Genomic DNA, 123,345 nt, shown 5'->3' on the forward strand with positions numbered 1-123,345 from the left:
CCATTTAAACAAAAACAATTAATAAATAGAAATAATAACACAAATGATAGGTTAGATGAAAGTAAAATTTAAAGCAACATATGGTAGGTTTCATTTTTGTTTGATTTTAGCTGCGCCGGTGGACAAAAGTGGTTGTGTTTTGCTTAAAGGAGGACTGCGTTTCTCATGAGGCCCACCGCTGCCTTTTCCATGAGGACCAGCGCACACCAGCAGTGTCGTAAAATCATCAATCAATAAAAAATTAATCTCCTGGTCGCCTGCAGATGGATTAAACAATATTTCTGTTTCCAGCGGCTGTGTGAAGGATGAAAAGTAATAAGTTAATTAATCCAGTTGTGGCTAAACAATAGCATATGAGGGTTATCACCCGTGTGGCTTAGTGTGGCTCACCCCTACCACCCCACCCAAACTTGACAGTGCTAACGAGTTCGGAGGGGTTTGAGGGGAAGGGAGGGGGCTTTCAGCCAGCGAGTGAAAGCCGGGCCATTGGTAATTCTGTATATCCTAGTAGCCTTCCTTTTTTTCTTCCTCAGACAAAACTTTATGTCTCTTTTGTTGCTCTGCCATCTTTACGGAATTTGCGCATTGACTTCCATCTTTATAATGAATGGGGAAATGGAGAAGTGACGTATAGCGTAAAGCAGTCAGCACATTTGTAGTTTTTTTTTTTTGTGTGTGGCAAGGTTCCTGCCTTAATTAGTGTCGGTGAAAGCGATACAGACCCCCTCAAGGTATAAAAGAGGTGTCATCGAACTAGTTGTCAGTCGACATATTATCACAGGTGTTATGAAAATATTTTATAAAGGTTGAACAGTTACCCATTGTTGCTTAAAATCAGTAACACATTGTTAAAAACGAAAACAATTCAAATGGAAAACAGCAAGAGGTCATAAGTTGCAGATTTGAATATTAAATGCAATTAGGGATATGTGTTTTTAGCCCGGCTTTGAAGGAACTAAGCATTTAATCACACCTCAAATCTTCAGGTAATTTGTTCCACAGTTTAGGAGCATAATAACTGAATGCCACCTACCCTACTTGGTCAACAAACCAGTTACTATCACCCAAGGAGTCTATATGCGTCGCAGCGGTCAAGCAAATCAAGCATGTATTTTGGGCCAAGGCCATTAAAGTGTTTTGTTGACCAGCAGTAAGATTTTATAGTACAGTAGTAGTCGCAGTATTCTGGATTAGTTGATGCATCCTGATGTTTTATTTTTTTACAGGACCTGTAAATTGTAATAATCCAATCTGCTAAAAATGAATGCATTGATAAATGTGTCCATGTTCTGTTTAGATTGAAACCCTTCAATTCTGGCTAAGTTTTTTTTTTTTTTAGATGGACAGGGCAGATTAATACCTTGCTTAGACTAGACGACTTCAGACCGATTCTAGCCCGACAGACACATGGTGGAGAATTGTTGACTGTCGTGGCCGACATTTTGAAGGGGAGAGTCATGATGCCTCGTGGAGTCTGACGTACTGTATATACTGACTGCTGATCTGGCATCTCAAGCGCCTCAAGGCTACGTTGCAGGATGTTTGACGTGTCAGAATTTCTTCTGTCCTACTTGTTCCCACTACAGTATTTGTTGATGAATATTGACCAATAGTGAAACTTTGTGACCGCCATGTGGTTTCTCTTGTGCTTGCTTTCCTACTTAGAGCATTGGTATCAACTTTATCATGCAATCTCATTTTTTAGACACCAGGAAGGAAATGTCTCTCTCTCTCTCTCTCTCTCTCTCTTTCTCAAGCAGGGGTCACATTTGTTCCGCCCCCCTGAACAAAAAAAAAACAAAACAAAACAAAAATTTCCCTTCCCAATAGTGTTATTTATTTCCTGACTTTTTTCTGTGAAGAACCCAGATAGTCTTATTTTTTTATTATCTACGTATTTAATTAATAGTGTTATTATTATATTATATTATATTATATCATTAGTATTTTTATTTCATTTACTTTTGTTCCGTGAAGAATCCAGAAAGGGTTATTTGATTGTGGCTTTCTGAAAAACAATACATTTTTACATTTAGGCACTCCTGCAATCATCACACCTTTTTGTTACAAACTGACCCCGGCCCCTCATCAGAGAAGGGAAAAGTTATGTGGCCCTCACAGGAAAAAGTTTGGGGACCCCTGCTCTAAAGGCTTTTATCTTACGAAAATAATTATTTTTCTTTTTACAATAGGTAATGTAGGGGCTTGGATTTTAGGCATGTGATTTGTATTTTTTTCTTTTTTTAATTCTTTGAGAATCATGATTAAGGTAATAGTGATGCCACATTGAATTTGAATTGAATTCAGAGACCTCACAATTAAACCAAAAATGAATAACTTTTCTTTGCTGCGCTGCCAGAGATGAACCCATTTGATTCTGAGCCGATTAAAAATTGATTTGTGTTAATGCTGGGTTTGTTTGAGGTACAGTGTATGCCTCCTAAGTGCACGTCTTTCAGTGTGATTACACAAAAGCTGCAAGCTAGAGTGGTGGAACATGGCCACGGGAAGAGCTCATTAAATTTGGAAGGAGATATGTTTAACATTTTAAAATATCACAGTAATGTTGGTGGCGCTCCTGCTCTCTACGCCATATTTAAACGCCTTTAATAAAACTGTAGATAGGGTTGCTGACATTTTCAAAGACCTAAATATCATATATATACAGTATGTGTGTAGGTGTGTGCGTGTGTGTTTTCCCATTCAATTCATTCATTGCAGTATTTGTGTTTTCTGATGTAAAATGGTAAAAAAAAAAAAAAAAAAAAAAAAATTAATGTGGCGAGAACGTACCAATTATTTAGGTACATAACTAACTTTGGAAATATTATAGGGTGCTCCAAAAAGTAGGGGTTATTTTGTACTTAACACAATGGCAGCTATTGTATCTGTATTTTATATTCATTTGTCAAATGAGGATAATTGCATTTTCAACCTTCACATGTAACTATTATAAATACTGTATTATGATACAGTGTATTATATGTACTGTATGTTAGTTATATCTGAGTGCTACTCAGATAACTAGAATGTCCTGTCAAATCCGCAGTGTTCCCCATGTCTGAACTCTTCTGAGACAGAAGATAGAAGAGAGATAAGAATTCATGTGCCAAAAATTAAAGCTTTTTACACTATTCTTAATTTTAAATGAATTTGTGGATTTGTAGTTTCAGTAAGATGAAAATTCTAATCAGAAAACATTTTATTTTAAGCAAGCTATAATTATGCACTTACAGCTCTAAAGCATGTTTTTTCTATTTATTTTATTTTATTGGATATATATTTTAATTATTATTATTTAATTATTCATTTAATAATAATGAATTGAAGTTCACAGCATTTATGAAATATATTAACTTGCTAGCAACAACTAACCTGATGTTATGTGCATGCACATTCTCTTCTCAGTACGAGCGCTATGCAAGTTATTAGAAGAGGGAAACTATTGAGTGTGCGCTAAAAAAAAACTGGTACTTTAAAGTTTAAATAATTAACAGTATTAACAGTAACAGTAATTCATTTTTAACAACAACTCAAGATAACCTAAAACATTTTTCTTCACCGAGATTGGTTAAGAAAGGCTTTTACAGTTGTTCTCAGTTGCGTTGGTAGATTTCTCAGATCAGAATTGAAATTCTCAAAACTACTCGTTCAATCTTCATAACATTGTGCTTTGTGCAAAAGTATTTTCTGAGTTCTTTGAACACGTTTCGAATGCATTGGTACACCCATGCAAAGATTCTGTACAATTCTCTGATCTTTCATACATTATCTTCTGTTGTTTGTGTCACACTCCTACTAATTGTTTTGAGAAATGCACAAATTGCTATGTAAAAGTGGTCAACTGCAAAAACAGTTGTTTTGACAGTCATACTAAAATTCATCCTGCTTTATTTATTTTTTAAAGGATTTATTTAGAACAATTTTAATATATGCTTTTGAAGTGTATCAGTAACAGGATTGGGCTAAATTGCTAACACATTTCATCATAAGTGTAGATTTTACAGTCTATGGGCGAGCTGGACTAATCCAAAGACATAATTTTGTCATGTTTTCTTGAAAACACTGAAAAAAAAGGTTATGGTCATAGAAAGAAAAAAAAAAAAAAAAGACAATGTTTTTGTCCAAATTTGACCGATCTTTGTTTTTCTTGCTCTACAAACACGCTCACTAACACAAACATACGATTGAATGATTTCATTGGATTGTCACCAGATGCACTTCAGAGGTACACCACGAATGAATATTGTACTATAAAGTTGATGTCGGCTATCTCTCTCCTCTCCCCCTCCCATCATCCTATCCCACAATCTCAAGCTTTCTCTCTCCTGCTTGCTCTCTTTTTCTCTCTCACCCCCGCGCGTGCACCTCTCTCGGGTCCTCCATAGGCTCTCAGGCGGGGAAGAAGAAGATTCTCCACAATGGACTTAACAGCGGCAGTCACCAGCATGTTGAGATGGTGAGATTGATGTCTTTCTTGTCGGATGCTTAGCGTCGCCTCTCCTCCATTGTCCACATCATGGCAACCATCGGGGAATTCGATCCACTCAACACGAGAGTCCCCGCAACTAAAATAGAAGTTACCGTCTCGTGCCGGTAAGATAAAACTCTTCTGCAAATTGGTGCTTTCATGTTGTTAGCCTTAACAAAAGACATAATTGCAACATTTTCTACTATCTACTGAAGTTTACATCTATCTATCTATCTATCTATCTATCTATCTATCTATCTATCTATCTATCTATGACAAGTTCCTATCAGACCCCTGAATGCGTATATTTTTTTTTATTCCAGCACCCCCACAATCAGTGACCTTTTGATTTCCCTGCTCACAGGGAAATTGTTGATTTGAGCAGCAGATGACTGCATAGGAGCTATTGAAGATGATCTATAATATATGTTGCTCCTGCATGATGTCCAGCATTAATATTCATTCATTACAGACTCACTGATAAATTCTCCCAGTTTTTTTTTTTTTTTTTTTTTAAAGGAGTAATCCAGCACAGAAAAGGTAGCACAATGCCCGAAAATATCTTGTTCATGAGCAACTAAAATACATATATATCCCTAATGAATTTTCTCCAAGATTGGTGTTTGGGTCATCTTGGCTCATCTGAATGTACACCTTACTGGCGGACCGAGAGAGCTGTAAAACCCGGTCAGCCTCGTTGCGCCTGTCAGCTTGCCATGTGCTAAATGTCTCTACACTTCACTCCTGAAAAATGAATAATGAATGGCTGGTGCGCTTGTGTACTACCTCCTCTGATCAGCCCCCCTTGAGATAGTCACACATCTCAGTGGACAAACGCTTTGAACTTTTGTTCATACCTTGGATATACCCTGGACAAAATTTGGATCTACAGTGTAACGTGTAATGATGACCAATTTCCATTCCGCCAAATTCAGTGATCTGAATTTTTTCTAATTGAACAAAAACATTGAAATAGATCAAAACCACAAATATTTCCAGAACCCGCATATTAATCTGCCTGCACAGTGATCATAACCATGAAAATCATTGGGCCGAATATAAGACGGTGTTTTTTGCATTGAAATAACACTGAAAAAGAGGGGGTCGTCTTATATTCGCGGTCTAGACATGATACCCATTCACGACGCTAGATGGCGCCATATATCATTGAAGTGATGTTCTGTCATATCATGTCTCAGCTACTCTCCCCATTCACGACACTAGATGGCGCCAGATATCATTGAAGCGATGTTCTGTCATGACAGATCTCAGCTACTCTTTATAGTTTAACCAGTTTGCATTATTTTATTGCAATGCTTTTCCTTATTCAGATTTGTTTCAAGACTACAGTTATAGTTAGACAACACTTTGATAGTTAATGCAGTTATTGCAATTTTGTTGTTTTATCACAACAGATTGGTTTATTCACATTTTAAAAACCAGAAGCCATTCATTTACGACTGTGATTGCACTTTAGTTTACATATTTAAATGTTCAGGTATTAAGATTTGAATGTATTGAAGTATTTTTTCAAACTTGAGTCTTGAAAAAGAGGGGTTCGTCTTATAATCAGGGCCGTCTTATATTCGGGCCAATATGCTAGAAATGATGGTGGAATTATCTGAATAATCAGAAAACATGCTCCATTCATGCTTATTGGAGAAAACATAAAAGATGCAATCAGAAAACTGAAAACTAGTAGGATGAATATTCAATTCAGTATTACAGTATGCTATGATCAAAAGTGAGGAAATATGGTAATGCTTTATTTGTTAGCTCAGTGCCAATTCTGGCTTAAGGTGAAGGACACTTTAAACTTTTTTAGACAGTTTCACATATAAACAAGCAAAGAATAATATTTATTATTTAATAAAAATATTAATACATCTTTTTCCTCCCATAATCCATTAAGAAGGAAATATCCATGTCTGAGTACAGAAGGATAGCATGGTTACAGTAGGCTGCTTCTGCAATGCTGTTGAATGCAACAAACTTCATTGGAAGGGGGAAAAAAAAAAAAAAAAAAAACTGTAAAACAATCAGTGTTGTCAAATTAACAAGTATCATTTACAGGCAATGCTATAGAACTGTTTTTTTGTTTTGTTTTGTTTTTTTCTTTTTAAACATCAAATTGTTGTATGAATTAATTTATAAAGTACATACAGTATGTGTAACCAGTCTGTCTTTAGCTTTTTCAACCCATACAGTCACTGTGGTAGTCAGGTGTGCTGACTATTGAGCATCTAGCATCACGTGCCACTACACTCTTTTAAGGTCTCAGTAAGTCACATTTTACTAACCTTCTAGAGGCACAGCACATCTTTCATTGGTCTCCAGTAGCTAAGTAGTGATCACATTTGACTGCCAAGATGATAGCGTGGGTTTAACTCCTGACTGGAGAGGGGGACAATGAGTAAAGGTAAATTACAGGGTAAAAAAGTAACGTTTAATTTTACTGCCATGATTTTCAATCTACAAAAATTATTCCGTAAAATGAATGGTTACCGAAGCGCTATAACATTTTTATGTATATTTTACACCCCCTCCCCCATTTTTTTAAACGGTAAAATTAACAGCTTTTTAAAAATATATGTATATATTTTACAGTGTTGTTGTGTTGTGTGCAAAAGTAAGATGTTTAGGATACGTGTCTTAATGAACCAAACATAGATTATTTTCATGCAATAAATGGATTACAAGCAAGTCAAAAGTAATATTTTGTTTGCTGTTTTACAGGAGTCTTCTGGATGTGGATACATTCTCTAAATCTGATCCTGGTATGTATGGTCTTTCTCATACCTGACAAAAATAAGACCGGAACGTCCTTAACGTCCAAGCAGCAAAAGGAAGTGAAAATATGACAAATGTAATTGTTGTTTTTTTATTACACAATAAGAACCTGAGCACAAATGGTGCTTACAGAGGATTGTGAAACCTTATGGGAGAATAACAGCGTAATTGTAGGGATGAAGGTTATGATACTGGCATGTGTGGAGCCAAACGAAAGTGACAGGTTCAAAAAATAGAAAAAGGACAAATGAATGTCATACTTGAATACTATTGTTCAGGGTAAAACACCTTGGTGTGAAAGTGCATGTTCCCTGGTTACGTTAGAAAAAAAAATAATGATAATAACCTGTGGCCCTCCTTCCACTAATTAGGACACCGGAGACCATAAGCAACTTTCGCTATTTTGACCATATTATGGATGGTAGCAGTATGTTCCTCATATATATATGTTTTAATGCACCTTTAGGTAATTTTAGTTCAGAAATGTTCACACACCCATCGATCCATCGCGTGACAGTTAAATTACAGATCCTGCACTTTGACTAGCATGCAAAAAGTATCATGGTTAAATGATTTTGTCAAAGGACAGATTGCAATGCTGTAGTGCTCCTAAGCTTTCATTTGTGAGTGGACATGTAAACATAAAGAGCATGTGAAGGCCAAGAATTGTAAGATACCTATTAATGTGGCTACACCACCGTGCATCACTCAATCAGGCTTTCAGAATAGATGTGAATAGGCATTCCAATCTCGTGTCTTCCCTGAAAAGGTTTTAATATCAAATTCACTGAATTAAACTTAAGTAATTGCAGACATCCATTAGATGCATGTGTAAAAGCATAAATATTCAGTGTACCAAAGGTCATCTTGGCAAGCCTGGTTAAAAGCCTTTTGGCCAGTTATTTTGCATGACCTCGTTAGCCCAGGAAACAATTTTCAAAAGCAAAAGAGCAACGCCGAGCAGATATGCTTAAAACATAATTCAATATTTCTCAAGGTATGATGTTCATTAAGTTGGTACACGTATTGCATATTTCTCAATATGTCAGTATTAACGTTAGCAGTACAACAACATTAGAGAATCTCCTGACTGATACAAATATTATAGATCACTAAAGTAGGTTACCCATGGTTGCCATGGCAATGATGCAATTTACTATTCTCCTTATTACAAGAATGTATGCCATCCAAAGTTACATACAGTACATTTATAGTTATAACACGAGGACATTGTTGCATAGCCTATTTGTCTTAAAAGATCCATCCACTCATTTTAGCCTGATATTGAACTGGGACTCTACAGTAACATTGGAAAAGAAAAGAAAAAAAAAAGAAATGGGACAACACAATGGATTTGGGTTTACACATCGGTGTTACAGTTAAGAGATCATACGTTAAAAACTCCACCTCTATAGCAAACCTCACTGAGCTTGCATGTTCCCCCTTTGTTTGAATTATATTTTCTCTGTGTCACTTGATTCCGAAATCTTTTGGGGTCAGTCCTTCAGTATTATACATGCAGGCTATTTGCCCACTCTTTTTTCTTTTGCAAAATTGCTCCATGTGTCAGATTTTGAGGGAATCATTTGTGGCAATTCTTTTGTTAACTTTGGGTGTTGGTAGGACTTGCAGTTACGCTGAAAAGTGAAACACAGATCTTTAATGTATTTTGCCTTTTAGTGGACTGAAGATCTCAATGATTTGGGCTATAATGGTCTCTTCTAGGGCAACTATATCTCAGATTTCTGAAAGTTTACTGAGATTACTTGGATATCATCGGTTTGGAGATTTGGCGTTATCATAAACGATTATGGGATTGACGTTATCATAAACCATTATGGGATTAATAAATGTTACGGAAATGACAGTGTATCCAGTGATACAGTATCTCATGTGCTCTGGGGTTTGTTTATCTTTCATCTAGCCATTGCAAATATTTCATGAGTGCCAAGGGATTTGTAATTGTAAAATTGCAGCATGTTCACACCAGCCAAAACAAGAGCAGTTTCTCATGGTCAGCGATGTACAGTGATCCTGAAGTTATGAAGAACTGAAGCTATTGTTGCTTTCATTGATCACTTTCACCCACTCATGCCCATTTCATCAGGTTTGACTTAGTTTCATCAAAACAAAAAACTATAAGGTTATGTTTCAGAGTGTGTTATTTGAGAACAGTGTTATTTTAAGAAGGCTTGGAGAGCAAAGTTATCAAAACTTTTTGTTAATTTTTTTGTTGTTGTTGTTAATGCCTCCACTGGACATATTTTAAAGTAAAAAAAAAAAAAATCAGTGCAACAATCTGTTATTTCAAATGAGATGAGAGATAATTTGAAGGAACAAAGTGACTACGGTATCAAAGCGCAATTTTGTTTTATCAGCTCAGTCTCCAATGTAAGTAAGTAAAAATGATCTCCAAACATCATCAAAGTAAGTGATGGCATTAAGGCAGCCCAGAATAGTGTTTTAATCAGAAAGCAAAATGGACACATTTGTTCTCGCTTACAAAAAAAAAATGCGGCAAAGAGCTTTTCAAAGAAAATTACAGGGAATGCAAAGATGCTATGTAAGGTAGTTTTAATGATAGTGTTACTGAATTTAGGATATCAATACTTTTGTAATTGTATCAAACAGCAATGTTACTGTAAATGGTAAATGGTGTTATACTTATATAGCGCTTTTCCACCTTTCAAGGCGCTCAAAGCGCTTTACACTATCTCAACATCTACCTACTGGTGACGCAGCACCAGGAGCAACGTGGGGTTCAGTATCTTGCTCAAGGACACTTAGACGAGTTCATCAGGGTGGAGAATCGAACCTACAACCTCTGGTTTGGGGGACAACTACTCTACCACTGAGCCACGCCACTGTATAGCACCTGTCTAGACAAACATTCTGTTCTACACTGCTGGCCAAAAGTATTGGCACCCCTGCAATTCTGTCAGATAATGCTCAGTATCTCCCATGAAATGATTGCAATTACAAATGCTTTGGTAGTAATATCTTCATTTATTTTGCATGCAATGAAAAAACACAAAAGAGAATGGAAAAAAAAAATCATAATCTTTTTACACAAAAATCAAAAAAATGGGCCCGACAAAAGTATTGGCACCCTCAGCCTAATACTGTACTTGGTAGCACAGCCTTTAGACAAAATAACTGCGAACAACTGCTTTGGTATCCATCAGTGAGATTCTTACAACGCTCTGCTGGAATTTTAGACTATTCTTCTTTGGTCAACGGCTCCAGGTCTCTGAGATTTGAAGGGTGCTTTCTCCAAACTGCCATTTTCAGATTGTTCCACAGGTATTCTATGGGATTCACGTCTGGACTCATTGCTGGCCACTCCAGAAGTCTCCAGTGCTTTTCCTCAAACCATTTTCTAGTGCTTTTTGAAGGTTGTTTAGGTCATAGTCCTGCTTGAAGACCCATGACCTCTGAAGGTGACCATGCTTTCTCACGCAGAGCCCTACATTATGCTGCATAATTTGTTGGTAGTCTTCAGACTTCATAATGCCATGCACACAGTCAAGCAGTCCAGTGCCAGAGGCAGCAAAGCAACCCCAAAACATCAGGGAACCACCGCCATGTTTGACTGTGGGGACCGTGTTCTTTTCTTTGAAGGCCTCATTTTTTCCCTGTAAACTATATGTTGATGCCTTTTCCCAAAAAGCTCTACTTTTGTCTCATCTGACCAGAGAACATTCTTCCAAACAGTTTTTAGCTTTCTCAGGTAAGTTTTGGCACACTCCAGCCTGGCTTTTTTATGTCTCTGTCTTGTTTTTATGTCTGTGGGACAGAAGTGGGGTCTGCCTGGGTATCCTACCATAGACTCTAGATTTTCATTCAGATGCAGACGGATAGTACGGGTTGACACTGTTGTACTCTTGGACAGCAGGACAGCTTAAACTTGTTTGGATGTTAGTGGAGGTTCTTTCGTTAAAATCTCTCGTCAATAGTTCTTTTGCATCCACATCTAGAGAGGTTTGCCACAGTACCATGGGCTTTACACTTATTGATGACACTGCACACGATAGACACAGGAACATTCAGGTCTTTGGAGATGGACTTGTAGCCTTGAGATTGCCCATGCTTCCTCACAATTTTGCTTCTCAAGTTGTCAGACAGGTCTTTGGTCTTCTTTCTTTTCTCCATGCTCAATGTGGTACACACAAGGACACAGGACAGAGGTTGAGTCAAATTTAATCCATTTTAACTGGCTGCAAGTGTGATTTAGTTATTGCCACCACCTGTTACGTGCCACAGGTAAGTAACAGGTGCTATTAAATACACAAATTAGAAAAGCATCACATGATTTGTCAAAGGGTGCCAATACTTTTGTCCGGCCCATTTTTGGAGTTTTGTGTAAAATGATTATGATTTTTTTTTTCCCATTCTCTTTTGTGTTTTTCATTGCAAGGAAAATAAATGAAGATATTACTATGAACGCATTTGTAATTGCAGTCATTTTCTGGGAGAAATTGAGCATTATCTGACAGAATTGCAGGGGTGCCAATACTTTTGGCCGTTTCCACTGATATTTATTATTTATTTATTCCACGGACGGCACGGAGCTCTTCCCAGCTGCAGCAGTTATCTGAGTCTGACGAGTCGCGTCGATGTGCACAGCTGGACTCAGTTGTCCATTCAATTGGCTAATATACTGACATGTGACCAGCATAGATAGTTATCTCTGATTGGTTCAAATGCACGATTTCTAGAAGTATAATAAGCCTGTTGAATTAATATGAGAAAAAAGGGAAACAACAGAAAATTCAGATCTTTAAGCGAAAGAAAAGCGTTGAAGAGGCTTATTTATTTTATTTTTTTATTTTAATTTTCTGTAATGGGGTGGCTCAGAACATCTTCCATGTCAATGTGCACTTTGGACTTATTTTACATCATTCACGTTATGCTCCTTATTAATTTTATATTTTATATTCATTAAAACAAATACATATCTTCAGTTTTAATGTACAGTAATGTACAGTTAGAATTGAGGTTTTCTCATATAGATGTGAGAAAATGATGGGGGAAAAAAAATAGGAGATGGAGGCTGGGGTCCCTACTGTTTTTGCTAACTGTTATTTAGCAAATCATTGAAAAAATACAAATTTTGAATGAAAATCAGATTGTCGTGTATGGCTTGTGACAGTATGTGTAATGCAGTAGTATATGTAAAACCATTTTGTGTGTGTGTGTGTGTGTGTGTATGTGTTATAGGTATAACTGCACTAAAAATATTTTTGTCTGCATTAATGTGGTTGTAGGAGATTTGTAAATAACTAAAATAAATAAAGACAAATAAATAAAACTAAAAAATTTGTCTCCTTGGCGAACTTTATGTCAGGGTGTTCCTGCAATAAATTCTAGCCACTTTCATCCCAGGTAGTACTGTACATAAACAATAGATTAACCAAGATGCATAGAACTTTAATTTTTACTTCATTTTGGTAAATTACCAAGTCTTTCTGCTCCATTGAAGAAGCCGGACTACAAGAAGAAAGCCAATGCAATTACATGTTTAAAAGAGCAAGTGATAATCAGACTTTGGAAGAATTTGAAACGCTAATACAAAACATTATGTATTAAATCCCACTAGAGCTGCTTGTGAAATCAGTTTAATATGTTTCCTGAGTGGCACAGGAAGCCGGCAAGGAATTCTGTTTCCCATACCGAATTTTACATAAAGCCACAGGCAATAATACTCAGTTACAACTATTGTAAAAATCCTCATATTTCAAGAGAAAAAAGAAGTCAGCATGAACCCTATTTCATTTTCCTCATTTAGCCTACAGCATAATTGCACCTTGATTAAAAAAAAAAAAAAAAAAAAAAAAAAAAAAACATTTCCAGCAAGTGAGCCACTGCAATCAAAGCTGGCTTGTATATTTTTAAAAAATCCTTCTGAATCACAAGATGCTCACCAACTTCAAGGGAATGCAGTAACAGTGGGCTCCAACAGCCTTGGCAGCATTGAATAATTATTGTTGGAGTGTGTCTTAGTAACACCAACAATGATTGAATTATCAGATTAAAAAAAAAGAAAATATGCTCTGGCAACACTTGCATCTGTCGAACACTCATAAACAGAAGCACCAAATTTATTTTGGTATATCATAACAGTAACATCAACTCCTAACTAACCCATAGTATCCCATGCTTTCTCTTTATTCTTGTGTCAATACGAGAAAAGTAGGTTGTATCAACGTCATCTGGATAAATTTACTCGACTGATTACTTGCTCTAATGACAGAATGCAATAACCTGATTGTGAGATGTTCCATCAACAGATCATAATTGGATGACAGGTTCCACACAATTTTATTCCTCCTCTATTTTCGTACTCAACCACTACATTTACATTCATACCCACACTGCATTGGCCTCATCTGGTGTTTATTTGGCAAGAATTATGAATAAGAGTAAATGCCTTGGCACGAACATGACTGCAATTTAGGTGACAGGATAGACATAATTAACAGAGTGGGCGCCGTACAGGAGAGAGAAGATTGACGTGATATAATGGTTTAATTAAATCACACACTCATAATCAGGAATACAAGTAATCCCTGTGGACCACTGATTGTGTATAATGCTAAATATAGAGTTAGATTTTTCTGCTCATTCATATCATTCAGAACTAATCAGCGTCAATTAGTAAATGGGTCAGTGAGATACGAAGTTTGAAACTAGCACTTCATCATTTGACTCCTAAACTTTGAAAATATGGAGATCTGTAGTGACCTACATTTTGAACACTACCAGCTTGCACAACATGCACAATATTTACAGTATATATTACTAACAGTAAATTGACATACTTTTACCATGCGGAGTTCAGTGGAATTGTACTGTACAGGTGTTGTTTATAAGGAATTGTTTAAGAAAAAGTCTAGATAATAACAACAACACCCATGACTGACATGAAATGCTAATGTGAAAAGGACATTTTAATCATTTTAGTTAAGTAAAATATTTGAAGGGGTGGGGGCATACTACGATACAAACATTATTTTTTAAAACCACTATCCATTTTTATGTTTTAACAACAAGCAGTGCTTTTGTGAACGATTATCAGATATTTATCATTTCTCCATACAACCCAGAGTTATTATTCAGAAAGGTCTGTTGACTGCATGCCCTCCACAGCTGTTTATTCCACAATTTTGTACTAATTGAAAAATATAAAGTTATAATAGTTAGAAATATTAAATACTGTCAAGGATCCTACACAAATGGAAAACTTTCATAATTCCTGTTGCCGCTCACATTTTCAAATTGTAACTTTCAGCTGGCTAAATGAATTTTTTTCACCCTAATCAACATTCAATGTGTTCACTTATTGCATCAATTAACAAATATCACCTCCCGTACTATACTTTCTTGCTTTTAATCACCAGAACTTCTGTACCTTCCTTGCATGCCATTTAAACATATCAACTGGAAATGTGAATTATTATGTTCATTTATGTTGTGATTCTCAAGGCACATTCATATTCTGCCAAACATCTCAAGTCATTTGGCAAGGTCTATTCCAATCCCACAAACTCAATGACCCAAACCTCAACTCAATTACCAGACCTTCTGCTTGTATAATTGGTCATAAGCCTCCATAACAGTGTAATATGCAGAATGCTACACCAAAGATCTGAGATGTATTTTTTACAGTGAATAATGTGACACAGGCTAAAAGGGGAAGAGATGATAACACACTCAACTGTACTTCAATATACCTCAGTCAGTACAGTAGCATAAAAGGGGTGGGGGTGAAACACACACGTGCACACGCGCACACACACCAAAGGGAACATCAGAGCCGGCATTCAAAGGTTTCTGCACTTTGATGGCACTCTATATGAGATGATACTTCATAGTACCTAGTAATCCAGCTACAGAAAGTCAGTCTCATTTTGATGCAGGATTGAATCACTATTTTGTCTCTCCCAGGGCATTCAGATGCTAGCATTGTGAGGCAGATGGACTCGCGAGAATACATGCTGCAATTTCACAAAGTCATCTTGCCAAGCCGGATACTATTGTGGTAGGCACAGTCAGAATAGTGTGGGCCAGATGGTTTAGATGTCATGAAAGTGACAGTGAGTGAAGAGCAGCAGTTTTATCAGAATTGGAAAACATGACTCATGGCTTGCACCATAACTCTTAACCCAGATGTTTTCAACACAAGACACTTGATGCTTGCTTGTCAAGTTTGCAACATGATAGACTCCTCTTCAGTACTTCATTACCAAACCGATTGACTGTGCATGTTGTACATTTAATTGAATGTTGATAGATGTTCTCACCAGGGGTATTGCAGAAAACCAGTATAAGGAATTGAGTCCATAAATATTGGTCATAATCGGTTGCCTGGCACCGCCAGACTATTCTCCCTGTATTTTTCAAACACTGTGAGAATAGTCTGGGACCCAGCCCATTAAAGGCCTCTCGAGCAAGCACAAAATCAACCGTCCAATCAGATTCGTTTATTTGCGTGACGTGTTCTTAACAAGTACCGTCACTCTTGCGCGCCGAAAGTCGTCTCTACAACAACACAGATGGCGAACGGTAGAGCCGAGAATATGTTCCAATCCGCGGTAAAATCAGTTTTGAATTACCAAAAACACATCGACACAAGTCATTGACAACAGTCAACATGGCTCGCGCTAGCCATGTTGAATAAACTTCTCCATTCTCCACTCACGCTAGTTACTTGTCGCTTTAACAACGTCACGGCTGCCCGTCGCTGATTGGTCCACTCCGCTGTCTGTTTGCTGTGGCTTGCTCCGCCCTGGGAATTTGATCCGCCGGACGGTCACCAGACTCACTCGCTGGAACAGCGGTGAGTCTGGCATACCAGGCAACATAATCGGTTGATAAAATGCAGGCCAAGTTGATCCTGGACAAGTAACAATGGTGACTTAGCCTTTGCAAAACATCTAGTGAGCGGTAGTTCTGTGAGCAAAAATGCCTTGTTGATGGCAGAGGTCAGAGGAGGATGACAAGACTGGTTTTAGCTGGTTGAAAGGCAAGAAGTAACTCACATAACCACTTACAACTAAGGTATACAGGAGAACATCTCTGAAGACACAACACATCGAACCTTGAGAACCAGAATGGCTAAAGCAGCAGACCACACCAGGTGCCACTTCTGTCAACTATGGACAGTAAACCTAGGCTACAGTTTACATAGGCTGACCAAAATTGAACAATAGAAGATCATAAAAACGTTGCCTGGTCTGATGAGTTTCAATTTCTGCCACAAAATTTGGATAGTAGGGTAAGAAATTAACTTGAACGTCATTAACGCATGGCTCCACCCTGCCCTGAATCAACGGTTCAGGCTGGTAGGAGTATGTGAGGGATATTTTCATAACACACTATGGGCCCCTTGGTACTAATTGAGCAACATGTCAAAGCCACATCCTTTCAGTGTATTTTTGCTGGCGAGTCAGTCGCTGACGAGTTCAGGTGGTGGTGGTGGTGGGGGGGGGGGGGGGGGTGGTCATGGGGGCGTGGTAATGGAATACGGTACAAAACCAAACGTTTATTTTCAACATTGTCATATGATATTGTTGAGCCACAACTGGATTCCTTACCTCATCACCTTTCATTCCTCACACAGCCCCTGAAAACAGAAATGTCGTTCAATCCAATTGCAGGCGACTGGGAGATCAGAATTTTACGATACTGTGCGCTGGTCCTTATGGGAAATGCAGTCTTCCTTAAGGCAAAACACTACCGCGTTTGTCCATCTGCACCGCTAAAATCATTATTATTATCGTATATTTTCTATTTGTTAAACACTAAGTGAATGATTCAGTCTGAGTGTATTGGTAAATGGAAAGCTGTTATCCTCTTTTGAAGTCATTTTAAGCAGTGCCGTTTTGCAAAACAGAATGCCAAGATGCCAAAAGAAAGACTATGAAGTGCTTATCTTTTCATCTAATCTACAGATGACTAAAGTGTTTGTCCTTGGAGATGTTGTGCAGTCTTACATGGTCATCGTGTAAATTAAATTACAGTTTGTGTTTGTCCGCCACCAAATTACTTGATGCCTGCATGTGTTTGCCAACACATGGAGGAGTAACTATGTGATCAATTTTCGTTCTTCCATCTGCAGTCAAGATCAAGGAAACTTGCCACAGTTGCCAGTAAAGAGTGATTTTTTTCCCCCTTCTACGGTTCTGACACTAAGCCATGCATCAATAAATGGAAGCAGAGGAAGCTAGAAGAAGCAACAACCTATTTAATTTCAGAGCTGCTCTGTTATATACAGTTATATACATTTACCCTTTAGGTTGTCTAACATACACAAGACATTTTCCCTTGTTGAGTCCATCTGCAGCCTCATCGAAATGACCATTACAGCTAGTTGGCTTTTAAATGTTAATGCCAGTTCATGTTTTACATCACAAGTGGATAAAACTGCTTGTCACGTGTGATGAACACAGGTCATGGCTGTAATTGAATCATATTCAACTTTTGTGTGCTTGTAACAGTACCACATATACTTGAAATATAATTTTGGTTTATTCACTAGAATTTCCTCTGAGCAATTTTTTTGTTGAACAACTATTATGGTATGAACATATTTTATTTACATATAGTACTTACAGTTAATTATATGATATCAACGATAGGGATGTCCCGATCCCATCACGTGATCAGAAATCGGGCTGATCGCGCCATTTTTCAGTGGATCAGAATCGGGTGCAAAAGGATCCGACTTTTAATTAAGAAATATATTTATGTTTTTCTGCCTCATGCTTGTACTGCACCACAGCCTCTCACCCTCCCTCCTGCTAAGAAGTGCGGCCAAACTGTCCAGCTTTTGTTTGGTACTTAAAGTTAATGATGATTGACATGTTTGAAGCTTTGAGCCTGCCAGAGAAGCTTGGTAGCGCACGATCAAAGGCACAAATGTGTCAATCATCGTTAAACTAGCATAAGTGTGTTGTGGCAACTCGTTGTGTAAGTGAGAAGCTGTTCTCAGCAGCATGAGCATCAAAGCATGAATGAAAATGAGTGGACTCACTCAATGATGCATTTCATAAAGACATCATTTTTCTACGTTATCCTTGTTTAAAACTAATTCAAATTATGAAAGTGGCATGGTGGGACAGGACCACGTTTGGAACTTTTGTTAAAAAAAACACAAAAAAAAAACAAACAAAAAAAAAACAAGAACATTCAGATTTACATTCACACTTCAGGACAACTAATAAATATTTAATATTTAATCGTTATTTAATAATTTAATTCCCTACCACGCGTGTTTCGGGCATGTGAGAGGAAACCTGAATACCACAGAGAAAACCCATGCAAACAAGGGGAGAACAGAAAACTCCAAATAGAAGGCCGGAGCCTGGACGCAAACACCCAACCTTTAAACGTGAGGTAGTAATTAATCAGACGCCATGCTATGATGCTACTCGTACTTGCATTGATAAAAATTCAATGAAAATAAAATCCAAATTTCATTATATCACTTCTACTAAAATGATCGATTTTTTGTGCTTTAGTATGAAAGGGTTCTTTACCACATGGTATACCCTGAGTGATAATATCAAGGACTATTCACATTATGCATTATTAATATTCTTACTATACGTACTGTATATTCAGATCAATTATGCAGGCATACATGTAAGGTTAATGCCACTTGGTCTGACTCAAGGCAACATCGTTCTGAAGTATCTTTACTGAAAAATGACCTGTATCAGTTTGTCATGCAAATTAAGTAATGGTATTTGGTTTAGTCTAATATCTAAATGCATAATATATAAATGGCTTGAAATTATTTTGTTTGTGTTCAACTAGAGTTTCACTCTCACGTTCCCTTTTATGTTTAAATTAGTCTTATTGTATTAACATGACCGCCTTCAGGTTTTTTTTTTTTTTTTTAACAGTAGAAGCGTTTGGCTTGCAGTGTTAATTGTAATGAAGCAGAAAGAGATATGCTAATTGCATGTGAAATGTAGAAAAAAACGTGGTTGGTTCCTGTTTTTTTCTGGTTTCATAAAAATGATAGCTATCTTATGCAAAGAAGAAAATGTCATCTGGCTGCTCATTTATTTATCCTCATTTGAATGCCTCAAGAGACAGCTGACTCTTTGTAGTACGTTATTATGTTTTGGTCTCAGTTGTATATGTATAATAAATAATAAAACGGGGGGGGGGGGGGGGTGTCGTGAATAGGAAGAGCTGTAGTAAGTAGCATTGGTCTTCAAATAAACCACTAATATATTTTGGGCATTTGAAGCAATTTTGTATTCATGAAAGCTTGTTGCAATTTATGCTGCCAGCCCGTGTTAGAGATTTTTTTTTAAGATTAAGATTTTTAATGAGAATCTTTGCTGGTAAAAAATCACTAGTCTTGACCTGTAACACGGTCATATTCAGTCCCATCTCGTTGAAGGTTTTAACATATTCCAGGCATGCGTGACCTCAACTACTTTGTCGCTGCCCTTGAGGAGTCACACAAGGCTTTACTCCGTTTCCCCAAGCTTGTGAAATCTTCTTTGTTTGAACCATAGTAGCTCGATGAGGAGATTATAGTTAAAAGTGAAGGTCTGTTTTTTCAGAGACAATACAATGTAAGATACTTTTGAAACCTGATGAGATTTTGTCATCTCAGTTAAATAGATAGTGCTCAACATAGATGAAAGAACATCTATTGAAAGCAAGGCTTTTATCTCTAAATCAAGAAATCCTAAAACACATGTAATTTTTTATGATGATCAGACTCACCTGTTTTCATCAAAATTTTACTTTGCAAAGTTTTTATTGGTAGTTACTATTTTTTTTTCCCAACTTAATGACATGGCTACCTCATGTCAATGGAGGTTTTGTGTCACTGTACAACACGAATAAGTATTAGTTTCTGCTCGTAAATTCCTGGAGCCATATTTTCATACAGATGTTCTGCATAAAATTGGATATAAGTGGATTTTCGCAGCAGTGCAACGCACGCCACATGCTGTGTAATTTGGCAGCACTTTATGTGTCAGGCATCTAGGGTGTGTTCTCTCTGACATGCTTGGTGCAATTTTGTGGATTTTGTGTTTACCACTGAAGTGGTGGTTGAAGTTTCAGCGCAGGATAGACTGCTGGTCTAAGGAGATTTTGTTGAATCTGCAATCGAGGTGCAGGCTGACAAAAATGTAACTATGTGGACGTCAGGTGGAAGTGCGTGGTGATAACTTCTTGCTGGAACTCCCTGACAAAATAATGAAAATAAAAGCATCTGTTTTTGTATGTAAATTATGAATGAGCTACAACGTGCCTGTCAGGCAGAACAACCCCGCGGGCCGGATAAAACCCCCTGACGGCCGCTTCCGGCCTGTGGGCCGTAGATTTGATGCCCCTGGTTTGTATAAGGTTTCCAACTTTAATTATTATACATTGTAATTCCTAAATGTTAAAATCCATGTTCTCGCTTTACATATTACTGTATCGTTCATTATTAATTTTCATTCCACGCTGACTTGACGATTTGCAAAGATAATATATTAAATTTTATTTTAATAAAATAAAATTTTAATAAAGCCATCCAACCATCCATCCATCCATCATATTCCACTTGCTCCGGGGTCAGGTCGCGGGAGCAGCAGCTTTAACAGCCCAGACGTCCCTCTCCCCAGCCACTTCAATGAGCTCCTCCGGGGGGGTCCCAAGGCGTTCCCAGGCCAGCCGGGAGACATAGTCTTTCCAGCGTGTCCTGGGTCGTCCCGGGGCCTGCCGCCGGTGGGACATGCCCGAAACACCTCTCCAGGGAGGCGTCCAGGAGGCATCCGAACCAGATGCCAGAGCCACCTCAGCTGGCTCCTCTCACCACGGAGGAGTAACGGCTCGAAGCCGAGTCCCTCCCTGATGACTGAGCTTCTCACCCTATTGCTAAGGAAAGGGCCATGACACCCTGTGGAGGAAACTCATTTCGGCTGCCTGCATCCGGGAGCTTATTGTTTTGGTCACGACCCTCATCTCGTGGCCGTAGGTGAGGGTAGAAATATAGATCGATTGGTAAATGGAGAGCTTTGCCTTTTGGCTCAGTTCTTTCTACACCACAACGGACCGGTACAGAGTCCGCATCACAGCAGACGTTGCACCTATCCGCCTGTTGATCTCCCGCTCCCTCCTACCCTCACTCATGAACAAGACCCCAAGATACTTGAACTCCTCCACTTAATCTTCCATAAATAAACTCATTCATTCATAAACTCTTTTTCTATTAGTTCCAGATATTTTTCCTTGTCCTCACCACTGACACAAATGCTGATATCATCAGCAAACAATACAAAGTGTAGATATTTTAAGATCATTTGATATACTCTAAATAACTCTGAATTGACAGGCAACTAAAAGTAGCTATTTATCAATGTAATTAATCAGTCCTGAGACACACAAAAAAAAGATTGATGCATATACATCCCTAGAACATACCTACCAAATTTCATTGTGATCTTTCCATGAATAACGGCTTAACGATTTTAATCCTGCATTTAATTAATCTAATTTGTATGCCCTCAGATAGAAAAAATTGTGCTCAATGATTTGATCCCTAATCAAATTTCACATGATCACTCCATGAATAACGGAGGTGTAGCGATTTTGATTCTCCAATTAATTATTTTAATTAATCAGCCCTGAGACAAAAAAAAATAATCTGAACTCCAGGACAGAAGATCGATGCATATACATGCCCAGAATATACCTGGCAAATTTCATTCTGATCCATCCATGGATAACGGAGGGGTAGCATCTTTAGTTAAATTTACCTTTAGCCCTCCCAAAGAAGAAAAACATCATCAGTAAGCAAGAACATGAGACCATGTGGTCTAATAGAACAACAGAAGACATATAGCGTGTGGGCTCCCCACAGGTCACCATCAAGTTGAAAATCAGATATATTTTCAGTATATGACCATACTGAAAACTATACCCCAAAAAACAGTAAATCCATGAAAAGGCATCTCCCCTAATGAAATATCTGTACAGCTATTGAAAATAGTAATGCACGATTCACTGTATCAAAAGCTTTGGTCGGGTCCAAGAACACCCGATGGCATTTTGTTTAGGTATTGCCTTCGATATGTGTTTTTTGTTCGACTTCCGCTAATTTGGTGGTCCTGTTGTTTATAAACTCATATTGCTGTTCACACAGGACGTTGTATTTATCAAAATAGTTATATAATTGCTTATGAATTAATTCTTCAAAATCATTGCATGTAAAATGCAAATAGGTCTGTAGCAGTGTTGTTTTTGGCAGCCCTTTTAATTTTCGTCTTACTCTTAGTCTTTTGGACCATTATACTTATTGGTTTTAATCATATCTTAGTCATCTCAAAATGTGTTTGTCTTCTAGTTTTTCTTGACGAAAACTCAAGACTCATTTTGTCTAGTTTTAGTCGACGTTTATTCAAAATGTTTTCGTTTGTAAAATTAAAATCATTTACTCCATAAATAAATAAAGGTTTCCAACTACCGTATTGCCCCTAATATAAGACGGTGTTTTTTGCGTTGAAATAAGTCTGAAAAAGATGGGGTCATCTTATATTCGCGGTCTAGACATTATACCCATTCACGACGCTAGTTGGCGCCAGATATCTATTGAAGCGATGTTCTGTCATGACAGATCTCAGCTACTCTCCCCATTCACGACACTAGATGGTGCCAGATATCATTGAAGCGATGTTCTGTCATGACAGATCTCAGCTACTCTCCGGTTTAACCAGTTTGCATTATTTATTGCTATGTTTTTCCTTATTCAGATTTGTTTCAAGACTACAGTTACAGTTAGACTTCACTTTGCTGGTTAATGCAGTTATTGCAATTTTGTTGTTTTATCACAATAGATTGATTTATTTACATTTCAAAAACCAGAAGCCATTCATTTACGAATGTGATTGCACTTTAGTTTACATATTTAAATGTTCAGATATTAAGATTTGAATGAGGCAAAATAACATGCTTTTTCTCTCAAATATATTGTTATAATCATTTGTTTCGGATGTACTGTAATTATTTTCTGTATAAAAATTAATTTGGTGTTCAAAAAGCATTTTTTTCAAACTTGAGTCTTGAAAAAGAGTGGGTTGTCTTATAATCAGGGCCGTCTTATATTCGGGCCAATACGGTATTTTGAATGAATTGGCAGAGGTGCACATAATATAGTGTCTACAAGGACAACACCAACTTTGTGAATATACAATCTACACACCCAGCAGGAATACAGTACATTATTTTATTTTCAATTTAATTATAGCCACCTGGATGCCACGAACTCTACGTAAAAAAAGGGTCCGAGACTTAAGAACACGCTCGCCGTTTGCTTTAGCCTAATGCTAACGTGAATCCAAGCTAGCACTTCCAGTTACATTTAGTGTGTGATGATCACTCAGCACAGACCTTTAAAGCCTAAAGCAACATTGCATATTCTCACAGGCCAAGATTAGAAAACAAATCCTACCATGTAAGCCTTGAGACTGGAGTGGAGGACACTGCACTAGTGAGTGAAGGCGGAGGGGGGGTGCAGCGCGTCACAAGAGTGACACAAGCAGACATTGCTATGCAGACTAACTACACATAAAAATGAAACATTTTGTGAACATGTGACGGTAACCATTGCACATTTTCGTCTCGTTCTCATCTCATCAGACGAAAGCTGGCATTAGGCTCATTATGCTTTAGTCTGCCAACAGACCCGTTTTTAGCCAGACAACCCTTTTTTAGCTCGTTATCGTCCCTTCATTTTCATGAAAAAAGTGTTCGTTGACGAATATTTTCGTTATAGTCATCATTGACGAAAACAACACTGGTCTTCTGAATAGGGATGACATTTTCTATTTTCATCCTGTCAAGGAATACTCTTATTTGTTGTGACAGGATCTAAATAATTCGAGTTAATTTTAATTCCATTTTTTTTTTTTTTTTTTTTTTTTTTAACGAATGACATATCTAACCCAGTCCAGCCTGTAGACGTTTTACACGCTGTTTACAACTTCATTTTCATTCGTCCCTTGTATAAATATTGTGTTAACATTAGAAGTACCAGGGGTTTTGGTGCTCCATAATATTACCCCCAAGCTTAACTTAGCCTTTGTTTTGTAAATGGGGCCATTACTGATGCACCGCCGGCCGCATCCATTTCTATTTTTCTACACCTACTCCTTGGCCCTTCAAACGGAGCAATAAGGGGTAGGATTTGAAACGTCAGCCCTACGAATTGGGACACACCTTCACACTCACGTACGTCATAAGTCCGTTCGGCCAGTTGTTACGTAACCAAAAGCGGTGATAAAAAGTGCGCTGAGTGCACTTGTGCGTTTAGCAAAACTGAAAAGCAAAACAAACATTACACATGAAGAAACACAGTGTCTGAAAGTAGCCTGACTCTGGAAGGTTTCGCCCAACCCCCTCCTCAGCTAATGGCTGAATTTGCAAGTCAGGCCTTCCTGAGTCTGACTCAGGAAGGGCCAAACCTGCCTGACTGGTTTCGCCAGTCCTGAGTCAGGCTGCTTTCTCTTGACTTGCAAATTCAGTCATTAGCTGAAAAGGAGGTTGGGCGAAACCTTCCAGAGTCAGGCTACTTTCAGACACTGTTACTTCTTACTTGACACTAAACTGCTAAACTTCTGAGGATATTTTAATAGTAGTATTTTAATAGTTCTAATTTATTCTGATGTATTTGTTTGAATACCCTCTACATGTTAAAAAAAAAACATTTTTGAAAAGATCAATTTGCTGTGGATATACATTGATATCCATAGATATTTAGAAATACTACAACTAAGCACACCATGCAACAGTGGTAAAAAGAAAAGCACCTCACATGAAATTGCTGAAAAAAAAAATATGCAAGATTAGTAAATACCACTCTTGGTTCAGAAACAAACTATCATTCAGGTTTCATACAATGGTGTAAATATTACTTTTAATTTGAAGCCAAATTAAATTAAACTGAACTAGTGCTCCATATCTATGTGCATGTGTTGTGGACACTTCCGTTACTTACAATTGTTTGTTTTGTTTGCTTTGCTTGAATTAAATGAAACAAACTTGCATGACCAGTATTATGTACTCTCAATGTGTTTTCTTTAGTCAGAAAAGTAACAGTTAAAAAAGATTAATCACGATAAAAAGTGCACTAATTAGGGGTGTAATTAATAAAAAAAAGGAAACCACTAATTGTAATGTTAGTTCGTTGTTCATTGTGCTTCTTCATTTGTAATGTTTGTTTTGTTTTTCAGTCTTGCTAAACGCACAAGTACACTTAGTGCACTTTTTATCGTCACTTTTGGTTATGTAACAACTGGCCAAACAGACTTATGATGTACGTGAGTGTGAAGGAAGGGCCAAGGGACAGGGGTAGAAAAATGGAAATGGGATTGGGTCGACTTGCCCCCCTGTGGTGCATCAGGAATGACCCCATTTACAAAACAAAGGCTACACTTCTGTCCCAAAGTGGGACAGTCTTGGGGATGATCCCAGGATGTCCCAAAATGGGACACCCATGGCACTTCTAGTCCATCATCATCCTACCCATCATCATTATCATCATTAGGTACTGTATTACTTTAGCCAGGTTATGGCAAATTTTGCCAAAAAAATACTGTATATATGTGTATACCAATTCATTTGCAATCTAACTGCAGTGTTTTATTTTATATGTACTATTTGTTATATAAAATAAATTTATTCGTTATATGTTTGTTATATTGATATGAGTTGAAAAACCTACCTTTTAATTTTTTTTTATTTTATAATTGCTCCATATGTTTTTGTTGTCATTTTTGTTCTTTGCGAGATCTGTCAATTCCAACGATGCTTATACAGTGCCTTGCAAAAGTATTTGGCCCCCTTGAACCTTGCAACCTTTCGCCACATTTCAGGCTTCAAACATAAAGATATAAAATTTTAATTTTTTGTCAAGAATCAACAACAAGTGGGACACAATCGTGAAGTGAAACAAAATTCATTGGATAATTTAAACTTTTTTAACAAATAAAAAACTGAAAAGTGGGGCGTGCAATATTATTCGGCCCCCTTGCGTTAATACTTTGTAGCGCCACCTTTTGCTCCAATTACAGCTGCAAGTCGCTTGGGGTATGTTTCTATCAGTTTTGCACATCGAGAGACTGACATTCTTGCCCATTCTTCCTTGCAAAACAGCTCGAGCTCAGTGAGGTTGGATGGAGAGTGTTTGTGAACAGCAGTCTTCAGCTCTTTCCACAGATTCTCGATTGGATTCAGGTCTGGACTTTGACTTGGCCATTCTAACACCTGGATATGTTTATTTTTGAACCATTCCATTGTAGATTTGGCTTTATGGTTTCGATCATTGTCCTGTTGGAAGATAAATCTCCGTCCCAGTCTCAGGTCTTGTGCAAATACCAACAGGTTTTCTTCCAGAATGTTCCTGTATTTGGCTGCATCCATCTTCCCGTCAATTTTAACCATCTTCCCTGTCCCTGCTGAAGAAAAGCAGGCCCAAACCATGATGCTGCCACCACCATGTTTGACAGTGGGGATGGTGTGTTCAGGGTGATGAGCTGTGTTGCTTTTACGCCAAACATAACGTTTTGCATTGTGGCCAAAAAGTTCAATTTTGGTTTCATCTGACCAGAGCACCTTCTTCCACATGTTTGGTGTGTCTCCCAGGTGGCTTATGGCAAACTTTAAACGAGACTTTTTATGGATATCTTTGAGAAATGGCTTTCTTCTTGCCACTCTTCCATAAAGGCCAGATTTGTGCAGTGTACGACTGATTGTTGTCCTATGGACAGACTCTCCCACCTGAGCTGTAGATCTCTGCAGTTCATCCAGCGTGATCATGGGCCTCTTGGCTGCATCTTTGATCAGTTGTCTCCTTGTTTGAGAAGAAAGTTTGGAAGGACGGCCGGGTCTTGGTAGATTTGCAGTGGTCTGATGTTCCTTCCATTTCAATATGATGGCTTGCACAGTGCTCCTTGAGATGTTTAAAGCTTGGGAAATCTTTTTGTATCCAAATCCGGCTTTAAACTTCTCCACAACAGTATCTCGGACCTGCCTGGTGTGTTCCTTGGTTTTCATAATGCTCTCCGCACTTTAACAGAACCCTGAGACTATCACAGAGCAGGTGCATTTATACGGAGACTTGATTACACACATTTGGATTCTATTTATCATCATCGGTCATTTAGGACAACATTGGATCATTCAGAGATCCTCACTGAACTTCTGGAGTGAGTTTGCTGCACTGAAAATAAAGGGGCCGAATAATGTTGCATGCCCCACTTTTCAGTTTTTTATTTGTTAAAAAAGTTTAAATTATCCAATAAATGTTGTTCCACTTCACGATTGTGTCCCACTTGTTGTTGATTCTTGACAAAAAAATTAAATTTCATATCTTTATGTTTGAAGCCTGAAATGTGGCGAAAGGTTGCAAGATTCAAGGGGGCCGAATACTTTTGCAAGGCACTGTATCTGTCAATTCCAATGATGGCTTTGTCCATCTATTCCAATAACAACTATGTCTGTTAATTCCAATGAGGGTTGCATCTGTCAAATCCAATGAAAAATCCATCATTTCCTTTTGCCCTTTTTTGTGTTGTAAATGGATGGATGGATAAATATAAATATTACCTAATAACAGTATTGTTGCGGTTTTAGATATATATCACCTTTTATTCTCATAAACATATATCTGTTAATTTCATATCGTCACACATAATCATTTATTGTCCCATAGCACTGAATACCGGAGACAAGTACTGTTTTCCTCACAAGGAGTCGTCTTTTGTTCAATGTTGTTAACGGATATAGGCAGTTACTCTCTGCTCTCTGCCCCTTTCCTGATGTGTTCCTCGTGTTTTTCCGCTGTTTTTATAATGACAAATATAAACTGTATTCTCTCGGAGGTTCGAGACAGATCGACTTGGGGGACCTGCCTGGGGCTCCCAGGGACGTTTATCCTGGCCAGCCAGCTTTTAATTACTTTTTCCTTAACAAATGTATTTATCTTAGGTGATTATTCTACTCTTTTTGTTCCTGAACTGTGTGTCGTCATCTCTTGTTCATTAAGAGAATAAAACAATCTGTAAAATGAGAAATGTCTACTTTTTCCAAGGCTCCACCACTCGAGCAGATACCTAGTAACCGAAAGAGAACTGTAGACAGATTAGCTCGCAAATCAGCTGGAAGTGAGCCATAAATTCCAAAAAAAGTAGTCGGAAGTAGTCCGAATATAAAAGGGAAGTGATCTAGAAATGCGGCCAAATCAATAGAAAGTGACTCAAAATTAACAGGATATGATCCAGTATGGCCCCAAAAATCAACAAGTGGTGAACCCGTAACTGCCAGGCAATCTAGAGGAAGTGACCCGTACATTGCCAAACATCACCAGGAAGTTACCCAAAATCGACAAGAAGTGGCACGTAAATGCTACAAAATTAAAAAAGAAATTACCCAAAAATGTTTTTAAAAGAAACAGTGACTCGTGGGACTTTAATGAACAGAGAAAGCATTCCAATGCAATTTCTCTAGAAAAGATATTTTCTAGTTGTTATTATCATGCTATTTATATATCTTTTTTAAAATCATCCCACTGCCAACGTCACAAACTAATTTTCCCATGGAGTGCATGCTTGTTCCTTTTGACCTACAGCTGATCCCTAATTTGACTACCTCATATTTTAACAGACAGAAAGACAGACACCTCAGTTTTAATATCCTGATTATCTCTTGATGTGTGATGCTATGCATGACTTTTTTATCTTTAAAGTGCAAATTTTATGCAACTTTAATTAGAATTAAAAAATGCAAACACAATTGCGGATGCAATTTGTTTTGGAAATAACATCGAGTAATAAAATACAATATCTAAATTCAATATTTGAATTCACTGATGCCAACTGTAGAGTAAAAACACAATTTAGTGAAATTAAATATATTTGACACTCTCTCCCCCCTTTCTATTGACTATAAAAGTCATCTTATACACGTAAATCATTTGTGATATCCATCCCTTATTTCCTTTGACCAATTTGCAAAGAGATCTTATCTTGCAAACTCTGAAAATAAAAGCTGAAAAAAGAAATTCCCTGCCAAAGGGACGATGTAGGAATGGTATTCGGAAAGGTAATTTCTCCTGACATTCCCTGCTGTTCCACTGCCTGACTCTTGTACCTCTTAATACATGAGACCTTAATGTGATTTGTTCTTGCATCCAACATCAGTCTTTTACTAAGTTGCCTGTATCCTGTCCTGTACTCTATTGTCAAGAGTTGTATTTAGAAGTAGGCACTTGAATGCTGGCAATGAATAGCCTTGTGATTTGGCTGCTCTGAGGCTGACCAGATGGGCGCTTTCCTCTTTCAGTCACTTTCCATAAAAGAGGTAATCAGTCAGGTTCCTTGGCCGACACTCCATTGGATTAGTCTGATGTCGCCGCAGTGCTTTGGTGCTGTTACTCTGCAACCTTGGGGAGATACCAAGGTCCCTTGACTTTGATTGCAGACAAAACGCTTTTGGTTGCTTGGACATCATTACTTTATATGTTGGAGAGGAGACAGAATAAGGAGGAAAGTTTCAGATTGATTCCCCTGAGGATGTTCATTGCTAGTAATCTCTTCTTTCTCTTGCCCACAATAATTCCTTTATAATAATTACATAATAAAACCAATTGAACAGCAATGTGGTTAACAAACTAACAAAGGAAGGGTTTTCTGCCAGAGATACATTACTCCAAAGGCTCCCTGCCTTCTGCTCTTCTCCGTTATCTCCCTTCAGTTAATTGCTCATTAGGAGAGAAAATGTAGTTTTAATCGTGTGCTGGTCCAAAACTGTCTGAAGTTCATTCCAACTAATGAATTTCAGTGAATCATGCAGTAGCTGATTGTTCCCACACAAAAACACAAAAAGCAACACTTGACCGATTATTAAAATATCCAATTAGAGCCTCCGCGAGTGTTGTTTGTATGCTTAGGCAAGCAGATTTTTTTTGTGTGTGTGTGTGTTAGTGTGTGTGTGTTTTATCTCATCATGACAAATTGATGAATTTGTGGGTTTGTAATTTTGCTGCTGCTGTTGCATTATTGCTTATTTATGCAGTTATGCTCAATGCAGCTCAGGAGAAAAAGCTGTGTTTTTTAGGAAACCATAACTGTAATTTTGTGAATACATTAAACAGTCTACTATAGATAACTTATCTCCTATTTTGTTATTATGTAATCAATGAACAGTCTAAGATTTTTATGGCAGCTATATTTTTGCAGTGGTAGAAAGGGTATTTTTAAAATTCTATGAAATTAAATAAACAATAATTTGTATTTTTATTCAGGGAAATAAATATCTCACCAGCGACCACCTAGCAAAACATGATTAAGTACTTGGTGGCAAAGCCCTCTTAGGAAAGCACAGCAGTCTGACATTTCTTGAAGCACATCGCCAAATTCTGGAGGTGTTTAGGCTAGCGTTTAGAAACTCAAAGTTTCAGCTTTCTCTCCATACACTTTCCATAGAATTTAGGCCAGGCTATGCCGTTCAATGACTTTCGTGTATGCCTCTACTTTGTTTCTTTGGCTATATGTTTCTAATTATTCTGAAGGGGGAAAAGAAATAACTATCACTTTATCTGTAATAGGAAAGGTCACATGTTAGTCTAAGAACTAGATGTGGTCAAATTCGGTATATACTATATCCAAACAAAGTTAAACTCCAAACAACTTCCCGCAATTTAGTCAGAATTTCTCACTGTTCACTCATTGATTTTGCATCTGAGAGAGGTTTAAACCATGACAGTTACACATACCCCTTGTACACCGTGATCCTTTTATAATCAATGTACACTATGTTTGAGTCAAAGTTAATTCTTGTCCACCTCTTTTACTTTTCAGTGGTGGTTCTGTATTTGCAGGCTATAGGAACCAAAGAGTGGAGAGAGGTAAGAAAAATATTTCCTTGAATTACATACCAGCATCCAATGTTGTTTTCCCTCTATATATAAGTCTGTGTTAACCTATATGGTTACGAGTGATTTTCAAAAGTGACACAAATTGAAAAATCCCAACCTCCTTACTGAACCTCCCAAGTGTAACCACAGTAAAATACTGCTACTGTTTAAGTTATTGAAAAGTAAGGCTTGAGTTCTAGAAAAATATGTGAAACTATGATATTAAAATGAAAATATTCAGTTATGAGTACTGACAAGAAGAAACAATGCCAAATAATAATTTGTCTTATTCAAAATGCACTTAACTAGACTGCTTTATATCTTGCAATATTGCTCACTGCCATTACTATTTATGGCAATAAAATTGCATTTTCCGACATGTTGCGCTCATTGCCACTTTCTTAACATGTTTTGTCACATACTGATACAGTGAGGAAAATATTATAGTATTTAAACACCCTGCAATTTTGCAAGTTCTCTCACTTAGAAATGATGGGTGGGTTTTAAATTTTCATGATTGGTGCTTGTTCACTATGAGAGATAATCTAAAATAAAATCCAGAAATCAGAGTGTATGATTTTTTTTTTTTATTTAATTGAGAAAGTCAGTGTCAGTATTTGGTACAGTAGCCTTTGATTACAGAGGTCAAACGTTTCCTGTAGCTTTTCACGAGGTGTGTACAGACAGCAGCAGTGATTTTGCAACACTGCTCCACACAGACCTTCTCTAGATCAATCAGTTTTTGGGGCAGTCACTGAGAAACACGGATTTTGAGCTTCTGCCAAAGATTTTCTATTGGGTTTGGGTCTGGAGAATGGGTAAGCCCCTCCAAAACCTTGATATGCTTTTTACGAAGCCACTCCTGGGTAATTCTGGCTGTATGCTTCAGGCCATTGTCATGTTGGAAGACCCAGTCACAACCCATTTTCAATGCTCTGACTGAGGGAAGGAGGTTATTCAACAAAATCACACAATACATGGCCCTGCTCATCCTCTCCTTAATAAAGTGCAGTCATACAGTCCTTTGTGCAGAAAAACACCCCCAAATGTGTGTGTGTGCTACCATCCCCATGCTTCACAGTAGGGATGGTGTTCTTCGGATGGTACTCATCATTCTTCTTCCTCCAAACACTATGAATGGTATTAAGACCAAAAAGTTCCATTTTAATTTCATATGACCACATGACTTTCTCCCATGACTCCTCTGGATCATTCAAATGGTCATTGGCAAACTTAAAACGGGCTAGGACGTGTGCTGGTTCCGTTCCATGCATGATTTTAAACCATGACGTCTTAATGTATTACGAACAGTAACCTTGGAAATACTGGTCCCAGCTCCTTTCAGGTCATTGACCAGCTCCTTCTGTGTAGTTCTTGGCTGATTCCTCACTATTCTTAGGATCATTGAGATCCTACGAGGTAGATCTTGCATGGAGCCCCAGTCTGAGGGAGACTGACAGTCTCTTTTGGCTTTTTCCATTTTGTAATGATTGCTCCAACAGTGGATCTTATATCACCAAGCTGCTTGGCAACCCTTTCCAACCTTGTATATGTCTACAATTCTGTCTCTGGTGTCTTTGGACAGCTCTTTGATCTTGACCATGTCAGTAATTGGAGTCTTCCTGATTGTATGGGTTGGACAGGTGTTTATATGCAACTAACTGCATTAAACAGGTCAAAAAGTCAGACTCAAAAAGTCTACCTCCACTCAACTTATTCGTTGGACTTTTTAAAGGCGACTAAAAGGTCTTTGAGGCTCAATATTCTAGCTAATAGACAGGTGTTCAAATATTTATTTTCTGCAGTACGATACAAATAAATTGTGAAAAAAAAAATCATACACTTTGATTTCTGTATTTCCTTTTTCTTTAGGTTGTCCCTCACAGTGGACAAGCGCCTACCATGAACATTTTGAAACCCGCCCATCATCTCTAAGTGGGAGAACTTGCAAAATCGTTGGGTGTTCAAATACTTATTTTCCTCACTTTATAGATGTTACTGATTTTTAGGTGTGAAAGTAGAGAATTAAGAGAGTTGGTGTCTACTTTAAAGTGTATCAAAGAAATTGTGGATACTTCCAACAACTCATTCATCACTGTGACAGAAGCCAATAATGAAATCCATTTCATAGGTTCAGTGAAAGTTTTTCCAATTAAAGGATGCACTCATAAATCACTTACCCATGATATGTGAAGTGTGAAACATTAACAAAATCTTTTTTATACATAATCTTCCTGTTTGGATAAAGCTTCAAGAGAAGCTAGGTTTCTATAATTCTGTTCTTAATGCAAACACTTACATACACCTCTGAAAGTAAGTACTGTACGTGGGACCTAATCCCGTTCCTCAATCAAGGTGCTTTTTTATTGGATCCATGTCACAGTTCCGTGCAGAGGTGGGAAGAGTAGTCAAAGATTTTACTTAAGTAAGAGTAGCGCTACTTCAAAATTATATCAAAGAAAATTAGTTATCAAAAAAAAAAATTACTCAAGTAGAAACAAAAGGAAAAAAAAATGTATTTGGCAAAAATCAATGAGTAACTGCTTACAATGTCATATTTTTTCAAAAACAATGTTAGATATTTTTTCTCAGTAAAATGTCATCTATAAGAACTGTTATTATTATACTGTACTATAACCGATTACAGTAATGAAACATTACCCGTCCAAAGAGCTCTCATGGTCCTCTAGTGGAGAAAACATATTTCCTACCATGAAATTAAAACAATCATTTGTCCGGTGTTCCATTGTCTATCAGTGCCAAATAAAAACAGAGTATAAAGTTAAAAGTGTGTGTTTTTAGGGCAAGGCAGCTTCAACCAATACCTCAAATCTTGTTATATTAAACTATATCTTGTTATCTTATATCTTGTTAAATTAAACTCTAGGTTGGCTTACCTACCTTGTTGTTACCGTAGAAACCCATGGAGACAGGTTTGTACAGAAAGCTGATTTGTGGATACAATACACAATACTTTATATTATATACTTTATACTGTATGTCAATAAAAATGAGAGCGCATATACAGTATAGATCTTATTTGATGAAAAATCAAATTTGTCTTCAGTCTGAACAAGGTCAACATGTTTCTGTAGAGTTCAGAGGTAATTATGCACCTTCCATTAGATATTAGATCAATGAAAATTTATGAGACCCTCCCAAACGAAGCCAAGTATGTCAACCTGGAACTGCTAAGAGACAGTGAGTTAAGCAGTTGAAAACCTTAAAATAAAAGAAATCTTAGGGCTCGTATACAAAGTGACGCTGCGAAACCAAACCGCAACGATTGTGTTGCGGATTGGCCTCAGGACCTCACGGTGATGGTGAAAACAGAAAGCGTGGGCCCTTGGTTGATTATTTAAGTTTAAATTGTAGACGTGTACAATACAATATATATACGTGCTTTTATCTACGCCAAAGCTTTACTTTCCGCCATGTAACCTTTCGTGTTCATTTTTATGGAAGCACATTCAGAAAGCAAACAAGTTAAGTTCAGATTTAAGTATAGCCTCTCCCAGTGGTTGCGAACTTGTGAAGTATTTTTTTCACCTCTGTTGCATCAAAGGAAAGCAACATAACTCTTAATCAGAATGTTTGACTGGTTAAAGTTAACGTGGTCAAAAAACATTCTCTATGCAAAGATATATGATCAGTATTATGTGACCTTTGCTGGTTGTCATAATTTTGCTACCATCAGAAAAGGTCTTATCCTACGTGAAAGGATTGACTAATAAGGTGACTGAAAGCATTGCAATCTGTCGTGTAAACATGGCCCACAGATAGTGTGCACATATTTTGGTGTTGGGAGCATATAACCATGCACAGATGGAAAGCAGACAAATCCTGTTTGCTTTTGAAATTACATTTTCAATCGGGAGACAAATTGGGAGCGAGAGAAAAAAACATTATGTGTGACATTCTTCACCTGAGCCTGGAAACTAGTGGTGATGGTTGCATAACCTTATGATAGGAAAGTTCAATCTGTAGAGTTGATATATGAGAGCAGAATATCTGTAGTTAGATGATTTCTCTCCGTACCATGGTGACGGCTGACACCAGACCAAGAGAAGACACTTTCAAACTTGACAAGTATAAGATTTATCGTCTGGAAAGGTCAGTGTGTCAGACTTTGATTAAAAGAAGAGCCAGTGAGCCATTGGAGCTTAAAAAACGTGTCCTGTGTCTTCAGAGGCATCACCGAGAAACCTTTGCCTCTTAGCACTATGTCTGTTGCACATATCTGCTGCTATTGTCTTTGTACTATGCCATCGTCTAATCCATGGTAGCTTTGATGTTTTTTTTGTACATTTAATTTTTCTTGTCAAAACCTAGGAATGTGGAACAGAATTTCGATCCCTATATGTGTGGATGATAGGGCCAATCATAAGAAAATACCTTCATTTAATAATGAGAAATGCTGCTACGTACAGTATGGACAAGGCCTAAGATAGTAGAATACAGTAGTTTTTGTTTTAAAAGGCAATAATATTTCCCTATTTAAAGCTTGCAAAAAACCTTACGCAGCTGTGATCAAATACTCAAAGATGACTGCAAAACATAATGATAAGTCAAATTTTATATTTATATTGTAAGGGTGTAACGGTACATGTACATTGTGTAGATTATATTTACTCCGTCTTCTCTACTATAATGAGGACCAACACGGTAGAACAGTATATAACCCAGAAACGTCGACGGCGCGACAACGTGGCCGCCGTGAGAAGACAGTGAAACGCGGGCGTTAAAGTTAATCAGCCAATGCCCACCAGTCGCAGTGCGGCCGCGTGTTAGACGCGTCCCAGAAGCGGCTCAATGCGACGCACGCGAAAGAACGGCAGAGTTTATTATTTGACGCGAGACGCGGCCCTCCTGCGTCAATACTACTAGCTAGGATCGGGCAGACCGGTAGTCACTCGTGTAAAAATACGGTGGATCCGGTCGGTTTTCAAACTAATTTGCAATCGTAACCCACTTTTTGAGTCCATCAGATCTCTTGAGTGGTAGATCGGGGCACAGTTGACTTGTCTTTGTTGATTTACTGCTGTCTTCTCTGCTATAATAATAACCAACAAGGCCCCGTGTTCAATACAAAACCCTCCTACCACAACAAAACAAGTAGGAACTAATATTCACATAGGAACTAAAGTTATACAACATAAAATATACAATATAAATGAATACTACATCACATTTGTAAAATATAAACACATAATAAAATAAATAAGAGCCCAATTAAAATAAATTGAAATGAGCTAAAACACCTAATTTCATTTAAATAATAAGAATAATACACAGATCCTGCTTACACAATTAAATTTATTAATTTCTGTGTGGCGCTTTAACTTGAGAAAATCAACAAATAAAGCTTTTGAAAACTCTTTATGAGAAAGAAAAAAAAAGATTCATTGAGGCATTTCATTTGTAAAATACATGTTAAAATATTTGTCATTGGGATTGCTTTTCTCTTTAGCATAGGATTTCTTTTTTCTTCTTTCTTTCAGAAAGAAAGCTGACCAATACGTGGGGTCTGAAAGGCAAATTGTTGTTGGATTATTATCTTTAAATACCCGCTACTTTTTGAGCAGAATTCTAGCTTTGTATAGGCTAATGTTCCTATTGTTGAAAGCACAAAAGTGTGTGACTAGCACATTTATATTTTGCATTTTGTTTTCTTACTGTACCGAAAATGAACCGAACCATGGCCTCAAAACCGAGGTACGTACCGAAAAAATAAAAATAGAAAATGAAAATAAATGACTACTAATTGAAATTTTAAATCAATAGTGATTTACTTTAGGCTCAGTGTGGCAGGAAGGTAAGTTCTACGGCGCAGGGCATCATTCAAGTCCTTGGTAATGAATAGGGTGAGAACACAGTTGAGAGCATCGCCTATGTGTCCAGGGCACTAAAGACATGAATCGAGGTATTACAACTACGGCGATGCAGTGCCGAAATCAATAGCTCATTACATGGTGCTTTTGGGCCAGACCACGGAGGCGAGGCTGGTAGTCCACTGGGAGAATTAGAGCTCGTGTGATTGTCAGGAGGACGAAAAGATGGCTTGGCCCAGAAAGGCGGTTGGGATCCAGATTCGTGCGGAATATAGAGCTCTATTCTTGCTCCAGCCTTCACGGGGTAGAACATTTAGCACAAAGCCCAGTCACTTCCATTTGTCATTTCAAAAAATATATTTGTGCATATTAAAATTGTAACACATGTTGTAATGCTATAAATAAGAGTCCCTAACTGGTTGTTTTGGCTTTGCTTTTTTGAACATGTTTAATCACATGTATTGACTTTTCCTTTGTTCTAGACTGGCCGGACTGAGGTGATTGATAATACCAGGAATCCTGATTTTGTCAGGAAGTTTGTCTTGGATTTCTTCTTTGAAGAAAAACAAAATCTAAGGTTTGATGTGTAAGTAACTTTATGTTATATGCAAATAAAAAAAGCTAAACCTCAGTTGACTTTGTTGTATCACAACTCAGTTTAGGGAAAATACAATACATTTTTATTCAGTAGGGTAGCTATAAAGTGACAGCAAAATTAAATGTATTCATTCGTTTAAAAAGTGGGCCATTTAGTGGCCTCACTGATCAAATTAGATTTTTTTTTTTTTTTTTTTAAATATCCATTTAACTTCACAAACCGTTTTATCCTTAATCAATAGTATATGAAGGTCACAAAGACTCCACTTTAGTTTTATCAGCAAGGCATGAACTGTGTAATTATTGTTTCAATTGCTTTGGCTAAATTGAAGAAAGCAAGATTGGGGAAATTTTACTTAGAAAAAATGTACACTTTTTCAGATTTTTGATAGTGGAGAATATACACAAGCTCACAAACGTTCTAGGTCGTAGGTCAAACTTCAAGAGCTACTGTATGTTAAAAATGTGTCTCAATATTTATAAATAAATATATGTAAATGGTTTTATTTACAGTATGTATTGTGTTTGTCACTCTGGTTGCACAGTACCTTTGCATTCATGTAGAACCTCACTATATACTTCATGTTTTGGGTGGCCTTGTAGTGTCACACAACAACAATTGAACATGACTGGTCATGGTCAACTTTTAATTGAAATTTTCATTGAAGTGTAGATTTTTTTTTCACCTGTCTTTCTCTGTCTAGTTATAGCTCATTTAGGTTTTGTAGTAAGTTTGTGAAAGGTTTATTGTTTTGATGGTAAAACTTACCCTTGTAATCATCCATCCATCCATCCATCCATCATTTACCGCTTAATCCAGGGTCGGGTCACGGGGGTAGCAGCTTTAGCAGGAAACCCATGACTTCCCTCTCCCCAGCCACTTCAACCAGCTCCTCCGGCGGGATCCCAAGGCATTCTCAGGCCAGCCAAGAGACATAGTCTCTCCACCGTGTCCTGGGTCATCCCCAGGGCCTACCGCTGGTGTGACATGCCCAGAACACCTCTCCAGGAAGGTGTCCAAGAGGCATCCGAACCAGATGCCCGAGCCACCTCAGCTGGCTCCTCTCAACACGGAGGAGTAGCGGCTCAACGCTCGACCAAGCTTCTCACCCTATCTCTCAGGGAGAGCCCGGACATCCTGCGGAGAAAACTAATTTTGGCCGCTTGTTTCCGGGATCTTGTTCCTTCGGTCACGACCCACAGCTCGAAACCATAGGTGAGGGTAGGAACGTAGATTGACTGGTAAATCGAGAGCTTTGCCTTTCGGCTCAGCTCTTTCTTCACCACTACGGACCGGTGCAGAGTTCACATCACTGCAGGGGCTGCACCGATCTGCTTGCCGATCTCCTGCTCCCTCCTACTCTTACCCTCCCTCATGAAGAATGGCCCCAGTATACTTGAACTCCTCCACCTGGGGCAGGATCTCATCCCAGCCCGGAGAGGGCACACCACCCTTTTCCAACTGAGGACCATGGTCTCGGATTTGGAGGTGCTGATCTTCATCCCAACCACTTCAAACTCGACTGCGAACCGCTCCAGTGAGAGTTGGAGATCACGGCTTGATGAAGCCTACAGCACCACATCAATGCTGAGGCCACCGAACGGGACCCACACAACGCTTCGGCTGCACCTAGAAATTCTGTCCATAAAAATTATGAACCGAATCGGTGACAAAGGGCAGCTTTGGTGGAGTCCAACCCTCACTGGGAACGAATTAGACTTACTGCAGGCAATGCGGACCAAACTCTGACACAGGTCGTACAGGGACCGAACAGCCCCCACCAAGGGGCTTGGTACCCCGCACTCCCGGAGCACCCCCCCACAGGAAACCCCGAGGCACATGGTTCAACGCCAAATCCAGATCCACAAAACACATTTAGACTGTTTGGGCGAACTCCCATGCACCTTCGAGGGCCCTGCCAAGGGTGTAGAGCTGGTCCACTGGCCTACGGCCAGGACAAATACTACACTGCTCCTCCTGAAATCAGATCTCCAAGATCAGACTTCCCGACGGACCCTCCTCTCCAGCACCCCTGAATAGACTTTACCGGGGAGGCTGAAGAGTGTAAGCCCTCTATAATTGGAACACACCCTCCGGTCCCCCTTCTTTAAAAGGGGGAACACCACCCTGGTCTGCCAATCCAGAGACACTGTCCCCAATGTCCACGCGATGTTGTAGAAGCATGTCACACTTGTAATCAGTACTATTTAAATTTGATGGGTGAGGTTAATATCAAAATCTGAGGAATATCTTATCACTCAAAAATTTAAGTATATTTTGATATAGATTCAGTGTGCTGTTCAATTCTAAAAAAGAAAACATGCTCATGGACAAGACTTCTATGGAGAGGGGTCACCAACCAGCCCGGTCTTAAGGTTTCTGACATAAGATAAATTACTATTAATTATTATTATTCAATTTTTTTTATTTTTTAGAAATCAGGTAAAATCTGCACTGTAGCACATGACTAAAAATACATGTCATGGACACATACTAGTCAGCACAACTACGATGACACTATTTACCAATAGTAAATTGATCATTTGGATTAACCAGTACCAAGTAATGGTAACTCTCCATTCGAAAAATGTTTAACTTAACTTACATGTAACTGTGGTTTCTTTAAGTACTCTCTCCAAAAGTTATCTAAACTGCGACATAATAGTCTCACAAAAGTACTTCTGAGTTGACAACAGAAATAATTGTGATGATGATGATGATGATGATGTAAAAGAAGACTTAAAGTTGCGCTATTCTGACCATGGTTTATTTAAATTCATATTGTTATTTACATTATGCTTGCCAAAAACCTCAATCAATTAATGCTATAGGAACATATTCTAATAATCCCTGTTGTTTGAAATAAAGAGAAGAGTTGACAATGCCCGCATTATTAGTCAACATATCTCCATTACTGAGCTACCACTGAACATTGTAAATGTACTACAAATCCCAAGAGACTTTGGCACAATCATATCAAACTTTTGTTTCTGACAGGTATAATGTGGACTCCAGAAGCTGTAACATTTCCAAACACGTAAGTGCCATATATCAATGTCAACTGACAGTTGTAATTCAAAGTATTAGCTCAATGTAAACTCATTTAAAGCGTTACAACAACAGCTATGTTGTGACTCACTGTGCATTATTAGTCAGAACTCGTCCTCTGAGCTGTTCTCTTGACAAATGTCTTTTTTTTTTTTTTTTTTTCAAAATACTATCAACACCGGTGAGCAGAAGGTGAGCGGTTTATGATTAAAGAGCCTGTACATTGCTGTGCTCATCCTCCTTCACTCATTCTTTGATTTATGTTGTAAAATAGTCTGCTTCATTTCTTTTTCTCCCTTTTCATCTCATGAGGGCCAAACAGCTTCAAGCCAAGAGAGTTGGCCCCTTATTGTCTTTCTCACGCTGGACTTCAAACGTACAAGCAACTATTGTTGTTAAACCTGATTGTGTCAGGACATTAGCAGGTGCTCAACACATCTACAGTACAATTGAGACAGCACATCTCCACATAAACACCACAAAACAAAAGATGACTAATGTTTAATCCTTTCTTTGTTTTTGCTTTTTTTAGAGCTGTATTTTTTCTGATCTGGTAGGCAGGTTGAAGAATTGAAAATGTGTCATGCTGTGATAAAACTAATGCATGATAAGTGCTGGAAAAAGCCCTTCAAAAATGAAAAGTGCATGATCACAACTGAGTTGTATTAAAATCCAGAGAAATCTCAGCTCATGAAAACTGTGAATGATGAGCTGACAATTCTGTTTAAAAAGTGGCACTGCTGGTTTCGACCCAGCTGTGCTTTTATCCGTGTGGTTTACATAGCTGTGGCCATGCAGCTGGCGTGGAATGTGTTCTTCACAAATGCCCTGTGACTGACTGGCTCTTTGATAGATTTTTTTTTTAAAATCTTGAATATGTATATTAGAAGAAACGACTATATGATACAAACAACCCCATACTGAAATGTCAAGTACTGATGATCAGAAAATGGGTAGGAGGAAGCTAAACTTGCCTGAAAAATACCATTTCAGTCTTATCTAAACTATACAGAATGTGCCTTTGTGACGAGCTGATTTGCGCCCTTGATCAAAGACCTTGTTTTCCCCCACAAATGCCTGCCAGCTTGTTTGCGTGTTACCCCCTTCGTACTTTCCATCTTTCCATTGCATGTCCATAGGGCTGTAATGTGCATGTATCATGTAGTATGTTATTGTTCCTTAATGGGGCTTAAAAATTCAGATGACCTAATATCCCTACTACAAAAAAAACCTACTTTCTTAGAATTTAGTTTTTAGAATACAAAATTATATTCTTGATTGTCAGTGCACAAACATTGGGTGAACAAAATGAGATCTGTATTATTGTAATGTGGTTAACACTGCATTTGTACTAATTTAAGATATAATGATGCTTTCCTTTAAATACAGTATGATATGTGATGTTTAGCAAATCTGCCTTAAGTTTTAGCTTCCTATCTTCCTAAAGTGTTTGCGGGCTTGCTTTTCAGAAAGTTAACTGGAAAATCCAAATTTCCTTGGGTTTGAATCAGCCAGTAAATTTAGCTGGCAAGGGTGTACCCTCCCTCTTTCCCAAAGTTATATGATGAAGGCTTCAGGACACTAGCAGCCCGAGGGCTAGGCTAAGCGGTGTAGAAAATGGATGAATGTGCCTTAAATTATTTCCTGTTTTTTATGATGTATGTTCAACTCTGGAAACATACATTTTAATAAGTTGTTTTAACAATTCGGCCAAGTTGTGTCCCAGAATCGATTGTGTCTGACGGGATCTCTACTGTTTCGTCTTTAGTCTGCAAGTCATGCAACTCCTCCACTTTTATCTCTTTTCTCAGGATTTTTTGGGCCAGACGTTTTGCACCCTTGGAGAAATCATTGGCTCCACAGGAGGACGGCTGGAGCGAACGCTCTCGTAAGTCGTGCAACACAAATCGTTTACACTAATATAATTACTCATGAAAAATGTAATTCCTTATTTTTGCTATTGTGTTGAATGCTAATAAAAATGTATGCTCATGAATACTAATGGCTGGCCCCTGACAAAATCTAAACAGGAATACAAATCTCAGTGATGAAGTGCGTGTAGTCTCAACAGCTTTCCTCTCTTAGTTTTCATTGTCAGTAACAAAATCATGCTGAAACGTATATGCACACCGAAATGCACGGTGAAAGTGAACAAAATTAAGTTCTCATGTCAAGCAACTGAATCATAGTAGTATGGCTGACATTGTCACATACTCAGAAATAGATTTGTTCTCCAGCACTTACATTATGTATATATAAAGCCATAAGAGTTGAATGGTGTCATTCAAACAATAGCGAAAGTATGCCACAATTCTCAGTCTTAGAATATATATCAATACAGAGTTGTTTGATCTTTATCCGATTTTATTTGATCTGATATAACCCATATAAAAACAAAAAGAAAGTGAATGCACTGTTCAATCAATAGATACTTGGATTTCAGGGTGTAAGTCCTTTCAAGGTAGTCTTCTGTTTGAAGACGAACAAAAATTGGTGTGTACAGTCAATTTTGCTTTTTTCGCGCTCATATCCTTTGGGCCCAACAAAAATGATAAATGGGTTGCTCATGAAAAATTTATGAGCTATTGTTTTCTTGTAAAGTGTGAACACATGTCCAGTTTGCTTTATATCCATCTCAGCTTGCACTTCCCTTTTCTTCAAGTAACACCCAGATACAAATGACATAGGTGTGTGAGATAACACAGGTAACATTTAAAACTGGTTCTCAAAACAAACCGCAAGAACCACTTATACTACTGCCGTACTGAGAAGCCAATAGAGGCGCTGTCTGTCCAGTATAGCTATCCATACCCCAGTTGCCCAGCCTCTGCTGATATATTATTAAGTTGCCCTAACTCTAAACTCTACTCATTTTAATTTCCCATTCAAATATACAGTGGCATGCAAATGTTTAGACACCCTGGTAATGACGAAACCTTTCCACGCTATTGTATATCACTATGCCTATGTCTTCTACTGCCCTTAGTTGAAATCTGTCTGAATATTGGGGGTTGGTTTATAGTCGAGAGTTCTATATAATTCTATTCTAACCAAATTCCATCAGAAGCAGTAATTAACATTCTACATTATTTACTGACTGCAAAAAAAAAGGACAACAAAGCCTTTTAGATGTGTTGCTGCAATCATTGTGGGATATATACAGCAATTTCTCAACTACAATGCTCACATTTGCAGTAAAAATATCATTACAACAAATACTGTATATCACATCATGTCATGTGTAATGTCAAAATTTTGGGGGGGATAGATTTTTTCTAGTCATCCTAAATCCAGGCATGAAAATGGGTCAGGGGTTAAAAAGGTGAGAAGGGTGTGGAGGAAATATGTTCCAGTACACTGTATTGTACACCCCAACAAAATATTGAGCTCTGTCGACCCACACTGTGTTTCAGCAGGGCCATGCAGAGACCGGTGGAGGGGTGGGTGCTCGTAGATCAAAAGGGGCACATGAACGAGTATTTAATACACCTTAAAACAACATAACTTCAATTTTAACCAGCTTTAGATAATAATTGGCTGCGACTGTGACATACTTTAATTGAGAGGGGGAAACAGTGAATAGAAATCAAAACTGTCATCAACACTTTCTGGCTGTGACTCAGTCAGTCTGCCTCTTTTCTTCCTTCAACCTCTGCATCAAAACTTCCTTCCTCAACTTGTTCATCTGAGAACAAACCACATCAGATGGTCACTGAGCCACCAACAGCACAGTTTTCTTAAAACTATTATTTCATTATTATCCATACTTAACAACTCTAGCACCTAATGATTAATAAAGCAATAACATAAAAATCTTATAGAAAAATAACATTGTAATTGTGTTTATAATTGGATTTAATACCCGACTATCCTTGCAAACTTCTTACCAGGTCTGCTATTCACCCAGCTGATGAGGTATCCACTGCCTTTAGCAGCCTCATCTAACTCCTTTTTTTATCCCTCAATCTCCCTTCCCAACGACGCATGTCTATGTAATGAAATATAAATATTTAAAAAAACAAACAGACTCCCCGGTGGCTTTTAGTTTTAAAGCTTTCTTAATTTCTTTTTTACTCAATAACGATGGAGTTAGATTTGTGTTTTTATTATTCAATCAAAAAACAAAGTTACTTCTATCAAAAACAAAGTTGCTTCAATCAAAATACAGTATATACTTTTAATCCCAAAAAGTAGCTTCAATTAAAAAAAATGTTTTTGATTGCAATAATAAATTTGAGACAAAAAAACGCATTTGAAAACTATTTTTCTTGATTGAAACAAATTTTTCCATTTAAGTAATGTTTTGCGTTTGGGCCACATTTTGGCTAGGACATTTGTGTCTTTATTATTCAATCAAATAAGTTGCTTCAAACAAAAAAATATATATAAAAAGAAAAACTTTGCACATGTGCCAATCACCGTTTACCAAAGCCTGAGAGGGTTTGAGTAGACTCACTATGAAGCTTTTAATAAAGCCAAGCATTTTCTGACTACTTTATTCTTGTTTAAAAATAATTCGGTGGGGCAGTAACATGTTTAAAACTTATCATAATTCTTACATTTTGAAGTGCTTGAAAACCATTTATAAATGATACTTTGGTGAAAAAAGTGAAAAAACATGTCTTATATATATGTATCTTTTTTCCAATGTAAAATCTGAATAAATGCATTGAGCACGCACAAAAAAATGGGGGGGCGCTACTTCGCGGTTTTCACTTATTGCGGCGGGTTCTGGTCCCCATTAACCGCGAAAAACGAGGGATCCCTGTATTTCTGAAAAGCTTTAAGAAGCAGGACTCATTCCCACCACTCGTCGGGCCGCTGTTGTGCCGACACCGGCCGTCAGCTCAAATCCAAGCCGAAAGTAACGCGTCTCCGGCGGACGACGGGAGCGATGTGAGGCGCCCCCTCCATCCGAGAGAATGCCGCTTAATTTGACTCAACAGTGTGTTTCTTCGTTTATATTACCGCTAAATACACAAGCTTGACGCCAATTTAACGGGAGCTTTTTTTTTTTTCATGGGAGATTTGGCTAGCTCTGGCAGTGTTCAACGCAAGCTGCAACGAATGGCAGTAACTTTTTTATATCGCAAAACGTGAAAACGATTGAAACCATTACTCACCAAATTCAATCTGCTGGCAAATACAGGCAAGTGTGTATGCTGCGCTCTGGTCTGCCCCGATGTGGTAAGGCCTGCTTTTTGTTTTCGCTGCTTTGCAATGCAACAGAAGGCTCTCCGAGCACTCCATGTACACGCGTAAGGAGTGCGCGCGTTTGGAATAATGGAACGCAGCTTGGGCCGATGATTGGTTCTCGTCAGCGAAGCACCTTGAAGGATTTGCTGACTGTGTTCTGAAGTGCTCAGTTTACGTACTAAGTTAATCACATGATGATAATAATAATAATTAAATAAAACCTCCCGACCCCCCCCCCCCCCCTCCCAAAAAGAATTTCTCCTCGGATCTACGCAATTCACGTAGGTCACCCTTTTTGACTTCAAAACGGCGAATTTCGCCGAAAGGTGAGAGATTTTTATGCCTGTAAATCAGACCAACTGGCTGTCATCTGGGCATCTGAGCGCATTAATGCCTGCAATCATATTGTTACGTGTGAAAGACTTGACCAATCACCACCAAAGTTTATTTGAACATATACAGTGGGGTAAATAAGTATTTAGTCAACCACCAATTGTGCAGGTTCTCCTACATGAAAAGATTAGAGAGGCTTGTAATTGTCAAAAACGGTCAAAAACAGAAAATCACATTGTTTGATTTTTAAAGAATTTATTTCCAAATTAGAGTGGAAAATAAGTATTTGGTCACCTACAAACAAGCAAGATTTCTGGCTGTCAAAGAGGTCTAACTTCTTCTAACGAGGTCTAACGAGGCTCCACTTGTTACCTGTATTAATAGCACCTGTTTTAACTCGTTATCGGTATTAAAGACACCTGTCCACAACATCAGTCAGTCACACTCCAATCTCCACTATGGCCAAGACCAAAGAGCTGTCAAAGGACACCAGAGACAAAACTGTAGACCTGCACCAGGCTGGGAAAACTAAATCTGCAATAGGTAAAACGCTTGGTGTAAAGAAATCAACTATGGGAGCAATTATTAGAAAATGGTAGACATACAAGACCACTGATAATCTCCCTCGCTCTGGGGCCCCATGCAAGATCTCACCCCGTGGCGTAAAAATGATAACAAGAACGGTGAGAAAAAATCTGAGAACCACACGGGGGGACCTAGTGAATCACCTACAGAGAGCTGGGACTAAAGTAAGAAAGGCTACTATCAGTAACACAATGCGCCGCCAGGGACTCAAATCCTGCACTGCCAGACGTGTTCCCCTGCTGAAGAAAGTACACGTCCAGGCCCGTCTGCGGCTCGCTAGAGAGCATTTGGATGATCCAGAAGAGGACTGGGAGAATGTGTTACGGTCAGATGAAACCAAAATAGAACTTTTTGGTAGAAACAGAGGTTCTCGTGTTTGATGGAGAAAGAAAACTGAATTGCATCCGGAGAACACCATACCCACTGTGAAGCATGGGGGTGGACATATCATGCTTTGGGGCTATTTTTCTGCAAATGGACCAGGACGACTAATCTGTATAAAGGAAAGAATGAATGGGGCCATGTATCGAGGGATTTTGAGTGAAAATCTCCTTCCGTCAGCAAGGGCATTGAAGATGAGACATGGATGGGTCTTTCAGCATGACAATGATCCCAAACACACAGCCAGGGCAAAAAAGGAGTTGTTTCGTAAGAAGCATTTCAAGGTCCTGGAGTGGCCTAGCCAGTCTCCAGATCTCAAACCCAAAGAAAATCTGTGGAGGGAGTTGAAATTCCGTGTTGCCCAACAACACCCCCAAAACATCTCTGCTCTAGAGGAGATCTGCATGGATGAATGGGCCAAAATACCAGCAACAGTGTGTGAAAAGCTTGTGAAGAGTTACAGAAAATGTTTGGCCTCCGTTATTGCCAACAAAGGGTACATAACAAAGTATTGAGATGAACTTTTGGTATTGACCAAATACTTATTTTCCACCATGATTTGCAAATAAATTCTTTAAAAATCAAACAATGTGATTTTCTGGGGGTTTTTTTTCCACATTCCGTCTCTCATGGTTGAGGTTTACCCATGTTGACAATTACAGGCCTCTCTAATATTTTCAAGTGGGAGAACTTGCACAATTAGTGGTTGACCAAATACATATTTGCCCCACTGTATACATAAACATGCTCATTTCATACTCTGAAAATATCCTGACATTTGCCCCAAATTGTTTTTTTAATTTCATGGTTGAAAGCGGTTTCCTGTCAACTCTACCCAAAGCAGAAATTCTCATGGCATAATGTGCAAAAAAAAGTGTCCAATCATGACCAATATGTACGTGGATGCACAGTATATACTCATGTTTACTTTAACCGCTGAAAATATTCTAACACTTAGACCAAAAAAATGACATTTTATGGACGTTTACGGACTGTCCAATGAGAATTTGGGGTACAGTACCTGTTATTCAAGATCCTTGATTATGTCTGTCAGCGTAATCAAGCTAAAATACACACAAACTAACACTGGAACCAAAGATACACTTTTATTTTGATGGCTTTTGATATTAAATTTTCAAACTGAGCATTGGGAAATCAAAAGAAAGGATGAAAACAGAGCAGCCTGAAGCAACAGACTTTTTGTTTTGCTTTGCTTTTTGGAGGCCAAACGAGTGCAATTATGATTCTTTCCATACGGCCTGTGTCTCTGATGCCATCCTGCTGGGGATAGACAGCTGTCAGGAGTCTTGTAGACCAGACACAGCAGAGCCCAGGGGAAGAAACAAGGTAGGCATGAAGAAAAGCACATAAAGGAAGGCGTGTGAAAGTTGACAAACCAGTAGAGCAGAGAGAGGGGGAGGATATCGATGCTGAGATACAAGCAATTGATAGAAGAGGAGGATGAGAGGCAGAGGAGGGAGGAACAGAAAGAGGAGATTTGAGCAGATTCCTCCTTGTTATACACGGTGTGCTATGATTTTAAAGACTGCACTTGAATTGCCTACACAAAACGAAATCATCACAATCCACAATGTACAAGTTTTATTGGAACCCCAAACACACACCTACAGACCTACAGGTGCATTTCCAAATTATGTACTGTATGGCTCTAGTTGCCTCCTCATGTCAGTGGGTGTTTGCTTTTAAAGGGTCACCACTTTTAGAAACGGACTCCATGCTGCGTGGCAAAGTAAGCACTCCTTTCCACTTACCTGTGTGTTGCTATGGCGACAAAAATATGGGGTATCAGCTGAGGCGGCAAATGTATAATAATGATTCAAAATGCACTCCCTTTTGAAAAAATAAATGTGGAGGTTTGTGGGATATACAGCGTGAATACACATACTATGTCGTGGGAGCATCAGATACCAGGGGTTATTTTTAAACTGAAAGTGGTTGAGAGAATGTTCACACATTGATACACACAGTTTTGGTATTTCAACATGAAGATTTACCAGTGCTGCGCATGATATGAAATGCTGCTACTATTACAAAAAAAAAAAAAAAAAGGTGAAAAGGTAGGGGGAAAGAAGCAGAAATTGCCCATCTGTAAGGGCTGAAAAATGAGGCCGATCTATTAATAATATCACTGTCTGCCAAGACAGCCCTGTGTGGATTGGGAATAGACAAGGATGCTCTTTTTTTTTTATCTTGCCCAGAAGTCAGTTGCAGCACTCACCCTAGCCACATCTTCATTTATTAGAAATAAATAACCTTCTTTGGAGGTTACTGAAGTATGGCTCATTTATCTGCTCCCACCCTGAAGTAGAACTATAGAACAAAAGAATGAAGCAAAGAAGAATGATCCTGTCAATTAAGGAGCAACAGTGGACATCAACATGGAGGAATAAAATGACAATCATATATAGATTGTTTAGACGCTCTTTGAGAATATTGTGTGACAATGTCGAAAATTGCATTGTCTTCTCTGCCTTCTTGTATTGTCCCCTAAAAAATTGAATTCCTCTCCTCTCAGCCTAATCCCAATTCAACATCAGAAATTGTGTTTTTCTCTGTGATGCACTGATACATATTTGTTTTATATTCTATTTTAAGATAGATGTAGGAGCATAAAAACTTGGCTGGACGCTGTGGAAAGCATAGTAATATTATATATATATATATATATATATATATATATATATATATTATAGTATTTTTCACCCCTCTGCAGGGATGAAAGTGGCTACAATTTCTTGCTGGAACTCCCTGACATGAAGGTCGCCACGGAGCCAGAATATAGGGGGCGTCAAATCTCCTAAAACCCCTGAAATGCAGATAAACTGGTTTTGACAATAATTCCTATAACACATACAACAAACAAAAATGATTTTCATTCAAAATTGTATTTTGTCAATGATTTTCAAAATAAAAGTTAACAAAAAGAGCAGTAATGCCAACCTCAATCTCCCAATTTTCCCCCACATTTCCGAAATGCAAAACCTCAATTTTAACTACTTAAGAACATTGGATGTACATTAAAATTGAGGCTAATGTAAACATTTACGTTAGTTTTTTAATAAGTTACATATAGTACAGTCCAAACGTTTGGACAGACCTCATTAAATGCAACAAAAATAAAGGTCCCAACCCCGTTGATAATGCAATAAATTCCACTAAAGTCTGAAACGGCATAACTGTGAAGTAAAAATAGCTTATTCTAGCTAATTTTATTTGACTGTCTTATTTTTATCTGATTGGTATCTGATTTTATCTGTGCTTCTGTCTGTTTTGCTTTTACTCTTCTATTCATAGTCTTTTAATTTAATTTTATTTTTTCGGCAATGTGCACTTTGAGATTTGTTTTTCAAATGTAAAGTGCGTGATAAATAAAATGTATTATCATTATTATTATTATTATTAAAAAACTAGGTGACACCCTCTTGAAGCTCACCAAGAGAATGGCAGGAGTGTACAAAAAAGTAATCAGAGCAAAGGGAAGCTACTTTGAAGATACAAGAATATTGTATGTACATGTTTTTAGTTATTTCACCTGTTTTTGCTAAGTCCATAGTTCCACACATGTTCATTCATACCGTAGTTCTTTTACCGTCAGTGAGAATTTACAATGACACTTGTCTAAATAAATGATTACAGTAGATAAAATTAACAAGCCTGTTCAACTCTTTTCTCTTAAAGAGCTGATTAATTTTGGCCTTTTTTTTTTTTTTTTTTTTGCTGTTTCCAGAAAAGGTGCATTTGAACCAATTGGAGCTAACTATCTCTGCTGATTAAATACAGTGCATCACAAAAGTGAGTACACCACTCACATTTCTGCAAATAATTAAGTATATCTTTTCATGGGACAACACTGACAAAATGACACTTTTACACAATGAAAAGTAGTCTGTGTGCAGTTTATATGATAGAGTTAATTTATTTTCCCCTCAAAATAACTCAAAATATAGCCATTAATATCTAAACCCCTGGCAACAAAAGTGAGTACATCCTTTTGAAAAAACGTAAATCCCTAAATGTCCAAATTGAGTACTGCTTGTCATTTTCCCTCCAAAATGTCATGTGACCCGTTACAGAAGTGCTGTTAGCATTTCTGCAGAGATTGAAGAGGTGGGGGGGTTAGTTGTTAGTTAGCTGTTAGTGCTCAGACCGTACGCCGCACTCTACATCAAATTGGTTTGCATGGCTGTCACCCCAGGAGGAAGCCTCTTCTGAAGACGGTACACAAGAAAGCCCGCAAACAGTTTGCTGAACCATGTCCTACGGTCTGATGAGACCGACGGGCTTTCTTGAGTACCAGCGTATCGTTTGAGCACTAACAGGCTGACCCCGCACCTCTTCAATCTCTGCAGCAATGTTGACAGCACTCCTGTAACGAGTTACATGAAATTTTGAAGGGAAAATGACAAGCAGTACTCAATTTGGGCATTTAGGGATGTGCGTTTTTTCAAAGGGGTGTACTCACTTTTGTTGCCAGGGGTTTAGATATTAATGGGTGTATTTTGAGTTATTTTGAGGGGAAAATAAATTAACTATTATATAAGCTGCACAAAGACTACTTTTCATTGTGTCAAAGTGTCCTTTTGTCAGTGTTGTCCCATGAAAAGATATACTTCAATATCTGCAGAAATGTTAGGGGTGGATGGTGTTATACTTGTATAGCGCTTTTCTACCTCTCAAGGTACTGTACCAGAGGTTGCGCTAGACATTTTCGTTGTCTGTCATTTTGACTGACAGGGTCATAAAAATCCGGTCATAATCTATTTTTACCCGTCACTTAAATTTTTAAAATGATAATGATGACATATTCCATAGTATTTAGTTTTCATTCATTTTTAATTAATATTGTAACGCTTGCTTGGCGGCGAAAAATTAGACACGGAAGTCGTGGTATTTTTCTCCCTCTTTTTACTCTGCTTACCGCCAACAACACCAACAAAACAACAACCCCGCCCCGTCACACAATGATCTTAATTGTGGTTGTCAGCCCAAAATCTTCTAAATATATATTAAATGCATCTTACCAGATATAAAATGACTATTACATAGTCTGTGGTGATCGTTTGGTGCCCAGATTTCTTGTTGAATTACAGCAGTCCATCTCGCTCTCCTCTTCGGGTCTCTCAGAATAGGGTAGAACTTCAAGTCTCTCCGTCTATCTTCTCTGTTACTGCAACCATCCGCCACACACGCCTTCACCATTTTGATTATTAATGTTAACGAGCAGAAAAACACGCCGTTATAGGAGGCATGTACGTAGCGGTAATGTGTAAACACGATGAGCTGACACACAATATGGCGCCTCCAGTCAAGGGGGCGGAGTTGTGGCGTCATGTGATTGGGGTCTATAGACAGGCGGCAATCTAGTCCACCAGTTGGATGACGCGCTGGCACACCGGGTGCACCAAGAAGAACCTCGCGTTGATGTGTCAATCACGGTGCCGCTGCCAGACCCCGGTGACGCTACAATATTCTGACAGAATAGCCAACGACGTCATGCATTAAGAGAGACAATAGCTAATTAATATGCTCACTCGCCACCCTGTGGTCTGGGGTGTGAATTGCAACCTGTCAAAATGACGGACGGACTTCAGTTTTTTCCGTCACCGTTTTAAAAAACCGGTCAACGACGGAAAATATTCGGTTAACGCGACCCCTGGGGTGTACTCACTTTTGTGATACACTGTATCAACATTGTGGTGTAAGTTAGAACTACACCACCTATCATACAGTGTCATTGAGGCACATGATGCTATGTTCAAGGAAATGCAGTCTATATTGAGCAAGTGGCGCGGTTAAAACCAAAAGTGTTTATTATAGAAGTAAGTATGATTATAATCGCTCGTATACTTATTAAAACAATAAGAAAAACAACACAAGTATGTCAGCCAACTGAACGGACATCTGAGTATAAGGCAGTAACCCGACTTGTCAAACTCAGTTAACTGCAGCAGCTGGGGAAGTTCCGTGCCGTCTGTGGATTAAATAAATAATAAATATAGGTGGAAACAAATGACGCTACACAACCTCTTTATTATGCTTGTTGTGAATACTTGTGTTCGTAAATCTAACGTTGGTAGATTGTTTTCTTCTTGGAGATGAGATGCATGTGTGGCAGCCTGGCAGTTTTTTTTTTGTTTGTTTGTTTTGTTTTAGCATAGGGTTTTGACAATTGCCGTCATATTTTTCGGGATCAAAGCATTGTATACTGGAACAGCTTTTCCGAATCCAAAACTCATGCATGAACGCTGTTCAGGCCCACTTTCACCCCTGCCCCTCTTTTATTTTTTTATTATTATTATTTTTTTTTTTTTTTTAAACCTGTCCTGTTCAGCTGTTTGTCACAGAGAATGGAAGTCTAAGTGCCCGAACAGTTTTAATGTTTCACATTGAGAGTCTGACATACTCCCATTATGATCATTCAACATACCTCGATTATTATGACAAAGCAGCGAACAGGACGGGGTTATGGGGGAACAGAGGAAAAGAAACACGAGAAGAAAGAAAAGAAACACAAACAACAACAAGAAATACATTGAACGCCTAACTACACTAACTACTAATATGTTGGTACTATCGTCAGCTAAATGTATTTCCGGTTGACACCATGTGGGGGGCCTGTTGACCAGGGAAAGAGGGGGAAGGAGGTGGGGGAATCTATAAGCTAAGTGATAGAAAGGGGTACAGTGTACACAAATCATCTCTGTGATCTAGAACCCAGTAATCGTGTGAATCCCTTGTAAGTGTAAGCCCGTTGGCGACTGACCCTACGCCGCCCCATCTCCAATCCCGGCACCGGGCCCCCCGCCCGAGCGCGCCCAATCACATCCAGCCGCACGCGAGCCCCACCGGGCACGCAACAGCCACGCAGACAAGCGGAGACTCCACGCGGGCGCCGACACAGGGCCACGGCCCCCACCCAGCCAGCCAGGGGAGGGAGGGCAGGGCCGGGGGGTTCCTGCCCCTCTTTGAGATGACTATTAAGCAACTAAGCATACCGTGCACAGTAACATTGTGTCACCAAGTTTGCTGACAAAAGATTTTTTTAATAACAACCTAATGCCGTTAACCTTATACAGTCCAGCCAATCGTTTCTTTTTTTTACTTCAATTTTTTTTTTTCATATTGCAATACTAAGGGTAAAATGTTAGGACATAACATCTTCAGCATATTTAATTACAAAGCAACTTTTGACAAATAGGTTTTAATAGATGATGTGGTGCTATTTGCTTTATCAAGCCGTGACCTCCAACTCTCACTGGAGCAGTTTGCAACCAAGTGTGAAGCAGTTCGGTTGAAGATCAGCACCTTCCAAATCCGAGACCATGGTCCTCAGTCGGAAAAGGGTAGCATGCCTTTTTTGGGTCGGTGATGAGATCCTGCCCCAAGTGGAGGAGTTCAAGTATCTTGGGGTCTTGTTCACGAGTGAGGGTAGGAGAGAGGGGACGATTGAAAGGCGGATCGGTGCAGCATCTGCAGTGATGCTGCACCGGTCCGTTGTGGTGAATGAACTAAGTCAAAAGACGAAGCTCTCGATTTACCGGTCAATCTACGTTTCTACCCTCACCTACGGCCAGGAACTTTGGGTAAAGACCGAAAGAACAAGATCGCGGATACAAGCGGCTGAAATAGGTTTCCTTCGCAGATAAGGTGAGGAGCTCGGTCATCTGGGAGGGACTCGAAGTAGAGCCGCTGCTCCTCCATGTCCAGAGGAGCCAGTTGAGCTGTTTTGGACATCTGGTTAGGATGCTCCCTGGACACCTCCCTCGGGAAGTGTATCAGGCATGTCCAACTGGGAAGAGACCTGACAGAGGCTGACATAGGACACGCTGGAGAGATTGTATCTCTCGGCTGACCTGGGAACGCCTTGGGATTCTCCCAGACGGGCTGGTGGAAGTGACTGGGGAGAGGGCTGTCTGGGCCTCTTTGCTGAGGATGTTGCCCCAGCGACTCGGAGTCGGATAAACGGGAGACGATGATGAAGACGTTTTATTAAACTCCTACATTTTGTATATAGCCATGTTTTTCCAAGAATACACTCAGCGAGAATCCACTCCAATCCCTTTAGCAGGGCGATTGTTTGAGCTTCACAATTAATTTTGATCTAAATTTTCAACGTGTGCATGTTGAAGGGATGCTTCTGGATGAGTACTTTCTAAAAGTTTCTTTTCTCTGGTGAGTTAATGATGGAGAATTGACAGTTTGTCATGCGACAATAACAGTCAGGACTCTGCACATGAGCTGCTGGTCAGTTTATTGGTGAAATGTGTTGGTGGATGGCAAAGTGTGTGAATGTGGACAGCTGGTGGGATGACTTCAGCTCTGTGACCCAACATACAAATACTAATAGCTTTGGTCAATAAAACTTTTTCAGCCACGGAAACGTACCATATTTCCACAACTTGAAGAGGCCAACAAGTAAAGTTATATTATCTGAGGTGGTCCTTTTTTTTTTTTTTTTTTTTTTTTAAACAATATTTTTATTGATTATACACATTTTATAGCAACATACAACACAGAACAAAAAATAAACAAAAACAAAACCGTCCACAAGTCAAGTAGTTTCACAACTTATTATGCCACAGGTAGTTGTACACCCCATTTGTCAATAAAGTCCAATAAAGGTTTCCATATTTGCTCAAAATCATCTGCCTTTATTAGGGGAGAAATAATTAGTTTTACAAGCTATATGTCGAAACAGAGAAGAATGGAAATGGAAAATTTAGAAAAACAAATTAGAGATCTAGAGATTAAACTTAATATAAATTATGATCCTGTTCGAGAAAAAAACTTGTTGGCTCTGAGAACTAGGTACAACAAACTTTCAGCTGAGAAGGTAGCCAATAGCCTTTTATGGTTGAAACGTACCTATTATGATCAAGGAGAGAAGGCGGGAAAATTGCTATCCTGGCAAATAAAAAAGATACAATCTGAGAGAACCATTAAATGTATAAAAACTTCATCTGGCCATTTGACCAGAGATCCATTGGAAATAAATGACAGCTTCAGAGAATATTATCAATTGATATATAAATCGGAACTATCAAAGACTCTTGATGAACAAATTGAATTTCTGAATCAATATCAATTTCAAACGTTAGGAGAAGACTTTAAGATGGAATTGGAGAGTAATCTAACGATTGAGGAAATTTCAAAAGCGATCCAAAATACATGTAGTGGGAAAACGTGTGGACATGATGGCATACCGATTGAATTCTATAAAGTGTTTAAAGAAAAGTTGGTAATCCCATTACTAAATATGTTTAATGAATCATCTCAAAACGGAGTGCTCCCACCATCATTACGATTGGCAGTTGTAACATTGATCTTAAAATCAGGGAAGCCTCCTACAGAACAGTCTTCTTATAGACCAATAAGTTTGATGTGCTGTGATACTAAGATTCTTTGCAAATTATTAGCCCAGAGGTTAGAAAAATGTATTCCTTATTTAATACATGAAGATCAAAGTGGTTTTGTGAAAAAACGCCAAGGGTTTCATAATATAAGACGAGTCTTGAACATAATTCATGAAAAATGTGACGCTAAAGACACGGCACTGTTGTCATTAGATGCCAAACAAGCTTTTGATAGGATTGAATGGCCGTATTTATTTGCATGTCTGCCTAAATATGGGTTTGGAAATAATTTTCTTAAATGGGTTAAGATACTGTACAATACTCCATTGTCCAGTATTTTGACAAACTGTATCGCCTCAAAACCAATAACTCTTGAGCGATCAACTCGCCAGGGATGTCCCCTGTCGCCTATGCTGTTTATACTTGCCATAGAGCCATTAGCGATAGCAGTTAGAACAGATAACGATATTGCTGGTGTCCGCTTAGGCGGACTGGAACATAAAATATCATTATATGCTGATGATGTTATTCTTTTCCTAACGAATCTACGCAAAAGTATCCCAAGCCTAATTAAGTATATTGACGTATTTGGACAGTTTGCTGGCTACTGTATCAACTATACAAAATCATCTTTACTATTTTTGAATAATGAAGAGCGTTCAAACCCAACCATAAACACTCCATTTATCAATGCTAAAGAAGGATTTACTTATCTTGGAATTAAGATAACACCTTCAATTACGACAATTGTTCCTTTGAATTTTGACCCCTTAGTTGATAACGTGAAACAAACGCTTGACCGTTGGATGGTACTTCCTGTATCCATAATTGGACGAATCAATTTGATAAAAATGAATATATTACCTAAATTCTTATATCTATTTCAGTCAATTCCGCTACCTCTGCCAGATGTGTTTTTTAGTACAGTAAATAAACTTTTCAACACTTTTATTTGGAACGCAAAAAAAGCTAGGTTGCGTCTTAAACTTTTATACCTTCCATATGAACGAGGGGGACAAAGTTTTCCAAATTTAAAATGGTATTATTGGGCTGCTCAGTTACGTTCAATGGCATTCTATTTTGCAGATGAGACACGTCCATCTTGGTTGGCTATAGAGCAGGCATCGGTACAATGCCTACCCCTAAGACTTTATTTGTACTCTGCAGACCTCAAAGTTTTAAAAAAGAAAACAAGAAACCCATTTGTCAAAAATTGTATTGACATTTGGTATAAGACACATCAACACGTTAAGGATGTTCCTCAAATTTCGCGCTATAGTCCTCTGTGGGGTAATTCCAATTTTGAACCAGGAAGGGATGATGGTGGTTTCAAAATATGGGCAGAGAAGGGGGTTGGAAAAGTTTCAGATCTATACTCGAACAATGTTTTACTTACATTTGAAGAGCTCTCTAACAGATTTCATATCCCAAAAAAACATTTTTTTAAATATTTGCAGGCAAAACATTTTATTATTTCAAAATACAAACAGGTTGAATCGGAACCACCACTGTCGATCTTAGAAAATCTGACACTCTTACATCATGAGAAGGGCTTACTTTCCCTATTCTACTCGGTTTTGGTAAAGAGTGATGGTGAAAACGCAACTGATAGACTGGAAGCATGGAAATCTGAACTTGGGGAGGCAATAACAGAGGAAGAATGGAACAGGGCATGTTTAAAAGCCCAAAAACAAACTATTAACACAAGAATGAGGTTATTGCAATATAAATGGCCGATGAGAGTTTACATTACACCTGTAAAGTTAAACAGCTGGTCCCCTGATATTCCAGACACCTGCATTAAATGTTTAGAAGGACGAGGAACTCTTTTACATTGTGTTTGGGACTGCCCTAAATTGCAAAGATATTGGATAGAAGTGGCACGTATTATGTCATATATCGCTGGGATTGACGTACCGTATAATGCAAAATTGTTTATACTGGGCATTTACCCAAGGGACTCTGTGACCTGCAAAAAAAAACAGACTTTGATTGATTTTGGACTGCTACAGGCCAGGAGGCTCGTTGCGTTATTTTGGAAGAAAATGGACACACCTTCAATAAATCACTGGATTGAGGAAATGATAAATTCTGTTATGCTGGAAAAACTAACCTATGTAGTGAGAGGAAAGGCAAATCTGAGGTGGTCCTTTACCAAAAATGTTTTACAACAATGGGAACCCCAAAAGGAAAAGGAAAAAGGATTCCAATGTCATTTGCAAGTTCATTTTACAGCAATCCATAATATTAAAAATGAAGCACAGTAAAAATGTATCTGAAGATTGTTTCTTAAAAAAAAAAAAAAAATCTCTTGAGAAGGCACCTAATCATACACTATTTTAAATCCCTTTGGGAGGTCAAAGCTTTGATGGTAAAACATTTTCACTCTACTCATTTAACCATTGCCGAGATATGCTCAGTAGTCTTTTTAATGTTTTGTACTCGTTTATCCCAGTTATAAGACTATCACACAACTCCCAAGTGTGCCCTACATTTTTCCCCACGTTTGAACATTATAATTGTCACTGGATTGGAAAATGACCAGCGCGTGTTATCTCTCAAGGAGGCTCCTAAAGTTTCCTTATGCTATCATTGGGACTCAAGGTTAAGTTCAAATTTAATCATCTTGCCAATGAAGCCATTTAAATGCAGCAATTTCATAATATGACTCACTTTCCATCCACCCATCTATCCATCCATCCATCTCATAAATTACTTACGAACATTTTAGCCCTCACCAAGTTAGCCTCAAAAGACCCGCAGCACATATTTTCTGTTTTTATATCCATCCAACATGTACAATAGCTTTTCTGTGAAGGTTTGGCTTGACGTAATACTTTCTTACCAGCTTGTTAATATTCATTCATACAATATGCATTGTATATGGCGGAAAACACTCAGGTGACTTGAAGTTCCGCTCTGAGACCCACAATTTGGCCAAATTTCAAAACTGTCCGATATGCATGTGTGATACATTTTTGGAAAGCTTAAAATCTCAATTTTCTAGGGGAAGACAAATTTTGAACACTAGGGCATTTAAAAAAAATGAAAATACAAAATAAATAAATAAACATTTTAACAGCAAAACCCTATCTGGAGGTGAGAGCACGTGAGAGACAGACGCCATGACTTTAACGAGATATCATCGCGCACTTACCTCTTTTCGATCCAAAAACTCCATGTAGCATGTATCACTGAGTGTCAAGACACAGCTGTGAATAACCACTGCTGGATTTTTGGGGGATTTTATGGGTGAAACATGTTCATATAACAAGGGTCGCGATGCAGAAATCGCAGACATCAAGGAGTGGTCGAGATTTTCATTTTTATATATTTACCCTTTTAAACGTTTTGTTTTTGTTTTTTCAATTTTTTTTTGTTTGGATCAATTTTTCATCAGCTAAAATATTGTTGAAAATGTGACGGTAACAAAAAAATACAATTAAGCAATAGTTATGAGGTAGATATCCGTGACTTTTTTACAGATGCCAATTTTTTCATTGTGATGTAATTTTTTAAAAAGTTTAAAATATGCATGTGAATAATTTTTTTGAAGTCTTTTTTTTTTTTTTTTTTTTACTAAATATTAGACATCAATCAATGATTCTAAGCTAAAAATTACTGGCATTTCGTATAATATATATGAGTACTTACCTTCTTTTTATGGCTAGGTTGAAACAAAAGCGGTTGCGCGATGTCTGTAAACGGGGGTTTCCAGGGTAAAACGGACAAATTAAAAATAGTTCGGGGGCTTATTGCGCCATGAATCTGCTATGGCAGCATAAAGACATATTGTTCTATCAAACACAACAGTTCTTTTGCCTTAAAATACAGCAGTTTATTTTAAAGAGGGGTGCAAGAGTAGAAACAGCTTTTTCAGCCTTGTCTGTGTTTTCCGCCATACATCAATTCATATGTGAATCATATTGGCAACATTTATTTGGTGGCTTCATCAGATTTTTTTTTTTTTATAACTATGGTTCATTAAAGTTTAAAATTAATTCATCTAATGGTATACTGTCTTATGTGAACTTGAGAATACATCACCTGTGATACTGCGGTAGTTTGCAGTAACAGCAAGCATGTTTCAGGAGGAAGTGTAAAGACAAGGTTTGGATCATTTTAAATTTAAAAAGAGAAGAAGTGTAATGTGTTGATTGCAAAGCATACCTATTTCAGGCAACAGCTAGGTGGTTCTAATTTGTTGGATAACTAATGCCTGTGTCCCTTTGTTGCCCATAAGAATTTTCCATAATTATTTCAAAGCAATTGTTATGAAGGAAGACTCTTGAAGCTAAAGAGAGTAAATATTGTCTAATCAAGGTAATTAATTGTAATTCAGATGATTTAGTGCTTTCAAAATTGGCTATTATGAAGCTGGCCAATAAAGAAAAGACTGAACTCCCAAAGGTATTTGCCCGTTTAGTTCTGCATAAAACAGTCAAACCCTTTACCTTCCGTTAGCCACCTATCCAAATGTGTAAACAACACACACAAACACAAGCGGACACGTTTCTCTCCTGTGGCCAGTGACCTCGCAAAACCTCATCTTCCTTCCGTTTCAGTTGTTCAAGTCTTATCTGTCCTGCTGTGCTACAACAAGACAGAAGACTAAACACTTTCTGATTCTGAGGAGCCTTTTAAACCACTTTAGTTAAAACGTCAAAGTGTGACATTTAATCTTACGCCTGTTGCAGAGCTATAAAGCGGATAAAAATAGTTCATGTCATGTTATTGCACGTTGTGTGTACAGTAATTGCTCAGTAAATTGAAAACAAGCTTCGAAGCTTCTTTCAATGCCACTTTAGCTCTAAAATGTAACTTTTATGGCATAACAGAAGAATCAAAATGAATGTGCGTTTGTGTATTGTCCAACTGGCAGTGATGTTGTTAGCTTGCAAAGCACATATCTGTCAGCAGTTGGCACGCTTTAATGTGGAAATTAGTGATTCCTGCTTGCCAGCTTGCTTCTTGGCAAATAATGTGACAGTGTTGTTCCGTGACACTCTTAATCTGTCAACCACACCACTTGTTGTACCAACAAGGGATTTGGAATGAAACACATTTAAACAAGAGAGCTGCTGAAGATGCTCTTTCAAAATTATTCAAATTTTTTCTTTTGTCAAAATCATGCCAGACAACAAGTGGTGCTATAACACATAACAAGACTTTCTCAGCCAACCAAAAGCTTGAAAACATGGTAATTATTCAACGTAAAACCAATAAACCAAGCATTCATCAGTTATTACAAACAAAAGGCACATTTATAAACAATCAAAAAACATGACAAACTAACATTTAGGAAAGACTAAAAATATAAAGATAATAATTTAGTGATTATTTTAAATGTCAGAAGATACTCCCCAATTCAATGTACTGTATTGAGAAAATTGTACTTCTAAGAGTAGTTTTACCACAACATACTTTTTTATACTTTTACTTGAGTAGATTTGTGAAAAGGAAACACACGTCTACTTTTTTTCCCCTTTATTCTATATTAGGTTTACCTTATTTTCTGCACTACAAGGCGCATCGTAGTACAAGGCGCACAGTCAGTTAATGGCCTATTTACAAAAAACTGTTTTCATATATAGGGTGCACCGCACTATGAGGCGCAGTAGTAGTAGAGGTTGGGGTTGCGTTATACATCCACTATAGGGATGTCATGTCATGATTAACCAATATACAGTGCCTTGCAAAAGTATTCGGCCCCCTTGAATCTTGCAACCTTTCGCCACATTTCAGGCTTCAAACATAAAGATATGAAATTTAATTTTTTTGTCAAGAATCAACAACAAGTGGGACACAATCGTGAAGTGGAACAACATTTATTGGATAATTTAAACTTTTTTAACAAATAAAAAACTGAAAAGTGGGGCGTGCAATATTATTCGGCCCCTTTACTTTCAGTGCAGCAAACTCACTCCAGAAGTTCAGTGAGGATCTCTGAATGATCCAGTGTTGTCCTAAATGACCGATGATGATAAATGGAATCCAAATGTGTGTAATCAAGTCTCCGTATAAATGCACCTGCTCTGTGATAGTCTCAGGGTTCTGTTTAAAGTGCAGAGAGCATTATGAAAACCAAGGAACACACCAGGCAGGTCCGAGATACTGTTGTGGAGTAAATTTAAAGCTGGATTTGGATACAAAAAGATTTCCCAAGCTTTAAACATCTCAAGGAGCACTGTGCAAGCCATCATATTGAAATGGAAGGAGCATCAGACCACTGCAAATCTACCAAGACCCGGCCGTCCTTCCAAACTTTCTTCTCAAACAAGGAGAAAACTGATCAGAGATGCAGCCAAGAGGCCCATGATCACTCTGGATGAACTGCAGAGATCTACAGCTGAGGTGGGAGAGTCTGTCCATAGGACAACAATCAGTCGTACACTGCACAAATCTGGCCATTATGGAAGAGTGGCAAGAAGAAAGCCATTTCTCAAAGATATCCATAAAAAGTCTCGTTTAAAGTTTGCTACAAGCCACCTGGGAGACACACCAAACATGTGGAAGAAGGTGCTCTGGTCAGATGAAACCAAAATGGAACTTTTTGGCCACAATGCAAAACGATATGTTTGGCGTAAAAGCAACACAGCTCATCACCCTGAACACACCATCCCCACTGTCAAATATGGTGGTGGCAGCATCATGGTTTGGGCCTGCTTTTCTTCAGCAGGGACAGGGAAGATGGTTAAAATTGACGGGAAGATGGATGCAGCCAAATACAGGAACATTCTGGAAGAAAACCTGTTGGTATCTGCACAAGACCTAAGACTGGGATGGAGATTTATCTTCCAACAGGACAAGGATCCAAAACATAAAGCCAAATCTACAATGGAATGGTTCAAAAATAAACGTATCCAGGTGTTAGAATGGCCAAGTCAAAGTCCAGACCTGAATCCAATCGAGAATCTGTGGAAAGAGTTGAAGACTGCTGTTCACAAACACTCTCCATCCAACCTCACTGAGCTCGAGCTGTTTTGCAAGGAAGAATGGGCAAGAATGTCAGTCTCTTGATGTGCAAAACTGATAGAAACATACCCCAAGCGACTTGCAGCTGTAATTGGAGCAAAAGGTGGCGCTACAAAGTATTAACGCAAGGGGGCCGAATAATATTGCACACCCCACTTTTCAGTTTTTTATTTGTTAAAAAAGTTTAAATTATCCAATAAATTTTGTTCCACTTCACGATTGTGTCCCACTTGTTGTTGATTCTTGACAAAAAATTAAAATTTTATATCTTTATGTTTGAAGCCTGAAATGTGGCGAAAGGTTGCAAGGTTCAAGGGGGCCGAATACTTTTGCAAGGCACTGTATATGGCGGAAAACACTCATATTACTTGAAGTTCCGCTCTGAGACCCTCAGTTTGGCCAAATTTCAAAATTGTCTTATATGCTTGTGGGACACATCATTGGACCGCTTAAAATCTAAATTTTCTGGGGGAAGAAACATTTTGAACAGGAGGGCATTTAAAAAAAAAAAACCTTAGACTTTAACTCAAGGTGAGAGCATGAGCATAATTAAAGACACCTTGTTCCAATCCAAAACCTCTGTGTAGCATGTCTCACCAAGTGTCAAAACACAGCTGTGAATGGCCATAGCCAGACTTTTTGGGGATTTTATGGGTAAACATGGAAATATATGGTAACAAGGGTCGCAATGCAGAAATCGCAGACATCAAGGATTGTTCGAGATTTTCTGTTTCAAATATTTACCCTTTTAAACATTTTTTTCAATTTTTCTTTGTTAGGATCAATTATTTATCATCTAAAATATCGGGGGAAATGCGACAATAACAAATATATATATATATACAATTAAGTGATATTAATGATATTAAAGAAAAAATTTATCTTTGTGACATTTTTTTTTTAAGTTTAAAATATGCGAGTATATAATTTTATAAAGTTTTTTTTTTTTTTTTTTAACTAAATATTAGACATCATTTAATGATTCTAAGCTAAAAATGACAGACATTTCGAATAATATAATTACTTACTTTTTTTTATGGCTGGTTTGAAACAAAAGCAGTTGCGCTGTGTCCCGGAGATCTACAGGGTAAAAACAACAAATTAAAAATAGATCTGGGATCTTAAACTGCTGTGGCAGCATATAGACATACTGCTCTATCAAACACAACAGTTATTTTGGCTTAAAATACAGCAGTTTATTTTAAAGAGGGCTGCAAGAGCAGAAACTGCTTTTTCAGCCTCGTATGTTTTCTGCCATGTATATACCCATATAAAAGGCGCATCGGATTATAAGGCACACTGTCTGCTTTTCGGAAAATTGAAGGCTTTTAGGTGCGCCTTATATTGCAGAAAATACAATACTTTACTTTTGCCCAGAGTACCAGTTTTAACAAGGCGTTGCAACAATATTCACATGACTTCATTTTACCAATCAAACATAAAAATACAGTGACCACACACAAGCTTGCAGTCGCTGGCGTATTCAATCAAGCGGCATTTTAAACGTGATCTAAAAAATATCACATAGAGCACTGCTATCAATGATACTCGAAAGCCTGGAATGCAAACTCTCTTCCCGTTTTTATTTGGTACTGGTTGACCACAAAAAACCGGAGATATGATTGTTTTAATTTCTTGATAGAGAATATTTTATATGTGAATGAGTGTGCACTAGTGAGCACTCATGCTCTTGGGACAGGACATTTCATCTCTGTATGTTTTTCCATTCCGAATTTGAATATTTTGGTGTACTTTTTTTGCCTAAGATGGTAATGTGATATGTAATAGTGTAATAATAACACTTCATATAGATGATGTTGTGCTGAGAAAATATATACCAAGCAAGATACCACAGCATGTTAAACATTTTACATGGTATACATGTAGTCCCCGGGTTACGAACGAGTTCTGTTCCTACGCCGGCGATGTAACCCAAATTTCCGCGTAAATCGGAATTAATCCTTTAAGTACCCCTAAATTCCACCTAAATTTTGAAATAACTATCCAAAAACATGCATTATACGTCATTGTACTGTCCTTGCCAAGACAATGGAGCTAAGTACTAGCTAGACAGCGAGCTAAGCTGTAAACTTTTCTCTCTCTCTCTCGCTCGGCTATTCAACTTCTTTGTGGGAGCAAATGCGGTCTTCCTCATGTGCCCACGTGTGCTCTTCTTCATGCGTGCAAATATGTTCTTCTTCGTGTGTACATGCGCGCTAACTCGCATGCTGCTCTACGGCTGCGCCAAAATAAAAGGTCAAATATACATTTCGCTAAAGGACAGAACATTCAAATTAATAAAGTAAAAAATAAGTTACTGTGAGGAGCAACAAGGTACTGTTTAAATTGACCTAAAAAAACAAAAAACAAAACAAAAAAAAAAACAAAAAAACTGGAGACAAAAGGGCGGACGAAACTCCGGCGTCGTAAAGTCAAAATCGTGTAAGCCGGGTACGTCGTAACCCTGGGACTACCTGCAAAGAAACAAAGTAAAACGATTTTTTTTTTTCTAAATATGAAAACATGACTTTGTCGCTTGTTGCTGATATATTGTTATAAAACTACATCAGACATTACATGCAATTACTCAGTACTCGAGATCTTTTCATCGAATATTTTTTTTACTTGTTCTTGAGTATTTTTTGGGGGGTGGGTGATTACTTTTACTTGTAGTTCGGTAATGTTTTGAAGTAACGCTACTTTTACTTGAGTACTATGGTCGGCTACTCTACCCATCTCTGGTCACTTAAATGAAACCGTTTGTCGTCGTCGGCTTCACACTCGTGTCCGAGTATTAGTTTCAGTCGCTTTTTCAACCTATTTTCGTGGTGGGTGTTTATATCTCATATGACTTGAGAGGCCTAGTCTATGGTGGAATAATCGCTGGCATTGTGTACAAGGGAGGGTCGGTGGAGGACGGGGTTGTTGTTGTCTCTCTTGTCTTTTCCTCTGTTTTGACTCTTCATTTTCTGTTCGTTTTTTTTCGAAGGCATCAATGCCTTGGTGAATAGTTCCCCTCCATGTTTTGCGGTCCATGGCAGTTTGCTCCCATGACAAGGGGTCGATGTCAGTGCGTACCAGGGTGCGCTTGAGCTGGTCTTTGTAGCGCATCTTTGGGGCGCCTCGCGGTCTAGTGCCATTTGCGAGCTCGCCGTACAGCATTATTTTGGGGAGTCGAGAAGAATCCATTCTCCGAATGTGGCCTGCCCAGCGGAGACGGTGGTAGATAATAGTGGCTTCAACACTGGTCACCGAGGCTCGTTTTAGGACATCTATGTTGGTGGTGTGACTCTCCCACGGTATTTTTAAAATTTGTCTGAGCTTGTACTGCTGGAAGCGCTCTAGGCTTTTAATGTCACTGCTGTAGAGGGTCCACGTTTCACATGCATACAAGAGAGTAGACAGGACTATTGCCTTAAAGACCATGATTTTTGTAGAAACTGTTAGTGCGTGATTGTTAAATACCCGATTACGGAGCTCCCCATAGGCAGTGTGGGCTGCCCTGATTCTGTTTTCAACATCCTTTTTACATGTGGGAATCGAAGTAAGGATGCTGCCTAGGTATGGAAATCGGTCCACTTCCTCTAGGAGATGTCCATTAATTATGGTATTTGTGTTTGGGAGTGCCCGGCCAGGTAGATTTTGAATCATTATTTTGGTCTTGTCAGTGTTAACTTGCATGCCAAAACGTTCGTATGCGGTATTGTATGCATTTGCTGTCAATTGAAGATCTTCTGCAGCTTGGCACGGGGTGGCATTGTCATCAGCATACTGCAATTCTCGTATTGTTGTGACGGTGGTTTTAGTAGTTGCGCGAAGCCGGGCGAGATTGAAGACTCCTCCATCCATGCGAAAACGCAAGTTTATTGTAGGTGCGTCTGGCGGTATCTCGTTCATCATGGCTGCTGTGTACAATGAAAAACATGATGGCGCTAGTACACACCCCTGTTTAAGGCCACTGTTGATAGGGAATGGGCCAGAGAGAAAGTTTTGGTGGCATACTCTGCCAACCATTCCATCATGGAGGCCACGGACTAAGGCGACAAAGTCTGGTGGACAACCATACCGTGCAAGTACTGCCCACATTGCAGGGCGGGGTACTTTGTCAAAGGCCTTTTTTAGGTCCCAGAAGATGAGCAGCAGTGGTCGTTGTTGCTCACGGCTCTTCTCTTGTAACTGCCGGGCACAGAAGATCATATCTATTGTCCCACGGGAAGGTCGAAAACCGCACTGGGACTCTGGAAGGACGTCTTCTGCCAAGATGAGGAGGCGTTCAAGGAGAATGCGGGCAAAGATCTTGCTAGCGATGCTTAACAAAGAGATGCCACAGTAGTTGTTGCAGTTCTCTCTGTCACCTTTTTTAAATATGGTGATGATGTTTGCATCGCGGAAGTCACTTGGCAGGGTCTTTGTTTCCCATATTTTCAGAATCAGGTGAAAAAGGTGGTTTCTCAACTCAGGGCCACTTTGAGTGAGGAGTTCCAAAGGGATATTGTCAGGTCCTGGGGCTTTACCTGGTCTCTGGTCACTTAAATGAAACCGTTTGTAAGAGGTGTTATTACAGTATATGCTGTGAATATTTTGGTATGACTCAAGGATACATGAATGAGCTTTGGAATTAACAGACTTAGATGTATATATTGTAAAGTGTTTGGTGTGTGTGCTTTTGGCCAAGCCGAGTTTGGATGAAGCCTTCTTCCTCTGAAGCAACACTGGAGAAGTCCAGCATTAGGTCTTGTCTTCCTTAGAGCCCACCAAGGGTCAGTGCTTAATTTGTAAATCATAAGGTGCCGGAACGCAAAATACATTTGACAACGTAGGGATGACGACACGGGGACAGGTCCTGGAACAGAAAATGGTGCTGAAAACAAAACGCAAATGCCCACTTTCCATGCTGACTTTTCTTTTTTTATTTCTTCTCTCTGTGCTTTTCTGACTCGTTTTGAACCATCTTCCTTCTTTTTGAAAAAAGACAGTAAATGCAACTGTCTTTCTGGCATGTTGAAGTACCGTTTGATCCTGGCTGCTTGCTCCCCAGATGCCGCAAATTTCAAAAGGTTTTTTTGTTTTTGTTTGTTTGGTTTTTTTGTCAGGGGCGTGATTTGTTGGTCCAGCTTTTCAATGCATCAACAAATCTCTGACTCTTTCAAATGACGTTAGATTTTTATAAACAACATGCAATTCTTGGGATTTGTTGTGTAAATGAATTAATGCATATTATTATTTTGTTTTATACTGTAATGTCCGTAACTGTGTGTAATATTTTGATATGTTTTCCGAGTGACCCTGAAGTGCACACAACATTACTGTTGTTTTGGTCACATGATGCAGGAGTGTGATAAAGAGGCACAGCCTGCCAAGAGCCCCAAGCTGTGTTCGTACTGTTAGCTCCATGTGTTAATAGAGAAACAAAGTTGTCAGGAAGTCGTGTATTCGATACCTTTTTCAACAAAAAGCTTAAAACAAGACACTATGCACGATCCGTTTAAGAGACGCTGGGACTGGAGAGCTGTGAGTAGTAGGAAACGAGGGGGAGATGAGCGAGAAGCAAAAGTTCGCGATCGAATGTGGCGGCAGTCTGCTATTATTTTGTTTATTGTTTTCTTATTGTTGCCACAAGAAAGTGGAGAAAGTGGAGAAAGTCATCACATCTCCTCTCCGTCTTTCCCCCCAACGTTTTTATATTATTATTATTATTATTTTATATATACGAGAGGTGCCGGATCTGCCCAAATAAGTCCCGGAGCACAGGGAGGCCAAAATCAAGAGGTGGCGGATCTTGTTCCGGCAAGATCCGGCTCAAATTAACCCCTGCCTTGGGTGTTATATCACACCAAATGGACTCTCAACTTGTTTTTGTTATTGTATAACATCATTCAATTTGTTAAATGTTTCCCACTTTAGCTCCATTTTTGCCTGGGTCCTCCCAAGGTGTCTTATTTTCCAGTTAGGGATTTTCCTTGCTTTTATGGTGCTCAGTAAATGTCATAATCGTCTGTCAAATGTGGGCCTGTGAAGCCCTTTGGGACATTCGTTCATTTTGTTGTGATTAAGGACTATACGTGATTTGACTTGACGTGCATATGCCCATGTTAGCTACTAATTATAAAGACCGATTTGTTAAATCTGGTTGAGTTCGGAAAATGGTTTAAAGTGAGGTTGATAAAGTTATTGACATGGGTGAAAAAAATATTGAAATAGAAGATATTTTGTGAGATGTATGAAAACATGTCTGATTAAAGACCTGACTTTGGAGAGACTTTCTTGACGAGAAGTATCCTCATTAGGTAAAGACCCCAGGAAGATAGAGGTTATAGGAAATTCACTGGAGACCAGTTGCAGGTGGTAAAAGGTGGTGGAGTATAGCAGACAGATGGAAGATGGAACATTTTACCTAATTAACAGCTGGTGATTTAGAGAGATTGGTTAAACAAGCATAGGTCAGAAATACAGAATCAGTCTTTGAAAAAACAGCACTTGGGGATTGGTGTCACAGAAGAAAAAAGGTTTCACCTTAAACATGTTAAATTCTGCTTATGTATTCAACAAAGCAAAACGGCAATAATGTGTTCATTTGATTCAATCTTAAAGTGTATCTGACGCCAGAAAGCATGTTTATTTCACATTACACACAGTATTTTATGCTTTTGCTTGAAATGGCCCACTTAGATGTGTGTGGAAGTGATTTAAGTTTTTGAATCCAAGTAGTGTAGTGTGGTGGATTGTGCAGTTACACTCAATTCCAGTGTGGCAAACAAACAAACAAAAAAAAAACATGTTACAAGGGTCACACGTGACCTCTATGGCATCACAGCGTAATCCACTATTTGAGAAGCACTGACATAACAGTTAAGTTAATATTTTGGTGATCAAAGAACAGAAAACGTAAAACAAGATTATTCAGTTAACACATGTGTGTCAGTGGTAAAATCAGTGAGTAACTAGTCAACATTCTCAATTTCTCATTCTTAAATCTCTCTATTTACAGTATATCAAAGAAAGGTGCCAAAGAGGTGACGGGACATTCATTTTGAAATTGCTCAATCCAAATTGTAAAAGGAAACACGTCATGTTCTTCATCATCGTAAAACAAAATAAAAAAGGGCACTATAAGCATATATTTCCGCACTATTAGGTGCACTTAAAAGCATTTAATTTTCATACAAATAGACAGTGCTCCTTATAATCCTATGTGCCTATGGCTCAATATTGGTTATAATCATGGCATGACGATCCCTTTAGCTCAGCTCCATTTTGTGGGTACGTCACGCAACCCCTACGCAACTGCTGCTGCTGTGCATTATAATGCGGTGCACCCTACTGTATATATATATATATATATATATGAAAGCAGTTTTACAATAGGTCATTCACTGAAGGTGCACCTGATACTCCGATGTCCCTTATAGACAAGTTTCCTGGGCAAAATATGGGCGGCGCCATCTTGGAAAATGTCTGCTCCGAACATCCGGTTTGGAAAGAACAACATGAATTGCAAGTGAAGTAAGCAGTGTGTTGATAAAGTTAAAACTGCGAAATCAAAGCAGAGGAACCCTCGGAATGTCCAAAAATGGATTCAGCGCGACGTAGATGACATTTCCGAGACTTTTTGCGCTGTGCATGATCTCCTGGAAGCGCCTATATATGTGGTTGGAATTGGAATGTTTTCATCAGCGCCCAGCATGTAGCTACAATGCGCCAGTGTGGATTTACCTCGCCATACACCTTAAATCGAAAACCAGCTGCAGACAAGAAGTTAAGGATGTGATTTAAACCTAAGGATATTCCTAAAAGATTGTATGATTGTTCTTATCACTTGTTGATCATTCGTGGCCAAAATTATAACAACATGTCAGCCTGTGTGACGTGAGGTGTAGATTGGTACGCCGACTACTTGAGTGACCAAAATGAGGTGAAATTACAAATTATATTACATTTAACGAATACAGAAGGGCTGGCACACCTTTTGTTGTTAAAAGGAAATACTTTAAGGTATCTACGTATAAACAAAAATACTATAACTTTCTTTTTTATTCCAGATATTGATCGCAATAAAACATTTGGACAACAGGATTCCATTTCTTGTTTTATTTAAAACAATTAATGCATGTGCAAAACAGGTCAAGAAATCAAAATTTATAAAATTATTAGAAAAATAGCATACGAGAATGTTATATCATACAGCAGAGCTCCAGAGCGGATTGAGAGCCTCGCCGAGCTTTCACCCGACATTACGCGGACCGTTAGCGTCCTCCAGACGGGCTTCTTACGCTGTCCTCGGTAATCCCAGCTCCAACAGTGTATCTTAAAGTTGCTGCAGTTAAAAGCTCGTAGTTGGATGTCGCGATGGAACTGACGGTCCACCGTCTGTCCCAGCCTCTCGGCCTCCCCTGGGTAGCCCCTGGGTAGAACGCATGTAGTCTTGATATATGTCTATCAACGTACAGTAAGTGTTGATGTGAGGCTCATCAACTTGTCTTCCCATGCCAGCGTTTTCCACCTGTAAACAAACGAACAAAAATTTTTTAACACTTGTACTGATTAGCAACAGGTACAGTAGTTGAAGAGAATAATATTAAAGATAATCATAATTACAATCATCATCGTAATAACAATATCAAAGGCAACAAGTCGTTTCATGCGCAAGATTTTAGCTTTAGTATTTTTTTGAGCACCCTACACATGAAAAATGCAGGAATAGGAAGAACATACTGTACCTTCCATAACACAGCGGCAACATGGCTACAAAAACACCTCGTCTTTGTGGTGGCAGGGGCTTGGTTCCACATCTGCCTTCATGAACATGTTGTCCTTCCCTGTCGTGATGATGACAGATGAATGCGGTATTTCCAAATTGTCGTTTTGTAAGAGATTTTGATGAGTAATGTTACTCTAGCTCCACTATTGTTTTGGATGGAGAAGTTCTAAAGCGGAAGTTGCAAGCAGACATAAGGAAGTAAAGCGGAAGTACCTCAGAAACTTGTCTATAATCCGATGTGCCTATGGCTCAATATTCGTTAATTATGGCATCACATTTCCTTTAGCTCAGCTCCATTTAGTGGGTATGTAACAGGTACACGCTGGTCCGTAGTGTGCGGTGCCTGGAAACCTCCCTCCCGATGCCTTCATGTGAGTTCGCTGGCAGCTAAGGCTGCGTGCCCGGGCTTCCGGCTTAGAGGTCAGAGCACTCACGTGCCGTGCTAGACGCGTTGTGCACACAGGTACGAGTCCTGACCTGGACGAGGGGGATCGGAATGCGCAGAGTGGATCCATGCAACACAGGTTACAGGTACATCATGCAACCCCAACCACAACTACTGCTACTGCGCATTATAATCTTGTGCGCCCTACTGTATATATGAAAGCAGTTTTTAAATAGGCCATTCACTGAAAGTGCACCTGATACTCCGATGTGCCTTATTGTATGAAAAAAATGTTAATTTAAAGTGCGTACGACAGGAGAAAAAAAAAAGTCTTAAATAGGATTATTATGTGAATTAGAATCATATTTTGAGACTATTCGACTGTATACAACAATTTAGCAAAGCACAGATGATGAGAAATTAGTCTTTTAATCTGCCAGTTAGCCATACCTACCATTATAGGACTCTAGCGTCCCCAACAGGTGGATGACATCAGCGGAGTCACGATTTCATCTGATTTAGTATGCGGCCCTTTGAGGGGGAATTATTCACAATGAGGAAAACGCGACGAAGAGAGGCGCAAAATGTCATTGTTTCAGTCTCTCTACTCCAATATTTTTACAGGATATTCTTTTTATCCAAGAATTTTTCCCCAATAGCTAAATAAATGGCATGGTCATGACAAATAACAGTCCTGTGCTAAATGGAATATGAAATAATAAAAATGCATTTATTCAAGACGACATGGCAAAATTACTCCATAATGGTCAAAACTGTCAACTTCATCTTTACTGTCGCACCTCCCGAACGATATTTTATGCCATCTAAATCGGGCTTATGTCATTTCCCTTCCCCGGCTTCGGAGAATGTAAACAAACCAAGAGGCGTGACAGCCAGCCGACATGCTAACCTGAACCGAGTGATGTTTCAAAGTCTTCGAAGCGGAAAATCACACATAACTAGCCTGGATCATTTCACATGACGAATGCGGAGAGCAATTTACAGCTCGTTCATCTGCTACTACGGACAGGAGTGCTCGCCGGGGAAGCAGCTGAACAATGACCGCTGAACAAACCGGCCGACTTCGGAGGAGCGTGTAGCTAGTCCTTTATTTAAAGAAAGTTTGTGGTGTTTTACTAGGTAATCGCTGTATTCGCGGCTACTTTTAACTCGGTCGGAAAATTTGACAAAACACCGGGCACATGAAGAGGGGAATAAGCCAAGTATAGTGCTTTCCGGGCAGGGGGATGTGCGACAAACCGCTGTTCGTCGGCAGAGTCAACAAGGAGCATGTCAGCCACAAAATGCAAGCCACCTACATATTAAAATGATCCCAGTATTTGACATAATACAAAAAGCGATGTTTACTCACTTCCTCGTAAGTCCCATGGTCCCACAGTTGGCCAATATCCACTGGTGAATGGGAATCTTTTGAAACCCCAAAAAGGCGCATACACCTCTCCCTTGTACAGCAAGATTTTTCTACAGCCGTTTGGCTGGCGTGATGCGAAAAATAAACGTATTAATCTGCAAAATCATCTGAATTCTTAGTCCTTCTCATACAACAGTACGGCTGTATAGTGAAGAGGACTCCTTCCTCTGTACACGTCACAGCGCCCTCTTTCTCAACTCGAGACTGTTGCCGGAAGTTACTCATTTTCATGGCGCAGGATTAAAAAAACTAAATAAATATAGCGATCGCTTCCACACTCATCCAAGCGGTCCATTTCATTCAGGAGCATAAAATACCGCGTGAATTATGAAATAAACATGCTTTTTCGTGTCACAGGCACTTTATTAATGGATGCCAGTCTCGTACAAAAAACACAACTGAACCAAAACTGATTTTGATGCGCCTTAAGACTGCAACCTTATAAGATTAACACCTAATGAAATGCAGACAGAAGGGTTAAAGTGGAGAAAGTGCAAACAAACTAATTGGTTCTTTAACAGTGAAGAGACATAACCTTAATTGAATGCTACAGCTGTTTGTTTAGTGACCAGAGGATACAAACACAAATGGTCCATGCACAGTGATTTAAAAGGGAATAACATATCCAGTACTTTGTCCAAGGTGACCTGACTCCTGATGTATCTTTCATAGCTTCATTAGTTGGGTGTGTGATAGCAAGCGAAATTACTTTGCGAAGACTCTTAATGCCAATGTCATTACTTGTTGTAATTTGTATGTAAATTGGAACAGTCCCAATTAGGGACTTGGGATTCATTCATTTGAAAACTTGTTGCCTTTTACTTAAGTTACTTTACTTAAGTTTAGTCTCAGTCAAATGTGATGTAAATTTCAGGAAAGGTATAACCGATATAAAATACAATTTAAAAGAACCCTGCCTTTGTTTCATTTAAGTCATTTTTAAACGAATGAGAATTTATTTGTGTGTTTTTAAATGGATAATGATGAAAGGTTTTATTTGAGGTTGAAGTGAAATGCATTGCTCAGTGCGAGGTTAACTGGTAAAGGGACTGGTTCTTTTTACTCTTCTACTCAGAAAAGGAACCTGAGTTGCATTGTTCACAGTGGGTTCTTATAATATTTGTAAAATAAATTGTTTAATTTTAAATAGAACTCCAATTTTACCTTAATGTTTTCATTTGTTTTACAATCACTCCAATGAATACACATATTTTGCACGAATAAATTGCTGGAGACTATATTTATCTGGCTCAAGTTACATTGATTTAAATTTATTACCTATTTTTCATGCTTGGACTCTGAATGATTAGTAGGTGCTAAATCATTGGCGTTAGTTCAATGCAGAGCATGGGAGGTTTTACTGATTAATGTGAAATGGCTGCAAGCTGCAAGTGGCTTCAATTACGATGCAAAGTTTCAAAAGTAAACCAATAATGGTTTCCATTCTCCAAACAGTCTCAGAATAATCTAGACAAATTAGCCTGACAAGGGGGAACTATAGTTCTGTGAGAGAGCATTTTCCTTGTCTTCTCACAATTTGTTTTGCATTAAATAAACTAATCATACAAATCAAACACAAATCCGACAGGGATAACCAAACTACATAAACAGAAATGCAGTTTTAAATGGTGATTTTATTTATCAAGAGAAAAAACACTATGGAAATCTATTGGATGAAAAAGTAATTTCCCCACTAAATCTAAAAACTAGTTAGGTTGGGCAAATCGGAGGAGCAACAACCAGGAATCAAATATTTTCTGGCAGTCTTTCACATCTCAGTGTAGATATTTTGGCCCAACATTCCCTGCCAGGTTGATTCAGTACCCAAATGCTTGGATAGTTTTTTTTACAATACTATTTAAAAAAAAAAAATTTTAGTTTAAAAAATAAAAAAAATAAAAAAGTTGATAATGATCTGAAACATTAAATGCATCATTTAAAAACAATAAGAATTTCAGTAAGTGGCAAATACTTTTTCATTGCACTGTGCATTTCCTGAAAAGTATGTGCTATCTGTGGGCGTCCAAGTGAGCAAATTGTGTTTGTTGCTATCCTGCCATGGTTTCATGTGTATCAATGTTAGGTCAATATAATAACTCATCCAATAATAAAACCTCCTCGCGCCCTCTACTATGAAGCATATCTTAGAAGTCAGTGTGTTCAGGTTTGATAGTCTCCATCACAAAGGCTAAAATAAGCAATAAAGCTACCTGACAGTTTCTCTGATAACTCTTAGGACTGTGTAATGCCTCACAGTGTTGTTAATCTTACTTTGAAATAACAAATGAATAAATGAAGTAATTAGTTACAGTTACAAATGACTTCTCCAAATATCCATTCATTCATTACATTTTTTGTCCCGCTTATCCTAGGTAGGGTTGCGGGGGTGCTGAGGGGGCTATCCCAGCTAACTATGCACTTGCATGGTCCTCTTTTTTTTTCTTCTTTACCTGTCCTGTTCAGCTGCTTAGCCACAGAGAATGGGAATCTGAGTGTCCTTTATAGACCCTACTCACCAACGTCACAGAATGACGTGTCGCTGTATCCGGCCGCCATATTGTCCGTCATTGTTTATCCGTATTCTCAATGGTTTCAATTTGTCGTGCAATTTATAATGCAATTCATGGAAGCCCCGGTGCTTTCAGACGCTGTAAACTCATTGGATGCGTTGCATAAAAGGCGTTATGTGGAAAAGCTTCAGTCTATCCATTCGCCAGATCCATATTTGATGCCTAAATCGATATTTTTCGACCCGCTATCTTCGCCCTCTCTGCCTGACATTTGCTACCCTAATATCTACAACTATCTTGTCCACACAAAATCAGCCTATTCTCACGAAAGTTTGAAAAACTTTAAGAGCAGCACTCTAAGCAACATTACCCCGTGTGACCCTTTACTTCCAATTTTCTAAAATGGCGACAATCAATAAAAAAAAAGTTGACTGCGATGGCCGACGCTTCAAGGATAGGTGAATATTGGACTATTTCTTCAATAAAACACGCAACAACTGTGTCTGCATCATTTGCAGAGACAGTCGCTGTTTTCAAAGAGTTCGATGTGACGCGATAATGATATTACCGAACAAGACGCGCTGACATGTACGACAACATTACAGGGAAGATACGCAGCGAGAAATTATAGCAACTTGAAGCTAGTTTAATTTCACAGTAGCAGTATTTTGCAAGAGCCCGAGTGTCGAAAGAGAACGCCACAAAGGCGAGACTGTTGAAATTATAAATTGAAAAAAAACAATACAGCAAATGTGACACACAGAAGGGCTTGCTAAAATTTGTTTAAATATATTGTTCTATGTAAATCAGCCAAGGTAGCCCCCCGCATTTTTACCACACCAAATCTGGCCCCCTTTGCAAAAGGTTTGGACGCACCTGTTTAACTGATGATCCGTAGACGAAGCCAGCTTCTTTCACTTGGTACCAGCTAAATATTATTCGAAAAGTAATGATGGTGGAAGAAATAAGCATCTTGAATTTGAAACTGTATGTTGTCGGCGATTAGCCTTGCAATGATCTTAATTGTGGTTGTCAGCCCAAAACCCTCTAAATATATATTAAATGCATCTTACCAGATATAAAATGACTACTACATAATCTGTGGTGATCGTTTGGTGCCCAGTTTTCTCGTCGAATTGCAGCAGTCCATCTCGCTCTCCTCTCCGGGTCTCTCGGGATGCGGTAGAATTTCAAGTCTCTCCGTCTATCTTCTCTGTTACTGCAACCAACCGCCACACACGCCTTCACCATTTTGATTATTAATGTTAACGAGCAGAAAAACACGCCATAATAGGAGGAATTTACGTAGCAGTAATGGTTAAACCCGACGACCTCACAGACAATATGGCGAGGAGGCGTGGTTGTGACATCATGTGAGTAGGATCTATAGACTGAACTTTTTTAATGTGCCAGTGGTACACAGGAAAAATACATAATTAAATATCTATGCTATTTAAGAAGATAGTGGTGCTATCGTAATCTAATTATATTTACCTGTGGACGCAGTGTGTGAGTGTGGGGGAGGGGCGGTGATTGTGACCAAGGGACGCTTACTGGTAACACAGGTTATTGTTTGCAAGTAAAGGTGAAAAACCCATCCAAAAAGATACCTCGTACTCTAAAAGACTAGTAATTCAGAGCACGCAATGGTCAAGGTCACAATGTTCTGTCTAATGCTTCACTGCATTTTGTAGTAATTGGACTCATATTGTAGAATCCCAGCTGCAGTGTATCACAAAAGTGAGTACACCCCTTGTATTTCTGCAGATATTTAAGTATATCTTTTCATGGGACAACACTGACAAAATGACACTTTGACACAATGGAAAGTAGTCTGTGTGCAGTACACCGCAGTGGAACTACGTACATCCCTAAATGTCCAAATTGAATACTGTTTGTCATTTTCCCTCCAAAATGTCATGTGACTCGCTACAGGAGTGCTGTCAGCATTGCTGCAGAGATTGAAGAGGTGGGGTGCAGGAGTCATTCCCACCACCATGTTTGACTGTAGGCATGACACTCTTATCTTTGTACTCGTCACCTGGTCGCCCCCACACATGCTTGAGACCATCGCAACCAAACAAATTAATCTTCGTCTCATCAGACCATAGGACATGGTTCCAGTAATCCATGTGCTTTGTTGACATGTCTTCAGAAAACTGTTTGCGGGCTTTCTTGTGTACTGTCTTCAGAAGAGGCTTCTTCCTGGGGTGACAGCCACGCACACCAATTTGATGTAGAGTACGGCGTATGGTCTGAGCGCTAACAGTCTCTGCAGCAATGTTGACAGCACTCCTGTAACAAGTCACATGACATTTGGGAGGGAAAATGACAAGCAGTACTCAGTTTGGACATATACGGATGTATTTTTTTTAAAGGGGTGTACTAACTTTTGTTGCCAGGGGTTTAAATATTAATGGCTATATTTTGAGTTATTTTGAGGGGAAAATAAATTAACTATTATACAAGCTGCACTCAGACTACTTCTCATTGTGTCAGAGTGTCATTTTGTCAGTGTTGTCCCATGAAAAGATATATCGTATTTTTCGGACTATAAGTCGCAGTTTTTTTCATAGTTTGGCTGGGGGTGCGACTTATACTCAGGAGCGACTTATGTGTCAAATTATTAACACATTATGATATCATTTCACATGTTATTTTGGTGTTTTGGAGTGACACTGATGGTTTGGTAAACTTGTTAGCATGTTCTTTATGTTATAGTTAGGGTTGCAAACCTACGTTCTTTGTTTATTCTTGTAAAAAATCTCTACAGAGGCAACGCCTGGGTGTATCATCTTTTCTGTTGTTGTTGTGTGTTGTGCGATCGGACACTTAGAGCCAGTTGTGTGGTTGTTTGAATGGTGTGCTAATGCTAGCGAACGCACGCTAACCGCTTGTGTCATTGCTGTAATAGCACCTAATTATCATTTATTTACATTGATGCAAACCTGTTTGGTATCGAGGACGAAATTGATTCAGCAAATTATACGGACGTCCAGCATCGTCATTTGGGAGTTTAGCTCGCTGTATAGCCAGGACCGAGCCGTAGTGTCCTGGTGAGGACAGTATATTCGCATTTCATTGTTCATGCATCATGTCACATTATACTGTGCACTTATTCAGCATGTTGTTCTCTATTCTATTTTATTTTAAATTGCCTTTCAAGATGACATATCTGTTCTATGTGTTGGATTTTATCAAGTAAATTTCCCCCAAAAATGCGACTTATACTCCGGTGTGACTTATATATGTTTTTTTCCTCTTCGTTGGGCATTTTATGGCTGGTGCGACTTATAGTCCGAAAAATACGGTACTTCAATATCTGCAGAAATGCAAGGGGTGTACTCACTTTTGTGATACACTGTACAATGCAAATATTTTCAAGCAAGGATGTGCGTAGTCAAGAGGTCATAGAGCTATCCTAGTGGACATGTAGTTTTTGATTTGAAGCAATGAAATTTTTGCTTTGAGCCAATGTCATTATATTTTTTGCAACCGCGTTTCTTTTTTTCCAATTATCTCACCTTTCATCTCCTTGCATGAAAAAGACTAATCTTGCTGAACTGATAAGCATTTTGATTGAGAAAAGTAATACTGCACACCGACCATACCAAGGTCATATTTACCATGAGTTTGAATCTCTCAAGCCATAGTCACTTCTAGTACACGTTTTATAGGGAACATAATACATTTGGGTTTCTGTGAAAATGGCACCAAAAAAGGGATTGTGGAAACATTTTTTCAGTTGCAAATTAAACCTTGATGACGTCCCTGACATTTCTTGATATAAAAGATTTGGTGAGAACAAGTATATTAGCTCAATAAAATTCACCCCTTGCGAGTAATTTAACAAACCAATGTAAATTATACTTTTCAATCATTTGGATGAAATAACTTAAAACCACTGTATAGAAATGTGATAAATATATGCAAATAGAGATATAAAAGTGAATTAGGGATGTACATGAGCTCCTACTCTCAACTCTCTCATTTTTTTAATCTCACGAAGAGAATCTTTCTTTTCAAATGGAATGCATTCTAATGATGGATGGATGGATGGATGGATGGATGGATGGATGGATGGATGGATGGATGGATGGATGGATGGATGGATGGATGGATGGATGGATGGATGGATGGATAGATGGATCATCTATAATTCTTACTGCAGTTAACAGACATGTTTTTTTAATCTTATAATAAAAAGACCATGCAAATACACAAGAAAAATCTGCTGTCATTTTTTCATTTTTATTAAGCAGTCACTAAGAGACAAGTCTTTGGTTAGAAAATGTACTGCGCATAAGATGCCTACATTGTAGTTTAGCAATTTGGTCAGTTCAAAATTTCTTCCAGAGAGTTTGGTGTGGGGTCCTGCATATTGTAAATGATACTGTATCATCATTAAAGCCTGCAGCTTGTAGATTTAAGAGAGGAGTCAAGAAGGACTACATCTCTCATAATGTTCAAATTCCAATTTATATTCATTCTTTATCCTCAGGCGATACCCCTGGTGTCCTTGAACCCTTTTTCATTTTCCGTCAGATCTCTTATTCCTTTTTGCTTATCAAATAAATAAAAAGAATACAGCTGGAAAGTCTGACAGGACTATTATTATGCAAGCTGTTTCATCATTAAATCGACCAGCTGAGCTCCAATAAAACATTTATGGTCAGTGGACAGTGGCTTTGTCTGCTGGCTCAGCCTCAGGCCCCCGTCTCATAAAACTTAGATTTGGGTCCAGTCAGTGACACTTGGCTGCAGATACCAAAATAATGGAACAACATTAATATAAAGTATGTTCAGCAGTTACTTGCCTTTAATAATTTCAAGAGCCTTCAGAACTTTAACTCATACAGATATTGAAGTACCAAAGCTGCAGAAAGTGGTATCTTTTACTGAAATTTGCACCGTCCTTCATTTCACCAAGGTTGTTCCTGTTTGGATGTATTTCTAAGAGTACAGAGTTTCAAAAGCAAGACCAGGTAGTGTGGCTCAAACACACCACGAAAGACACAAGTCTGTTTTCATTGCGGCTTAGAACATTGGGTAAAAAATAAATAAATACATAAATAAATAAATAAAAATGCTTCTCTGTCTCAACACTTTTTAAAGTTATTATTGTACAACAGTGTATGTTTTTAAATGGCCCTAGTAATAAACAACAACCCCACCTCCACATTCTCGAACATAGAGATGTGTTAGTTATACTACATTCATTCATTCATTTTCCGAGCTCATGTTTTTAAAATTTTTGTCATTCAGAATTAAGAACAAATAATATTGCAGGCATACACTATCGCTTTGTGCATAAGTTAATTAATTTCAAAGTTTATAGCCCAAAATCAAAAAGATCCCTAAGGGCTTCACAAACACACAATTGACAAATAAATATGAAATGATTTAAATAAATAAATATTAGGAATATGTTAGGTTCCGGGCTGGACGTGTTTGTGTGTGAGTCATACAATTACAAGCCAAACAAACAAACAAAACCCCAAAAGAACACCAGGTCGCTGAATTGTCTTTCAGTTTGTTGTTAGTACCCTCTCGCGTTTTTGATTATTGATCTTGCTTCTCTGATCTTGCTCTTGGCTCATGTGTTGTACCTTTGCCAAGCCTCGCCACTCTACAGACACACACAGCCACGGAAGCACCCGCACCTGAAGAACTGCTTTGTGGCTTATTAAAAAATTTTCATCGAATCCTCGCCATCTCTCGTACCTGTGTTGCGCCCTCTGCCCATGCCCATAGCAGAATAAACAACAAATAAAAACGACTTCTGGAGATCAGGGCGGCTTTGAGAAAATTCTGGTTCACCATCCAGCATCTCAGGAGAGGAAAGCAGTGCACCATTAACAGTCTGTGTAGTGGAAATGGGATACTGCTGACCTCCGCCTGGAGTTCCTAAAGGCTCTGGATGTTGTGATGTTGTGGGTCTGTTGTGGCTGACTTGCCTCTACAACATCCTGTAGGCATCAGGGACAGTGCCTCTGGATTGGCAGACCGAGGTGTTGGTCCCCCTTTTTATGAAGGGGGACTGGAGAGTGTGTTCCAATTATAGAGGGATCACACTCCTCAGCCTCCATGGTAAACTCTATTCAGGGGTGCAGGAGTGGAGGGTCCATTGGTAAATCAAATCTCGGAGTCAGGAGGAGCAGTGTGGTTTTCGTCCCGGCCGTGGACCAGCTCGACAACCTCGGCAGGGTCCTGGAGGGTGCATGGGAGTTTGACAAACCGGTCTACATGTGTTTTGTGGTTTTGGAGAAGGTGTTCGACTGTGTCCCTCGGGAAGTCCTGTGGACGGTGCTTCGGGAGTACGGGGTACCGACCCCCTGGTAAGGGCTATTTGGTCCCTGTACAACACAACCAGTGCCAGAGTTTGGTCCACATTGTCGGCAGTAAATCGGATTCATTTCCAGCGAGGGTTTGACTCCGCCAAGGTTGCCCTTTGTCACCAATTCTGTTCATAATTTTTATGGACAAAACTTCTAGGCACAGCTGACATCTTGAGGGGGTCCGGTTTGGTGACCTCAGCATTGCTTCTCTAATTTTTCAGATGATGTGGTGCTGTTGGCTTCATCAAGCCGGGATTTCCTACTCTCACTGGAGCGGTTTGCAGCCAAGTGTGAAGCGGTTGGGTTGAAGACCATCACCTCCAAATCCGAGACCATGGTCCTCAGTCGGAAAAGGGTAGCGTGCCCTCTCTGGGTCAGGGATGAGAACCTGCCCAAAGTGGAGGACTTCAAGTATCTTGGGTTCTTGTTCAGGAGTGAGGGTAGGAGAGCGCAAGAGATCAACATGCAGATCGAACAGCGTCTGATGTGATGCTGACTCTGTACCGGTCCGTTCTGGTGAAGAAGGAACTGAGCCAAAAGGCAAAGCTAAGGATTTACCAGTCTATCTATGTTCCTACCCTCCCCCACGGTCACAAGGTGTGGGTCGTGACCGAAAGAACAAGATCCCGGATACAGGCAGCCGAAATCAGTTTCCTCCGCTGGGTGTCCGGACTTTCCCTTAGAGATAGGGTGAGAAACTCGGTCATCTGGGAGGGAATTTGGGTCGAGCCGCTACTCCTCCGCATTGAGAGGAACCATCTGATTTTGCTCAGGCATCTGGTTCGGATACCTCTTGGACGCCTCCCTGGAGAGGTGTTCCTGGCATGTCCCACCGGCAGGTGGCCCGGGGACGACCCAGGACACGTTGAAGAGACTCTCTCTCGGCTGGGTTGGGAACTTGGGCTTCCCTACTAAACTTCTGCACCAACAAAACTGATCCCAGATTAAGCGGTAGATAATTCCCAGATTAAGCGGTAGATCATGGGATGGATGGATGGATGGATGGATGGATGGATGGATGGATGGATGGATGGATGGATGGATGGATGGATGGATGGATGGATGGCGCAAGGAAAAGCTAACGTATACAGTGCCCTCCATAATTATTGGCATCCCTGAAAAAGATGTGTTTTTAGCTTCTAATAATTTTATTTTTTATTCAAATAATATGGGACCTTAATGGGAAAAAAAGAGAAAAATACAACCTTCAATACAAGTGCATTCATTCAGTGGGGGAAAAATCCCACATAAAGACAAAATTATTTGACATCAAATAATGTGTGTCACAATTATTAGCACCCCTGGTGTTAATACTTTGTACAACCCCCTTTTGCCAACAAAACAAGGTCTGGGGACTGAGATGGCCGTTTTGAGAAGGACATTTTAAATCAAAATCTGTTGCCTTCTGCCCGAAAGCTGAAGATTGGTCGTCACTGGGTCTTTCAGCAAGACAATGACGCTAAACACATGGCCAAATCTACACAAAAATGGTTCACCAGACACAAAATCAAGCTCCTCCCATGGCCATCTCAGTCCCCAGACCTTGTTTTGTTGGCAAAAGGGGGTTGTACAATGTATTAACACCAGGGGTGCTAATAATTGTGACACACATTATTTGATGTCAAATAATTTTTTCTTTATGTGGGATTTTTCCCCACTGAATGAATGCACTTGTATTGAAGGTTGGATTTTTCTCTTTTTTTTCCATTAAGGTCCCATATTATTTGAATAAAAAAATAAAATTATTAGAAGCTAAAAAAAACACATCTTTTTCAGGGGTGCCAATAATTATGGAGGGCACTGTATATGATGGTTATTCAATAAATAAGGCGATTTTTTTATTTATTAGGACTTCCAATACAGATAGAAGTTAAAATTATTTTTCTGTTTTACTTATTTTTCACATAGATTTAATTTCTTTTACAGATAAAAAAAAAAAAAAAAAAAAAACTTTTGAGTTTTGGCTATTAATAAAGATGGCCCACCAAGAAGCATGCTCCAGGATTGAACAATGGTCAGTTATCAAGTTTTTGGCTGTTGAAGGGTGCAAACTAACTGAAATTCATAGGAAAATGTAAACTGTGTATGGTGCCACATGTTTCAGATGAAAAATTGTCAGAAAAAAATGGCACAAAGTTTAAAAGTGATTAAGTCAAAAGTGTTGTGAGAAACTAGCTGAGACATTCATTCGTCCAAAGGTTTTTACACTGAGGGACTACGGAAGTTTGTGCACAGATGGGAAAAGTATGTGACGGTGCTGGGAGACCACAATGAAAAACAAAAAAAGTAAACTTCTATCTGTATTAAAAGTCCTTCTACTGAAAAATCTACCTTTTTTTTAATGACCCTCGCACAACCACAAATAATATATATATTACATATATTATGTGGATATATACTATATACAGCAGGGGTCGCAACCTTTTTGGTGTGGAGTGCCACTTTCAAATTTTCTTGTCAATCAGCGTGCCAGACCAAGATTAAGGACGCACATCTGAATTTTTATATCCAGCAGAGTTGTAATTTTACTCCAAAGAAAAAAAACATGGACATACCGTATTTTTCGGACTACAAGTCACACCGGAGTAAAAGTCGCATTTTGGGGATAAAATCCAACATATAGAACAGATATGTCATCTTGAAAGGCAATTTAATATAAAAATACAATAGAGAACAACATGTTGAATAAATGTACAGTGTACAGTGCATAAACAACGAAATGCGAATATACGGTCCTCACCAGGACGCTAGGTTTGGTCCTGGCTATACAGCGAACTCCCAAATGACGATGCTCGACGTCCGTATAAATTGCTGAATCGGTTTGGTCCTCGATACCAAACAGGTTCGCATCAACGTAAATAAATGAGAATTAGTTTGTTTTACAGCAATGACCTAAACGGTTAGCATTCGTTCGCTAGCATTAGCACATCGTTCAAACACCCACACAACTGGCTCTAAGTGTCCGATCGCGAGTGGAAAACACACAACAACAACAACAGAAAAGATGATAAACACAGGCGTTGCCTCTGTAGAGATATTTTCAAAGCATAAACAATGAACGTAGGTTCACAGCAGTGTTTCTCTCTCTTGCTAACTCACCCACTCACTCAGAGCTACGTAGCTGTCCGTCTTCTTCTGGCGTGTGAGCGCTCTTCACGTAAACAAGTGCGAGTGCACCCCCACGTGGGCGTGAAAGCGCCACAAACTAAAAGCATGCATTTCAATATAAAAAAAAGTCAATTATACAATTGAACACACATTGCCAAAGGCAGAACGCGAATGTGGCCATACCTATTAAGAGTTATTCAGATAACTATAGCATAAATAACATGCTAACAAGTTTACCAAACCATCAGTGTCACTCCAAAACACTAAAATAACATCTGAAATGATATCATAATGTGTTAATATTTTCACACATAAGTCGCTCCTGAGTATAAGTCGCACCCCCAGCCAAAGTATGAAAAAAAACGCCACTTATAGTCCGATAAATACGGTACATTGAATTCATATAACTACCATTCTTCTTTATCAATTAACTAAAAAAATAATGCATATTGTCGAAAATATCCAAACTTGAAAATAAGTGCTACAGTAATAACAGCTGTACAGCAGCACCATCTTATGTAACAATATCACACACACACACACACACCCCAGCAGGAAAAGGAGAACAGGTGTGATTCTCAGTGCAGGTCTGTCACAGTACAGAGAGCCTTCAAAGTCAGAACAGGTCTTACATTTTGTCTTGTTCACTAGCAACTTAAACAGTGAATTATATGCACAATTTTAGATTTTATATTACAAATATAAAAGATGCCTACCTTAATATGATCCTTGGCCCTGTTTTCCATGAATTTTCATGTTTTGACACATCCCTCTCGAGGCATAATGCCCAAACAGAGCTACCGGAAGTAACCAGCCAACCAGTTGTTACCGGCATCCCCAAGGGGTCGCTGTCCCCTAAAATATGACCGGCTTACTAGTTAAGCATAGAAGAAGAAGTGGGCATCTGGGCGAGAAAAAGAGAAGGACCGAAGCAAGGTGTTGAGAGAGGGTTTAATAAAAGTCTCCAGTAAAACGCCATCCAACGCGTCACTGTGTTTTTATACACATCGCCACCTCTCCGAAGTAAGCACCGGACGAATCGAGGTCAATGAGCCACGTTAATCGCCGATCCACTCCATACTACAGTGCAGAGTTGAAAGCACCGCAATTGCCAAAAAGTGCAGATTGGCAACACAGTGTACTTCTGCCAGCTCTCTGATTGGTTGGCTTCGTTAGTAGCATGTGCTGAATTGAGCGCGCAGAGAAAAAAAAACGACGAGCGCAGGAATCGAGAAATTGAGGAAGAGCTGGAAATGTGCTCAAAATCCATTATTGCTCGCATATAACGCTATAGGCAGAGGGGGTGGGAGGGGCACTCCCGTAAAGCCCCTAAATAACAGGGCGCGCAACTAAAAATGTCTAAATTTCAGGTAAAAAGACACTTTTATTTTATTTTTTTTGCCATGCGCTCGCTTGTCACTGGTTAAACCTTCGCGTGCCAGTGCTGACACGCGTGTCATAGGTTGCCGACCCCTGGTATACAGTATGACAGGACAGATGACGGATGACACAACAGTGGGGTCAAGAGTCAAGGCAATCATTATCAAAACTATTTGAAACACATTAGTGTTTAGAAATCATATCATATAATTTTCCCACAAAGTTTTATGTGCAAGTACGCCAAAAGGTAAAGCGCTCAATTTGCAATATTCCAACACTCACCTATGGTCATAAGCCTTGGGTAATAACCTGCAACCTTCTGAAAAACTGAGTTTACCCTTGAGGCACAATTAAAACAATGATTCAGGGTTTTTGGGGTGGTGGGGCTGGAGGGGGTGAGATCAAGTTTGAAGGGAAGAAATTAATTTCTTCAAAGGTCAGCTGGCGTCAAGCCTTAGAGATGCTCTGCAGAGCTCAGACCTTTCAAAGGTGATCGGGAAGGGGTCAACTGGAGTTAGGCTGCATTTTGAGGGTGGTACTATACTTGGAAGTTTTTGATCAAGTCCCACTAATTGAGACCCTGTGGTAAATCCAGGAAACAGGTTATCTTCCACTCAATCTGGTACAGTTCCCTGAGGTATTTTCTTGCATTATCAGCTAGAAGTACTCACTGGTTTCATCCTTCTACTTGCTGCCACTATATTGTGATTTTAGATGTGCAAGAAAATAAAAGCTGGAACTACCTACTTAGGGCTACACGATAGATGACTGCCTAGTACGTCTGCCTGTTACATCATCACTTCTAACTCTGTATCTAAATGGGCTCTGTAATCTTTCCTTTCTTTTGTAACACACCTGCTGGTCGATCTACCTAAGCGCATACCGTGTTCGAATTTGAACTATTTGTAATCCTTTCAGTGCTTCGCCGTTTGCTACTCTCGTTCTCGCTTTGCCTCCTGTTGTCTTCTTTCTTTAAGAGGATCTTAAAATAAAATAAAAAGATCAGATCCTCCAAAATGTAGACAACAAAAGTATTTTTGGGGCATTCAACGCTTGGATTCCAGTTTACGACTTTTAATGTCACTGCATTTCATGAGTTAAGTGAAAACAAATGTACAGAAATCTTGCACTGTATGAAGAGGTTTACCACATTATTAACATAATTGTAGCAAATAAATGTTGGTGGGAAAGCTGGACTTATTTTCATGACCACACACAAGCCAGATTTTCTCTTGACCCTTTCAATCAAGAAATCACTTAACTAGAAGACATTCAAAGGCTCTCAAAATGATACAACAAAATACATACCACAATCCAAAGAAATTAAGAATAGATGAGAAATGTAGTATTTCATATCCACCAATATGGTAAAGGTTACAAAGCCATCCATAGCTTTGGCAGCCACAATCAACAAATGGATAAAACATGGAACTGATCAATTCAAAACATCTGCAAGGGAGTGCTGGCCTAAATAGCTAATTGGACATTTGAAATACTCTTTGCCTGTTATAAAGACCGAGTTCAATCATTGCTTCTTTGAGTGGCCAAACAAGTAATTAATTTTAGCAGGCAATTATATTTTCACACAGGGCCAAGTAGTTTTGAAGTGTTTTTTTTTTTTTTTTTTTTTTTTTTTTAATCTTTATTTTTAAACTGCATTTTACATTTACTTAAAACTAGAGAATGTGCCAGATACTTTTTCATGTCACTTTAGGTATACAGTATATTCAGTGTTGTATATGTTTATCTTAGTCCTAGAAAGCATGATTTCAGTATTGGCCAATTTTATCCAGAGATTGAGTTAGGCTGACAGGATGACCTTCTGATTCTATCATGGTGTCCAGCTTCCTTTCCTGAAGCATCACATGACGTATAACCCGCAGTCAGTAAGTTGTTCCCATTTCAAGGTTAAAATGCTTAGACTCTGAGCTCTGCTGTAACTGCACTGACGTTGCTCCTTGAAATTAAATGTAAACATTTAATAAATTGTCACATTGATATTGCGAAGGAAAATTTGAAATAACAAATATTGTGGCACAAGGCACATACCGGTGATGAGGCTAGAACTTGTCGAAAATGAAATCTCAAAAACGTGTTTTTTTTTAATAAGTACCAAAAAGTATTAGCATTACTTTACATTACATTACATTAGTATTAGTATTAGCATGTGAAATACATAAGAACCTCATGTATTTTACATGCTCTTTCCTCATTTGATGCTTTCTCTGTTCCATAACTTGGAAACCGATCAAACTGCAAATAAGCTTTGCCCTTTTCGTACTTTATCTTATTTCAACCAATCTCTCATTTCCACTCTTTTTACTCATTTTTTCTGTCCCTCACTTGCAACAGTTCAATAAATCTTGCATACTTTTGACCTCTAAGAAGTTTCAAAGTAATTAAAGGCCTTGCCTGGAATCCATTTAAAACAAGGACTGAATTTGACTGCTGAGAGAGAAATCAAGGCTGCTCCAGTAAATTTCATATTTTGTGCTGCTAAATCTTTGTACATCTATCTAAGACAGTGACATATAGTGACAGGCATAAAAATCAAAATGCTCTTCCATGAGATGATAGAAGGTTCAAAGCGATTACTTAAGCTATGCTCTGAGAATTTTGGTTTGGTGGCGTTTCTTGTTAGATATTTATATGAAAGGTTTGGGTTGGGGAACCCTGGACAAATGTGTTAGTAACATTAAAAGATGTTGCAAATATTGCCCCTCCAACCTCTGAAATCCTCAATTTACGATTATTGTTGTCTGAGTTATCCAATGATTACTTTCTTTTGGAGGTTTTGGCAAAGATAGCTTTGCATGTTTATGGAGATGACTTTTTGGGTATCGATGTGGATGCAAATGTTGCATAACCAAGTGGGAAATTTGTTTGCCAATGTATGGACTGCATAATGTAAGGGTGAAATGAAAATACACATGATCTAACAGAACTAAACAGTTCTTTATGAACGCATGAACACATTTAAAACAGTAAAATGTGAACCTGTACGACTAATTTCATGCATTAATCATCATTTTTGCAGTGGGATTCCAGGAAAGAAATGTGGTGTCATTATCTTAACAGCTGAGGAGCTCAGCAACTGCAGGGTCAGTATCCAAGCACACATGCACACACGCACACACCAATCTATGCACACACAGTGAAGCAGTGCCCTAATAACAGGATACCCACACAACTGCAAAAGTTTTAATGATGCGCCCAACTTTATACTGTATAAGAGACCATGAATTGTGACAAATGAGCTGGAGTTCCACATGTGAATCACTTAGTCAGGGCTCAAGTTATATATATATATATATATATATCTTCCATCAATGATGAGAATATAAATGCCCAATCCCCAGGAGTATGTCTCCACTTGTGCATTTATCGTTCTATATATGAATGAATGATCTAATAATACAACTAGATTTTAAAAAAATAGCAGTCTAAAAATAAATTGTCCTATAGGAACATTGGACATTAAAAAGCAAATATAAGGTACCTACTTGTGCCATTTGACTCTTAGCTGTGTTATTTCCAGCCTCTTTCAGCTATTGAAGTAAAACCAAGGAATTAGAGAGTTAAAGAATTAATTACTAAAGATCTATAGTGCATTTACATGTCTTGGCAGTGTAATGATGAAAAACATTAAATTGGATAGTCACACATACAAATGAGACCTCTCTCACATGTGCATATACAATAGATACAAATGTGATAAATGTGAAAGAAGTGAGTGTGTCTCAAATGTCTTGTCAGAGCATAATGAACTGGCATGTTACATGGTGAAAAATAAAGATGAGGGTCAGGTGCCCAACAGGAATTGGTGTGTTGATGTAATACATTGTATCACATCATACACCGCACTCTACATCAAATTGGTGTACATGGCTGTCACCCCAGGAGGAAGCCTCTTCTGAAGACGGTACACAAGAAAGCCCGCCCGTCTCATCAGACCATAGGACGTGGTTCCAGTAATCCATGTGCTTTGCTGTTTGCGGGCTTTCTTGTGTTTTTTCTTGCTTCCTCCTGGGGTGACAGCCACGCACACCAATTTGATGTAGAGTGTGGCATATGGTCTGAGCACTAACAGGCTGACCCCCCACCTCTTCAATCTCTGCAGCAATTCTGACAGCACTCCTGTAACGAGTCACATGACATTTTGGAGGGAAAATGACAAGCAGTACTCAATTTGGACATTTAGGGATGTACGTAGTTTATATGGGGTGTACTCACTTTTTTTGCCAGGGGTTTAGATATTAATGGATATACAGTGCCTTGCAAAAGTATTCGGCCCCCTTGAATCTTGCAACCTTTCGCCACATTTCCGGCTTCAAACATAAAGATATGAAATTTAATTTTTTTGTCAAGAATCAACAACAAGTGGGACACAATCGTGAAGTGGAACAACATTATTGGATAATTTAAACTTTTTTAACAAATAAAAAACTGAAAAGTGGGGCGTGCAATATTATTCGGCCCCTTTACTTTCAGTGCAGCAAACTCACTCCAGAAGTTCAGTGAGGATCTCTGAATGATCCAATGTTGTCCTAAATGACCGATGATGATAAATAGAATCCACCTGTGTGTAATCAAGTCTCCGTATAAATGCACCTGCTCTGTGATAGTCTCAGGGTTCTGTTTAAAGTGCAGAGAGCATTATGAAAACCAAGGAACACACCAGGCAGGTCCAAGATACTGTTGTGGAGAAGTTTAAAGCCGGATTTGGATACAAAAAGATTTCCCAAGCTTTAAACATCTCAAGGAGCACTGTGCAAGCCATCATATTGAAATGGAAGGAGCATCAGACCACTGCAAATCTACCAAGACCCGGCCGTCCTTCCAAACTTTCTTCTCAAACAAGGAGAAAACTGATCAGAGATGCAGCCAAGAGGCCCATGATCACTCTGGATGAACTGCAGAGATCTACAGCTGAGGTGGGAGAGTCTGTCTATAGGACAACAATCAGTCGTACACTGCACAAATCTGGCCTTTATGGAAGAGTGGCAAGAAGAAAGCCATTTCTCAAAGATATCCATAAAAAGTCTCGTTTAAAGTTTGCTACAAGCCACCTGGGAGACACACCAAACATGTGGAAGAAGGTGCTCTGGTCAGATGAAACCAAAATGGAACTTTTTGGCCACAATGCAAAACGATATGTTTGGCGTAAAAGCAACACAGCTCATCACCCTGAACACACCATCCCCACTGTCAAACATGGTGGTGGCAGCATCATGGTTTGGGCCTGCTTTTCTTCAGCAGGGACAGGGAAGATGGTTAAAATTGACGGGAAGATGGATGCAGCCAAATACAGGAACATTTTGGAAGAAAACCTGTTGGTATCTGCACAAGACCTGAGACTGGGACGGAGATTTATCTTCCAACAGGACAATGATCCAAAACATAAAGCCAAATCTACAATGGAATGGTTCAAAAATAAACATATCCAGGTGTTAGAATGGCCAAGTCAAAGTCCAGACCTGAATCCAATCGAGAATCTGTGGAAAGAGCTGAAGACTGCTGTTCACAAACACTCTCCATCCAACCTCACTGAGCTCGAGCTGTTTTACAAGGAAGAATGGGCAAGAATGTCAGTCTCTCGATGTGCAAAACTGATAGAAACATACCCCAAGCGACTTGCAGCTGTAACTGGAGCAAAAGGTGGCGCTACAAAGTATTAACGCAAGGGGGCCGAATAATATTGCACGCCCCACTTTTCAGTTTTTTATTTGTTAAAAAAGTTTAAATTATCCAATAAATTTCATTCCACTTCACGATTGTGTCCCACTTGTTGTTGATTCTTGACAAAAAATTAAAATTTTATATCTTTATGTTTGTAGCCTGAAATGTGGCGAAAGGTTGCAAGGTTCAAGGGGGCCAAATACTTTTGCAAGGCACTGTATTTGGAGTTATTTTGAGGGAAAAATAAATAAACTCTATTATATAAGCTGCACACAGACAACTTTTCATTGTGTCAAAGTGTCATTTTGTCAGTGTTGTCCCATGAAAAGCTATACTTAAATATCTGCAGAAATGCGAGGGTGTTCTCACTTTTGTGATACACTGTATGTGCACATTTACAAATCAATGGATTTTGAATGATCCTTTCATATTTGATGCAATAAGAGATCTGATCAAAGGCACTCGATCCATCTTTCCTTCTACTGAGCCATACCAAGCATCTGAAAACAGCAGCCTTAATACAATGTCTCATTAATGGTTGAAACTAGCTATAAATATGTATGAGGCTTTTCGCCATTCCTTCGAGACCATATTACAGACGATCTTTGATAAAATTAGTTTCTGCCGTTGACAAAATGTATAGTTTAAATGAAACACTGGATTAAATTCAGTGTAATATATGCACTCATTATGAATATGAAGCTTGACTGGTTGCCTGCTTGAGAATTTGCATCTCCATTATACAACTTTAGCTGTGACAATTGCTTTGCATTCAGTAGGAGTATTGAGTTATAAATTGGTGTGTCTGTGTAACAAAGCTGTAGTCTCGAAAATAAGTTAAAAAATAGCAGGTTGCTGTCTTTGAAATCAAATTCCATCTTAAATGATGAGAAATATTTTTCATCTTCTCTCAGGATATTGCTACCATGCAGTTGTGTGCCAACAAGCTGGATAAGAAAGACTTTTTTGGCAAGTCAGACCCCTTCTTGGTTTTCTATCGCAGCAACGAAGATGGAACGTGAGTATGAGAAGCCTCATGGGCTACTATTAGCTGTGCAACAGAAAACAAAAGATTTGGCTCTACATAAATCATTGTTATTTATTAAGATTGTAGTACTCCATAGGTGAAAGATTCCATTTCTAATTCCCGGCATGGCATACAGTGTATTAATCAAAGTCACATGAAGAAATTTCTTTCAGAAATGTTTGTTTGTTCACATGATTACAGTAATTTATTTAAAACAATTCTGTTTCCAATTTGAACAATTAAAACAAAATGTGTGGACATGGTGACCATTAAATTTAAGACCAATAAGAAAAAAAGTTTTTACTCACAGAAGCTTAAACCCCTTAAATAATCAAACCAACAAAAAACACTATGACATGTGGATAAATATTGTTTTAAGTTACCTCCATCTGTATCAGTTGTTTATCATTCTGATTCAAATAAGCCATAGAGACTAATCTCAAATGTATTTATCTACGCAAAACTCCATCTGCTCATGTCTCCCAGACATACTGACGTAAAAACAAATGTGCGATTATCTTCAACAAAGAAAATGAACTATTTTGTCTGTTTCTCAACGTGTTTGCCATTTTTTGGTCAGATTCACCATCTGCCATAAAACAGAAGTGATCAAGAACACACTAAACCCTGTGTGGCAGCCCTTCACCATCCCTGTTAGAGCTCTCTGCAACGGTGACTATGACAGGTCAGAAAACAGCTGCCAGAATAATGCATAAATGCATGATAAAAACTGCATCCTAAAACAGTGGCTGTTTTGATCTTGCATGTATTTTATGCACGTATCATTCCCTCCATGCACTGATGAAGGTACCCTCAATACATCGGAGGCGGACTTTGGGATGACATCACCTGTTGCCGGGGCGGTGAGAATAATGCCAGCAGTCGGTCATGGTGTCCTGGGGACCAGCGCTGGTGTTATTAAAATCGCCTCGGTTCTCCCATCACACTGTGCATTACATTGACATTCTGACTGTGCCGAGCAGATAGCCACTTGCAGACAGGTGCACTCTGCATATACTTAATGTCTTCAACGAACGGCTCCTTTTTATCTGCTCTTGTCCTTGTGGGAAAACGATCATAGTATTACACACCTAACCGTGTGAACTTTGCATTAAGCTGCATAGTATTTGAAATCATTTTCCACACCAGTAAAATGAAACAGAAATCCTCAGATGATGCAAATCTTTCAACATGTGATATAAACTGGGTGCCGCTATCATGCTGTGTTTTTCCCCCCCAGCCAGTTCAAGGCAATAGGCAGGGAAGAGCAAAATTACTGGGGGTTATTACCGGCATATTTTGCATTTAGTGTCCTCCAGAGATTCCACTGTTTTCCATGAGGGAATAACTATAATATTAGCAGTTGAGCTGAGTAAGCCTTATAACCGTCTAACAGTAAAACATCTACAACTGTATGGCATGAACAACAATTAACAAATGTGATTTTGTGCAAAACTTAATGGAGTGTGCAATTTAGAAAAGGAGATACAGGCAAAGCTAGCTGCATACTAGCAGTACAAGGATCATGAATTACAATGCATTGTTAGTTTACAATTGAACTCGTGAGGAAGATATGTTTCACCATCAGAGTTTGCAAGCAAATATACAATTGTGTGCCTTCGAAAGTACGTCTGTCAAGTTCAGAACTACAGTGACATTTTTCAAGTGTATCCTGCAGTGAGGGCATAGGAGCATTATCAACCTAAAATGAAAACAATACATCAACAAGGAAGACAACAACAGCAAAAATATCACCGGAGGGTAAATGTTGGGCACATGATGTTTCAACAAGATGACTACGGGACTCAAAACATCTTCATAAATTGAAACTACTATCAGGAGAATTTGGGCTTAAAAAAGAAAAAGAAATTGCCAATATATTCTAAGAATTAGATGACTGGAACATATATCTGTTCAGTGACCAATAACATTAACAATTTCTTATGAAAATTGGGACTTCTAAACTAGTGCTGTCAAATTGATCACGTTAACGGGCGGTAATTAATTTTTTTAATTAATCACATTAAAATATTTGACGCATTTAACGCATGTGCGGAATGACCCGCTCATGCATTACCACAAACAAATTACAATGACGCTGTTTTTTCACATTGAGAGCTAAAAGGCAAAGTAAGGCAAGTTGAAACAGGCGTTCATTGGACCGCGCCGTTTATTGGCAACTCCTTCACAACAAACATAAGTATCATTTATTAAAAGCACAACAAAAATAATATTCTTATCTCTCAAAAAAAAATTATGTTCACAAAAAGAAAAGTGCTTCAATCTGTATTAATGAGGCCCTATTCTCACACAGTTAAACAACAATGCAAAGAACTGGCATTCCCAATCAAAATAGCTATGCAAAATACCCATAAAACTCAGACTTTGGTCAAACTCTATTCAAATATTTCGTTTAGCTCAACAAATACACTGGATGGCAATATTTAGTCACAATATACAAACTATCAGAGGTCTCGTACGTTGTGAAGCCAGCAGTCAAATGAATGTGAATCATAATAGACCCAGTCTAAAAAAAAATTTTTTTAAAAACGGGAGCTACGGCGTCAGACAAGGGACAAAAAACACTCATTGCCTTGATTCCTAACTACTGTAATTAAAAAAATCGCCATTAACACCTTGTGGTGTATTTCAATCACTACCTTACGTAGTTAATGACACTGTGGAAGAACGGCAGGGATCCCATGTGATGTCACCGCTCGGCGACGTCAACAATTGCGAGCTACTAGTTTATGTTTTGATTGAAAATTTTACAAATTGTATTAAAACGAAAACATTAAGAGGGGCTTTAAAATAAAATTACTATAACTTGTACTAGCATTTATCATTTAAGAACTACAAGTCTTTCTATTCGTGGAGCGTGGATCCTTTTAACAGAAAAAAAATGTTAATAATGTTAATGCCATCTTGTGGATTTATTGTTATAATAAAAAATATATATATACAGTACGTGTGTACAGTATGTGGACTGTATAGATCCACAAAGAACACTGGCCATGCTGTATGACAGACCTCTTTGTATTTTTAATTCCTCTCAAGTTCAGTTAGCTCCATGTCTTTCATCACCCTTATTCCTGTTGAGGTTCATTTTAAAAGTATTTCAGTCTTGCAGTCTGGGACAGTCTTTTTAAGGCCATCTGTGGCTAGCTGCTCATTCCCACTTGGTTTCTCCTTTGTCTGTTGTTGGTGTGTGCAGTGCAATCCCTTTTTGTAATTTGCCATAAATCACCATGCTGCCAACCAGCATTTTTTTCTTCCTACAGTTGGGTCCATCGGGTTTTTCAAAGGGTGACTCGGTGTCAAAAAATATATGACGTTTATGGCTAGAAAAAAAAAAAACATGCAAGCCTGTTGAAATAATCCAGGGTTACACTATTTCTTTCAGCACTACTTGTGTTTCTGTAGTAGGTTTCATTGACACGCTCAGTTTGCTTGTAGTGAATTCTTTCCTTATTTCTGCTTGCAGAGCAACACCTTGTTAAATCATTTAATTGTGCTGTCGCATTCATGAATAATATGTTCTGTATTTCAGGACTGTAAAAATAGATGTCTATGACTGGGATCGAGATGGAAGGTAAAAGCATGTCAACTCTATTGAGAATCATACTGTTATTGATACTGTTTTCTTTGATCATTTGTTTCGGGGGAAAAATGACCAATATACAACACTAAATTAACTTGTGATGGTCATTTTGTCTTGAATTAAATGTATGTATTCACTTTCTAGTCCTTAATGAGACTCATTGTATTTATATCATAGATGCTGTAATTGTTTTCCTTCATACAGCTTCAAGCATTTTTATGTTAAATTCTACTGGTTTGGTGTTAGTGCATAGTGCAAGGTGCAATGGGCAGGCTGGCGGAACTATAGTTTTTAACACAAAGCATACAGTGATTATTTAGGGTGGAAGACTTTTTTTTTTTTCCGCTACCGGCCACTTTTCACGTAAATACAGTAATTATTGTTGTATTTCCCAATCTAAATCTATAATAGTTTCAGTTTGTAAAATGAGCAAAAGTACCAATCCTGGTATTCTTTTTGTTTTAACCATCCCAACTGACCTTACTTGCATTTCTGGGCATATATACTGAAACGTAACACAAAGTGACAATTGAACAAGAGGGAAAGAGGAGGGAATACGACAGGCCCACTGAAGATTTGAATAAGGTTGACACTTTGGGCTGTATTTCTGTGTCTAGTACAGGTCTAGACTTACCGCGTCTTTTGCGCCCGGTAGGGAGTTGTGTCAGATCAGGTTTTGCATTGTTCGGCGACGCATGCAGTCTGTTAAATTTGCAAGAGGGCATTTAGTGCTGGTGGAGGTGTGAACAGCACCGACCTTTTCGCACCAATGAATGGGCTTTTTCCCATACCCTTTAAGGGTGGCGGATTTGTGGCACACTGCTCTTCCTAGACAAAAAGAAGAAAGTGGTCCGTTGCAGTGTAAGGTCAACGTGCGCCTAAAATAAGGAAATACAAGCAGACCTCATGGACAGATGATGTAAAGTTGAGAAGGGGAGATCACAGATCATTGGCGTGAGTGCCACCTCGATAGCTCATTTTGGTGTGTAACAATCCTACGACCCACACCCCCAGCTGTGTTGAGACCAGTGGGATGATTTTGAAACTAAAATAATGATGACCAATAAGGGAATGGAAGATGAATGAATGAATGAATGAATGAATAAGGATGATAACAATGGATTCATACAATGATTCAAAGGGTCCCATATACAGTGGGGTAGAGATGTCCCGATCAATCGGGTCCGATCACGTCATTTTCAAAGTATCGGAATTGGCAAAAAAATATCGGACATGCCTTTTTAATTTTTTTTTTTTTTAATTTTTTTAATTAAATCGTTTTCTAATTGTATTTAACGTTACAGACATAATGTGTTACACTCTTCCAGCATCTTTAGTTTAAGCTTAAGGTAGAGTTATCAAATTTATCGCGTTAACGGCAAGAATTAATATTTTTTACATTTATCACTTTACAATATTTAACGCAATTAACGGATGCGCTGCACGACCCACTCACGCATTGTCACGTTCAATCTATAATGGCGCCGTTTTACCCATACAGTATGTAGAGCTAAAAGGCAGCGTAAAATGAGTAGAGAGAATTTTGGCAGCCTTTGAAGCCTTTTTTTAAATGGCTAAAGCCTTACAATCCCTCTCCCAACAATTAGAATAATCGTGGGAAGCAATGTGTGGAAGAAAGGTAGTGGTAGATCTTTTTCTTAATACCCTATGTTATTTCCTGACGCAGAGAAGATATATCAATTGGTACCACTGCACTTCCCATCATGCATTTGGGCAGAAGTTAAATGGCTACAGTATCATTTACTGAAAGCTCAACAAATACACGAGATGGCAATATTTAGTCACAATATACAAAGTCATATTTATTCATTCATTCATTCATTTTCCATGCCGCTTTTTCCTTTAAGAATTACAAGTATTTCTATCCGTGGATCCCTCTCACAGAAAGAATGTTAATAGTGTAAATGCCATCTTGAGGATTTATTGTCATAATAAACAAATACAGTACATATATACTGTATGTTGAATGAATATATTCGTCCAAGTTTTATTCATTTTTTTCTTAATGCATTGCCAAAATGTATATGATCAGGAAAAATTATCGGGAATGATTGGAATTGAATCGGGAGCAAAAAAAAAAACAATCGGATCAGGAAATATCGGGATCGGCAGATACTCAAACTAAAACGATCGGGATCGGATCGGGAGCAAAAAAACATGATCGGAACAACCCCACAGTGGGGCAAATAAGTATTTAGTCAACCACCAATTGTGCAAGTTCTCCTACTTGAAAAGATTAGAGAGGCCTGAAATTGTCAACATGGGTAAACCTCAACCATGAGAAACAGAACGTGGAAAAAACACAAAATCACATTGTTCGATTTTTAAAGAATTTATTTCAAAATTAGAGTGGAAAATAAGTATTTAGTCACCTACAAAAAAGCAAGATTTCTGGCTGTCAAAGAGGTCTAACTTCTTCTAACGAGGTCTAACGAGGCTCCACTTGTTACCTGTATTAATGACACCTGTTTTAACTCATTATCGGTATAAAAGACACCTGTCCACAACTCAGTCAGTCAGTCACAATCCAAACTCCACTATGGCCAAGACCAAAGAGCTGTTGAAGGACACCAGAGACAAAACTGTAGACCTGCACCAGGCTGGGAAGACTGAATCTGCAATAGGTAAAACGCTTGGTGTAAAGAAATCTACTGTGGGAGCAATTATTAGAAAATGGAAGACATACAAGACCACTGATAATAATCTTCCTCGATCTGGGGCCCCATGCAACATCTCACCCCGTGGCGTAAAAATGATAACAATAAGGGTGAGCAAAAATCCCAGAACCACACGGGGGGACCTAGTGAATGACCCACAGAGAGCTGGGACCACAGTAATAAAGGCTACTATCAGTAACACAATGCGCCGCCAGGGACTCAAATCCTGCACTGCCAGACGTGTCCCCCTGCTGAAGCCAGTACACGTCTAGGCCCGTCTGCGGTTCGCTAGAGAGAATGTGGGTGATCCAGAAGAGGACTGGGAGAATGTGTTATGGTCAGATGAAACCAAAATAGAACTTTTTGGTAGAAAGACAGGTTCTCGGGTTTGGAGGAGAAAGAATACTGAATTGCTGAAAGAACTTCATACCCATTGTGAAGCTTGGGGGTGGAAAGATCATGCTTTGGGGCTGTTTTTCTGCAAAGGGACCAGGACAACTGATCTGTGTAAAGGAAAGAATGAATGGGACCATGTATTTTGAGTGAAATTCTCCTTCCATCAGCAAGGGCATTGAAGATGAGACGTGGCTGGGTCTTTCAGCATGACAATGATCCCAAACACAAAGCCAGGGCAACAAAGGAGTGGCTTCGTAAGAAGCATTTCAAGGTCCTGAAGTGACCTAGCCAGTCTCCAGATCTCAACCCCATAGAAACTCTGTGGAGGGAGTTGAAAGTCTGTGTTGCCCAACGACAGCCTCAAAACATCACTGCTCTAGAGGAGATCTGCATGGAGGAATGGGCCAAAATACCAGCAACAGCGTGTGAAAAGCTTGTGAAGAGTTACAGAAAACGTTTGGCCTCCGTTATTGCCAACAAAGGGTACATAACAAAGTATTAAAATGAACTTTTGGTATTGACCAAATACTTATTTTCCACCATGATTTGCAAATAAATTCTTTAAAAATCAAGCAATGTGATTTTTTTTTTTTTTTCCCCCCCCCAGTCTGTCTCTCATGGTTGAGGTTTACCCATGTTGACAATTACAGGCCTCTCTAATATTTTCAAGTGGGAGAACAATTAGTGGTTGACTAAGTACTTATTTGCCCCATTGTACATTGTTCATTCAAGAAAGAAATATGTCACGATATACGGCTGGTGTATCTCTCTGCCTTCACCCTCCACGGACACTAGACAACCTCTTTGGCGCCATAAAATAGAGCAACTTTCAACCACACAATGGAAGCGCAATCCATGTATGAAAACAGAGCCCTTTGTCTCAGATTTTTACGTTTGGCTTCATGCTTGCCTATGTGTGTTGTGTGTCTTCAGCCATGACTTTATAGGCGAGTTCACCACAAGCTACAGAGAGCTCTCTCGGGGACAGAACCAGTTCAACGTCTATGAGGTGAAACCCAAGATATTGTTATTCAAATGTTACTAAAATAACACAGTCGTGATGCCACTGCAAGGCGGTCATGGCGCAGTAGGTAACTCAAGTTGTTCTGGTACCAAAGTGTCAGCGGTCTGATTCCTGGCTTCGACTGCCCACTGTCGAAGTCTTTTTGGGCAAGACATAGTACTCTAATTTGCTCCCAGTGGGCTGGAAGCGCCTTGCATGGCAGCAACATCATTGGTGTATGAATATGTGTGTGATTGTGAACACGTGAAAAGCACTTTGTGACCCCTATCTGTGAGAGGCGCTGTTTGAGTTGAGTGTGTTGGTTAGTTGTTGTAATTATGTAGTCATATGTAGTACTGTTATTAATCATGTGCTCCTCCATAATTTGAAAATGGATGAAATATACTGTAATAATGTTTTCAGGTAACCAAACACAAAATATATTTAGAATTATTTTGTTTACTCTTATCCATCTTAAATGACAGGATCCATGAAAAAAAAGAAAAAGAAACGTGCAAAATGTTAATTTACGCTAATCATGTATGGATACTGACAATTGATCATTATTAAGATAAGCCAAAAAAGCATATTTACAGTAGCTGCTTTGATACAGTATAATATCCGTTTTGATTTTCAGACAGCCACTATGACAATTGTTACAATAATTTTTATTTTAAACTGGTGTGTGCCGGTCATGTACAGGAACCCAATTAATTCAGCCCTTTTTCCCCTCAGGTTTTAAATCCAAAGAAAAAGGGCAAAAAGAAGAAGTACATCAATTCAGGAACTGTGAGTCTTGCCACCTCCCTGCACTTGCCTGTTTGTTAGGCAACAGCTGCTCATCTGTCAGGACATGTGTATAAATTCTGCTGAAGATAAAATATAAAAATGGCAGCTGGATGTAGGAGTAGTGCCATTCTGCTTGTTGGCTACTCGAGAGGTGCCTTTGAGCAATGCACATTTCCTATCTCTTAGCTCTAGTGGTGCAGCATTGTTTACAGTGCTTTTTTTTTTTCTTTCTGAATCTCCTCTGTCTGCATGCGTGTGCGCTCGTGTAATGTGTGACGCAAAGTGCTCAGTAGTGTGTTAGGTGAATTCCCTCTTGACAGGTTTTGAAGTATATTATAAATTATACGAAATTATTGGCTTTCTGTTAGTTCCCATGTTTTTTTTTTACCTTTACCAAATACAGTGGTACCTCTACATACGAATTTAAAATTTTTTCGGGACCTGGGTTGTAAGTTGAAATGGTCGTATGTCGAGCGGGATTTTCCCATACAATACATAATTCATTCAATTAATTTGTTCCACAGCCCAAAAACCTACATTAAATCCTTCATAAATATTGCAGGTACAATTACAAATACATAGCAATTAGACATAATAAAACAAATACATTATAAACAGAAATTGGAATAATAATAAAATAATAATAGTAATCTAACAAATCGGGTTCTAACGGGACGGTTGTGTTTTGCATGCTGTTCCTGAACAGACTGATGAGTGAGAGAGAGAGGTGCGGAAGCGTTTTTACTTTTAATTTTCATGTTCTATTGTGGTTGGCGGACAGTTTTGTTTCACAATTCTGAAATAAATAAATAAAACCCTGACGAAGTTGTTGACTTCTTTGCCGATGTTACTATAATAATAATTGTCATCTTAACGTATAAAGACGTATAAAGGAGGAGGACCTTCGAGATCGTAGACATATTCCATCATTTCCATCTTAATTTCAATGGTAAGCGTCGCCTTTTTTCCTTTTTTCACCACCTGCACTAACCTTCTTAGGACACATGTTGATTTCTCTCACAAGAAAATCCGCCGTGCTTCCGACTTGTAGAAAAACAATGAAATTGCCACGCTGTTGTAAATCGTCGTATTTCCAGCATATCGTCATATTTCGAGACAAATGAAGAGTCAAATTTTACGTTGGATGTCAAAAGCATCGAATGTCAAGGTTTTCGTAGGTCGAGGTACTACTGTGTCTCTTACATTTCATTCTCTTCCAATGTCCGATACGTCATCTGGCAACATGTTTGTGTTTGTTCCTTAACATTGATACAATTGCTCCCCTTTCCATCTTCTGTTTGCGTTTTACCTTTATATTTCAATGTGTGTATGTGTGTGTGTCTCTGTCTGCGTGTGTGAACACAAGGTAACTCTGCTGTCCTTCAAAGTGGAGTCTGAGTACACCTTTGTGGATTTCATCCGAGGAGGGTGAGTAGAATAATTATTAGATTCCTCACACTGTGTCAATGCCACCCTATTGGTTGTTTAAACTGTTTGAACTGCGGGCGTGTACATGTGTGCATTGTGCATACTCGTTCACAATTATATTTTTAACACTATATATTAATATTATTACATGTTTATTTTTTTCAATGTGCTGTAATATTTACTTGTACATAATATTGACTTTTTTTTTTTTTGTTCCTCACACTCCTTTTGTTTGGATTGCACCAGGACACAGCTGAACTTCACTGTTGCCATAGACTTTACAGCATCAAATGGTAAAATACTTAAACCCTCTCACATTGCACTCTGGCATAGCCGTTAACCAATTTATAGATTGTGTACAGATACTGTATGTGCTGCTTCTTCACAAGGGCTGCTAAATCGTATATAATTTGTTGTACCCCGTCTCTTGCCCATAGTCTGCTTGCATAGACTCGAGCACACCCATCCTAAAGATGATAAGCGGTATAGAGAATGGTTCGGTAGCTGGATAAATGGATGTTTATGTCGAAGCGGAGTTTTGTTTGTTGCTGCTCCACTTATATCTAAATAAAGCAACATAAATGAATGTATTTATTTTTCTTTCCCCTTAAATTTCTTTTGTGTACCTACTTGTAAGGTAATCCATCTCAACCCACCTCGCTCCACTATATGAGCCCCTACCAGATGAACGCATATGCCATGGCCCTGAAAGCAGTGGGTGAGATCATCCAGGACTATGACAGTGACAAGCTCTTTCCTGCCTATGGCTTTGGAGCTAAAATGCCCCCTGATGGCAAAATCTCTCACGCGTTCCCACTGGTAAGACAAACACAAACCTTTCATTTGCCTGTGGAGGACAAACACACCCATGCACACTCACACACACAGGATGTGGTTTAGAAGAGTTATTGGTGCGACAGCAGCTGGCCGAGAAGTTGTGCCCATGTGCATACCAGCAGGAATCTCACAGCATCCCTTTAACTTGGCTCCAGCTTCCGCTTGGCTCTCCAGACAGCACCCACTTTGTCATCAAAATGTATTTTACTTACTGTACTGTATATATCATGTACCTACACCGTTTGTATCAATGGTAAATTCGCCTGGCTTCGGCACAGGGAGAATAGGATCGATTCCCACTCAGTGGCGGTGTGATTGTGAGTGCAAACGGTTGTCGGTCTCTGTATGTGCCCTCGACTAATTGGCAAAATATTTAGGGCGGGGGTGATCACAATTTTTTGCTCAAAGATGTACTTTTCAAATAGACAGCCTCCCACGACCTACCTTTTTTGGCGGGGTTGGTGTGGGGGGCTCAAGAAAACTCAGCAACAATGTATGTTGCGAGTTACTAGCTTGTTAGCTTTGCTGCAATTGGAGCCGTTGTTTGAGCATGCACAGTGACCTAAGTGTGGGTAAAACAAATAAATAAAACTCAGACATCATTTTACTGGCTGTCCTGTTTATCAATCAAGTGATGGGATGGATGATAGGTTTATGTCTATTTGTTTTTCCCAGTACAATTCAACTTTATTTGTCTAGCATTGTATTGCCTCAGGACGTCAGTAGCAAATATAGCACAACAAAACATAATTAAGCCTTTTTGGCCTGAAAAAGATATATTTTTATTGTTTATGTATTTATCTTTTTTAAATGCCATGATGTACCCACACTAGTATTGCGATCGACTGGTAGCTTGCGATCGACATAAAGAGCATCCCTAGTTTTGGTGTACATACTCTGTCTTTTGCCCAAAGTCAGCTAGGGTATGATCCAGCACCCTGTGACCTTGACAAGACTAAGCGGTGTCAAAATGGATGGATGGATGGATGGATGGATGGATGGATGGATTGTATTACTGGATAACCCAATGAGTTGTATGGAATCACAGGACTGCCAAAATTAAAAAATAAATGAGCAAATAAATGAATAAATATAAAGAGAAATAGATAAATTATTTCATTTATTTCTCTTTGTATTTATTTGTTTATTTATTCATTCATTTATTCTTTCAATTTCGCTTTCCTGTGATTGCACACAGTTGGAGTCAAGAAAAAACAATCCATCCAGCCATCCATTATCTGCTGTTTACCTGTGGTCGGGCTACTAGAGCAGCAGCTTTAGCAGGAAAGCCTAGACTTTCCTCTCCCCAGCCACTTCAACCAGCTCCTCCAGCAGGCTCCCAAGGCGTTCCACAGCCGGCCGAGAGACATAGTCTCTCCAGCATGTCCTGGGTCGTCTCCAGAAAGGCGTCTGGGAGGTATCTGAACCAGATGCCTGAGCCACCTCAGCTGGCTCCTCTCAATATGGAGGAGTAGCGGTTCAAGTCCCTCTCAGATGACCAAGCTTCCCACTCTATCTCTAAGAGAGAAACTCATTTCGGTCGCTTGTATCCGGGATCTTGTTTTTTCGGTCACAACCCACAGCTGGTGACCATAGGTGAGGGTAGGAACGTAGATGGACTGGTAAATCGAGAGCTTCGCCTTTTGGCTCAGCTCCGACTTCACCACAATGGACCGGTGGAAGGTCCGCATCACTTCAGACGCTGCACCGATCTGCCTATCGATCTACCGCTTTCTTCTATCCTCATTCATGAACAAGAACCCAAGATACTGTACTTGAACTCCTCCATTTGGGGCAGGATCTCATCCCCGAAGCACCCCCCACAGAACGCCTTATCCAAATCCGCAAAACACACGTAGACCGGTTGGGCGAACTCCCATGCACCCTCGAGGGCCCTCCAGAGGGTGCAGAGCTAGAAAAAACAATGTCATACAAAATAGTTCAACAAGAAAAAAGCAAAAATATTAGAAAGGTGAAAAAGCATGAATACAATCGACTCCCGGATGCTGTTTGCCCATAATCATCACACACCCTCAAGAATTTCAAACTGATTTTCGCCTCGGGTCACATTTTAGTTATTGCTTTCCTCAGAGGGCTATTACAACTTGTAAGCCACATAAATGCATAATCCGATCATCACATATCACATATCCACAATTGCTTCTGTGTTTGATCTTTTTTAACCATGTCAGTTCTAAAGTAAAAAATGATTTTAAAAAATAAATAAATAAAAGTAAGTTTATGTTACGTAAGTCACGTAAATAGAATGGGAATAGAATAAGTAATAGATCTAGGAAAATGGTCTGTTGACTTGTACCGCTACTTTAATTGTATGCGGTCTATGATTTCTGGCACATAATATCACAAAAATAGCATTAACAACAATAAACTTTTGCTCTGTTTGGTAATGTAATGTAATGCCGTTAATGCTGTTTATTTGCATCTATTATTGTTATTTGGAATTATTCTTTCTGTTGAAGCAATCGTCATTCTCAGAGCAAGACTATCAATGCATATATGGTATATTTTATGATTATTAGTAAGGACCAGGACAGTGAACTTCATACAAAAGAATAAAAAGGATTAACTTTGAGGCGAAAATGTGCTGCCCATCACGATGCATTGTTTCATTTTGTAGGGTGGCAACAGTGATAATCCAAACTGTGTAGGCATCGACGGGGTTATGGAGGCCTACTTCCAGTGCCTAAGAACAGTGCAGCTGTATGGCCCGACCAACTTTGCACCCGTTATCAACAAAGTGGCGAAGTGAGTACTTGTTGAGGCTTTGAGGGGGGATATATAGATATATATATATTTTTCTTTTTACAAAAAACAGTACGAATGTACTGTAGCACACTAGATAGAAATGTAAACGCATTTGCTGATCTTTATTATTTTAAACTAGGTGGAAATGTCAACTACCTGAATGGCCAAATTACAAATTAAAAGGACAGATCATTCCTTACTGCTTTTTCTCCACAAACCCCTTGTCAGTTTAATGCAATACTGTTTCAGATCGGTGTAATTATTGTTGGCTTGTGTGCAATATTCCTGTAGTCTTTTTTTAAATGTTGGGAAAGTCATTTTCTACATGAACTGCTTCAAACTGTAGTTCACAAATTTTAAAATGAACTGTTTATTTCAGAGTTCATAATTCAAAATTTTTCACTAAACTTCAAAGTAAAAAAAATAAAATAAAAAGGGGGGGGGGTCCATTCTTTCTTTTCCCCAATATGTGCTGCAACCTATTATTGACAGAGTCGTTATAGAACCAGAGACAGCAATTATTTTATCCAATTTAACACTGAAACTGTATCAAATTCATCTACGTATTCAATTTCAAATCCGCGTTGGAAATGACCTGCTCGTAAAACTCGCATAAATGTTGGTACTGGGCAGGTGTTCTGTCAGATTTTGCACCTCATCAAAAAATTGCAACTTTGCAGTTCTGCGCATACGCATAAGGTCTCGAATGGACACGAATGCAGCGATTCCAAAAATAAACACCAAAATCTTTCAGTAAAGAAAGGAAAATGTACTTACGTTTGTTCATAGATGCACACACAGGAAAGTTGTCCTTGCACATATCCTACCATGCGGCTGTGCTCAACTCAACTGTACACCGCTCTCTAACCATTGACGTCTTCCTTGTGCCGTTATGCATTTATTTAGGCCGTATTCATGTTGCACATGTATGTTCATGATATAACTTGTTTATTTATAACAGGGGTCCCCAAACTATTCCACATCGGGGTGGTTGCTGGATATCTTTTTAACAAAACAGGATGACACATTTGCACCAATCTGGTACATATCTCACAAGTGTAATTAGTTGATTGTTATCAGGTGCTGCTTGTTTTAGCAGAAATCTCATTGGTTAAGTGGTCTGCTCGATCGGTAGGAACAAAAACGAGGACCCACAGCGGCCCCTGAGGACCGGTTTGGGCACCTCTTGATTTAGCACCTTTGGATAATATTAAGTCATATGCACCACCATAAAAGCTGAGGAAGCAAAATCTGACAGAACACGGGGTTTCGAGAGCTGCCGTCTCCTGTGTCCATGCTGCCGTATTCGCTAAAACATCACAGCTGTGACAGCAGCTTGGGTTGCCAGGTTGGATAGTTTTCCACTATGAAGGTTTTTTTTTTTTTTTTTTTTTTTTTTGTAGTGTCTTTAGTAGTGCTGTCAAGCAGTTATATTTTTTAATCGCAGTTAATCACATTTTTTGCATAGTTAATTCATACTTAAGTCACTTTTTTTTGCAAAAAAATAAATAAATAAAATGATTTCTGTCCCATTATTTTATCAAATTTTAATACTAGTGCCGTCAAGCGATAAAAAGATCAGTCGCATGCTGTCCATATATCTTATATAATTCAAATTTAACCCTTAGAAACAAGATTTGGGCAACTTTGTAAAGATAATTTCATCCATTTTCCCCCAAAAAACTCAAGTTTTAAATAAAAGCATGTCCGCTTACAGTTCAGAGATCAAAGGTTCAAAGTACAGGTCCTGTGTGGTTTCCATTTTTTGGTACAGTCCATAACACTGTTATTTATTTATTTTTATTTTATATACTTCACATTTCTATATACATGTATACCTTAATAAAATATAACATTTGTTGTCATTGTTCTAATATTATTTGTGAAATGGATTTCCCCAAAAAGTTGAAAAATGAGATTAAATAAACTCACCAAAATGCTTGTCTCCCAAAGCATTTACATACTTCATCTGTGCATGTCAGGGGGATTTGCGCCAGTCAATCCACCTTAGAAAGCCACATTTTGAAAGTTACGTTTTGCCTGAGAACGTGGATTTCACCCCGACCCTCCGAAAATGGTGAGCTTCAGGCACCCGCAAAAGGAGCGCGAGCTGCCTGGAGCCTCCATGCTGGAAGTTCTTGTGGTTCTCAAAAATATCCACGTTACTTCATTCCATACGTTCATTCACAGTTCATGTGTGTGTTGCAGCACAATAAATGAATATAAATGTCACAATCTGCCTCAGAGTGCCACATTTTGGACTATGACACCCAAAGTTACCGTATTGGCCCGAATATAAGATGGTATTTTTTGCATTGAAATAAGACTGAAAAAGTGGGGGTCGTCTTATATTCGCGGTCTAGACGTTATACCTATTCACGACGCTAGATGATGCCAGATATCATTGAAACGAATGCTGAACTTGAGGAGTAATGTTCTGTCATGGCAGATCTCAGCTACTCTCAAGTTTAACCAGTTTGCATTATTTCATTGCAATGTTTTTCCTTATTCAGATTTGTTTCAAGACTACAGTCACTTTGATGGTTAATGCAGTTATTGCAATTTTGTTGTTTTATCACAATAGATTGGTTTATTTACATTTCAAAAACCAGAAGCCATTCGTTTACGAATGTGATTGCACTTTAGTTTACATATTTAAATGTTCAGATATTGAGATTCGAATGAGGCAAAATAACATGCTTTTTCTCTCAAATATATTGTTATAATCATTTGTTTCAGATGTACTGTAATTATTTTCTTTATAAAAATTAATTTGGTGTTCTAAAAGTCTTTTTTTCAAACTTGAGTCTTGAAAAAGAGGGGGTCGTCTTATAATCAGGGCTGTCTTATATTCGGGCCAATACGGTACTTTGCGCCTGACACTTGGAATCCACCCCGATTCTCTGTGTGCTTTTACCTGCACATAGTGCGTGTCTGTTGGCCCTAGAGCTGTGCGTGGCACTAGGATGTTCATTGCCTTATTTTCATCCAAACATGCTCGAAAACGACCATGATGGGTTTACACTCTTCACGCCGCCTCAACATGCCCCATATTGGTCATTAAGATCCTGAATGAAGTTTTGCCTGAAAAGCAGTATTTCTCTCTAGCCCAACTCTTAAGGCGAATGGGGCTCAACTTAGGGCTTGAACTCATGAACGAGGTTATGAACGCCGCTCACAACCGCTAGAATGAGCACATTCACAGTAATGTTCATAAGACAGAAATATGATGTGTTCCATTCATGTTTGCCCCAAATATGAACGTAATCATGAACGATCGTTCATTCAACGTGTTCATGCACACAGTCTATTATAGCTGAACTATTTTGTGTTGTTGTCTGTGTGCGTTTTTATGTTTGTGCGTTGTCCCAGCTGTGCATCAGAGATAACAGATGGCTCTCAGTACTTTGTCCTGTTGATGATCACAGATGGAGTCATATCTGACATGGTCCAAACCAAAGAGGCCGTGGTCAATGTGAGTAAACACGTTTACACAGGCATGTTTCCAACACATTTCTTCGGTTTGCCATAAATTCCAACAGACTTATCGCGCATGAATGATCATTCGACCCATGTTAGTCCCATACACAATATATTTCACTTGATAAAAACATGAGAGTATTTTGCTTTATGTAGTCAATGATCCCAAAAGTAATACTTATTGCTTCCGGTGTGACTTAAAAATAACATGAAAAGTATATCATAATTAACTGATTGTTTGACGGAAAATGTGCTGAAAGCACTCTGAGAAAATACATTGTGTCAAGGAAATATATATACTTCTGTAATGTAATTTTATTTCTATAATTGTAGTCAAATCATTATTCATCATTATTAGGGCACAAGCATAATGAAGTGCAAAGCCCTTTTGTAATGATTGTGTTTATGTCCATACAACTCACCAGTTTTTTGTTGTTTTTTTTGTTGTTTTTTTAGTGTGTACATTCTCATGAAAAGGAACTGCATATATTGAACATGAAAGCTTCTCTTTAGTTGACTCTGACATGTACACATATAATGGTGTTGTTACAGTGTGAAAGCTCTAGTCTTTTATAGGGCAATAAAATCTGTTTTGTGTTTGCATTTGGGTCTTCAAGTGTGATTACCACAATGTACAGTGTGTGCCCATGTACTATCACTGCTATCGCGAATGCTACAATATTTTCTCTCTTCTGTGCTGTCTCCTGTGCAGGCTGCATCACTCCCGCTGTCTATAATCATCGTTGGTGTAGGGCCTGCTGAGTTTGATGGTAAGTATTGCTTTTTAGTTTTGGCCGCCAAACCATTAGGAGAAAAAAAATGAACTACAAATTGCATGTCATTTTAGTTGATAATGATTAACATCATTACAATCCGTAATGCAAATGTGCAATCAGTGGTGAGCGGTAAGGTGATTACATCAATTCGAACTGATTGTTTTAATAAGGGATAGAAGATTGTTTTTCCCGCCATAATTTATTTTTAATGTTTTGCCTTTTGCATTGTAATAAATACATGTTAGTTTGCAATTACTATTTATAGCACAGTTACCCATAATTGCCCGTTTGCTTCAGTCAATTATGTCTATTCCTGAGGAGTGAAGTTGCCTTACGAAGATGTTTGCTTTGAATGTTCCACATGATCTACTCCTTTATAGTTTAGAATGAATGTATTCCAATTGCATTTTATTAGAGTTGTCCGATAATGACTTTTTAACAGATATCCCGATATTGTCCAACTCCAACCAGTTTGTAACCAGTTTGCATTATTTTATTGCAGTTTTTCCTTATTCAGATTTGTTTCAAGAGTACAGTTACGGTTAGACTTCACTTTGATGGTAAATGCAGTTATTGCAATTTTGTTGTTTTATCACAATAGATTGGTTTATTTACATTTCAAAAACAAGAAGCCATTCATTTACGAATGTAATTGCACTTTAGTTTACATATTTAAATGTTAAGATATTAAGATTTGAATGAGTCAAAATAACGTGCTTTTTCTCTCAAATTTATTGTTGTAATCATTTGTTTCGGATGTACTGTAATTATTTTCTGTATAGAAATTAATTTGGTGTTCAAAAATTATTTTTTCAAATTTGAGTCTTGAAAAAGATGGGGTTGTCTTATAATCAGGGCCGTCTTATATTCGGGCCAATACGGTATATCCCTGATCTCCCATCACCTTCTCTGCCCTCGGCGCAACGCGAGCAACATGTCTTGTTATACCGCTGCTCAATACCATAACTATAACTATATACGTAGTGTAGCCTTGAGTGCACCAGAGCTGGGTCAAACAATTCTCTGCTAAGACAGAGGGGGTGGGAGAGAGCGTTGTACAAAAAAAAGGAAAAAAATGTATATTTGAAATATTTAATATGTACGTTTTTAAGTATACAGTGGTACCTCTACATACGAAGTTGATTCGTTCCAAGACCTTGTTTTTAAGTCGAAATGGTCGTATGTCGAGCAGGATTTTCTTATAAGTATACATTATAATTCCATTAATTTGTTCTACAGCCCAAAAACCTACACTAAATCTGTTAAAAGTGCCAGGTTGTTTGCATGTTACGTGTTTTGGATTCCCCTGGTGGCGAGTTGCAATTTGTTGTTTTTATACTCAGGCATATTTTGGCCACCTAAAGAAAGCTAAGACCTACGTTCTCATTGAAAGAAAATATAAAAGGCAACGAGTTTATGAAGAGAAAGTTTTGGTCTGATTAATTTGGGATGGGCATCATTATGGTTCCATTATTCTAGTCACACCAGCTCAGTGCTTTTTTACAAAATTCTTAATAAATACTGCTATTACTATTGTTAAAAGCAATTACAACAGCAAACAGCAACAACAAAATCTTTTTTTCATCACCTGCTTCAACATTCTTGGAACTCATGTTGATTTCTCTCACATGAAAATCCGCCATGCGTCAGTCTTGCGAGAAAACAATGAAATTGCGATGCTGTCATGAATCGTCGTATTTTGAGCATTTCGTCGGATGTAGAAACAAATGGCGTGTCAAATTTTACGTCGGATGTCGAAAAGATCGTGTGTCGAAGCGATCGTATGCTGAAGTACCACTGTATATCGAGTAGAACATGATATTTAATCAGACAATGATTTAAATCAAAAACAAATATGTGAATGTAAAGTAAAATAAACTAAGGGTCATTCAGGGGCCCCTATGGTCCTGAGGCCCGGGACAACATACCCGGTTGCCCCCCCCTGTCGACAGGCTTGAGTATAATAGTTATGGTTATACAAGTAATAATTTCCAAGTGCACCTTTAAGGGTACTGGTAGTGGGGTAATGCCAATAAAATGATAGTCACGCAAATGATGCGGAGACTCTGAATATAAAGTAGGCTTTTGTGACATGCATGCAAGCAAAAAGGGTTTAGTTTCCACTCAGCTATACTGTGTAAGTTTAATGGCTTTCTGTTTCTTTATGTGCACCGTGACTGGCAATCATTGCTTATGCTTTTTGACCAAAGTCAACTTCGGTAGGTGTCAGCTCCATACAACCAAATAACCAGAATAATCTCTACAGAAAATTGATGGATGGAATATAAAAGGTAACATTTCACACTAGATCCATGCAGAATTCCTCGACAGGAGCAAAGAATCCAAAAATGGAGTGACCTTTGGTGATTAGCTACGGTTGCCAAGCTATAATTGACAATCTCTGTCAGAGAGAAAAGGGTGGAAAGTGATCTTTATTTCTGGTTGGGTTTGATTTCTCATGAAATTCAATTCCATGGTTCAAACAGGTCCAATTTTCAAGCAATACCAATGCATTTATTCGTAATCAAAGTGCCTTCACCCAATATGATGAGCCATAGTTTAGTTATTCCTTCAAAAAGCTTTGATTTAATTTAGTGACAAGTTACCCTGGCTTACCAACAGCTTTGGACCTCGATGATGCGACGGTTCGGTGATGTGTGACAATTTAAACTTCACTCCAACTCCAACTATAATATACGATATATATTGGATTGTCCTTTTCTACTAATCCTCAATCTCAAATACAGAATTAACAGTAAATGCAATCAGTCATGTCAGACCGTAGCAGTGGTTATTTGTGTGTGTGCACATTGGTTTCTACGTACATTATTTCATTACTATGATGTTTCCTAGTGACACTTGCATAACGGCACTGTCTGAAAAATGCTACAGTTGAACTGTGATCTGTTTTTACGACCACATTGGGACAAGCAGCTGTTTTTGCAATCAGCACCATATGCTCGGACAAGAACAAGGAAATAAATTGAAACGAATGCCTTTATTGTGTAATGCCTTTATTGTGTAATTTTTTTTAACTCCTGCCAATGAAGTACAATTCCTGTATAAAAATTATCATTTAATTTTTGCAGTAATGTAAAACTGCACTGCATTGCATTGATAGCTGTTTTTAAGATGCCCCTGTAATGTAGTTAAATTGCTGAGTTCTACAGTAGTACAAACAAAGATCATAATGATAAAAGATTGATTAAAAAAAACAAACTATTGAATTACAACCCCAATTCTAATGAAGTTAGGGATGTTGTCTTAAATAAAAACTCAACACAATGACTTGTAAATCACTACAAAAACAAGATATTCAATGTTTAAACTGAAAAACCTAATTGTTTTTAGCAAATAATTAATAAATTTGAATAATATGGCTGCAATGCAGACTGACCCCGAAATTCAACTATCTAGTGTGCGCTGCCACGGCTCAGCTCCGATGCGGACCACCTGCGATGCCCAATGCCCACTGCATACATCTCTCAAGCGGTCTGCACACCCGTGGACTCTAGACGCGCATGCGCAAAACAGAGGGAACTATGTGGTCAGATCAACACAAAATTTATAATTGTGACAGTATTTTCAGAAAAAAAACCACACATATGAGCCAAAAATCCACAAAGGCCAATAGTACAGTTTAGCCACAGTTAAATTCTGTTCAACACACACAAAAGCACACAACAACCCATGGACAAAACCCCCCACTACAAATCCACGCATGCGTGCACGCACACACACAAATATAGTGTAGCACTTGAAAGAATTGGCAGCGGAAATCAGCTTCTGCGAATCAGCACAGACGTCTAGCTCACTGTCTACGGTTTATTTTTCTCTGGTCAATCGTGATGTCAGTAACCCACCAATGGAAGCGTCGCATTGCTGCATCAAACGCACCAATTGGACGGTCGGGGCGCTGACGCATCATTGCAGCTCTGACAGTATTCCTAGTGATGCTACAATATTTTTAGGAAGAATGTCATTTCCTTTAGTCATGCTAAAATATATTTTATTGTTTGGACATACACAAGCACTGTACATCCCACACAAATGACTTACCGTATATACATTTTTTGTGTAAATTTCAATAAAATATAGTAGAAATTAGATGGAAATAATACCTTTATAAACATTATTTATTTTGAAAGACCGGCTATTGCTGCCATTGTATTTCTTGTTTGGTGCTTGCCAACCGGCAGGGCTTGATCCAGCCACAGGTTGACGTACCAGAAAATAGACCTCGTTCATATTTTAGATTTGACGGACCGGAGAGGCTGGATCGGAGCTAAGCATATCATGTGGACCACCTCGTATTTATTATAATACTAACGTATTTGGTGCGTCAATCAGAACGCAGCTGAGCGCAACACAGTGCACACGGCCCAAGTGGAATTTGGGGATTTGAAAAGACTGGAAGGTAAAGGAATGGTTATCAAACACCTTTTGGAACGTCCAATAGATGAAAATGCAAATTGTGAACAGGTGGGTACCATGGTATAAAAGGAGCTTCCCCCAGCTGTGTCATTCAAATGGAAAGATGAGATGAGGTTCACCTCTTTGTTTGGTACAATTGCAAAGAATTTAGGGATTTTATCATCTATTGTCCATAATATCGTCAAAAGGTTCAGAGAATCTGGAGAAATCACTCCATGTAAGCGATAAGACCGAAAACTACACTGAATGCCCGCGATCTTCAATCCCTGAGGCAGCACAGCATCAAAACCGACATCGATGTGTAAAGGATTTTTTCACATGGGCTAAAGAACACTTTAGTATAGAAAACCAATGTCAGTAAAACTGTACTCTATGCAAAACAAAAGCTATATATCAAAAACACTTATTTCTGGTAGAGTTTGCTTTCTCATGAAATTTTATTTCATGGTTCAAAAAGGTTGGGGCCCTAGCGCTTCTCTCGCCCTCTGGCCGGCAGTGGTGATGGACACAAAGGATGTTGGGCGGCTGTGGTTGGTTATGTGGTGGGGTGACTTGACAATTACTGGGTCCCTTCAGGTTGTCCCCCCTGGGTGGATCCTTTCCTGCCCTGGGCCTAGTGCGCCGTGTGGGTCCCGTACCGTTGGTTGGGGAGTTCCATTGGTGGCTGGTGGTCTAGGTGGTCGGGAGGGCGGGCATGGCGGGTCCCCTCATCCTTTCCCTGAGGGCCGGTTAATGGGGAATGGTGGTGGCCCCTTTGCCGAAGCTGTGGGAGAAGGGATGGGCCACGTTGAGCCGTCGCCCCGATTGGCTGGTGCGGTGCTTGGGGCCCTGATGTGGCCTCTGTACAGCATTTCCACTTTTATGTAGGAGTATCACACGTCTGAGTGGGTTCACATGACTGGGTACAATTAGACACACCCAGGAAGAGAGATTGTCAGTGCCAGGATTAGCGATCAGGTAGCATATAATAGGATGTCAACATTTAAACTTACATGTGATTCACATAATACTGGGTTCCTCACCTTTGTGTACGCTCCACCCCGGCTAATGATGTCTCCTTTTGTTGACTCACCTCCCCTCCTCCTTGTCCTCGGTTATCAGGCCCCCCACATGGTATCCACGGGTAAATATAATTAGCTAACAATAGCACGTGTATTCATAGGTAGCATAGGCATGTAACAATGTATTTCTTGTTGTTGTTTGTTCTTCTCCCCTTCTGTCTGATGCCTTCCATCACTCACTCATGTTCCTATTCTCTGTGTCTAAGCAGCTGAACAGGACAGGGTTAAAAAAATAATAATTAAAGAACAGGAAAGAATTCCATTAACAAAGTTTCAACAAGTGTCCTCGGTTCTCAAACATGTATTGAATCTTGTTAAAAGAAAAGGTAACATCACACAATGGTAAACCTGACCCTATCCCAGGTGTTTTGTAACCCAGCAAGTGCCTACCTGTATTTGGCTTCTGAAACAATCTGAATCCTTCCTGCAGTTTCACATTAAAAGTACGAGCTTTCTCACTTCTCTTACCTGTGATTTGAATTTGTATCATCTTTGCTTAAGCCATGACATTTTTTTTGCATAACTCATGCTTCACTCAATACCTTTTCCCCATGTCATTCCATTTCAGCAATTTCAGTATATTATTTTCATTTTCCCCCTCAGTGGCTCTGTTATTGAGTCATTCTTTCACTCTCTTATTCTGCTGCTTTAGCAATGGAAGAGTTGGATGGAGATGAAGTGAGAGTATCCTCTCGAGGGCGCCTCGCCGAGAGAGACATTGTACAGGTAGCCTTTGTCATTCCATTGAATTGTGAGATTTCAGCAGTAATCAGAAGGGCATAAGTGGAAGGTAGCCTTATTTTTGTTGCCTACCATTTTAACTTAACAACAGTAATTTACATGAACCTTTTCTAGGACACACATGAATGTGTTCCATTTCTCTACTTATTGATTTTGCTAAGCGCTATGAGACTGCACATTGATCTTATGCCTGCTTATTGATTGCATAATTTATGCTCCAATGCCAAAGCTGTATTGATATTGCCATCATATTAAAGCGTCAGTGCCCTTCCACATCACTTACCGCTGTTTGTTTCACAACAACGATCACATTTGCATGCACACTGTAAAAGTCCAATTACCTTTGAACTTTTAATGATAATAAATTCTATAAGGAGGTTGAAATATCCCTTGGGGAGAAAGGGAACCAACAACAAAAATGATGGATCACTGCAGTTTACTTGCAACTGATTCAAAATGTTATTTAGCATGGCAGCAACAGTGACTTCCCCACCCACTATAAATCACACGGTTCCCATTAAAAGAATCATCACTATGTGGCCAGTGTTCTCCTACAATTCACCAGTGGGAAGAAGGTACTTTGTTTACAGGAACAACGAAACATAGTAGGTTTGATTAGAAAATTGTAACGTTTTGGATGGACTTTCAGTTAATGTAAATATCACTTATCAATATCCATGAGTTTTCCGTTTCATACCATGTACAAAAGCAATTAAAGTCATTGAATTAAAAAGGAAAATATTAACCTACAGCTTCAATTTTGTTTGTCTGTGTATAAACTTTTCAAATATTAAATGTGATTGGGGGAAATTTCCCACACTCTCAAAGTATCACTGATTGATCACTTATGTTCCCACTTAAATTGCCCTATTTGTCGAAAAGGCAAGCGAATGAAGAAATATTGGCTATTCATTTAGTAATTACAAGTGATTAAAATAGTTAAACATTTAATTTTTCTCTGCCACTGCAGTTCGTTCCATTCCGAGACTACGTAGACAGGTCTGGGAATCAAGTCCTCAGTATGGCACGTCTGGCTAAGGATGTCCTCGCTGAGATCCCAGACCAGCTGCTGTCCTTCATGAAGAGTCGAGGAATTGAACCTCGCCCGGCTATCTCTTCCTCACCACTTCCATAACTGAAGAGATCGCACTCAGAACCTCACCAACAAAACTATTTCATCTAGTGTTTACTGCCAGCACTGAAATCGCTTTGGCTCCCAAAGTGAACAGAAGCTCTTCTTTCTAAATGTCACAAAACACTGAAACCAAGCCCACTTTCCACTTGAAAATATGTATTTCAAAGCTTAAAATCAAAATTGGTGCTTCGCAGAGGTTTCTAATCACAATTCCGATTACAGAAATACTGTAAAAGCAATGACATGGCAACGTTGTCTTGGCATTGCCTCAAATCACCTAAGTCTCCTTTGCTATGATACAGTATGCTGAACTATGTATATTTACTCGTGCTCCAGTCCTCATTAATTTCTTTCTTTGATCCGTTGATTTTTCTTTTTTTTTTTTTTTTGTTTTTTTTTTTGTTAAATTGCGACTTCTAAATTTGGAATATTATTTCAGATGAAGCAAATGGAAATTTTAACCTCTTACCAGGCATAGGCAAAAATCCAGCTGCATTTTACCAATGAACACTTTACACTCAGTTGCAGTGTATTTTTGCCACACCCACTCATCTTTACACAGTGTGAAGTGATGCTGGGCGCAGATTTGCCCTCCTGCTGTTCGAGAAATGCCAGTCTCCCTCCCCGGCTATCCTGCAGAGAGGAGGAAGAAGAGGAGGGGGCAGGGAAGAACTGAAAAGTGTGGCAGGTGCAACTGAGCGAGGAAGGAAGTGTGGCGCAAAGTGAGGTGAACAAAAAGAAGCTGAATGGTCATGTACTGTAATGAGAGAACTCCCCCCTACCTGATGGACAAATGCACAATCTTTGAAAAGCAATAGACAACGCTGAGTGTAATGCGCTTCCTATGCATGCCCGGCCACCACTACTGTTTAGCCACCCCGCGATGACTTGACTGGGTGTCAGAAATTGAGCTGTGAAGAAAGGTCGCCCTCTTGTGACCATTATTTGTATAAACAAGTATCGCTGTTATGCATGAAACCACGAGAATAATCATACAAGTACTTATAAGAGTAGTTTAAGAATTGACTTATCAATAGAGTGTTATTTATCCATACGGTGTCTTTTTTAAAATATATTTTTTTCAAAGTGAAGATGGTGGCTTAACAGGATTCTGTAAACACTTGTGCGAGTATTTTGTATGTGAATCAGTTTTATCATCTTGTATTATGATTATATTATAATATGATGTTGTCCTTGAGTCCCCTGCATGTTGGGGATCACATGTCCAAGTGTTCAAAATAGTCTTACCACTGAAACTCCATAGCATAGTGAAATACACTAAGCAGCCATAACTGATAATAATGCCCAATTTTATTTATGTTTGTGGTTGTTGTGAATTGTCTTGAAGAGGCCAAGAAAACCTGTCATTCAGATAAGACACTATATACTGTATATTGTCATATATTAAAAGCTTTGCAAGACACTCACTAATGATAGTTGTGAAAGCCTGCAGTCTGTCTTAACAATAGATTTCTTTGTCCCTCATCAATGAATTATGCATGTCTAGAATGGTCTATTCACAGACCACAGATTACCTGTACAGAATAAAGCGTTCTAATTTGTTATGCTTGAAATAAATTTGATATTACACTTGGCGCTTAGTAGAGATACAGCAAACTTTTATATTATGTGTAATTGCTGAGTCTATATTGTATTTTGGTGTAATAAATGTTTGAACTCCTAAAATGGTCAAACACAAACTGGTAAATGACATTGTCAGTTTTTGGTCAAATTGATGGTAAAATGTAAGGAGGGGCTCTGCACATAATTGTGAATTTCGCTGTTTTAATACAAGGGCTGTCAGACCTATTTTTTTAACATGTTGTAGTTATGCATTCCCTCAGGAACAGAGTTAGAACAGCAGAATTCAATAAATGTAATCACAAAGGGAGTAACAGTTCACCAAAAATAATGAGTGTATAGTTTGTCCCAAACTGTCTGCCCCTAGGCATGTGCAACAGTATGGTCACAGTTCATTTTAACATGCGGACAGTGAGGGAAGAAAATGCAAAACAAAGTGCCTATGTTTACATAAAATAAAGCTTTAATTACAATTAAGATGAAACAAAAAGCATCTAACCATAGTAATATTTTAAGTAGAAATGGCCGTCATGTGAAACACGGTTGCTCTAAGAATTTAAATAAAGTAATCGGGAATTTCTTGGAAATATGATGATGAAAAAAATGTTTATACACAGAACCAGACACACTCCAAGGAGCTGACTTTTTTTTTTTTTTTTTTTTCTAGCGAAAAGTATTTTCTCAAATCATGTATTGGATGCCTGAGCGAATGCAAGATGCAGCCTAACAGTTTGAGCCGAGTCGATATGACCGTGAAGGTACCAGCTGTGGCCCTCATTACTCGAGAGGAGAGAGCATTAATCGTCAATCATATACAGTGAGGCAAATAAGTATTTAGTCAACCACTAATTGTGCAAGTTCTCCCACTTGCCAACAAAGTCCCTCATTTAAGTGCCCAAAAATTCTAAAGTCTTCAAGCAATAGTCACACTAAACATTCCATCTAAATCCATATCAATCACAAATCATTTAAAACAGTTCAATTTAAGTGATTGGTTGTTGAAAGCAAGAGGCGTGGTTGGCAGATGACGAAGCTTGATTTGCATAATTATTTGTTGAAAGCAGGGACAAGGGGCGCGGTTGGCAGGTATTGCTGGAGCCTTCTCGAGTAATCATATCAAGCTTCGTCATCTGCCAACCGCGGCTCCTGCATTCAACGACCATTCAGATCAAGCGTTCGTCATCCGTCAACCGCGCTCCCTGCTTTCAATGACCCTAACCCTTACCCTCACCTTCATCCTTGTAAAACACCAGATTGGTGAAAAGGTATTCATCTCGTTTGGTGGCATAAATCCAGCACCCACTGCAGCCCATTGAGGACCGGTTTGACACCCAAGGATTTTTAGCTCGCTGTCTGCCTAAGACTTAGCGCCAACGTCTTGGCAAGGACAGTACCATTACATATAATACATGTTTTTTGGATAGTTATTTTGAGATACAGGTGGCATTTAGGGGTACTTAAAGCGTTAATTCAGACATACGCTGAAATACGGGTTACGTCGCCAGGGTAGGAACGGAATTCGCTCGTAACCCAGGGATACCTGTACTTGTATTATATACTGTTACATATTAATGACAAATATTCTGATGTTTGTGTATGACCAAACGTCCTCTTTTTCCCGAACATGTCCACTTGTCACATCCTGTCCAGGGCATCCTTTTCACGGGACCAGTTAGCATGTGTTGAAATTTACTGATGCTTTGCACAGAATACTACGGTACTATGCAGCCTGTGACATGTTCCCAGAGAGCCTGCCCAGTTGTTAAGACTTTTATTACGATCAATACGTATATAATATAATAATATGTATATAATATATATAATGGGTATTCAAGGTATCGCTCTTGAATGGTTCAAGTCGTACCTAAATGAACGGAGTTTTTCTGTGAAAATGGGCAATTTTATGTCCAAAAAAGCATCGCTTCCACACGGGGTTCCCTAGGGATCCGTCCTCAGTCCTCTTTTATTTTCGCTTTATTTATTGCCTCTTGGTTCTGCTGTTAGGAAACATGGTGTTTTATTTCATTTGAATGCTGATGACTGTCAGATCTATTTTCCATTGGCACAAAATGGCACGTTCTGTCAACTAATTGAATGCCTCAACGACATAAAGTCGTGGCTTTTACTTAATTTTTTAAGTTTGAATGACAGCAAGACTGAAGTCATGGTGTTCAGACCAAGTAGCCAGGCCTCCCTGAATGTTGACCTCGGTTCATTGTCTCCATTTCTTAAGAACTGTGTCAAAAATCTAAGGGTCCAATTTGATTCTGATTTTAAATATGAGAAGCAGATTTATTGCGTTGTACGTGACTGTTTTTATCAGCTTCGCCAGATTGCTAAGGTAAAATCTATTGTTTCACGGTCTGATATGGAGAAATTGATCCATGCTTTTGTCATAACTCGGCTGGATTATGGTAATTCTTTGTATGCAGGCGTCGGTCAGGCTGCACCGGCCCGTCTACAACTTGTGCAAAACTCTGCTGCTCGACTCCTAACTAAAACCCGCAGGCA

The 123,345-nt window shown here is 38.8% G+C and overlaps 1 protein-coding gene across 2 annotated transcripts; it reads left to right on the forward strand.

The window, feature by feature from the left end:
- The first annotated feature begins 4,497 nt into the window (after positions 1-4,497).
- Positions 4,498-120,857, forward strand: LOC130911785 (copine-9). Of its 2 annotated transcripts, XM_057829311.1 has the most exons (20): positions 4,498-4,596; positions 7,208-7,248; positions 31,135-31,181; positions 37,504-37,607; positions 40,617-40,656; positions 42,479-42,555; positions 90,460-90,523; positions 94,016-94,119; positions 94,709-94,813; positions 97,679-97,720; positions 101,737-101,812; positions 102,542-102,595; positions 103,962-104,023; positions 104,270-104,316; positions 104,661-104,842; positions 107,499-107,626; positions 110,999-111,101; positions 111,819-111,876; positions 118,030-118,103; positions 119,089-120,857. In XM_057829311.1, the coding sequence occupies exons 1-20, from the start codon at positions 4,520-4,522 to the stop codon at positions 119,251-119,253; spliced, it is 1,650 nt and encodes a 549-aa protein (XP_057685294.1). In that variant the 5' UTR covers positions 4,498-4,519; the 3' UTR covers positions 119,254-120,857. The 2 variants fall into 2 exon arrangements, with proteins under 2 accessions (XP_057685294.1, XP_057685293.1); XM_057829310.1 differs by lacking the exons at positions 4,498-4,596; positions 7,208-7,248; positions 31,135-31,181; positions 37,504-37,607; positions 40,617-40,656 and adding exons at positions 40,974-41,092; positions 41,200-41,220.
- Positions 120,858-123,345: the final 2,488 nt, after the last annotated feature.

Source organism: Corythoichthys intestinalis, chromosome 2, assembly GCF_030265065.1.
Source record: "Corythoichthys intestinalis isolate RoL2023-P3 chromosome 2, ASM3026506v1, whole genome shotgun sequence".
Taxonomy (NCBI): Eukaryota; Metazoa; Chordata; class Actinopteri; order Syngnathiformes; family Syngnathidae; genus Corythoichthys; species Corythoichthys intestinalis.

Bases quoted from the DNA above. Each gene is read 5' to 3' on its own strand.
- LOC130911785 (XM_057829311.1), top strand. From the start codon at position 4,520: ATGGCAACCATCGGGGAATTCGATCCACTCAACACGAGAGTCCCCGCA. The intron at 42,556-90,459 runs GTAAGTCGTGCA...TCATTTTTGCAG, and splicing joins CGGCTGGAGCGAACGCTCTC to TGGGATTCCAGGAAAGAAAT. The intron at 90,524-94,015 runs GTCAGTATCCAA...ATCTTCTCTCAG, and splicing joins AGGAGCTCAGCAACTGCAGG to GATATTGCTACCATGCAGTT.